Source organism: Salminus brasiliensis, chromosome 8, assembly GCF_030463535.1.
Source record: "Salminus brasiliensis chromosome 8, fSalBra1.hap2, whole genome shotgun sequence".
Lineage (NCBI taxonomy): Eukaryota > Metazoa > Chordata > Actinopteri > Characiformes > Bryconidae > Salminus > Salminus brasiliensis.
The window spans coordinates 18,429,719-18,573,897 of record NC_132885.1 but is presented as its reverse complement, the minus strand read 5'-3'; the positions used below and the strand labels follow the sequence as shown (position 1 = coordinate 18,573,897).

The following is a 144,179-nucleotide window of genomic DNA, read 5'->3' as shown; positions in this document are numbered from 1 at the left end:
TGGAAGACTGTCAAAAAATGCCTCGAAGCGTTCGCTGATCTTAGAGAGACGCAACAGACAAGTGTTTCATGCCGGATCCCCTCCTACCTTTTCGAGCCTGGTACAGAGCCTGACAGAGCTGCCTGTGACTCTTCTGCTGCTCCATTTGCATACTGCGCTATGCCACAGTCTCCTAGCGCAAGCCTCCTAGCGCAGTGGAAAAATGTCCATGCAGAAAGGCACGGGTCGTTCTGGAATACCACCGGACCATTTGTTACTGTACGTCAGGCCTTCTGCAGGCTCGTCACATCCAAGGCCAGCGTGGTGATTTATCAGCCAGTCAGGCACCCAACAGCAAGCAAGTCTTCACAACACATCCCCACTCAGTGTCAGCTCCACTCAGTTCGACTACCAGTCACAGCCATTATAACATGTCAGCGATGTGCCGCAAACATGTGGACGAGCTGAGCACTCGGCAGAGCTGATTGTAGACACGGAGTTTACGCCACACTTTCGAGTCTGTTCGGAGCTGCATTTATTAGAGGGCTGTGTATCTGCACCAAGCAGCATGACTGACAGAGTCACTGAGCTACAGCAGCACCATATGTTCCCTTCCCTTCCAATTAGCGTCAAGTTTAAGCGTAAATTGTCGAGCCTCAGAATTTTGTCTCAAAGCTTGACTACAGTATGAGAAGATGTCATCAACTTCATTAAACACATGTTTACAATCTGATCTACAAATAGTTTCCAGAAATGGACCCACCCTTGGCTAATGATAAGGAATCTCAATTCTAAGGCAAAGGAAAGATTTCAGATTTGCAGAACTCCAGATCCAGACGTGGTGTAGTCACGGCAGGGCTGTGTCCTTCTCCCTTCTTCGTGCTTGGGAGAGACCACTGGATTTCGAACATAACGCTGGTCTGACGACGGCCCAGATGTTTTGGCTCTCACTTCTCCATGTCCTGGCCTGATCCATACACGTCGTTCTTCCAAGACACTCAGCAAGTGAGATCAGAGAAATGACGAAATGAAAAGGCCTTTATCCCCAATTATTTTTGCAAGAAGGACTCTTGGCCACTGGCATGGATAAAGGTAAGAGAGTGAGGATTTTCCACAGTCTGACTCCCACAGCATGGCATACTATCCCAGCCATAAAAAAGCCTCGCTGGTAGAAATGGGGAAAATTGTAATGAAACCCTAAAACCTTTCAAATGAGAAATAAGCCCATAAAATAAATCCCATGCATATTGTGACTTTTACTGAAAGGAATATTTTATTACAGCTCTTATCCATGTGCTAAACTGCCAGCCTGGACCTGTCAACCTGAATCCACAGACAGTTTGAGCAACAGTCTGGAAGTCATATACATTTTCCCTTCGAGTTATTCTTTCAGCTATTTGGTTTATCAATCAAAGGCATAGACTGTTCAGAATGTCAAATAAAACCAAACAGCTGGAGTCACAATGTAACTCACTCCGTCCACATTCCCTCTGTTTTACACTCAAAACGTCTAAACATTGCCTAAATCTCAGATCTCAAAGATCCCCAAATCAATCGGTCTGAAATGAGAGAATTTGTCTAAAGAAAACAGTTCGGGAGGTTATGATCCACAGGCTCTATTTCCTAGAACGGTCATGCATGAACTCTTACAGCTACATCTGAAGGGCATGAAAATCCTCAGCCATTCTCCATCACAAACTCTTTTGTAATTAACAACAGAAGAGAGTACTACACAGCTGTTACACTGGCTCCTTACAGCTCACAAATAGTGAGCACTGCCGCTTTACAAAAGTCAAGCATTTTCAATAAACAGGCATATTATGAGGTGTCTCACAATGAGCATTTTCAATTCAAATGTTTAACCGCTGTCTGCAAGCAGACACAGAGTCTATTCAAGCCTTCCAACTGCCAAAACACGCCAGCAAAGCCTCGTCTTCAGAAGGAACTGCTCTCTTCTGGGTTTAATAGAACCACTGTTGCATGGAGGAGCTTACTGAAAGAGTCAGTAGAAAGCTCTCATCTGATATACAACCAATTAAAAAAGAAAAACCCAGCAGGGCAAAGAAAGGAAACAGATAAGGATGTTCTGGGGCCTCAGAAAGGTGCCTCATCTTTTTTTGCGCAGTCGTTCAGTTCTTTCCCGCAGACACATTCTTTTTCACACTATTATATAGGGCTTTTAAAAAGCTGCTGTTTTATTAGAAAGGTGTGCCATACAAATAATCCTCAGGGGATGGCCAGTGATATATCACCTTACTTCACAGTTCATTCACTGCTGCAAATTTGTGGGCTTATGATTCTAAGTTTCTATTGGCAGTTGGTGTGGTTTTGAGATATTGAGGATCAAATATTTCATATTCAAAATATCAGAAATATTACAATTAGTACAGTAAATAAGTCCTCGTAGTTACTGAGTTAGTGTGTAATAGGCCTTGGAGTGTTAAGGGGTTAAAATCTTTTCTGAAATGAACCCAGTGCAGGTGGAACCTGTTCATTCTGGAAGCTCTTGCTGTGTTTAGAACTATAAGAGTACAAACTCTAATGGAAACTTCACCAGACTGATGCAGATGCAAACTCTCCAGTTATAAATACTTTTAATGCAGCTGTTTTAATGGTATGCAATGCAGAACACTGTGTAGTGTATGATCAGCATAATAAAATACGTCACTGTTGTGTAAAAGGCATCTGTCATTTCTGTCATTTTGGAGCATTTCTATTGTTCAATTCATCATGAAGTTTTGACACAATGCAAGAACAACTGCCAGATTATATCATGGCAAAAAGATTGTCACAGTGTGTGGAGCTTGGACGCAGACATAATTTAGGTTTTTAATGTTGATAAATCTAAACAGATTAAACAGAACACAAAGAGACTAAGAAACTAGGATTCCAACAAGTACAGACACTAAGAAAAGAAACAGACAGAAACAGAACAAAACAGGCCAAGCAAAAACACTGTGAACCGGCATGACCACAAACTGCCATGAACACATAAAAGAGCTGACAAGGCAAAGCTCAAACAAAGGGGTATTTATACAAGAACACCTGGGACTATCAAGAGGGCGTGGCTACAGAGGTGGCACAGGTGGGAACACTAATCAACAGGAGGGGCAAGGACAGGCAAGAAACAGTGGCAATAAAATGTTCTTTTTACAATTGCTTAAGTATCATTCTCTGGTAATGTTACAATTTTAAGAATTATAAAGAGCTATGTGTGTCATTCTTAATACAGAGATTAATTGCTTAATGTAATATTAGCTGGTAATTTGTGAGCTCATTGCTGTTGCAGCATTACATGATATTAGCCATCTAATACAGATGATTTATCTGACTACTTTAAAAGTTTGTTCTTTCCAGATCAGGTAAATTAGGCTAAACAACACTGGCTATACAAGACTGTTAGCTTCTTAGTTGATTTCTCAGCAATCTAAAGATGAGCACTTTTTTAATCTGCTTTGGTTGGAGAAACTGTTTATATACTGTCCATTGAAGGCTTTCTACTAGATTCTGGAGCATTGCTGTGAGGATCTGATTGAACATTAATGAGGTCCCTACCTTATCCCCAACCCCCCAAAACATCCCAAAACTACCATCCATCAATCCAGAGAACACAGTTCCAAGGCTCCATTTCACAGTTCCAGGGCTTTATACCCCTCCAGACCTTAAAATAGCTAAATGAATGTATTAGACGCGGTGTCCATAAACTTATGTAAAATATTAAAAGTAAAAACGTAAAATATTTAAAACTGATTTTTACATTTTTTACGTGTGTTATTCAATTTTAACAAAAGAAATGTCAGCGGTTTGTATTTTTCCCCCTCAGTGATTCATTGTCGTTAGGACAGATTCCCTGAAAAGTAAGACTAAGAACTTCACAATTGTTGTGTCATTGCACAATTAGTAATTGCTTCAATGCATGCTGTAAAAACAGTGATTTCACAAGATAATCAGCAACATACCATTCGAAATAGAGCAGGCCTAGCAGTTTTACTAACTTTACTCACTATTTCTTTTGCTTTTAGAAGATCAAGGATAAGGAATAGATGTATACCCACGGCTGATTCATCTATTTAAGTTACAGCCCTAAATTAAACTCTAACCTAAACTAAATTGGGGTATCTTTAAGGAAATAAGATCTGCGCTTTGATAGTTATGTTTCTCAGTGCATTAAACCCTATTACTTGGGAAAAAAAAGTCCATTCATCTTTGCAAGGCATTCAGATCCTGAGTACGGCTGATGAAAAGGTGCATAAGAAAGACTGAACAAAAGCAAGGCCGAGGGGCATGGTCTAATGTACTGGATTTTAAAGAAGTGCTACTTGGGGACAAATGTCATTTAAAATGCACACGGCTGCCCAGTACACTTTACACAGTAGAAAACAAATGATGGGGGACCATGCGTGAGAGCACATTTGAGCATGACGTGCCCTTGTCTCCTCTACTGTTGTAATAAAGTATTAACCTGAAAAGCTCTGTCAGGCCCTGCCCTGCCCTCCGGAGCAGTGAGCAGGTCAAAAAGTCCAGTACCTCTGCATGAGCTTCAAAAGGCATTCTGTTCAAATCTCAGTGTATTCAGGATGTAATAGCAGAGAGTAAGGTCAAGGACAAGCCGCTTAGCTCTGAATAATTCACCCCCGCCAAACAATCTCCAAAGTCCCTTTCTGAGCTCGCTTGCAGAGCTTCTGTCAGCAAACCTCACACTTACTCCCTGTCTCCTCACGTGCTGAATCAGCTCTCTGTTCAAATGAGTAAGGAAAACATTTCTGCACGGAAATGAAACGCACCACTTTTTAGGCGCTCTGACAGTGCGGCACTTATGTGGATGGTTTCGGTAGTTTCTGTAAATTTAGGATTTTAGTCCAACTCTGAACTTCAGTTTTCTGTGTGACTGCCATCAAAAATAGATTTTGAGTTTTTTTTTAAAAGCATTGAATTTGAATGTGTATAGTTCTAGCTTTTGAGAAAACACGTATTGCAACCGAGGCGTGCCTGCGTACGCGATGAAATTATAATTCCACAGCGGTCAGAGAGAGAAAACAGCACAAAAAAAGAGACTCGAGTTCTCCAAAACTGCACACCCATCCATCACAGCCAAACCAAAATGAACTATAAATCTCATCCACATATGCGAAAAGTCACACAGGGTCCTGAAGGAGTCATTCTAGTCCCAGCTAGTTTCAGCAGGAGTTTTAGTGGCTTACTCTTGGGTATAAAAAAAGGAGGGGGGAAGGCTGTAGCATTCTGCCAGCTATTGTGCTTTTCGTTGAAGAGAAGAAAAGAATAAAGCATTTAGCAAAGCCTATGCAGTATCTCACACATCTGACAGGCCTTTCAGTACAACCCATTTATTCAATAAAACGAATATTGTCTCATTTGAGCTCGGACTCGAAACCACAGGGCAGAGCTGATGTTTTTTTTTTTACCACAAACCATCGCTCACTCGTCACTCGCCATATTATTTTAGGCATCCTTACCAAAATGAGCGAGTACGACTTTTCACCACAGTCCTTTTGCACTGAGTAAAGAAAACACAGAAATAGGCTGAGGGAGCGGACGTATAACTACAGAGCATGGTACCGCCTGGTAATCTGCTCTATCAGTCCAGAGGAGGTTGAGTCTGACAGGAAGATTAAGTTTCCTGGCTTAGTATTTCTTCTCCGAGATAATGAAGCTACAGTAGATGTGACCTAGAATAGCTCTAACATTAATGCGCTCTAACATCACACACCAGCATTTTGTTGTCTCTGTGCTCAAATGTGGGTAGTAGATCCATTTACTGTGGTCTATGTACTCTAGTAAAATGCTGATGGCTTCGTTTCATGAGTACTTTTAACCCATTATACCTTAACATCTACTACTACTACTACAAATACTCTAGTTTAATTTTAGCTATTAACATTTAGTTATTAATTTACTTATACATGTTTAACGTCATTGTGTTACATTTTAGACATAGAGACAAAAATATAAAAAAACACTTAAAAAATGAATGGCCATTCTAGATTATTTAAAGCTTGTAATCCATTTTATTTAATCTTATAACAAATATTAACATGGACAAAAGTATTGGGACACCTGCTCATTCAAAATCCTGCTTATCCTGCTTTTGTTGGAGTAACAACAGTTTCTATTGTCCAGGAAAGGCTTTCTACTAGATTCTGGACCATGGTTGTGAGGATTTGATTGCATTCAGCAATTCGCCACCCCACCTCACAACTCCCCATCTCATCCTTAAAAGCACTCAAACGTGCTGGATTGAACACCATCATTTCAGAGTACACAGCCCCACTGCTCCACAGGAGGCTTCATATCCTTCTAACCTATGCCTGGCATTAGGCATGGTGCCAGTAGGTTTATGTCTACCTGCTCCAGAGAGTCCTATTCTATTGGCAATGCTATTCTACAGGGACTAGACAAGCTGTATGTGTGCATTTGCACAGCTGTCTCAGCAATAGGTGCAACTTCAAGTGGCTGAACGCATTCATTAGAAGGGATGTCCACAAACATTTGGACATATAGTGTTTACCTTTACCTTATATGTAGCAGTTTGATAGTAACTCTTGCAGAAAGGAGTACTGGCATAGAGCTGATGCTGCTGTTTTCCAGTGTAGCTGAATCAACAGACTGAATCCTACTGAATCCTGCGATTCGGTACCGGTACCCAACTGTACTTTTAATTTGATACTTTCTTTAATGACAAAAACAGTTGTAAAAAAGGCCAACATTACAACTGCAACATTTTACACACCAGTGTGATGTCACTTCAAATGTGTGGCCATGGTAGATGGATCACCATTGTTATTGCAGACACTGTTGCAAGATAGATCTGTCACCTTTTGTGCTGTAGGTGGTCTTTGCTAGAATTGCTGTGTTCTGATGCTGTACTAAGCTGAGTGATGGACCCTGAGTGTGTATTCAGGATGGTAGTGTTAAAAGTCTGTACTCTGCTTCCCCAAGTGGCTCGTTAGTTTTACATATCTTACAGTAGCTTTGGCTGAGTTTGAATCAGAAGTGTTTCCATGGCCAGCAATGCATTTCACAATACTGCAGAGAGTGTTATCTGCATCAAGTTTTGTAAAATGTGACCACACTACAGTCTGGTATGCTTGAACTGAAACTTGGCACTGATTGACGTGACGTGAATCAGTACTTGGGAGTACTGCCGTATTTTGTTCAGCACCCTTTAAGGTACCCAACCCTACTAGCCACACCAGTATCTAAAAAGGGTCAAGGAGAGTTCTACATGATGCAGTTCAGCTGCTGATACTTACTGGATGTTCCACTACACAGGGTTCCTCTGCATATCTCTGCCTAGAAATCAGTGTTTAAGCACTTGTTCTGCAGCTTTGCAAAAAAAATCACAGAAGTAATGATACATTTACTTAAGTATGAGGTACTCTACCCACCTATGTCCACAATGAATCTTACTTGAACACACATACACACACACACAAACACACACATCAGGGCTTTTCAGACAAGCAATCACACACTCAAGACTAATCAGACTGCAAAGAATTTTCTACTTCACAAAGCACTGAACTCACTCTAAAAAGCTTCAGATCTGCTCTCTCTTAATTGGCAGAGACCCACAAGGAGGGGGCCTCTGAAGCACTGTTTTGACATTACTGACAAACTGTAGGCAAAATGTAGGCTGTCTCTACCCAGAGATCGGAATTTAGAGTGTGCATGAAACGCAATGTTGCCGCAGACATAACGAAGCAAACAGTAATAAAAAAAATTAACACTCTGCTTTTCAGTGTGCTGGAGGCCAAATCAGGAGAAGGCAGAGAAAAGGCAGCACTGAGTGAAGCTCCTTGTTCACTAATAGTGTTCTCCTGCATTAGTGAGCACGGTCGCGGCGGCAGAAACCCGCTGAAAAGCGCACGGTTCGAATGAAAGAGTGAAGTGTCATATTTTCCTTTGATTCAGTGCGGGGTTTTGGTGGCAGAGAGAGAGAGAGAGCTGGGCTGAATGAGCCGGTGGCTGACAGCTGGTCTAGACATGAGATCATGGGCTGTGCACAGCGCTCCACCACAAACCCAAATGGATCCCTGAAGGCTGAATGCATAATGTTAATGTCCCTGAGGAATTATCAGCACTTAGCTCTGGTTTAAACTAGCACCATTCAGGACTGCAGCGCTGAGAGAGGGAAGTGATCAGAGAAATACGTAGAACAGTGAGCCATGTTGTTTTCTACAGCATGTGTTGCAAGTGTGCACACACACACACACACACACACACACATGCACACAAGTACAGAAAAATAGAATGTTAAAATGAAAAGAGTACCAACACACATCCTATCTCGCTCACACAGACACACACACACACACACACAGATCAGCCTTGGGCTTTATACTGTTAAATAAAAGGATAGATGCTCCCTCACTCTCCCTCTCTCTCCCTCTGCCTATTTCTTGCTCTCACACTAAAAATCAGCAACATCACATTTTTCTTCTCTTTCCCCTCCAGTCTCTCTTTCACACTCTTTTTCTCTTTTTCCCTCTCTCCTGATTTTGTCTTTCTCTCCTTTCCTTTATGCCCTCTCCATCTCAACCCATCTCCCTAGTTTTGTTTCTCTCTCTCTCTCTCTCTCTCTCTCTATCTATCTGTCTTCTCCTTTCTCCCCTCTTCTCTCTTTCTATATCCCTTCCCCTCTCTTTGCACTGCTGGATTTGTTTACAGTGGTTGCAGGGCCTGCATGGCTCTGCCTGCAGCTTCAGGGACTGCTGGGACAGTTGAATAATGGAAATTGGATTCACACAAGCCTCTGAAATCAGATGCAGTGCCCTGGCAGAGACGGACGAGCCTGCAGTCTTCCTCCCTGTTCCGTGCCCTGCGCCCTGTCACCCCGCATTGCCGCCAACCCCCGCACGCTCAAATCCAAGTGGAACGCCCGGCGGCAGCCGCCGTAAAACAAGTCATCAGTCCTTAGACTGGCCATGCAGCATCGTCTCCTTCTCTGCCCACAGCACCGCAGGATCTGCCTCGGCCAGTCACGTACACATCCCTCTCTCTGTTTTTCCACTTTCGCCCATCCCTATTTCTCTCTCTCCTCCTATATATCACCAAGATGAAGTGGCCTAAGAGTGACCATCTCTGGCTTTAATAGCCCCCATAAATCTCAGCAGGTTTACCACAGCACAACAGAGGGAAAGGCCGATTCATCACCGCCGCTCTACGGGGGTCCCTTGCCATATCAAGATGTAAATTCCAAACCTATTACTATTGTAACTTTTTCCCACAGTGTGTGATCGTGCGATTTTGTCTGTGTGCGTTTCTGTACAATTGCGGTGCAGCGTGGCAGCGTAATGAGCTGTGAAGGAGGAGAAAATGCAGAGTAGGGTGACAGCCAACTAATCCATCGCTAATCCACTTTTATTGCTTCCTCTCTCCAGCGACCATCAGCCATCAGCGGCCGCTGGGGGGTGTCGCACACACAAACACCTGATGCTTCCTCTCACACTCAGCCTTCACTTTTCCACTCAATAACACTATCACCATCACTATCGCCTCTATCGGAACAACTCATTTGAGCTTTATGTGAGGGAAACACTCACATATATTGCTAAGGCCATGCTGCTACTTAAATACAGCACACTTCACTTTTTTCAGCAAGACCATTACATCAAAACAAACCATTTTACCAAGGTGAAATGCCTCTTAACATCACTTTAGATGATTTGAGCAGTACTGAAACAAGCGTTATGAGTCATTTGAGTCAGACGCTGCCTGTAGGTCTGTGACAACACACAAATTTTACAATACGAAGTCATTTGAGCACCTCCAACAAGCCGTTCAATGTGCCAAATAATCTATTTATCAAGTTTTAAGTTATTGTGTGATAAACAATAGACTTTGATTGGGCAAAAAATGCTCAGACGCAACGGTCAAGACCTGTTTACAACCTGTTTATTTTGCTTCAGAATAAAACACACTATTTTATTTTTCATTTATTGGTTGGTTTACGCCAATGGCGACGGCTCACAGAAGCTGCACATTATAGCATAGTTTTAAATTAGTAACAAAAACATGATTCTTTTGTTGTGTCTCTTAGTCCAATGTACTGTTAGCAAGCTAAAGAGACTGAGTCAGCTTTTAGTCTTCCCCTCACTTGGCTTTCCTGATACCTAATTGTGCTACCACGTCAAAGTGTGCTTTGTGTGTGTATTTACCACACTTAAACAACAATAAAACAACAGGTAGAATATTGTGATAGGCTAAAAGCACCAACAATATAGGCAGAAATGTTGCATGGCCTAAATCACTGATTTACAGGGTGAAGAGAAGATAGTTAGAGTGATCAGAAATAGTTTTTTATTTAATTGTAACCCCCCATTTCACACTTTTGAACATTCAAGCAAATAATAACAGTAAGCTAAGATTGTATAATGCACCCAGAAAACTGAATTGCCAGCTTTGACTAGTGGCCTGGGTTTATTGAGATTTTTAGGTATGGTTTTTGGGGTTTTGAAATTGGCCAATTTTCCAATTTTTGTTTTGGTTTTTGGTTATGTTAGATTCTCGTTGGAAGGAGACAGCGATGTTTGAGGTTTGCAGTATGTCACTTCCATGTACCTACCTCTCATCATTCAACTATACCAAGATAAATACAGATAATAGTGTAGAAACACTATCCATGTAACCACCAGGAATTAGCATAGATGGCACAGAAATGATATATTGCACCACAGTGTGATGCATTCTCAAGATATAAGTAGAAAAAACAGATGCTTCATCACTTGTTTTATGTTTCAAACCTACTGCCCAAACAAGACCAAAGCCCATAAATCATATTTAAAACCTGAACATTTAACTGCATTAAACCTCCCATTCATATTCATAGCACTTTTTCATCTCACAACCCCCATATTGATGAAAAATATATAAATAATAAAATATTATTATGCAAATCGTGTCTCACATGTAATTAAATGTGCAGTAAAGTTTGATGTACATGTAACTAATTTTAAAACAGGCTTCAATTTGTGAAAATGATGTCTAGTGAACTGTAGAAGAGAGCGTAAAAACATTAGTTCAAGCTTACCTAATGACAAGAGTAGAAAATGTTTCAAACTGAGAGGATCAATAGTTCTCCAGGCCCTCTGAGTAATATTGATCCCTTTAAGGGAAGAGTTCCTGGAGTTGGGCAGCTGGGCTCAATAAAGCAGGGACAGGTGGCTGTGGTTTGCTGCTGCTGGGTCTGTGCATTCTGCATAAAGTACATGCCTTCTTGATGCCTAATGGCTCATGTACCCCTTAAACCCTAATGGCCTGTTTTTAAAGAGCCTGTATGGCCTGTATATTAGCCCCCCACATTACTCTGAGTAATTAATGAATAATTCATTAAAGTTACTATATATAATAATAGTTTAGAGTAGTTCCTGAATAGATCCAGTGAAGAAGATGGGTGTCCACACAGTTTTGGGGGAGTGCAGAGAAGCAGGGTGGGAGTGAGGTTTGTCATGTTTTACATCATCACAGAACATGCCATGCAAGATTAGACACTCTATTAAGGACAATAGCTGTTGGATCTGGTTGAGGTCACACCTGCCATGGTATGGATGAGTCACTCAAAGAACCCTGCTGCTAAAAAGACCCAAATGGATTCTCTGAAGTGTTGCCAACCAAACACCTTATCAGTGAATGGTCTTAAAACAGAGAAGAACATGTTTAACATTTAAAGGTTAAAGGTTCTATTCAAAATTTGATGGTTCTTCAAGTCAGGAACCGTTTATTTTGCTGATGTTGGCAAGGGTGAAGCTCACAGAAGTGCTCATCTTTCATTGTGTGCTTGCATATGAGGCTTTGTGAACCTGCTAGCAGCTTGCTGTAGGGTTCTAGACCCAACATCTGAGATCAGACTTACATGACCTATATGCACATTGTCTCTGAGCCAGGAATCAATCGTCCGTGAAGAGTGCTGTTGGCAATCTAAGCTGAGAGGAGAAGAGCAGAAAATAGCATGACTCCGTCATATTCACGCCACAGTTGATAGAGGCTAAGAGGAATGTGGAAAGTTGCTAAAGGTGGAAACAGCATGCTTTGAGATGTTCTGCAAATAAGTATCAGAAAACACTCCTTTGAAATCAGAACCGAGTTGTGATAGAGTGCAAAGGGAGGCTGTGCCAGAAATGCACATATGGCGGAGCACGGCTGTGGTCAGGCGACCCACAGCTAGATCCATGTGAGCTGTGTAGCCTGTCTGTGCATATGGAGGAGAACAGTGCCTGCTCTCAAAAACGACAAGAAAACGGCTCATTGGCAAAGAAGTGTTGGGTGCGAAGTGCATTTTTCAGTCATTACATTATGCGCACTGGCTTGGTAATTTAGAGGAACACATGCATAAATCCTACCAAGCATACACACATAAACATAAACAGGCACAAGTACACTCCCTTAAATGACATCATGAAAAGTCTGGCAAATTTTCTAGGACAAACTCGAGTGTGTCACTCGTGTGATTATGCAAACCTGTGTGTATTTTCAAGCTCATAACAGAAATTACATACAGCACTAAACAGCACAGCATAGGTCTAGAGGTCTACTCATGATAGAGAAGTAGGCAAAAGCAGCACTAGGAGTCTTGCCCAGGTACTCTTCATGGTGTTTTCTGGTGTGCCTGCCTGACCAGGACATTAAACCCTACTCTGCCACAAGGGAAGGCAGTGTCATTACTCACTTTGCTACACCAACCTCTATTGTTTTGTCTGCCATTTAGCATGATGCGAAACTGCATGCCTATATACTGCAATGCCAGCTCAAGTGTAATCCAACGGTTTGATGCTGTCATACTGTTAATTTAGTTAGATGCAAGCTTATTTTTCCATTTGCTATTTTGGTGGCCAGAAATGGGTGTGACATTTAGAATCTTCCAGAAAATGTCCAAATGCTTATGGACACCCCTTGTAATGAATGCATTCAGCTACTTTAAGTTGCACCCATTGCTGACACAGATGTGCAAATGCACATACAGATTGTCTAGTCCCCGTAGTCCCTGAGTATTGCCAATACAATAGGACTCTCTTAAGCAGATAAATATTAACCTATTGGCACCGTGCCTAATACCAAGCATAGGCTAGAGTGTGGATTATTTTATCTTATCTTATCTTAAAGGCCCCCAGCTTTGAGCTGGGCTCAATCCAATAGTTTTGTAATGAGTTGGGGAGTTGGGGACATCCTGAATTCATAAACGTTCATGTTGTTTCTGAATGCAATCAAATCCTCACAGTAATGCACAAATCTAGTAGAAAGCCATTCCTGGACAGTAGAGACAGTTAGAGTAGAGACAAAAAAAAAGCAGGATTTATTGTTTTCAGAAGTAACAGTGAACAAGTAGATATTTGTCTACATAGTGTAGGTTTGTATTGTTTTGTCCAACTCAGTCATCACATACAGTGCATATATATATATATATATATATATATATATATATATATATATTATAAATGTGTGCTGTTATTGTATTGTTTCCATTTGTCTTTTGTAACTTTATAGTACCAGACTTGCCTGAATCACACAGTTTTCTGAAACCACGTGGACATGGTTTTTGATACTGTATGACATACTGTTATACATAAACATGGACAGTGCTATGCTGCATAGATAAAAAATGAAATCCAGCAATAACTGGTGGCTGTGTGCTTCCATTACTTGTTAGCTACACCAGCATCTTATCTCCAATGTAACACTAGAAAAGCAAAGAAACATTGTAAACCAAACATGGCAGATCGTCCAAACTATAGCTTTAACAGACTTGTACAACAGCAGAGGTGTGCTGTGAAGCCGTCCTCAGGACCTAAAGATATGTTAAACAGATAAACAGCCATCAGCTTGGAATCCAGGCAGGGTCCCTTCCTCTATTCCTCCTCATTCATCATAGTGTCCACGGAGAGAGAAGGCCCCTCCTAATGAGCAGCTTTTCTTGCTGGACTGACTAGAGCCTCTCTGGGAGCCGAGAGGTGGGGCTGGTGCTTTAGTCATGATCAATCACCCTCAGGCAGGCAGGGATATGCACCTCGCTGCTCTCATACTAGTTAACATCACACACCAGCACTTGTCCCACTGACACGATCAATTTTTCACCAAACCCTCATATCAATCATTCCTTAATTATAGATGCAGGGTAAACAACCAATTGTTCAACAACTCTGGTCTCAGAGAAACATTCTTTCTGATAGTGTTTAGGGAAGGCATAGGTGTGTTAAAGTCCCACAGTCATCTCCTGACATTACCATCAACCGAGCGGACAGCATAGGCTGAATTTAAGCCAGTAATTATGTAAGGTGGTAGAATGTGGCAGTGGAAGTGCAGAGCAGTAATCACTTCCAGGACACTCCCCACATCAAGGTCTTCTGAGTCCGGTTATGGAAGTTATTGCATGGCTAGTGAGACTATGAGTATCAGGCTGTACATTTCAATCAACATGTTGAAACACAGTCTGAAAGGGGATTATGCTAAAAGCTCTGAGGAACCCAAGGAACCCTGCCATGCAAGCGTTATTCAGCCCACGATTGAGCAAAAAAAAAAACCTTGAACCCATTTCTTCGGAAGGAAAGGCAGCAGTGGAAAACTTGGAGTTCTCTTTCACTCTGTCACAAGGAAATTAAGGGAAACTGCCACCACTTCCACTGGTCATTACTTGAGTAATCTTGGATGGCTGGGATCCTGCTGAGTGCAGAGGCGTTCATTACCATTTCCAGACAAGTCCAAACATCCAAGCACAAGGTAAGCACTCAGAAATTTACCGCATTACCCAAGCATTCAAATGTTTCCATCCACCATTAACTTCAAAACAAAAAACAGATGGAGCTCCTCAGGGTGCCCGCAGACATACTTGCAGTATAATCAGGAGGAGAGGAAGTCTGGAAATACTGGGCATTGTGCACTGTCAGCAATGTATAGGTTCTAATTCAAATTTAATCACACGTGTTCTTCGGTGTACACCATATCTCCAATCAATTCGGGAAATGTGATCTGAATAGCACTCTACTACTTCTCATTTCTCCATTTTGCACAAGAGGTGCGATCGATGATTGTGTTCGCTGCATTAAACCATGAATAAACAGACCAGAGACTGTATCAAAAGCTTAGCTGTGCATGTACATCTTCTAGCCCATAAACGGCCTTCAAAACAAGTACCAGCTGACTCCTTTTATCTTTTTTTATCTTAAGCACCGAACGTTCGTTGTTCTCCACACAGGAGAAACGGACCCTGTTTAAGGATTCAGCTGTCTGAGTCCTATGCCGATTAAATATTGATAGCGCAGAACACGACAGCAATCAGAAATCAGACTACCAGGCCTGGTTTTGAATCAAATGAGCTACGTTTATGATAGCACCTATTGCAAGATCTTCGTTTGTGATTGTCAGAGAGTTACCATGTATAACAGTCTCTGTGGCAGCCTCCAGTGCTACAATGTCGGTGCAATAACAATTGGCTGTGGAATCCAGAAGAACGTATCTGAATGTGTGCATTACATACAACTGAGCAAATTCCTCTTCCGAATCTCTGATTTCTTCTAAAATGAAGGGTGTTAATGGCAAGTTTGTCCCTGCAGTAACTGCAGTAACAGCATCTACTCTTCTGGGAAGGCTTATATTAAAACATTGCTGTGACAATCTGGTTGCATTCGGCCACAAAAGCATTACTGAGGTTAGGTACTTCTGAATCACAAACACCACTCCAGCTCATCCCAGAGGTATTAGATATAGCACCATCACTCCAGAGAACACAGTTCCACTACTCCACAACCGAAAGCCAAGAGATTTTATGCCTCTCTCGCTGACACTAAGCATTGTTCCCGGTGACAATAGGCCAGTGCTCTCCAACCCTGCTCCTGGAGAAATCTTCCTGCAGACTTTGGATCCAACCCCAATCCACCCACCTGATCCAACTAATTACTGCCTTGAGAAGTTCCCGATTGGCTGAATGGGGTGTGTTACATTTGGGCTGGAGTTGAAACCTGCAGGAAGGTAGATCTCTCCAGGAGGAAGGGTTGAAGACCACTGCCTTAGGCTCTGGCATAAGGAGTCCCATTCTAGCTTTAGGCCTGATCCTTTAGTCTCAATACCTATGTACCTATGAGGACTATTTATACAATGGGTCTTATAAGAATAGAGGAAAACTCCTAACGCACTGAACAAAGGAATCCCACCCCTGTCTCCCTTCACTCCCCGCCGAGCTATATTAGTATACAGAATCAGTACGTTCCCATGGGAATACGCTGAGTCTCCATCCAATAAAGAGGATTATAGATTTTACCCTGTGCGGCTAAGTGTTACCAGAGAAATATCCGCCTTCTGCAAAAGTCATTAGAATTTAAACCATTATTTCCTTTGGATATCACTGTACTGTTCTGCATGCATTACCTTCAGAATGAATGGAAACAGCTTTTGCCCTGATATAATATGGCACACTCTTACTTGCCTGATGCCTGGAGTGTGCTGAATGTGAAGTGGGTGGGTGTATGTGTGTGTATATGAGAGAGAGACAGAGACAGAGAGAGTCACATAGAGAAACAGATTGATAGTGAGGTAAAGAGATAGACAGATACATGGAAGGAAGTAGAGAGGGACAGTGAGAGGGAGACAGAGAGAGAGAGAGATGTGTGCTACTCTGTAGCTCTCAGGCTGTAGATTTCACACGCTGCCTTGGTGTCGCTGTGATGGGGGAGGGATAATGTTACACATATTTTTGAGCCCCTGGGAAGGTGGTTGCTAAAACATTAATGGGGAAACACCACAGTGACAGGAGAAATCTCAGTCTGAACATTAGATGCCTTCTGTGTGTACACGCAAATAGCAGCATCTCATGCACACTGCACTTAACTGAGAGGAATCACAACCGAAATATAGCATAAAATCAGTTTCCCTTTTATAAGACCACCAGTGTTAAACTAAAACAATGTGTCAACACAATCTGCCGTGACCTAAAATTTCCCAGCATAATGCTTTGTGGCACACATCAAATCAAATGTGTTTTCATTTAGACTGCGAAGCCACTGACAGAAGGCATTTGCTTTTACAGACACAGCCCTCATCCCAAAGTAATTATTCTGTGAAAACCCAGTGAAAAAAAAGTGGAATTGGAGGAGAAACGTGGTTTCTTACTGTGTCGTGCCTCACTAGTGAGTAATTTTTCCAAATGCCAGTAAAATTACAGAGGCAGTTAGGCCAGCTCCTCTAGCCTTCCTGCTGGGCTCCTTCCCCACCGGAGATGGAACTGCACTGCATTGAGAAACAATAGAGTCAGGTGCTGCCGCTCCTTCACGCTCGAGGAGAAACTGAAGGAGTGTGTCTATGTAAATTGTGTGTGGTAGATTGAATGGGGAGACGTGCCGTCCCCAGTTTCATTATTTCATCTCTAGACGTCTTTCTTCCTTTTTGCTACTTCACTCCTAGGGAACAAAGGCCTAGGCGGAAGTTTGCAACCCCCACCCCAAACTCCCCAAACACCCCCAAACCCTTTGAACCACCATAGAAAAAAACACTGTCAAAAACACTCCCTAATTAAGATTAAAGGAATCCAAGCCTGTGGTTGTGCATTGTTGCTAAGCAACCTGTTAATTCTCTGTTGAAAAGGTGTCAGATCTGTGGCAGGTACATGTGTATATCAGCCTGAGCGTGCCGATCTATTCCTCTTATCAGTGTACACTGATTCAGCCCCGCTTGAGCACAGCTGCATTATATGCTGTTGTTGAATTACAGGGTTTACAGCTAATGAACAGTGGTTATACACTGTTGGCATTATGGAATTTACGAAACATCGGTTTAAATAATAGCTAAAGTCCGATTTTAGGAACCCTGACTAAAGCTGTTACAACCACATTATTCCACAGTGCTATAAACTGGGTCATGGGGGAGTCTCATGCTTTGTCATATCTGATCTTCTAGCAATTTTCTCTATTTTTAATCCGTGTACCACTCAGGGTGAACTCACGTGTCTGTACTGAGGGCATGTTGGTAGGTGGAAATGTATAGGTTAACTCTGGCAGTCCACAAAGACTGTGTTTATGTTGTCAGGAGTGAGTTCATTTCACTGGCTGAACAAGGTAATGCAGCATCCCTATCAGGCTTAATTCAGTGTTTATTTAACAAGAGTTTATTTCAGGTCTCCTTGGAGCATTTCTATTGGTCCATTCATCATAAAATTTAAATAATTATTATTTATCAATGTTAAAAAAACAACTGCCAAATTTAACTTATGTCCAAAAGTGAAAAGCAGGAAAATGCGTAACAGCAACAAAATACGTATAGACCAATCAGCCATAACATTAGTGCCAAATATTGTGTAGGTCCTCTTTTTGCAGCTACAACAAATCTGACCTTTCGAGGCATGAACTCTATAAGACCTCTGAAGGCACCCTGTGGTATCTGACACCAAGACGTTAGTACCAGATCCTTTAAGTCCTGTAAGTTGTGAGATGGGGCCTTCATGGCTTGCATCAATGAGTCTTAGGTGCCCATGACCCTGTCACCAGTTCACCAGTTGTCCTTTTTTGGAGCACTTCTGTTAGGTAGTGACCACTGCATGCCAGAAAAAAACCTAATCCTTTTTTCCCACTTAATCTGTCAGTGTTGCCAATGTGTATACATATGACTCACGTTTTTCACTCTTAGTTATTAGTCCAGCTCCTTTGGGTCATATCAAATCCCTGAGCAATCTAGGTGAAAGGAAGTGGGCCAGGGATGACACCGTGGCCGGGAGATCTGCTCGAGCACAATCAGTGCCGACATAGTCACCACTGTTCGAATGACAGAAAACAAAACTTGAACGTAAGAAGCAAGTGTTTGTTATTTGAAGCCAAGCCATGGCTTGAGCCAGAGACGAAAGAGGATTCTCTTCTTATCAGTCAGTCATTCCATCCGACTGGAAGACAAAGGCGGCCCAGCACAATCCCCTGACTGCTGGCCACTGCTGTCGAGAGAAATCCCATCACAGACATGTGAGTGTACAGAGTATTGGAGCTGTGGCCCAATCAGGCCCACTAAGCTCTCCATCACCTCACCATCACCTCCAGCTGCAGAGGGGAGAGAGGTGGGCATTATTACGCAGACAGGAAGGAGTTGAGGATGAGAGAGCGAGTGGTCCAGCACTGTCCATATGATCCGCTCTTCTCCAACCCTGCTCCCACCCATCCCCCACCTTTATTACTCTTTGTCCTTGGAGCAGAGGAGAGAGGAGTTCAAAGCTGTCCTTGAAAAGGTTACACACGACATAGTACGGATGCACTGATACGGAATTTCTATGCAGATAATAATAAGTGAAGATTAGCATCTGGTTGTAGTTGACAGTGATACTGATGTTTTCTCGGCATGTTTTTTGATGAATTCACTAGAAATCAGCTGTAACCATCACCTGCTATTTTGATACTGGATCAAAGATTATAATTCCATTTCCCCATCTGCAGTTGAGTGATATATTTGCCACAAGGTCCCAAAAAAGTCCACAAAAGAACCATTTCAGGTTCCATAAAGAACCTCCTAACATCACTGATAGAGTTTAACATTTGAGAGCTGGCTGAGAGTTTGTTGTAAATAGGGGGCTGGACGGCTGCTCAAAGTGACGTAAAATCAAGCAGAAATTCCGACATGACATTTGTAAAAGGGAGATACACCAAAATGGCACATTCCTCAGGCTTGTTTACTTGATCTCTTTTAAAATGTATGTATTTAAAGAAATATAAAGAAATGTTCTACCACATCAAGGTTTTTACTAGAACTCTATGACCAAGCCAAGAGCCATTTAGAGGTCTTTATGGAAAGACGAATTAAGGTCTTCTCTGGGCATAGCAAAAACCATTAGCCTCCACAGGCATGGGCATTGTTGTATTATCCAGCGAAATGAAATCTACAAAACATTTTATGCGCCCATATGAACATCTCACTTATGCAGGAACTTTTTCCCCCCTCTCTGCCAAGCAATGGGAATGGCAGATTAAAGCTTGCCTTTTCTTCTCTTTGTTCCCTCTAGAGGAAGAAAAAGACTAAAATAATCTGTCTTCTTTCCAGAGGAAAAATCCCTTTCTTTCCTGTAAGAGCCCATTTTTCACTGTCACGCTGCCACCAGGCTTTGGACACACTGGGTTTGGACACACTGAAGCCTCTGGCTGAAAGCACAGCCGTGACCCTGCGTCACAGTGGAGTCTTCCACTGAGCCTGGCCAATGCTCTTCTCTCAAAGTGACCCCTAATCACAACACACAGCACCTGCTAAGGGAACAGCAGGAGCTCATCTGCAGTAATCCCGCACCACATGCACATCACCGCTGCAGCCCAGCACCTGCACATCTTTACAGCCTCATGCTCATGAGCAGCATGAAACGCCACAACTTGCCTTGCAGCATCAATGCACACAAATAAGCGAGACAAGCTTCTTTAGAATAAAACAACCAGCCCTGTTTATTTATAATTAGTTTAGTGAGCTTTAGCCCAAACTATTTTTCTCTCTCTCCTCAATAATATAAACAATAAACAAATAAAGGCTTATTCATGTAATATTGCAGACCCAGTATTTTATTGTTAAACTTAAATCTCTGACAGTATCTTCTCACATGCAGTCAAGAGAACTCAAGAGAACTTTAATATAATAAAAATAAAGGTGCCTCTTTCAGGGATAAAAAACATTAAGGAACCACTTTTGGGGCTCAGAGTGGTCCAGTGGACTAAGACACAGCCGCTATGATCTGAGGATCACTGGTTCAAATTGGGCTCGGGTCATGCTGCATCCCTTGCCATTAGCACCTGGAGTCAGAGAGAGCACAACTGGCTTTGCTCTCTCAGGGGTGGGTTGATGGCACTTCCTCCCTTTAGTGTGATATTGGTCAGCACAGGTGTCAGGTGTTAGCTGTTGTATCAGAGCTAAAGAGACACACTTTTTGCTGTGCTTTTCCTAGAGATGCTGCATCAAAAGAGGCGGTGGCTGGCTTTAAATGTGCTAGTCCTTAACCTTCTAGTGTTGGGGACATTGCTAGTGATAGAGGGAGTTCACATGAATGGGGACTAGGTACTGGCCTTCCATATTGGGTTGAAAATTGGGTAAAATTAATGAATTATTTAAAAAAAAAAAGAAGAACCACTTTTGTTTACATAAACATCCATGTTTGTAATGGAGATATGTGAGTGTGAAGAACCTTTTAAATGTTTAAAGAACCTTCACTTGATGTAAAGTGCTTTTACCAATTTAAAGGCTCTTCACACTCACATATCTTTATTACACACTTGGATCTTAACGGAACCAAGGGGTTCTTCTTTGGCATTACTCAAAGAACCCTTTAAGAATGAAATGAATAATGGCTCTTATTTTTTGATAATGAAGGTGGAATAAGTCTTAAACAGAATCATTTCCACACCACTGTAAAAATAAAAAGTGCAGTCGTGTTAAATTTAAAGACATGCTCAATTTTCTCACAGCCAGCCCTCAGACAGTGAAATGTGTGAGAGGCACAGGGAAAACCAGCCTCTTTCACACGATTATGGCGCAGAACTGACTGTTTGCACATACACAGGCAACAGTATATGCGTGTGTGAGTGTGTGAGTGAGTGTGATAATCCCTTCCTGGTCACAAGCTGGTAATAGGAAGACTGAAGGTCTGCTCTTATCTGCAACCCCCCCCGTTTATCCTTCTAACTCTGAGAGCCCCAGCCAACACACCTCTCAAGACAAATGAAAACATAATTGAGGTCATGTGGTGCTTTTTTTCTGAGAAGAACACTCCATTGAAACCCACTACAGCAGAGGCATGTTACATGACATCCTCATTTTAACAGATAGACACAGTTGTTCTATGATAAACCATCATGAGGAAAAGGGAAATTCAATAGTACATTAAGTGCTGCACATGGTTAATTAACTTCAGCACTTAAAATGTATAATTACAATAAAAAACTGGTTAAGCTGAAGGGAAATCCAGCCAATTCCAACCTTGTAAATATTTCTTTTATAGGAAGGAGAAGGAGGTGTCATTTCATTGCATTTCAAAGTATTACATAAGGGACGTTTTGCATTTCATAGTGCTTGCACATTTGCAAGAAACATACAGTCCTCAGCATCCCACTTCGCCATGGCCCCCATCCCCCCACCCCCCCTTCAGGGTTTTGCTTTATCTCTCTTCGTTGTACACTAAACCAGTCACCTTTATTCCAGCAACTGAGAAGCAGCAAATTGCATTTCCTGCTTGCCTTTCCATGGATGTCCATATAAATTAAATTAACCTGATTTGATGCCAAGCGTTACTGGAAGGCTCCACAGCTCCTATAAAATACAGCTTATAGCAGCACAGACACCGTCACAAAAAGTATCCCCACATCAAAGGACAATTTCAAATCTGCTGTGCTGAGAAGCAATAAGAAACTGTGACCCCTGAGGACAAAGACCAGCTATGACCAAAGCCATTCTAATCTGGCACAATGGGTGACGCTGGCCTCATCTGTGATGATCATGGTTGATGAATGGAAGAGCAGACACCCAAGGATGACTATATCTGATGCTGTGACACTAATGACGCCAAGCTCCTCTAACCAGAGGAGACAGCTGGTGTGGCGGCCAGCGGAGAGAGGGGGAAAAGCATGCCATGGCAAATACCATCACCTTCTCAGCATCCTACATGTCTGTGCGAAAGCTAGCCATAGACACAACCTCGGCTTCTGTCTGCATGCGGCTGGCTAAAATGAGAGTGCGCCGTTCCTTTGTGTTTCAGCTCTCCACAACAGGCATTTAGACAAATGCAAACCATGTGATGCGACACAATGCATCCACATGGACTGTAATTTTTCTCCAGCTGATATTTACACAAGTGCTTTAGTCGGCTCCGTGTGCAGTGGAAAATGTTAATGAAAATGCAGGCTGGTAAAAAAAAAGAGGCGGCCATGTATCCGCAGAGCTGTAAGCGAGCCTAATTGGACACCCTTCGGATCGATGGAAAACACAGCTGGGTTTTTCGAAAAGACAAGGCCAGCGGGAAGACCTTCCAGTCTCGTAGCTGAATTAACATTTTTAAAAGACCAGAACCAGGCAAACGTAATGTACTACATTAAAATGCCACCGCAATTACTGACAATAATTTAATTTTAGAGGGACTGGAAGGCATCAGTAGTTGGGCTTTTGTAGCATGACCATATTTATAAACAGTGTGAGCAGAAGGACATTTTCCGGTAAGGGTAATGTAAATGGTCAGCTTTCTAATGTTTCTGCCAAAACACAAATACAACAATGATGGGCTGCATTATAACAAATCAGCTGCACCCGACAATGTTACAAGGTCCTTTGAGGGCTTTTTTTCTGCATATGTAATTCTGCTATGTCCTTCAGTATTGCAAGCTATGCAAAGCACAGACACATCTGATTTATCGGTATACATTTGGCAACCATAGCAAAAGTATTTGGCTTGGACAACACAGGAAAGAATACACATGTTTCCAGATATCATATATTCCAGTTAGACTTCTGCTGTGCTCTTCAAAACAACATATCAATATATGTACTAAATATAGCTGATAAGATTAGACACCCTGAAAACAAGAAATTTGAATGAGTTTATAATCATTTGTTTTTATTATGTGTCAAACATGTAACTAAATAGTTTCATTTCCATGGCCGCCTAAGACATTCACACAGTACCGTATAAATAGAGCTGACTTGTACTGGATCCAAACTTGCTACCTGCAAACACTGAATCACAGACTTTGCATTCTGAAATTAGGTTCATGTTTGTGTGTGTTTATGTATATATATATATATATATATATATATATATACAGTGAGTCCAAGAAGTATTTGATCCCTTGCTGATTTTCTTTGTTTGCCCACTAATAAAGACACTATCCTTCTGCACTTTTAATGGTAGATATATTCTAACATGGAGAGACAGAATATCAAGACAAAAATCCAGAATATAATTTTAAAGAATATATTTTAATTAATTTGTATTTCAATGAGGAAAATAAGTATTTGATCCCTCTTGCCAAACACACTCAATACTTAGTGGCAAAGCCTTTGTTTGCAAGCACAGCGGTGAGACGTTTGTTGTAGTTAACCACAAGTTTAGCACACACACCAGGGGGAATTTTGGCCCACTCTTCTTTGCAGATCCTCTCTAAATCATGAAGGTTGGTGGGCTGTCGCTTGGCAACTCTGACCTTCAGCTCCCTCCATAGATTTTCGATCGGATTGAGGTCTGGCGACTGGCTGGGCCACTCCATGACCTTAATGTGATTTTTCTTGAGCCAATCCTTTGTTGCCTTTGCTGTATGTTTAGGGTCGTTATCATGTTGGAAGACCCAACCACGGCCCATTTTCAGATCCCTGGCAGAGGGGAGGAGGTTGTCCCTCAGGATTGTGCGGTACATGGCTCCATCCATCTTCCCAGTGATGCGGTGAAGTAGCCCTGTACCCTTGGCAGAGAAACACCCCCAAAACATTATGCTTCCACCTCCATGCTTGACGGTGGGCACAGTGTTCTTGGGGTCATAGGCAGCATTTTTCTTCCTCCACACATGGCGGTGGAGTTGAGGCCAAAAAGTTAAATTTTGGTCTCGTCTGACCACAAAACCTTCTCCCAATAACTTGGTTCATCTTTCAAATGATCATTGGCATACTTGAGGCGCGCCTCCACATGTGCTCTCTTCAGCAGGGGTACCTTTCGGGCACTGCAGGATGTGAATCCATTGTTGCGCAAAGTGTTGCCAATTGTTTCCTTGCAAACTGTGGTCCCAGCTGCCTTCAGGTCATTTGCTAACTCCTGCCGAGTGGTTGCAGGACGATTTCTGACTGTTCTCAGCATCATTGCCACCCCACGAGGCGAAATCTTCTTTGGAGCACCGGGCCGAGGTCTGTTGATTGTCATGTTATACTCTTTAAACTTTCTGATAATTGCACCAATAGTTGTTACTTTCACATCCAACACCTTACTAATCTTTTTGTAGCCCATTCCAGCTTTGTGAAGGTCAACAATTCTGACTCTGAGGTCCTGTGACAGCTCTTTGGTTTTACCCATGTTGGAGACTTGAAATCTGTGTGATCTGTCTGATTCTGTGGACAGGTGTTTTTCACACAAGTGATTAGTGAGAACAGGTGGCTTCAGGTCAGGTAACAAGTTGATTGGGAGTGTCTAACTGGTCTGTAAAAGCCAGAACTGCTAATGAATACTAAGGGATCAAATACTTATTTCACTCCATGAAATACAAATCAATTAATATATATTCCTTAGATTTATTTTCTGGATTTTCTTTTTAATATTCTGTCTCTCCATGTAAGAATACATCTACCATTAAAAGTATAGAATGATCATGTCTTTATTAGTGGGCCAACGAAGAAAATCAGCAAGGGATCAAATACTTCTTGGACTCACTGTATATATATATATATATATATTCATATTCGAAAGCTTGGACAACTCTGTTCAGATGGCAGGTGTTGCTGATTTCCTAAGTGGAAATAAGATAGCAAATCCTTAACAGAAGGGGTGGGGATCTCATGGGCCTGGGCTGATTTCCTGCTGAAGCACTCCTGATTCAACTCACCTGTTAATTGGCAGGTTAGGTGGTGTGATAGAGCAGGGAAATCAGCACACTGTGCTAAACTTTGGCCCTTGGTTTTTCACCCCTGTTCTACAGGAAACAATGTTAAATATGGCATTTCATTGTGAATTTCCATTCACAGTTTCTATTTGTTTGCTGAAATGAACATATTGGAAGAAATAAAACAAACTGTCTTTGTAACGGTCATATTTAATATGTTAAATTCAGCAGAAACAGTTATGTGCAATAAAATATGATATCTGTAAAGAATCTGTTTCACTTAATTTATCTTAGAAACTTATTCTCACTTATACATACAACTAAGTATATAGGTTGACCAGTGGTGCCCAAACCCAGTGTCAAGTTTAGATTGTGTAAGTTAAGTCTCAACCAAACCAGTCTTAAAGCTGTTGTATTCTGCATCAGTAAGAGCCTAAAGACTGTGGAAAGTGCAGGGAGAGAGTTTGAGCTCTCAGTGTTTGGCCCTGTAGCCTAGCAGAACGCTGAACCCTCTCCATGGTGCTGAAGCGTCTCCCAGGTGACCATGTCATCAAGGACATCAGCCAATCAGACGCTGCCGGTTCAATCACTGAGGTTCATTAGAGCTGCTGTTACTTTTTAATAGCTCATTAAAAACACAGCGCTCTTTAAAGCTGATGACGCACCTTGCGAGATGAAAGAGAAACGCAGATCACAGAGGGCCGGTGTTTGGGACTTTGAAGAGAATTCGGATTGATGATAATGACTGTGGTCTAATGTGGTCTTGAAGCTTGTGCTAAAACGGTCCCTTCTAGGGGAACTTGCAGGACAGCTGTTACCAAAGTAGTCACTGTTGGTGCTCGTGTACAGATGTGGAGCCTGTGTTCGGTTACTAACTCGCACTCATGCATGGATCAGCGTATAGAAACAAGAGCGTTGGGTTTCAGCTGACTTTGCTGCTAACACACATGTTCCACCACGACCAAGCACCCTGACTTAAACACCTCAGTAATTAACACTGAAAACATTCAACACGTTCAAAATAATCCGGATTGTCCCTCAACAAGTACCGCACGTCGCCCGAGCATATGCAGGTTATTGGTGCCTGGATGGAGCCCAGCTCGTCTTTAACTTTAACTGTCCGCTTAATGAAGAGATACGCTCCATTCCTCAGCTCAGTGCACGCCGTGTAATACAATAGCACGCTGAAGTCTCACTGGCTGTCGAAGCAGCAGAGGCAGCGTCGCAGGGAAAAGGAAAACACACCCGCCTCAGCACACAAAGACTAAACGGCGAAGGAAGCAAATGCTCTTACCGTCCTCGAACAAGTTCCCGTTGAACGTCGAGCCTCGGTTTGCTGGTCCTGTGCTGCTGGAGCAGAAAGCCGGATGGCTGATGTGGAGCTCCGCCGCTGCGCCACAGCTCGGACCGCCTTCAGCCTGGCGGGGGCGCGCGCCACCCAGCAGCGGGCGCGCGCACCGAGCAGCAAGGACGGTTCAGGTGTTTCAGCGCGTTCATGAGCAGCTGATCCTCAAACCCTTCTTAGTGCAGGCCAGCGACACGATGTGCTCATTATGGTCATCTAAACATGCCTATAAAAAAACAACAACAATATTTTAAAAAGCACAGCCTGGTTAAGATGGTTAAGATGGTTGACCAGTTCAGCTCTTGACCAGCACAGCATATGTTTTCATGTGAGTTTGATGGGTGAGCTGCTCTTCCGCCGTAAACAGCCTGACCAAGCTAGTCAACCAGCTAGTCCGTGCTATTTGACCAACATGGCCCAACAGCATGACCAGCATGGTAAAACAGCATGACCAGCATGGTAAAACAGCATGGCCAGCTTGACCAAACTGTTCAACCAGCCTGACCAAGTTGGTCATGCTATTAGGTCAGCTAGTGAACCAATTTAACCAGCTGGCCATCTTTTCGACCAGCCTAGACCATCTGAAACCAGTTAACAGCAAAATCTGGTCTCGAGCTGGATTTGTCAGCAGGAAACTAGAGCTGAATGGTCTGCAATGATGTCAAAAGCTGATGTAGTAATTGGTACAATATTCGAGTCTTTATTGGATTCATACATTTCTAAACATTTGTTTCCTTATTGTCTTATTTATTCTGTAGTCCTAGTCCTGGGGACCCAATGCTGTGCACCCTAACTCCTCTGATCCAGCACACGAGGAGTTTGTGTAGTTAATCCGTTAGATCAGGTGTACTAGATTAGGGAAATTGTAGCAATGCACGTAGTCTGGGGTACCCAGGACTGGGACTGGGAACCCCTGATGTAACGGTTATATCACATACTCGTGTGTTTGTTGTACTGCCGTGTATCTTAGTCTAGATTCTCATTGAATGACAGGCACTAGTTAGATAACATCGATGTGTTACAAAATAATCGATGTGAAAGATCAGTGTAGTCATTGGGGCTGAACTAAACTGACCGGAAATATTAAAATTCTGACCAACCAGACCTCCATTGAGAACAATCTTGATCTGGTTGTAGCTCACGGTGATGGAGCATTTCTGGTACTTTTACTCCCCCTGCTGGTCACTCCAAGCGTGATCTGTACTGATTGGCATTTCATTCATAAAATCAGATTAAATAAAATAAGCATAATACGATGTGATTAATACCCTAATTATATATATGTATTTGAGTTTTAGTCCTAATATCCATTCAGTAGCTAATTATTTAGCAACTACTTTCAAACTAGTATGAAACATGATGGTGAAATCATTTGATGGTGAGGTATTAAATAAGTTAGTCAGTTATCAGTAATACTATAGTGATGCTGTATACGATTGTAATGAATGAGTTTAAAGTGTGGACTAAAATACAGTGTAGACTTTGTATAGATATTAGCTTTTATATTCAGTAGATATTTAAGAACGTTGTGGGGGGTTTGCTTCAGTTTGGGGGTCTACAAAAGTAGAAATTGACAATGTATAGGAAAGCAACAGTATAGAGTCCTAATTGCATCATGTAGAGGTGGTCTGTAATGAAATGAACACACCGTGTACAGATAACTGTGCTCATACTCTAAAACAGAAGGCCAGCTCCACTAGATATCACAGTTACATTTACTTCAGTAATGTGCCACGCAGTGCAGCACCGAAGCCTTAACTCTTTTACAACTAGGCCAAGTGAACTGTATATGTTTGGTTCAATTACTGGGAATAGCCCAGCGCTGGGAACTCAGAACACATGTGCACAGACTAGCTTAAAAGGTTCTGACCACCAGCAGACAGTGGATTTTCCAAGGAGGAACAATGTGTCATTTCTAGTCAGGTTAACCATTGGTTTCCTCATACTGTCACGGAAAGATGTACAGTTGTTGAGTCAGCATAAAACACAGCTGTGGCCAGATGTTTACATACACTCATCATATATAAATGTCATGGCAATACTGGGCTTTCAGTGATTTCTGTACTTCTTCTGGAGTCTACAGAATATTTTTGTTTGTTTGTTTTCTGAAATCAACACAGGCTCCAAACAGGCTCCGAAATATTCATAAAACTCTCCGAGTTCCACAAAGTCCCACCTTGTCCAGATGCTTTTGGTGGCCATCAAAAAGCTTCTTGCTGAATTCAGGCTGGATATTTGACCACTCTTCTTGTTAGAGTTGGTTGGAATTCAATTACAGTTTGGCCTCCTGGCACAAACCCGATTTTAGACACAGTCCACATACAGTATTTCAGGTCAGGACTTTGGGAAAGCCGTTCCAAAAACTTAATGTTAGCCAGCATCCATTCCACAGCCACCTTTGATGTGTGTTTGGATATTGTCCTGTTAGACCACCCAACTGTGTTTAAGTTTCAACCGTCTAGGACTGAGGTTATGCTGAAGAAATCTGAGGATTAGTCCTCTTTCCTCACTATTCCACCCACTTTGTGCAATATACCAGTTCCACTGGCAGCAAAACAGCGTTGGGTTGAATGCCTCCCCTTCACACCTTACATATATCTCTGGTCAATGTGGCCAAACAACTCCATCTTTGTCACATCAGATTGTGAAACCTTCCTCCAGAAGTCGCTTTCTTTGTATATGTGGTCAGCTGCATTCTTTCTTGGATGACAGCCTCTCAGTCCATGGCAATGCAGAACTTGCTGGACTGTAATAAAGTGACACTGGTGTTCCAGCTGCTTTCAGGTCATGACAGGCCTATGCATTGGTGGTTCTGGGGTTGGTTCTGACCATCTAAACCAAATGCCTACTTCCAAATCTTATCAAAGTGGCTACACCTCCCAATAACGTGTCATGGTCAATCTTACAAGTGCTATCAAATAAACTCTTTTTTTTTTTATGTGGGAACAGAGATGCTACCTGCTGTAGTCAATCATGATCACTAACAGGAAGTTAAGAGACCTTGGCTTTGGCTTTGACATTTAGGAACTTTCAGCACAACTAAATAAATACTTTTAGTTGATGTGTATAATATTGACCCCATGTCACTCACCAAATTCATCATTTTTTTAATAAAGATGTACAAATTATATATAAAAAAAGATTATGCACAGGCTACTGAATAAATAACTATGCTTTTAAATGTAAAGACTGCATATCAAACAACTCATTGCATTGCAAAAAATACATAAGCTATAAGTATAGTATGTATACAGTGCTAGCTAATAACATAATATTTAACAACAACAATAATAATAATAATAATAATAATTGCAGTTTGTGACATAAGGTCAGAAAATCAAGTCAATCATATCGGCGATCATAACTGTTTTAATATACGAGAACATTCGGTTTAAAATGTATAATTTGGACTCTGCAGACATTCAGCCTGGGCTGAGACCCGGCAGCTCAGTGGGTCTGAGCTAGCGTTAGCGCCTCGTGTTCTGCCTCTGAGAGGAATTTCCACTGTGGGCGGTCCGAGATGCCGGAAGTGTGTGTGTGTGTTTTACAGTGTTTTCACACAGAGCCGCGAGACAAGTTCCACTTTTGTGAGGCTTTAAAATACGATGTGAAATCAGCCACAGGACACACGAGTCCTGCACTGCAGAGGAGACGAGGCGACCTGCAAATATAAGAACAGGCGAACTGCTGCGCTAGCCTAGCCTGAAGCTACGCAGAAGTTTTTGCTGAGTGTTTGCTGATGTTCTGCTGATGCAGGCTCTTCTCCGGGAGGATAACTCGGGTTTGTAAGCAGAGTTTAAGTTAAGGGTTTGGGCTAAATGGCTAAGGTCATTCTTGTGGACTTCCTTCACTCTAACTGCTCTCAGTACAGTCTGTGTATTGAGCAGCGCGTCAACAGGTTACAACAGGTCATGACAGGAGGCGAGGTGAAGGAGCCGGTGTATCTTCTGCTACAGCAGCAGCAGCAGCAGAAGCAGCACATCCACTCGCATGGGGAAGCTGGTGGTCTGTCCGAGGTGGCTCTTCTGGACAGACTGGCTGGTTTAAACAGACGGGTACACGTCCTAATGAACCAGAATGCAGCTTCAGCCCTTCACTCATTTAAACAGGCCGCGGACACACTGGACGTGACTGATGTGGAGGTCCTGACCTGCAGCCGCAGGCAGGCGGTCCTGCAGGTGTATGAGGAGCTCCTCTTCACACCTGTCTACAGCTTCCATTACCGCACTTCTGTGTTTGATGGCCTGTACTGCCCCCTTGATGACCTCGCCTTCACCTGCACTCAGATCACCGCTGTCAAGAACGAAATTACCACGTTTCTACAGCACCTCCCAGCGGTGAAGGGAGAAATCACAATTCTGAAATCTTCAATGATCTCTGGTGAATTTGCATATTTTAGTACATTTAGGGACCAGTCTTGATTAGAAACACATTACTGATCATTTCTAGATTAAAACAAATGTATAAGATTTAACTAATGAATAATAAGCATATCTGTAGTATTTTTAAGTCATGGAATCCTTCTTTAATGGGCCGTAAATGTTTACTGTTAAATGTGTTGCCCAAACCAAGAAGCTATCATTTGTCAGATTTACAAGCTACTGTTATTACTGAACAATGCAATCCGCAGACAGCTAGAGCTGCAAGAATATGGTCTAATGTTTATTTTCCTTTCCTTGTCTTTTCTTCAGACTGCTTTTCTCATGGCTTCACTAAAAGAACAGGAGGGATCTCCTACATCAGCACCTTGAGCTCCCTAAACCTGTTCAGCAGTTCACGGCGCAGAGACTCCTGTGCCATGGTGGCTGAAAACCTCAGACGCCTTGGACTGCAGGCTGGTTTTGACCCTCGCCAGTTTCACCTTGCCAAGGTAGACCTGCTGCCGCTGCTACAGCCTTTTCTTTGAATAACAAGTCCATAGAGCATATCATCACCTCAAGCAGTTCTGGTTCGAGCTAATGCTTTCTATTACATCAGTTTGAAAAGTACAATATATTCAATAATGCACTACTACTCTGTTATACACAGAATGTTACCCTATGCTAATGCCCAATGTGTTTTTCAATATGCTCTTTTTTTCTCCATCTACTCAATTTTGAGGTAAACAGGAAGGGAGGGATGATCTGCTGTCTTTGTCTTCATGTATTTATTTTTTATTTATTTATTGGTTGTATCGCTCAGTGCTCATTTATATTGAATCTAGAGGCTCATATTGAGCGATACAATACAATTATCCTATAAACAGGTAATAGGGGTGGGAGGTATGGAATAAATATAATTAAAAAAATACACAGATTTCACAATATACAATACTACAAAATCTAACTAAACAGGACAAATAAATATTATACCTAATTTGTAAATATGCAGCTGGTCAGTGTTCTAGAGGTAAAATGCAACATCAGTCAAATTTAGACACAGGACCAGTCAAAAGCTCTATTGCAGGGAAATTCCCAAACAGTCAAATCAGCTGGAGTTTGGATTCAGTAGAAAACTGCCTCAGCTCACTAGTCAAGTAATTGCTTTTACTGCGATGCACAAATTAATATTTACACACTTGGCCACAGTTTATGTTCCACGCAGTGTGGAATGTACTAAATTTCAGCTGCAGTGATTCTCACTGCCGCCTTATTAAGATAAGACTTGATGTTCATCAGAGATGATGGCCAGCAAAGTTAGAGCACTTAGTGAATCCTGCTGGCATCACCAACACAGAACATGTGTTACTTAATGTTTATTGTTTATTAATATTTATTATTGTCCATGTTTGTGTATTATAGCTCCTGTTTGTATGTTGAACTGAAAGTTAGGGTGTCAGTCAGCTGCTGTTCCAGAAGTTCACTTTAGCTGAAATCTGCTTATGATATGATATGATATTATTCATTAGCAAGCTTAGAGTGTCATGCTGTTTGCATGCCTGTTTAAAAGAAGTTAACCATGATTCAGGTATCCAAAAAAATATTGGACTAGCCCCCTAGACATTGTGTAACGTGGACTATTACCCAAAATGAGTTTGACACCCCATGATTTTGACTCCGCTGCCTGCCTCAGTGTTTAGTTTTTTTTCTCTTGACCGAAATGGCAGAATTTCAGGCCCTGCTTTTGCCTATTAGGTCAACCATGCCAGTGATGTGTGGGTAATGAACAAGCCTGCACCCGAGAGCTATGACGGGATTGTGACCAATCAGCCAGGCATTGTCATAGCAGCACCAGGAGCTGACTGCATGCCACTGCTCTTCACAGATCCTGTGGCAAAGGTCATCGGAGTAGCACATGCAGGTGACTTAACTCTCTAACCCTCGTAATTCAACCCTGCCTTTACTTTCTCAGCTGCATCTTTATGTGGAGAACAGATGTGATTAACTGATGGCCTGTGTGCAGCCTTCAGCTTATTTATGGAAGTGGGATCTGATTTATTCTGTGATTTGCACACTTACAGCACCTTCAAAATCAGCATCCTGCCCTTGTTTAGACACTTATACTTAACTTTCATCATAAACATACGATGAAACCAAGTATCCAGGTGATCGGTACTTTCAGGAGTAAAAGAGAAAAACTACAATGCAAATGCAACGACAAATTGCATCTCACCTCACCTCATCCACACACTCTATCACTTTGAAATATTACCAAATAGTCTGTCAGCTGGTTCATGTGGTACTTGTTGATTGACTTAAATAATTGCAATAATTACAATAGATGATTTAATATTATTATTATTATTAGTAGTAGTAGTAGTAGTAAAAGTAATAGTATTACTGGAGGCTTATGGCGATTAAATGTATTTACTGTAGTTTTGATCTTGAAGCAACAGTTACACTATATGGACAAAAGTATTGGGACACCTGAAATCAGAAATGAGTTCCTTCTGCTCTTGTTAAAATAACTGTCTCTACTCTCCAGAGAAGGCTTTCTACTAGATTTTGGAGCATTGCTGTGCGGATTTGATTGCATTCACTGTCAAAAGCGGTAGTGAGGTCAGGATATAGCACCATCATTTCAGAGAACACAGCTCCCCTGCTCCACAGCTCAATGCTGGGGGACTTATACCAATAGGTTCATGTTAGATCCATCTGCTCCAGAGAGCTCCTGTTCTATTGGTGGTGCATCTCTATAAGGACTAGACAAGCTGAGTGTGTGCATTTGCACATCTGTGTCAGCAATGAGTGAAACTTAAGTTAGCTGAATGCATTCGCTAAAATGGGTGTTTGTAAACATTTGGACAAGTAGTTTATCTGATATTTTATTGTATTTATTTAGAGTAACGGTGTCATTTTCTGACAAAAGTCTGCTGCTACATTGCCACCACATGTTCAATCACAGCTTCCAGATAAAAAATAAATATATTTTTAATATTTCATGATTCCATGAAAACTATTTAGGAAACAGAACAGTTTATTTACATTTAAATGGTTGTGTTTAGAAACCCTCAACCACAAGGAACAATAAAAGCCAGTGTTTAGGTTATTCTGATGATGAGAAATGTTTTCATTTCATTCTTGGCATTCAGGGAAGTAGCCTAAAAAGACATGGCCTGCAGTATTTTAAGCAAAACAAATATGTATGATTGACAGCATACAGAAATCAAGCTGAAGGAAGAATCACAGTGCTCTGTGAGTTTGATTTGTTTGAGAAGCTACAGCTGAAATTAGCATTCCTGAAGAAAAAAGTAATTTAGATTCAGATAGCTGTTTTCCAGGTTGTATTGTACGCTGACAATTGGGACTGGTAAGGTTGGGAAAGTATTAACATCCTCCTAAAAGTCTAATCTTGTAATCTTTTAGGCCATTTTAGTCAAATACTCGAGAGCAAATGCATTACATTTCACAGCATTTTCACTCAAGCATGTAAAAACCACTGGCCTCCACAGGATTGTAGTGAAAACTCAGACTTGAATATGATGCTTTTTTGGCTTCCTCTCCTCTTTGCAGGCTGGAAGGGTACCCTCATGGGGATTGCTATGGCAACAGTGAATGCCATGGTGCTGGAGTTTGGCAGCAAGCTTGTTAACATAGTGGCTGTGATCGGTCCGTCTGTTGGGCCCTGCTGTTTCACTATGCAACAAGACACAGCAAGAGAGTTTCAGGCCATCCATCCAGACTGTGTCAGAAACATGGAGTCATACAGGCCTTATGTCGATATCAGGCTTGCCACCAGGTAGTAACGAATGTTGAGCTTTGAAGCTGTGGAGACCTTGCATATTGATTTTAATGAAGGGTGGTTTCTCATATTGATTGTACAATTAATCAAATGATTGCAATACCTATGCTAACAAAGTTCATAACAACAGTATTGGCAAAAATTGAACTGAACTGTAAACTAGTACCTGTCTAAATCTCACTGGCATATAATGATGCTGTTTTAGAAGGAACTTTATGTTGAAAGTAACAAATATGCATGTTTTTAGGATCCTCCTGGAGAGAGGTGGGCTCCTCCCAGAGCATATCCAGGATAACACAGTGAAAGACCAACCCAACCTCACTCTTTGCACCTCCTGCCACCCTGATTCCTTCTTCTCCCACGTAAGAGATGGTCTCAATTTTGGCACTCAGATCGGCTTCCTATGGATCAAAGAATCCCATGAACATGATCATGACCCATGATCGTTAGGCCGTAAACTGTTCATTCAGCTGAGGTGAAGCTCAGAAAAATTATTTTGATGTATTTTTTATTTATTTTTATTTTTTTTACATTACGTTCGGAGCATCCATGGGATCCAAGCTCTCAATGCAGGAACAAGTAACCAAAAGGATACAAAGGCTTTATGTTTCCATGTTTTTATTTTTTGTGAACAATGAATAGAAAACCTGTATTGTGGCTCATACATTCCACACATCTTGGCAAGTCTAGCATCTTAACTGTCTCACCAGGGCTGGCTTTGAGTGCACCGTAAACATACACATGTGCATTAGCTATTTCAGTGATCAAGGGTTGCTGTGTGGGAAACCCTCTGTTGCTTCTGTACCTAAGCCAGCCTGTCTACAGCTCCTAACTAAATCATCATTGAAAGAATCATTGAAAGTGCTGCATCAGGCGCTTACCTCATGCTTGACCTGGAAGCAAAGTTCCCTGTAAAGACTGAAACCCCTTGCTGATGCAGCTCTTCAGGGAAGCCTTGATTGCTTACACCTACATCTGTCGCTCAGCAGCTGCACAGCAGCCTACCTTCACTTATTCAAACAAACTACAGCTGCACATTACTCATGTCCGTGTAATGACTTTTAGACAAAGACAAACAGGACTGGAGCTTTTTGTCATTGTGACAGCCTTATTGTGTCACTTTCAGCTTACTCCCATCAAGGATGAACTTTGATTTCTACCTATTTCTTAGGTAAAATATAGGAGGCCAATCAGTGTTTTAACAGAGACTGCATTATGTAAAACTTTGTTTTTATCCTGCTCTTAGGCTCCCCTTTTGCATTTCTAGACAAGCTGAGAGATACACAACCATGTATGAAAGTGAAAGATGCACATAGTAGAGTGGACTGATGTAGTAGAGTAATATTACTGGATTGTACGTAAATATAACTCTGGTTATGCTGAATTTTGCAGTTCTCGTGAGCGTTTTCCTGTCCGCTTCACCAAAGATACAGATAGCAGCAAAAAAGACACTGTAGCAATGACTGAGACACTGTTCTTGTATTTAGAGGTTAGTGGAGCATCAACATGACTTTGAAGGGTCATTTTGAGATAAAGATGCAACAGTGTTGCTTTAAGTAGAGGTGAGTAGTAACATCCAGTTGCTTAGTTACATGTGCTCAAATGAAGTTAAGATGGATTTAGTCTTTTTGGTCATTTTAGTTTTAAATTCCTTGTTTATTTAATAAACTTTTACTTTAAAGGTTCATTTCAGACAATAGAACAAATTAGCAGTTAGCAGCATGAAACTTTGGAGAGGCAGGCATGAAAGCGCTTCTGAGAAATCCTTAACCTGACTCATATTTGTGTAAAATTCGGTTCAGCGATGGTGCCAAGTCTCTCAGCTTGTTCAGAAATGCATGTGGCTCAAAGCGTGAGTTACACTTCTTGACTGTAGGGGGAGCCCAGGATCAAGGAATGCCAGTTGTCCATAGTACTGCTTTAAGTAGTAATTTTTCAGAATTTGAGTGCGGAGTACACTTGAGTATGGACTTAGCCTACTCTACTACTTTCTGCTTTAAATGACCTCTTACTTGCATTTTGCATCTGTAATTTTATGTATTTTAATGTATATTCTGCCAAAGCTTTGCACATTATATTATGTTATGACAGAAATGTCTAGCGATTATGTAAGCCTAAAAGCATGATAATTGAGAAGGGGGCAGTCAAAAGAGTACTTTGGTCGCCTTATTGTCTTGTGTTTAGTAATGTCTAAGCTTAGAGGTATCCTTTGATTTATTGGTCTATTCTAACTAGCCAAGGCTTTTCTTGGGTAAATAGCAAAGCACTTTGTAAGTCGCTCTGGATAAGAGCGTCTGCTAAATGCCATAAATGTAAATGTAAGAGCCCTGTCAGCTTATTTACAAAGCATTTGAACTTTGCGTTTGAAATTTGCATTCAAAATGACACGAGGTGAAGATAATCGAAGCATGCAGATTGTTGTTTTGAGGTTTACATAGTACAAGTGTAGTACTAGCGTAGGTCTGAGAGACAAATTAAATGTCATTACAGATTTGTTCATGGTAAAGCACACAGCGAACCACTCCGTACTGCTGTGTGTGAATATAAATATCAAAAACCTGTCTTGATTGATGGTAACTGAAGGGTTGAAAAAGCTATAGGCAGAACCTCTCCAGTTATTACATTTGAAGGTATGTTGCAGACATTCTAATAAAGCAGGCATGCTAATAAAATCTGAAACTCCACTGGGATGTTTTGATTATCTGGCTGCATTTGCCTCTTCTGCCCTGGCTGGAAGGCTGCCCTCATGGTGATTGGCAGTGATGAAGGCTGTGGTGACTGTGATTGGGCCTTCTGCTGGGCCCTGCTGATTCACTCTGCAGCACGACTCAGCCAGAAAGTTCCAGGCCATTTATATCTACACAGATGACAGAGTCACCTAGGCCTCATTTTAAGGTCAGGCTTGCCATTACGTGAAAATATAGGTTGATCTTTGAAAACCTGGATGGCATTGGTTGTACTCTGGAGACCTATCATATTGATTTCCTTTGAAAGGCCATTTGTTCTATGACTTGCTCATGAAGGCCATGCACATTCCTAAAGCTCCCCATACTAATGGAAGAACACAATTAGAGTTAACTGATAGGATGTAGCGTTATGTGGGATGTCATTATAGCTATTGTTGTTGGCAAAAATGATCTCCCAGCAAATGTACTTCAGAAGGTTGTACGATACAGTACTGCTAAATGTAAGATGAATTCACCTCCAGTTTATGATTAGTTTATGATGGGTGTTCCCCCATTTTTCCATAGCCTTTTCCTTTCCCTTAATAAAACCACTTTGGTATTTCATAAGTGGATGAGGTGTTTCAGGAACAGGGCAGACACTAGGGGGCACTGTTCTCTTTGCGATGAAAGAGCAGAGCTTGTTTGTTTAATGGGAGATACTAGGAATATGTTGGCTCCCATCCAACTGCAATATCCCTGCATCACAAACAGGCCTTTGTCCTTATCAGCCATTCTCCAGTGTCATATAAACACCTCACCTCATGTCCAGTCGCATGCTGCTGGAATGACCACAACACAGTCCGTCCAGCCATCAGGAGTGGGTGATGGAGAAGTCAAGGGGTGTCTGAAGACTTGTTTTGACAGCTCTTGTTTGAGTGGTGGTATGTGCAACTGCTGGCCTCATTTGTCTGGAATCCTTTACTGACTATATGTCATAGATACAACAGATTTGCCTAAACCACAACACAGCACATTCCTCACTGCTGCAGAAATAAAATCTGACGGGGCAAATGAGGGGTTAAGCATTTGCAGGCAACACTGATGTGTTTACGTCGGACAGTATGGCATTTTCCCTTGGCAGAGGTGGACTGTGGTCAAAGAAGCAGACTGCAGAGTGGAAATCCAGACTGGACACACAACGTATAATTGTCTCATGTAAATGGAAAAATAGAACTTGAAATGATTGTAAAGCAAAGACAACCCCTGTACCGTAGTTTTCGTCTGTACGTTATGGCATGAGTGTTCATATCTGCAAGGTTAAGCTGACCTCCTCATGGACCAATCACAGACTGCATGTGCAATTACCATGCTTTTTTCCCCAGTTGCAACTGTAGTGACCTGGAAAACACTGCAGTAGAGCCAAATGCAGCAGTAAAGGTGCTGGTGACTCTGGGTTATGTGTACAGACTGCAGTATTGTCCTGTTTCTATCCATGTCTGTCACTTTTGAATGTAACAGTTCAAAGCATTTGATTTTCAGAAAAGGGTTTCCTGTGTAAAACCACAGAAAAGACAGCATCAGAATATGTCTGTGTGCGATAGACAGTAGAGCTTTGGTGAAAACACATTCAAGACAATGGTGTAAGCTGGGCTTCCTCACATACTTGTGCTCTTGTTTACAGACGCCTTTGTGCGTCCAATAGGATTAGGAGTTCAAACTGAATTCATGTGAACAGAAATTTAGATCACGCTACAAAGCTTTTTGTTCTACATCCCACATCTTAACAACTGGACTTTATTGAATTCAAATTGATAGGCCTAACTAAATATGGACGTAGAATCTTTAATTTATTTGAGTCCTCATGTCGTAGACAACAGCTGTATCCTTTGAGATCACCATCTAAAGTCACTCCTAATGTTGTCTGCGTGACGTTCAAGCATACCATTCTACTCTCAGCAACTGAGCACATTTTGTAAATGTTCGATGTCTGAGAAGCGTATATCTGTTGCAATGATTGAAGGCCTGCCTGCATAGCGTCATGGAACAGGAGAGAACTATCACTGTAACACAGGCTCCAACCAATGCAACATGAGTCACACACACACACAGACACACACACACATGCATGTACACAAACACACATGTACAATGTAATCAAGATTAATGTGTCCTTCTAAATATGGGAAGCAGTCAAATAGTGCTGTGGAGTTGATTTATAACTTCCGGCTGACACGTTGACTTCGCTGCAGCTCACTCTGCGCTGACACATCCTTTTTGCTCAGGGCTGATAAAAAAGGCACTATCACCAAATTAAAGACAAACAATAAGACGTTGAAAGGTCATAAACAGAAATGGATGGATGGATGCTATGGTGTAGGATAGCTACTATATACAGATGTAGGTGAGCTAGTTAGGTAATTGTCATGGCCTTTGACAGAGGTCAGTGGGGCAGCAAGCACACTAATGCTAGCTTGACCTACTAAAGCATAACAGTCATGATGGGGAATACATCTAAGACTGCTGCCGCTATCAGCTGCCTCAGATGTTGAGATAAAGGCAGGCTTTCAGAAGAACAAAGCCTCTGTGGTTCAATGCCCCAGTATTGCTCTCCTGCTCAAAATGTATGCACTACAGAAAGAGCTTTCTTCATGATTCATATGGATCATGAACCAGTGATCATGTCAGAACATCTTCAATAATGTAATGTAAGACGGTATAGCCTTGTAGAAACTACCTGATATACATTATGTACGCCTTTTTATTTTAAGCTTTCTATAATGAACTGGTGCACTGTATAAACAGTGGTATCGGGACACCTGCTCATTCATTGTTTCTTCTGAAATTGAGGATATTAAAAATAAGTTTATGCTGCTTTTGTTGGAGTCCATGGAAAGCTTTCTAATGGATTTTGGTGCATTGTTGTGAGAATATGATTGAATAAGGCGTTATGGAATCAGAATAAGAATCAGATTTATTGGCCAAATATGTTTACGCATGCAAGGAATGTTTCTGGCTGTTAGTGTCTCTAGTATCTCTCTCTCTAGTATTAACAATATACAGCCACTCTACATATAATTTACAGACAATAGCCAATATACAGAGAACAATAGTATACACAGTATACATAAACTATGCAGTGTGCTTTACAGAGGTCAGGATGTTGGATGGTCACCGCCCCACTTCATCCCAAACTCCTCAGCTCATCCCAAAAATATTGGATGAAGCACCATCATCATTCCAGAGAACACAGTTCCACTGCTCCACAGCCCAATGCTGGGGGGCTTTATACTTCTTTAGCCCAGGCCTAGTATTAGGCATGGTGCCAGTAGGTTCATGTTTGTCTGTTCTAGAATCCCATCATACTGACAATACTAGACAAGCTGTGTCTGTGCGTTTGCACCTCTGCATCAGCAATAGGGGCAACTTAAAATAACTAAATACATTCATTAGAAGGGGTGTCCACAAACATTTGGACATACAGTGCAGAAATGGTCCAACATGACCTGGAATAAATTCTCTCACATTCATTCACATTAAAATCTAAGAACATTCACCATTTTCCTTTTCAGTTGCAGGATGATTTGCTTGAGTGGGATCCAATAATTTTGTTGTTGGGGATCTGAGACAACAGTATTCAATGAATGTTAATTAATAACAACTGGAGGTCTTTAAGGGGGGTCACAGTTTTTAAGACATGCTCAAGGTTAGTGGGTAACAACACCATTGCTGTTACTGTCTACAAAGCCCAAAGCCAGAGTTTACAGTTGCGTAACTGTATGCATTTTTGCAACTGTATGAGTTGTTGCAATCGGGCTGCAATGGCTCTGGATAAATGATTTTGTTCAGCTGGGAGGTGACAACCCCCTTAGCCCCCAGGAGAGGTCCCAAAATGCAGAACTACTTACTTTTGTTTTGGAAAAAGAGATGTGGGGGAGGTTGTTAAGAAGAAATCCCACACCGCCTACTTCCTTTTGTACACCCTCTTGGCATGCAACAGTTATTTACATCAGTGTTCTCGTGCAAGCAGCCTTTGTGCCCTTGCTTAGTACTGTATATCGAGGATGTTAGATTGCAGGATTAATCTGGCTAGGAACCAAACTTGCAATAGTGGAGGCCCTTTCCTGCACTGTTTTTCCTGCACAAGGACAAAAAGAAAATAGAATTGGGTTGAGACAAATATGGTGATAGTTTTACAGTGCTAGCCACAACCTTTCATTGTGTGAAGATGGTAGGATGGGAAAGAAATGGTAAAGAAAGGATGGTAAAGAACTGAGAATAAAAAAAATTAAGGTTAAGACTTGTTGGCTCACACTTCAACTCCACACTGAGTATCTTATTGGTAACACATGTACACTAACTCATTTAGGCAATTATCTAATCAGCCATGGCAGTGCAACGCATAAAATGTTTACATCAACCATGAATGTTAAAAACAGGGAAAATCTCAATGATTTTAAGTGAGATGTGATTGTTGGTGCCAGACAAGCTGGTTTGAATATTTCTGTAACAGGTGCTTTCCTGGGATTTTCATGCAGAACCATTTTTATGAAAGAGGTCAACAGAGAATGACCAGACTGGTTGGAGCTGACAGAAAATCTCAGATAGCTGAGGCTGCAGTGGCTACAGGCTCACCTAAACTGAACAGCTGAACACAGGAAAAAACGTAGCCTGGCCTGGTCTGAAGAATCTGTTTTTGCTGAGGCACACTGATATACAGGGGCGCCATTTGTTGGGAAAAGAAAATTTACCTGTTTTTAGAAGACAATTTACCTCTCTTCTAATGGTCACAAAGCAAAAATCCTCTCAAACTGGCTTCATAACAATGAGTTCAGTGTTCTTCCGATACCTTCCCCGGCACTGGATCTGAATTCAGTTTAACCCCTCCAGAATGTCATAGAGCGGGACATTCAAGACAAGAAAGTGTTCCTGAAAGATCTGCAGTTATTGCGAAGGCTGGCCCTACCCAGTATTAGTATAGTGTTCCTAATAAAGTGTTTGGTGAGTGTGTTAGTGTTATAGTAGTTACTGAATGTTCTATGTCTTGCTCTAACAGAGGTTAAAACTCACTACTTGGAGTTTGTACAAATACACTTAGCCACCCACAGAACTTGGCCTTAAATACACATCTTGCCTGTCATTTTAGAAAGAAAGAAATTCTCAATGCTTTGTAATAATTTAAACGCTTTAGTTGAGTATGATACCATGTCTTTTCTGCCCCGGTATTGTAACACTGTTTCTATATAAATAGTAGGATCTCAGTAACTGTGAGTCACAAAGACTGATGACAGAAGACGTGGAGACTTCCTCTCCTCCAGTGGTGGAAAGGGCACTTTTTTTTTCTCTCCCTCTTTCCAGGAATTGTAGCTTTTAAATGTTTATCCAAATACTCTCAACAAAAATGTTCCAAAAGACAATATTCAATACGACGCCACCTACTTCCTAAGCTGATATCCCTGAGCAAACATCTCTGTCTGTCATGCCTGATTGTTTTTATCTTATTTGACTTTTTTCTGATGTCCGGCCGTCTGCTAGCAGTACCTGGTGAGAAAAGTCACATTACCAGACTTGCCTTTGCTATCTTGTACACACAGGGATCGGTCTATAAATAGGCAGAGTAGATAAACCTGCATTGTCACATTATTGGGAGAACAGAAGCTCAGTTCAATAAAGCCAGTCCATGTCTAGTACAGAAAAGTGTAGTTCTAGTGCAATTGTGGACCATTGATTCACTGAAATGTTTAGCTTCAAAAGGGGTCCAAAGGTCTGAGAGTAGTAGTGAAAAGGCTTCTATTATGAATCCTTTTATTATTTAATCATTTTCATAACATAATTAGAATGGTATGGCAGTGAATCAGGCAGTGTGTGCCACATCAGTGTGTGCCTCCAGACGTCTAAGCTTGTAGGTATGATCCTCACTCTAATCTCTAAAGTCTGTAGTGAGTCTGGTACATCCTCCTGTCTGTGTGGGTTTCTTCCCGGTACTCCAGTTTCCTCCCACTTCCCAAAAACGCATTGCCCCAAGGTAAGTGCATGAGTACATGGGTGTGTATGGCACCCTGTGATGGACTGGTGCCCTGTCCATAGGCTAATTCCTGCCATTTGCACAATGATTCCAAGTAAGCTCCAGACCCACCACAACCCTGACCAGGAAGAAGCTGATAAGAAGATGGATGATTGAGTCATTGTTATCAGCATGTTTCAGAATGTCCTCAGTATTCAGTAGACATCTCTCGACGCCTCAATAATAGCACACACTCGGGCTGGACACAACTACTGGAACACTTGCCCATTCGTTGTTTCTTCAAATCAACGATATTAAAAAAAGGTGTTGGAGTAACTGTCTCTACTGTCCAGGGATGGCTGTCTACTTGATTATAGAGGATTGCTGTAAGGGTTTGATTGCATTCAGTGACAAAAGCATTAGTGAGGTCAATATGTTGAATGATCACCAGCCCACCCCCTCCCAACTCATCCCTGAAGTATTGAATGGAGCCTCATCATTCCAGAGAATACAGTTTTGCTGCTTCACAGCTCAATGCTGGGTAGATTTATAACCTTCTAGCCCACACATGGCATTAGGCATGCATATGTGCTCCAGGGTGTCCTAATCTATTGCCAATACATTGCTACATTGACTAGATGTGCCTGCATTTGCACATCTGTGTAAGCAATGAGTGCAACCTAAAGTAGCCGAATGCCTTCATTAGACAGGGTGTCCACAAAATTTGGATATAGGCATAGACATACATCTACTGATCAGTACAGTGGTCCCAACTCACTTTTAATTCAACTGAAGCACTGGCTTCCAAAATTAGACTGGACTATTTCATCTTCTTTTCCACATTTTTAAAAGGTCCCAGCTTATCGTATACATAAATGACACTGTAGAATCAAGTATTTAATGCAGTTTTATTCATAATTATATATGAAAATATTCCCAGAAAAAGATACAAAAGTACACCCTTTCCACTTTGTGTTTGGATAGCGAGTAGGCCAGTGGACTTACTATCACCGTTCTGACTGGGGCTGCCTTAAAATTAGCACAAGGAGGAAATGAGAGTGAGCCAGTCAGCTCTGTGGCTTGGCATGGACATGTTTCCATTACACTCTCCTCTCTCTGTATTCCCTCAGTAAAAGTGACAGACTTGATGGGGCTTTGGGCAGAGCGGACGGCCTGGCTCATAGACAGTCCTGGCTCATCTGAGGGCTTCAGCCGCTCTGCAGTGCGGATCAGTGTTGGCGGAGGTGGCTAGTTTGCGCTGATGCTGAGGCAGCAGCTTTCCTCCACCTACAGACGAGGCTTGCTGATATGGAGGAGTTTACGCAGTGACACAAATTCCTGGCTCAGCTCCTGCACTGCTGTCAGTTTTAGAACCAGCAGTGGAATGACTCAAGCGTCCCGTTTACATTCCTGATAGCAAGAAAAGAAGAGTCCTGATCTATATATATATCTTTGTATTTATTTAAATTTTAATTAAAATTTTACCATAAGCTCTAAAATGTGACATTTGACCACTACTGCCCCTTATGTCCAATGGTTGTGGACTCCACTTTTAATGAATACATTCAGCTCCTAAGAAGTATTGCCAATAGAATAGGACACTCTGGAGCACTGTTGGCACTAGGTGTGAGCTAGAGGGGTATAAAGTCCCCCAGCATTGAGCTGTGAAGCAGTGGAATTGTGTTCTCTGAAATTATGGTGTACCATCCAATACTTTTGGGATGGTGATTGACCTACCTCCTGACCTTCCTAATGCTTTTGTCATTAAGTGCTATCAAATCCTCACAGCAATACTCCAGCCAAGCCAGTAAAATAATACAAGCCAGTAAAAAAGCCTTCTCTGGACAGTAGAGAAAAAGGTCAAACTTTTTGATACCCCTGATTTTGAAAGAAACAATGAATCAGCAGTGTCCCAATACTTTTGTCCATATAGTGTATGTGCAAAGAAAAAGCTAAACTAGGGGGCTTCAGGGAATTAGGGGACACACTTGGTCAGTCTTGTGTTCTGTTGCAACCTCCTTTATCAAACTCATTTTCAAATACGTTTTAATTAGTTTTTTCTTATTCCGATTTTATGCCCCGCAATCCTAGTGTTCTCAAACTGCTCATAATGAATCAGTGGTGTCAAATCAGACCTTGAGGCCCTGATTACTATACTGACTGAATGAGAAGAATAGTCACTTCAGACCGTGGAAGTGTTGTTAAGGCCTACTGTCTCCATCAGTGGTTTGTTGTAATTCAATAGTCAGTAAATCAATTTCTTTCAACAGTGAGTTTTGGAAGATTGTGAAATCAGAGCTATAATTTGTGCTGTTCAAAAAAGAGGAACCTTGAAGTTGAAATGTTAAAACTTCTACTCTAATTACCATGCTTTTTATTCATGGTACAAAATGCAAATCTCACAGTAAAAGCTTTCTCTAGAGTACATGCTTTGACTCAGAGGGAAGCATGAGAGGATTTTTTTATCCACCTCCAGGGCATGCAGACAAATGCCATGACTGATTGCTCTGACGAGAAATTATCAGGGAGTCATTGAAGGACTTCTGTAGAAGTGTCAACACATAATATTGGTTCAGGAACCCAGGTAAAGTGGGAGGATGAACAATGCATCCTGGATTTAGATAATTGTGAATATGTCACATCTTGACGTTTATAATTGCATCATTCCATCACACCTTTGTTCACTACATACGTGGAAAAAGACTTGGGTAATACTTACTGTATTATTTTTTGGAAGATTTTTGGAAGCACTTTCCAAGGAAACACACCTTTAGCACCTTTTATTTTAATTTAATTTAAAATGTGCTCTTGACAGAAGAATTCATTTGAATAACAGAAAGTAGAAAACACTCTGTAGGGCATCATTCATTAGGCTGCATGACACCTATATAAGCCTTTCATGACAACTGATATAAACCTATTATATTATAAATAAACATTTCTAAAAGCTTAATCCAACAAACATGTTTCAGGCTAAAAAAGTGCCAACATTGACAAAGGTGCCCTTTATGGAACCAGATTATTGTTGGAATAAGCCTGCATAAATGCTTATGTAGGTTAATGTCAGTTGTCATAAACTATTTAGGTAGGTGTTTTATAGCCTTACAAAAGGTTCCATACAGTAAAGTCATTTGAGAATTAATACCACCCACTAATGAGGGCATTATACCATATCCCAGTACCTCTATTGAATGTTATCTATGTAATGAATGTAAGTTTACTTTTATGTACCTGAATGAGATCAAATGTAGTCTCTTTCTTTTTAGCTACAGACTTCCACTTTAAAGCGAGTGAGATTTTGACACATTGCCTTTACTTTCACTTAAGTACAGTTTGTCTGTACTTTTTACACCCTGGTGAGTTTCCTTTTTTAACTGAACCAATAAAATCAACTTTAAACAACTTTAAAACCCAAGTCATGCTCACTCAGGCCTCATTCTGTCCAGAAGAAAGGCTGCAAAGGCTTTGGGCTTCTGGCTGTGTTCCTGGAGAAGGCAATCATGTGAAGAGTGCTGAGTGTCCTCTTCCTCCTGGGCGGCCGAAGCGGGTCAGCAGGTTCTGTCTGACCGCCCTGCACTGCCCACAGGCTCACAAGAGCGACAGACAATTAATCAGGGCTTTGCTTTTCTCTCCTCAACCGCAGAGGGTCCTGCCTCTCTGCACTGGCTCCAAGTGGACTTGCCTAGTCGTGAGTGTACCACAGCGATAAATACATTAAAGACTCTAATGTGATTGAGCTCTCAGAGGACTAGAGAATGTCCCCAAATGTCTTTGATCATTTTATATTGAGCTTTAATCATTTTAATGACACCGCTAATGGACTGCAGGCTTCTTTCTATGCAGAGAGAGCTGGGATTAAGCGCTTGAGCCAGCCTGCTGGAGGGACAATGATAGTGATCTTTTTACTCAAGACTTGATGAATGCTATACTAAATGTTGTATTAGCTGAAAGCTGCATCTCTCTGAGAACCACAACCTCTTGTTTATGGTTTTGATGGCGATAATACACTTGGGCACCTGCTCATTCATTGTTTCTTCTCAAATCAAGGGTATTAAAAAAAGTGTATCCTGCTATTGTTGGAGTAAAGTTTCTACGGTCCTACAAATATGTTTCACTAGATTTTGGAGCATTGCTGTAAGGATTTTTGCTCAGTGACAAAAGTTAAGGATGTTGGATGCTCATCACCCCACCTCATCCTCAACTCTCCAGCTCATCCCAAAAGTACTGGATGAAGCACCATCAGTCCAGAGAACACAGTGCCAGTGCTCCACGGCTCAATGCTGGGGGGCTTTATACCCCTCTAGCCCCTGCCTGCCATTAGACATGGTGTCAATAGATTCATGTTTATCTGCTGCAGAGTGTCCTATTCTATTGGCAATACTTCTTTACAGGGACTAGAAGTTGTGCATTTGCATATCTGTGTTAGCAATGGGTGCAAAGTAGCTAAATGCATTTGTTAATGGGGGTGTCCACAAACATTTGGACATATTGTGTATTTACAATGCCAGTCAGCGTCACTTCCACAGGCTACACTGGCATAAGGATATACATAAAACAGGGAGCTTGTCCTCTCACTGTGTTTACACTAGTTATCGGTGTGAAAATGTGATTGCCTTCAACAACAAGAGCTTGTGCCCTCAAGCGCCACTCCAGCTCATCCCAAATGTGAGTTCCATCATTCCAGCCAATGCAGTTCCACTCCTCTACAGCCTTGGAGGGCTGCTGGAGGGGGCTTATTTGCCATTATCTGATGTTTGGAATTGGGCATGGGACAGATTTGTATGCTTTACCAAATCACTTAAATCACTAATTAGGTGAGTTGTCTGGATACTTGTGTGTACATGCTAAATTTACAGCTTATTTACATGAAACCCAATACTGGGGAAAATTAACTCCAAGACAAAACAACAAGGCTGTAAAGGACTGAGAGGCACAGAGTAAAAGGTAAATTGGCTGGGGAAAAAAGAAACAACAAAAGAAACTTGAAACAAAATAAAAACAAGTATTAAAGCTGAGATTAAAACTGACTGACACAAGATCTAACAAAGGAAATAGTGCAACATATGAGGTGAGGATACTAATGACAAGGCAGGCATAGGGAGGAGGTAGGAGATGCCAGAACCAGGACATGAAATCCGTGATATAACTTGACTGGAGTTCTCAGACCCTTTAAGTCTTAGACCCTGCTAGTCTAAAGCCTTATACATCATCTCCACCAGGTCATGGTATATATCATTGCTGTACAATGAAATACACATATGTCCAAGATGGTGAATTTACAAGTAAAGGCAAAACTGTTCTAACTTTAAATGGAAGTCAATTTAAAATAAGCATTTCTATATATACACAGTGTACAGAGCAGCTACAGGGTTCAAACCATGGAGATACATGTTTTTCATTGGACAGCAGTGATAGGAAATATAAATATGTTACCAATTAAGAAAAAATGTGCCCAGTTCAATCTTTATATTTCCGTATAGAGTAAGGGAATCTTCTACACAGGCAGATACAGCATCTTTCATACAACGGTACTACAGCTACACTGGCATACAAAATAAACCACTAAAATATTATTTTGTAATGGTCACTGATACACACCACCAAATGACATAATAAAGAACCAGACAACCAAGAGTGTTTATCAGCATTTAGTTTCTTATCTGGTCTCGGTGACCGCTCCACACCAATTTATCATATTTCATGTTTCCTTAAAATTATCTAAATGAGTGTTAATGCTGTTAAATCTGAGGATTGTTTTGACAGTAACATCACCTGAACATGACATCTCCATCACCTGATCAGTGGTGTGGCAACTTGCATTGTCTTATTGGCATATTTTTTGTAGTTCATCACAAAAAGAAGAAGTCCCTTCAAACATGAAATGATAAATGCAGTCCGTCTGTGGATAGTTTAGAAAGCTCTGGGTAGATAAACATAAACCTTCTGGCACCATGTCTAATGCCAGTGTTCAGCAAGAGAGGTATAAAGCCCCCAGCATTGAGCTGTTAGACAGTGGAACTGTGCTCTCTGGAATGTTGATGCTCCACCCAGTACTTTTGGGATAAGTTGGGAAATTTTGGATGAGGTGGGGTGATAATCATCCCCAACATCCTAGCCCCTTTATTGCTTTTGTTGCTGAATACAATCAAATCCTCACAGCAATGCTCAATCTATTCAAACACCTTACCGTGACTGTAGTAAGACTTACTCCAACCAAAGCCAGATAACCCCCCTCTTTTTAAATACCCTTCATTCAGAAGAAACAATGAATGAGCAGATGTCCCAATACTTTTGTCCATTTAGTGTGTACTACAGTATACAAGCAATTTAATCCTTCAAATGGTGCTTTTAACAATGTCATCTTTATATATGTAACCATTGCCTAAAAGCCCTGCACGTGAGGTGAAGAAATGACACTGAAATGTGGTTGTATGTGATAATGAGAGAGATTTCTGCTGTGCATACTGAGCGTCACCCATGTGGATAACTGCACGCTAGATCAGAGCTCATCATTCCATTCCAGATAACTCTCTCTGTCCCAGAAGACTGGTCTAAACCAGTTCCCTGCTTCTTGACAGGAAGTAGGCAGGGCAGGGGCAGCCAGCTGTTTTGGAACGAGCTCTCCTCCTCTGGCTGCACTTGGAGCTCAGACAGGAAGTGGCAGTGCAGTGCAGGTGATCTCAGCAGCGGGGCTGAATAGGCCGTTTGTTGTTCAGGTCTCAGTGCTGGCCCGCTCTTGCTCCGGCCTAACGCGAGACTGCTGCGCAGATGAGTGTAAACAAGCAGAGGGCTGTTTTTTCCCTCACACTCAGCAGGTTGACTAGCGCTGGGCTTGAGGAGGAGGAGGATTATTCAGTGTGGCAGCGCTGACCCATATACCTGCATGGGCTCCCCAAGGAATGCTGAAGCTCAGTACTTTTCTTTCGGACTGATTTTCCCCACATTACCAAGCTTCCCCCCTGGAGAGCCACACTAAGGGGCTTCACTGCATCACAGTCACAGTCGTATCTCTGTTTGTTGAATATTTTTCTGAAGTGCAGAGTACATTCATGTGTAAATACAGGATGAGCTGGGTAGAGGCCACTTGCCTAGGAGATGCAGAGAAAGAGAGGCATTTGTTTAAGTGTGTGTGTGTGTGTATACTGTTTAAACAGCCTGTTTGGACTGGCTGCACTGGAATCTGTCTCTTTGATTGATTCCCCTTGGGTCACACTTCCTCACACCACTGAGGATGAGCCAGTCATTTCCTTTCTGTTGCAACATAGTAAGCTTTAAAGAGATACAGTGCATTGATGATAGTATATTAGCAACAGCATGGTGATTAAAGACGGATCTCAGCCACATGTAATACAAGTGTAAACGGAATGCGTTTTCGGTGATTGGATTTCGTCAGGCAAGCGGATAATGATGATGATGATGATGAAGATGAAATTCCACAGCAGAAAATAATTAAATGTGGTTCTAATTTATATTCGTGTGTTGATTACTACGTTTGAGTTGACATCATTTAGGGGCAGATCCAATTTGGATCATGTTTGGATTTCACACCACTTGAAAGGCCAGGTGTAAACACTTCCAAGACACATTGTGATCAGATTACGATCAGATCACTCAAACCACATTTGGGGGTGATCAAAGATGGATCTCAGCCAAATATAATACAAGTGTAAATGGAACGAGTTTTCTGTGATTGGATTTCATAAGGCAAGCAAAAATACGTCTGTCGGAAAAAATTTAATACAAGTAATTATTACTGTAGATCTTGGCTTCTCTCTCCCTTTTGCTTCAGCTCCCTCAATCTCTCTCGCTTGTGTGTTTGTATGTGGATGCTCACACTTATCAGTAAATGAGAGCAGTATTATTGAGTTTGTTTCCCCCGGGTTTAAATAGTCTGTCACATTTTCTGATAGAGCCATAATGGGAATACGAGAACCATCTATCTAGCCCCCATCTTGTAGAACCCCCAAAGTCTAAACTGTCTCCTGGAGATGTCATCTGGTCAGACCAGGCACGCAAACAGAATCCGGTAAAGGTAGATCCAGATACTATATGAAAACAAAAACCACCATTTCACCACCATGTCAAGTGTAAACAGTCCCTATGAATTAACCTTATCGTCTGGGGGTCGACCCCCGTGATGCTACAGAGTAAAGAACCATGTTTGTAACTGTGATGTGTGAGTTTAAAGAACCTTCATGTAAAGACTTGTTTAAAGGTTCTTTACACTTACAAACTCTATTTACTCATCTCAATTATAAACATGATTCCTTATGGAACCAAAAACTAATATGCTCTAATAGCACATTTAAGATTGTCTAGTGTAGTTACTCTGTTTTAGGGGTAATGGATCTCTTAACTACTCTTAGAACAGATATTCCTAGAAGAGGGGTTGAGAGGATCCTTTCACCATGTAAGATTAATCTCCAGGGCCTAGTTTAGCATAGAAGACGGTTGTCGACGTGTAGCTTGCAGTACCAGGAAAAGCACTCTATCCTTACTCATTAGCTAAAAGATCACAGCCACTGACCCAGCCCTCAGAGTATAGCTTTACATCACCTCCTAGAAAGCTTCCAAGAAGCCTTGCTGATGTCGACTTTCTCCATTTTCAAAAATGTTACAGGTCGGTACAGTTACAGTTACTACTATTGAAGATTTGCACTACATTCAAAACAATGGATCATTGTCAGCAGGAATGTGGTCTGGAAGGTGAAATAGTGCCGATCGAAAGATCATGGCTTCCCACGCCAAGCACTCGTTATTCTGTCAGATCAGTGACAGCATCAGATGACACATAAGAGAGCAGCGAAGGGTGGGACGGAGTAGACTAGAGGCAAAACAAACTCAATCCGCAGCTCTCAGACCTTCAGGCCTAACTCAGGTGTCCCCAACATATTTTGGAGACAGCACATGATTAGATGACTCCGTCTCTGGCACCAGCTTTACACAGTACATGCCTGCTTGACAGTGTGGCTAATGGAGGTAAAACTGAAACCGTCTAAGCTGTAGATCAGTCTCTATGGAGTGAGAGAGTCTCAGGAGCCTTAGTGTATGTGGAGGTGTTTGTCTAATTGTCCTTCACCCCGGGAATACGTTCTGAACAACAAGGACCACAAGACAGGAGACTTATCACATGAGTATATGTCATATCTCTGTGGTGCTGGTGGAAAACAAGTTTGCTTAGGATGGAAAACATGTGAACAGCGGCAAATCTGGATGTGCTGAGCACTCCTATGCTTGGCATGCAATTTCCTCTGGGTGGAATGCGGCACATGCATTTTTGTTGCTGCTGAACCACGGATGCACAGAAAAGGTCTGCTGTTTTTCTTCCCAGATGACCTTAAGCCAACAGTACCACTCCATTAAAGAGTGCTGACTGTCTGAAGGTTACCTGACGGCTGTAAACTGAAGTTGACGTTCTTTGCATTCCTGTGCTCAGTCATTATGAGGCCATGTGAGCTGCAGTGGCCCTTACACGCCTGTGTGAATCCCACCTGTCACTGCATCCTTCTCTGAGTGTCATTTCACTTGCACTCTCATGAGGAATTACCACCTCAAACATTACATCACCATTGACAGAGTCTGAGACAGGAGGGACGCAGATGCTGGAGGAGCGTCCAGGGAGGGAACTCTCGGACACGAGAAGCTTATACTGTATAGACCTATAAACTCAAAGCAGTCCCTCCAATTCACAAGCACACATTAGCCTCTGGGGTCTGTAAGTCTGAATCCAGGGGTTTAGATACAAACCCTTCCAACCTAAAAAAACAGGAGTGTTACATTTGCTTAAAATGTCATGTCCTGCAGTTTTTTTATGCAGCCATGTAAAGTAACTTTAATATATGGGATCATATAAGCTACTCAGGGAATCACACAAAAGTGATTTGAGTAGATGCAATCAAACTGCACTGTTTGCTTTTATGTCACTCTTACATTCAACTCGGTATAGTTATGTTCAACTAATGAAAGTAGAAGCAGTAGTCTTTATGGCTTTATACTCTAACTACATTATTTAGTTAAGTTGTTAGTGTACTACCCAGCCTTCATAGAACACTGACCCTGTCCTATGAAGGCTGGGTAGTTCAATTACAGCAGTTTCTACCACACTTATACAGCTAGCAGCAAGGATTGGCTTTTAATGTTCAGATTATCAAATATGTAACAGCAAAAATGACTGTATTTGGGCATAGACAACACTCAGCGGATAGGTAAAACAAAGATGATGCCAACAGGAAAGAGCATTACTTAATGTTAAATTGATCAAACAAACAAACAAATAAGTATCTGACACCTTGCTGACTTAGTTTCATACATTTACTTGCATTCTCATCATTTATGGCTGATGTTACATTTGCCACAGCTCTTACTCGCTATTTTCCTCCAGTTATTCTCATCTCTGTTATTTATTCTGCTATCCGGTGTCGACTAGATGAAGATGTATTCCCCTTTTGAGTGTTGGTTCATCTCAAGGTTTCTTCTTCCCATTCCTTGCCACTGTCGCCCCTGGCTTGCTCAAAAAAGACTCGGACCCAGATCTCTGTAAAGCTTCTTAATGACTTTATGATTTGCTGTGAAAGTCGCTATATAAATTTGTTACACACAATGATAGAATTAATTCAATCAATAACAGAGTGATTTTATTCTTTTTGAGAGCAGATTTGAGTGAGAGAACATTTTAACCTTGGAATTGGGTGAAGTGGTATCTGATTGGATCCGATGGCTCTCATCTGCAGGCGAACAGCAGCCTGGAAAGTCCATCTCTCAATCAAGCCTTTATAGCAATCAGTGTAAGCTTTAGCTAAAACATATACTTGTCCAGCTTGGTAAGTTTCTTAGTCATGAAACGGCTGATTCATTCAAACCATTTAGCGAATGACATGCTCATTGTTTTAATCCCCAAATTCTCGTTAAAACATTGTGGATTGAATGATTTTATGCATTTGTAGGGGAAAAAAGACTCAAAAAGAAGCAACAGCTATTAGACTGCCTGGAATTCAAAGCAACCCTAACCTTCATATAATGCACACAACATAGTGACTTCAAAGGCCTTCAGAGACATCAACGTCATAGAAACGGTTGTTCTGGAACTAAGCTCTTCATGGTGGAAGATCTCCAAAACTTACCTGGGCCTGTTTTGGGTTGATGGGTCAACTGATCTAGTTTTGCTACTGATCTAGATTTTGTCATCAATTCTCAAGGCCTGTGTTAGATAAACAACTAGTAGAGCAGCTTCTATCTGCCTTGGTACTGCAGGCTATTTATAACATGTTGTTTATCTTTAGACCTCAGCACCATTTTTCACCACCACTGGGCCCCATTATCCCACTCATACACCCACAAAGGAGTAGTTCGTGGAGACTATGACTACCAGTGTCAGCTATGCACCTGTGGTCGAACCCAGTTCCCAAATGGCTAATGATGTCACACGGCTGGGACAGCTCTTCCTGGAAAGATAGGGTCACTGTGGCTGTTTTGAAAACACAGGTGATGGAGTTTCTGACCAATCTTAACTGGACTAGGAGCAGCCCTGAGCGGAGATCATTAAAGCTGCATGAGCCTTACTGAATGAGAGTTTGTTGTCCCAGGCAGGAGATCATAGGGGAACACAGGAGTCAGTGCAGAGAGACACCCGACAACCGCTGTAACCATTACTCTAATGAAAAAAGTCATAATGTTTACATGAACAAAATATATTACACCAGCACAGTTATTGCCAAGGGTAAGGAAACTGAAAGGCAAAGTTGTGATGTAACTTTTTATTTGTGGAAATGATTCAGTGCATCAATTTTTTCAGCATCTCTCCAACAAGCAATACTTGAAGGGTTTAGCTGCAATGCCCATTAAAAGCCACTCATGAATTTTTGTCTTGTCAGTGTAATCAGGTGTTAAGATTGGACTGTAAATACACAATATATGCCATATGATGGTTGATTTTTGCCTAGGCCTACTAGAAGCATGTTAGCGCTAAGCTAACAGCAAGGCACTGGAACATTTTTTGGTCACTGTGGATTAAATCTGTATGTTCAGAGCTTGTGAAAGGCATTCTGTGTTTTTGGTTTGGAGCTTTTGACAGACATTAACATGTAGTTTTCATTGTACATTGAAATGTAATGGTGTGTTTATACATGTGCTTTGGTTTCCTTGTTCCAGACCAAGAAAGAAAATGATACATTGTTTAGTCCTGGTTTTCTTTGCGTCCATACTTAAACATTTGCAATCAAACCAAAAAGGGAAAAAAAGGTGATATATGACACCTGTATGACAGAGGGCTGCTAGCAGAGATCTGCATAAGACTGTGGGTCCTGCAGGACCCAGACCACAACTAGCAGGAAATAAAATATAAAAACTTGAAATTTAACTAAATATGGACACTTAAACCTGTCTTATTAAATCACGCTGTCTTGATATCAGTATTAAACTTTTTTTTTTTGATAATGTACACATGCTAATTGGTTAACTGAGTGACATACATTAAAGCTCTGAAATTTGACATTACTTAAAATAGTTTTAAAACATTGTGTAGTGTAGTAATGTGTGGTTTGGAACACTGAACTAAAACGTAGGACAGAAGAAGCTAAAGCATAGAAACTTAGGCAGGTCGGCACAGAGACTCACCTGAAATGAGGCAGGTATGACGTTGGTGGAGCTAGCGGGCAGAGTTTGTTTACAACTCGAACTCTAGTGTGCACCAGACAAGTGGGCCGACACCACCTGAGCAGGTGGGTCTCTGTCCCCTCTGCACCGGATTTAGAAATGCAGCTCTAACAACCTACACTAATGGAGCAATTGCACCATGGTTTATTTTAATAAACACACCCTAACCTTAGTAATGAGTCCTGGCAAAGAACTACCCCTCATTACCATAGTCAGAGATATGTAATATAAGGCTTCCAGAAGGCCCAGAGTGACGTATGAGCATGACTGGGTAATTGGTAACCTAATGCCTTCAGTTCTACCAGTGAAGTCCTAACCAATGGGAGTGCTTGTTTATCTGTGTCTACCTATTTAACGCTTTACACAACCAAAACCTAATTAAGAAGATTAGTGCTGAATTGACAGGGTTTTGCCTCCGAGTCCTTTGCCCTAGAAAAGAGTGAAGAAATGAAATGATGGATAAACAGCAGTCAGAGATGGAGTAAGAGAGTGTCATGCTCGATAAGCAGGACAGAGGGCTTCTTTTGCCCTCTCTTCCTGTTCGTGCGAAGCCCTGTTTGAAGTGGGCCGGAGGGCTCTGAATCTGTTTGGCTTGTCAGCGAGCGACCTACTTTCTGCAGCCTGGTCAAGAATGAGACACGGGCTGGCAGGGTCAGCAGATGGACACTGGCTCAGTCAGATGGGATGGTGTCCCAACTCACACTTCTAGCATTTTGATGTGGTAAACTCCTGGCTTTTTTTTTTAAGGGCCAGCGCAGCCAGTGGAAACCTGACTTGCACATTTCATGTTGACCTTGGCTCTGAGACACACCAAGGCTTCCTTTGAAAAGCGGCCGTCTATTTAACAGATCCTGGCCACTGAAAGGAAGCGATTTTCTCTGCTATTTATCCAAATAACAGGGACAAACGTCCTTTGATTGTGGCGCACCTCCCTGAGGGAAACCCGAGAATGTAAATATTGATATTTTGCAGTGAAACAGGTCATTGTAAACCCATCTGGTCTCGTGGACTTTTTGCATACCACACCCTTTAAACTAATTGCTGTGTCTGTCATCTGTTATGGGAAGCATGTACTGCTGTCTAGCAGTCTGGTGTGAAAAACACTTAGACATACATAGTCAAAACAATCTGCTAAAGTTTGACAGGATCACGCTGCAAAAGTAATGATGCTATTACTGACATGGGGAATAGTGTTGGAAGGGAGGTGGCGTGTTTTGCTCCTGAATATTTATGAAGGGTTTTAAATCAGCCTCCCATCAGAGGCCTGCATATCCATCTGTCTGGAAAAGAAGTGCTTCTCTGTTTATCATTTCTTATTTCTCACGTTACTAAGCCTTCTATTTCTCAAGGCACCTTTCTCAAGAGAAAGAGGTCTGACCACAGACTGTTCATCTGACCAGGCTATATTCTCCCAGTATTTCACAGGCTTGTTTAAAAGTTGTTGAGCAAACTTTAAACGCGCTTGTCTTGCGTGGTGAGCGTGCAGACAGGTCACGGCGGTTGAGTGCATTACTTATTGTTTTTTTTTTAAACAATTGTACCTGCTGATTCCAGGTCTTTCTGTAGCTCTCCACAGGTGGTATTTGGCTCTGGGACAACTCTGATAATATATATATATATATATTTGGACACTGACACAAATTACTTTTTTTACCTGTTTACTTAGACATATTCAAGTTATAGTTATAAAAAGTTATATAGTTATGTAATCAACATAGTCATAAAGCCCAGACTTTCAGCTTTCATTTCCACATTAAAATTAGATGAAGGGTTGAGGAGTTTTAGCTCCTTAACATGTGTCACCCTGTTTTTAAAGGGACCAAAAGTAATTGGACAATTGACTCAATAGCATTTCATAGGCAGGTGTGGGCAATTCCTTTGTTATATTGTTCTCAATTAAGAAGATAAAATGTCTGAAGTTGATTTGATGTGTGGTGCTTGCATTTAGATGATTTTGCTGTAAAAAAAACATGCAGTCGAAAGAGCTCTCCATGCAGGTGAAACAAGCCATCCTTAAGCTGTGAAAACAGAATAAACCCATTAGAAAAATTGCTACAATATAAGGAGGGGCAAAAATCATCCTGAGAAAGAAAGGAAGCACTGGTGAACTCATCAATGCAAAAAGACCTGGACGCCCACAGAAGACAACAGTGGTGGATGATCGCAGAATAATTTCCATGGTGAAGAGAAACCCCTTCACAACAGCCAACCAAGTGAACAACACTCTCCAGGAGGTAGGCGTGTCAATATCCAAATCTACCATGAAGAGAAGACTGCATGAAAGTAAATGCACATGCACAAGGTACTCATAAGCCTCAAGAATAAAAAGGCTAGACTGGACTTTGCTAAAAAAAAAAAAAAAAAAAAAGCCAGCACAGTTCTGGAGGAACATTCTTTGGACAGATGAAACCAACATCAACCTCTACCAGAATGATGGAAAGAAAAAGGTATGGCGAAGGCATGGTACAGCTCATGATCCAAAGCCTACCACATCATCTGTACAACACGGCTGAAGCAGTGTAATGGCTTGGGCATGCATGGCACTGCCAGTGGCACTGGGTCACTAGTGTTTATTGATGATATATGATATATTCTGTGGTATTCAGAGACATACTGTGTGCTCAAATCCAGCCAAATGCAGCCAAACTTATTGGTCTGCCTTTTTAAAAATACATATGGACAATGACCCCAAGTTTATTCATGGAATATTCTTGAATGGCCAAGTCAGTCACCTGATCTCAACCCAATTGAGCATGTATTTCACTTGTTAGACTAAACTTCAGACAGAAAGGCACACAAACTAACAGCAACTGAAAACCGCTGCAGTACAGGCCTGGCAGAGCATTAGAAAGGAGGAAACACAGTGTCGGGTGATATCCATGAGTTCAAGACTTCAGGCAGTCATTGCCAACAAAGGGTATTAGAAGCATTAGAAATGAACATTTTATTTAAAATCATTACATTTGTCCAATTACTTTTGAGCCCCTGAAATGAAGGGATTGTGTTTAAAATGCTTTAGTTGCTCAGATTTTGTTCAACCCACTGAATTAAAGCTGAAAGTCTGAATTTCAACAGCATTTTAATTGTTTTGTTCAAAATTCATATGATGTACAGAACCAGAATTAGAAAAAATGTTGTCTCTGTCCAAATTGTTATGGACCACACAAATGCAAACACGTCCAGTCCACAAATACACCTGTAAGAATTCCTCTCATCTTGCTGATCCCAGATATCCTGCGCTGGGCTGTAGTGGCCAGTAGCACGCTGCTACTGCATTCTCTGGGGGTTTCAGGGGTCAGGCCCACTCGCTTTGTGTCCCTTTTGTTCTTGGTCGCTTTGTTCCTCTAAAGTTTCACTCGCTTAAACAGCGCAGCCTCGCTTAAATGGTTTTGTGTGATGCAGCGGCATGAACAATATGGCCAGTGAGCAGCTTATCGAACAGCTACAAGTATTTGACAAAGAAGAAAATGGCCGGGCTATTCACACACTGGTGCTGAAACAATGGAGGCTGAGTAACATGGCAAAGCACCACAGTGATGCAGCGCTGCCTCCTTTTTTCTCTGCTTCATCCCTCCCTGTGATGAGCTGGCAACAGTCCAGCACATCTCTGGCAAAACAAGCCCTCTTCCATTCATTCATTCATTCGCCCCCCCTAGAGCCAACAGCTTACCAAAACAACTACACCCATTTACTTGACTGGGCGAGTGTGCTTGGGATCAGGATCTCCACGGACACAAATAACTTAAGTGAAAGGTGACACTCCCTCACTTACTGCCCAGGTAAACACTCCCACACACTGTGTGTTGTGTGGTTGCTATAGAGTCGTGGTACTGCCTGCAAACATGTCTGCTCCACACACTGGGCGTACTCGCTTTTATTCTGCTGTTAATTGCAGTCAAGATTAACACTGGTTACTGTTTGTCCTCCTCCTGTATCTGACCGAAACAGACTTGTTTTGCTTGGCCAAGAATAGATTCTCATGGCCCTAAGCAGGTTAAATCAAGTCAAACTTTATCGTCGCTGCCAACATGCTGAGAGAGGAACGAAATACAATGACAACATGGTACACTATTTAAGACAAAACAGCAGCAGACAAGCGGATATGCTAGCTAAATGGCTTCCTGAATGGTTCTTGGTTTGGGTGTGAAGTTTATGGAAAACTACTGAATTGGTATAGAACCTTAAACTCTCATTTAGACACATGGTCATCAACCCACAAACATCTGCAGGCTAATTAATCACTTTTTTACTTATTCAGTATCTACTACACTCTAAAAAACAAAGGTGCTTCAAATGGTTCTTTGAGCGATGCCATAGAAGAACCACTTTTGTTTCCATAAAGAACCATTTTTTTTGTAACAGAGGTGTGACTTTTAAATTGATTAAGAACCCTTACATCAAGAGGAAGTAGTTTGGGTCTTTTAAGGTTCTTTACACTTATATTTCTATGGCAAACATGGTTCTTTGTGGAACCAAATGTGTTTTTTTCTATGGCATTACTAAGAACCCTTGGTAGAACCTGTATTTATATGCATATAAGGCTGCAGAGTTGGTGTAGGAATCTCTAGGCACTTCACGATTAGATTAGATTATTATTCAGAGGGCTGTGATGTAGTGGTAAAACAGTTATTGGTGCATCTTGATGTATCTTTTTTTCTATAAAGAATTTCTTTTTTCTCACTGTATGAGTTTACTAGATATAGTGTGTGTAATAAACCATAATAAATTGACTTCCTATATCTTTTATTAATAAAAGAAATGGAAGCAGTGTGGCAAGTCAAATGTAAGGATTTACAGTGGGGCAGAGGTGGATAAACATAGCAATAAATCTTACCCTCCCTAGTAGCCTTGACACAGTGGGCAACTTGAGCACTTGCTGAGAGCCCCGGTTTAGCTTGTGGGCATAGCATTTCACATGCAGGAATTTACCCAGTTCAGCAGCAACAGCCACGTTGGAGTGTTACCAGTAACTAAAACTAAAAATCTTTCTCAGTGATCTGCTGTTCATCTCTGCTCTATTCTGCTACAGCTAAGCCAGATCTGATCCAGTGTGGCCTTCATTCACTGCTCTTGTATGGAGCGCATAAGACACTTGTCGACACTGATCTATGATAAAATTCTGATTCTGTGGCAGTGGTTGTCCTACCCATGTTTTTTAAGAGTGACTTCATGACCTCAGTTTTGGTCTTGTTGAAGAGTTTGGGGATTGCTGTGGGAGTAAAGTATCTTCAAGACGAGATGCTGCTGTATCTGTATCAGTTCGAAAATAGATTTTTGACATTTGTGAATGGATTCAGAAGCTTTCATGTCCACATCAAGATGCATGTAGGAATCAAATTCCCTCCACCCTTCCACATAGAATACCATTTGTTTTCAATGCTGTAGTATTGACCTTTGCAATATTGGTATCACAGGAGGCTGCAATATAAAAATGAGCAAATGTGTTTTATTGTATACTGTGAGTGTCCTGACAAACTATCATAATTCTGAGTTTGTGTGAATCAAGACATTCACATGTTCCAAAACATATAGTTCTCAATCAGCCAGGGACCCCTTACCATATAAAAAAATATGAACAGATTTAATGAATATAACCCAGACTCCTTATTCAATTAGTTTTTGAAAAAAATTCTTTGTTTTGTTGGTGTAATCAGTGTGCTTTATATTTAGATGTGGCTTGGGTAGCTTTTTTTTTTTTTTAGACCCACAGTAACTAATATGGAGATGACTTCAACTATAGAATGATTACAGTGATAATCCCGCTTCTATTGCAATATTGCAAGCAGGGCTGCCGTGATTGAGGATGTTGACACTGAAAATACATCTATACTGATAAACATTTTTGTCTTTTTTTTTCTAAGTGAACATGTCAGCTCCAATAACGCCCTCATTAACACTATGTAATTGCTGTTGTCAGTCTCCAGGATTGATTGGCTCCATTTATAGTTTCTGTTTAAAAAAAAAAACAAACAAACAAAAAAAAAACATAAAAACATAAGAGATGCTGCATCAGAGTTCAACTAAGGAAAATATAGCAGTAATGAAATTAGCGTGAAACAAAAGTTGGTTTGTACACTGGGCACAGTGTCAGTGGCATACCACAGAAGCACTGAGGAGAAAAAATACAGGCACTATTTTGCACTGACTGAAAAAGCAAAACCACTATAACTGTTGTCTATTCATGCTTCCTAACCATTAGTAGGGAAGCTTTTTAACCCCCTAAAAGGCTTATTACACATTACGATGTATTATTTAGTAACTACAAATACACACTGTACAAACTGGTGGGGCTATTCTTTGGTAATAGAAGTTTGTAATAACACTTTTGGCCCACAGACAGTCCATACGCTTTTTAAAATCTTTAAAATCTGTTGTTCTTGTAGGAGCTAAATGCCCTCATTACTAAAGTAATTAGTCTGACTGCTACCCATGAATTTCCAGTGAATTTGCGACTAAGAGAAAACTTTAGGATTTTACGTTGATTGATGGTGCCAGGGTGTGTATTTGCGTGCTTAGGCTTGATGGAAAATAAACCATATATAATTATTTTATTTCTCTTTTATTATTTGAAGAACATTTCCTTGTGTCGGAACTGGCACAAATACACTAGATCACATGCACTTTAATGAGGGGTATAAATACTCCACTGCACTGCTGACCATAATGCTGGAGTTCCTAGTTTAAACCTACAGTTTTACACTTTAATATGCAAACCTTTGTTTACTTTGTGTTTGACAAAGTTGTTGCTGACAAAATACAATGAATTTAATGTTCAATGTCATGTTTTGGAGACACTTTTATTGTTTAGGTTAATCAAATAATAAATAAAATAGTCAATTGATTAATCGATCGCAAAGTTAATGACAGCCCTAGTTGCCAAATGACATGTCATATAATCACTAAAGGGAATTTTAGTGTGTTTAGTGGTCCTTATCATGCAGTCTTAGTAACTACTATTATTATTCTGTAATTACAAGTAACTACTATGAATTAATGTGCACATTATGCAGTTATGAGGGTCTGAGCCTATGTACAGACTCTTAGAGTTTAAAAGAATAATCCATCAAAGGGTTCTTTAGGGAACCAAAAGTAGTCTCCAAAGGATCCTTTTTGGCATCTTGATTTTTAAGGGACATATATTTTCAAGGGTCAATAAATACCACAGGCACTATTCTTTACAGTACACTATTCATTAAACTAAGTGTGACAGTAAGTACAAAGTACAAATGGTGAGTCATAGAGATGATAGTAGATATGGCCATGGAAGATTATTTAGTGCATAAACTGTAAACTTTGTGTTATCACTTCAGTTCAACATTGTGAAAACATATCCATAGCAACTTTAAAAAAAAATGTGATGTCAAAATGGCATAATGTCACTCTTTGTGTAATTACAGAAGCCAGTTTGATATCAAAAGTATTTGGTATTCTAGGAGTGTATTACCCTTTACCAACCCAGCAAGTTCCCCAGAAGGGCGTGACCACATACTTGCGTGAGAACTCAGGTGTCTGGGCTCTCCTCCCTCCATCCACAAGCAACTGAGCCAATAAATAATGCATGACCTTTGAGCGGCGTGTGACCTGCTCTCTTTCTCGCTGATTCTCAAAGACTGCCTGACCTACTAAAGCAATAAGACATCTACTTAGGTAAGGAAAGAAATAATAACATCCTGTGATGATGTTCAGAGCTCATTGTGGGAATCTCTCAGTCCCTGAAAACACACAGTCATAAGAACTGGCATAAAGTTTATGACAGCTCTATGGAGGGATGTGTGGCCTAGTTGTGCTGAATATGTGCCAATCCCATTGGAATAAGGTGTTTGCATTGGGTCGTTTACTCACTGCAGCCAGATGGTCTGACCTGGCCTGTCTCCTCACCTGAAAGTAAATAGTGTCTTTAAAAGCTCAGTCCTTCAGCTGTGCACAAAACTGATGGGTACAAATGTATTTCTCACCTCTCAGCACATCTGTCTCTGGTCAAAACAGCTCTTGGCAAGTAGAATCTCAAAAGAGCAGTGCTTTTATTACGACTCTTTTCAGTAAAGATGACTCCTCTAAGAGCTTCCCTTCCGGACTAAATCCGTCTGAGCTCACAGCCAAAGAGAGATGTTTATCTGACACTCCAATTTTCCACTATTTTAAGTAAAGGACTGCTGAATAAATCACCAAATTCAACAAATAGAGCTCCATATACTTGCAGTAACTCCCTGCAGACCAAACTTTTCCAGCTCAAGTCGATTTCAGATGTCTGTATCGTCCTCCCACGCTGTTCAAAGGTTCATATATGCATCTTCACTGTAAGCTTTACCCTAGAGTCATGACACACGCTGTCCTGGAATGCAAGAAACACCTCTTTCACATGCCTTCTGTTGCCCAACTCTAGTCTCCTGCTCTGTCAGTTCTCTTTGGCCTTGTGGGACTAAAGAGACACCCAGAAAAAACATCTGAAAGAACAGGAAACCTGCACTTGGCCCCCTGAGACTAGCTGTGCTGAGCTGTTACCTCTGCACAGCAAAACAAAGAAAAAAACTCAGTACAGACAAAGCAAGCTTTTAGGGAACATTTGCACAGAGTATAACATGTGCTCTTGTGTTTGCTGGAAAAGATCACATGACATGTACCACCTAGTACCATCTTCAACTTCTTATCTCTTCTTCCTGGTCAGGGTCACATTGGGCCTGGAGCCTACCCAGAATTACTGGACAGGAATACACCCTGGATAGGGTGCTAGTCCATAGCAGGGTACCACACAGAACTATTCACTCATACCTAGGAGACAATTTAGCATAGCCAATTCATCTACCATGTGTTTTTCTGGGAGTTGGGAAGAAACCAGACTACCCAGGAGAAACCCATGTTTCTTTTCTAGAAATGTGGTTTATTTCTAGTTTATGATTATAGTACTGCGCAGGGTTGCCTTTTGGTGTCCTGAACAAGACAGAACATGACATTCTTGAAGCACAAAGTACCATTAACCTTAATGCATTTAATACCCTGATACTGTTTCCTGTCAACTAATCCCACAGCTCTTTTTTTAACAAAATGCACTTCTACTAACAATGGCTGGATGTTTACGGTAACAAACCATGCTGTGTAGAAGCAAACGTGACTCTTTACTTCTTATTTCACTTCTTATCGAGACCAATCAGCATTCTACAATGAAATCAGCCCCTCTCTTAGCCCTCTCAGACAGGCTACCTGTAATTTGACTGCCCCACAGAGACAGAGGTGACACAAAAGCCCCCAGACGGCACGGCCACAGACAAAGAGCCAGATGGTGCTGGGAACAGAGCTGTGAAAGATCTCTGAGCTTCACCCTGTTCCACAGGGACAAGTGTATGGTATCCCTCTACAAAGCTTGTGCTGAAACAGTGCAGGGCTCACAAAGCAAGAGAGAAAGAGAAAGAGAGAGTGAAGGAGAAGAGGGACCATAGGGTTTGGAAAGAAAACGAGCAGTGAGCAGCCCAGACCAGAGCCTAGCGGAAGCACTTAGCCCACTTTTCCTTCATGACCCAAATATCTGCTGAAGCTTCACATGTTCAAATCCCAGCTGGCTGCGTTGGACGTATGCTCGTGCTTAATTTGGCTGGTTAAGAGGTGCATGGCTCTCGCCCTCTAAAATACACATGGACTATATCTGCTGGAACTGTGGTTACTGTAAATGAAAGAGAGTGGCAAGTCATTTCATGTAGGTCCAGTGGAATGATGGTCCAGCAAGAGCAGACAGATTCAACCCTTGTTTGCTTACTTATCCACTCACTGGTTCGTCCAATTGACGCCGATGTATCCATCTTCTTGTTGTTGAAATAATATATCTGGCTTAGAAATTACTTGCTTAAGATATCTGGAAGCTGAAATAGTTCTCTGTCCTGATATATAGTCCATGCAGCAAAACCTGCAAACCTGGTAATGTTTTCTTAGGTTAAAAACAAAGATAAAGACAAAAGAGTTTGTAGATCACATATAATATATTCCTGAGAATCCAGGCACCCCTATGTGAAAACATTAATGACAACACAGGCATTTAATTGCTCAAATGCGGCTTATATATTTTAATAGAAATATTTAATAGAAAAGCATTGGCAATGGAGTAACACTCTCTGAAGTGTCGACACATGAGCCTAAAGTCACTGTGCCCATTGCCAAGTCTCCCAGAATTGGACTGTGGAGCAATGGAACTGCATTCTCTGGAGTGATGGAGCACCAAAAAATACCTTTGGGATAGGTTGGAGTGGTATTTGTGATCCAAATTAATTATCCAACATCAGAACCTGACTTTGCTGATGCTCTCAGGGCTAAACAGCCTGATCTCAAGAGGAATTTGAGGAATAAAGACTAAAATAAAGACTAAAAGACCATTTCTGGATTCATACAATTCATACAATGTGTAAAACTGTATTACTTGAACCTACACTTAACTCTAACCTAAGCTAAGGTTAACCCAATCCTTATCCTAACCCCTGTCATTTTATTACCCGAACCTACAACTCAACCAACGTAAACATAACCTACCTCAAGCCAACCTAAACTTGACCCCAACCCTAAACCTAACCACATCAGAATGCGGAATTCTGTCATTTCTCCAGGAGTTTCCATCCATTAATTCCTTTTTTAGAAGCTCCATAATGGAGAAAAACATCACGAATCTAGCAGCAGCGACACTAGCTTTCATTCCAAAGCCTAGTCTGCAGCATAGGTGGGCTGCATTTCTTGGCTGCTATGCCATAGAAGGCTGTTCCAAAGTGAAAAACCCTTCGTATACAGTTTAGAAATGCAGCCTACATTCTGGGCAATTTGGTGGACGCAGCTGATCCTTTCTGAGTTACCCACAGTTTTCTGCACACATACAACATGGGGAAAATGAAGCTTCTAATTCAAATTCAAATTTCTAAGGGTGAAGGTTTGGTCGTATATGAACAAATATTCAGAGATTTCAGATGAAACACTGATAAGATTCAAAGGTGTCTACAAACCTATGTTATTAGAAACTGTTGACAAGTTTAAATGCGGGTCACCAATCACTACTGTAGCTGCCTTTTGCTTCTAAAGTGATCAAATGCTGTTTGTTTCAATGATACAGCTTTTATGTGTGTGGGTGTATGCATGTCTAAGTGAGCACAGCAGTATACTATGCATTTACTTTCTGACATTTCTGCTTTACATCCATCTTGTCATGACATTTTGTCATTTTTTGACAGACCATTAAGTTTTCAAACCACTTGTTTGTTTAGTCAGATTAGCATGTTTTCCTCACTTGCATACTACGTACTGAGGACACAGACAGTCCTCTTAGAGATAAAGAGCATAATTAGCGGAGTAATTTGGAGGTAAACAGATCTGAATCTAGGTCAGACACTTCCTCCCATTTCAGCTCAAAAACAACATTCTTGAATATACCATGGGTGTTTGTCACCAGGCCACAGTGGGGTACTTTCATTCAGACAACTGGATCACGCTTCACGAGACTGCCATAGATTATGTTTGGAGCAGTGAGCGTTTAGCCAGAGATGATATGTCAAGCAAACAATGAAACAAAGAGAAAATGAAATGTTCCAAAAAGAACTGAGAGGCTTTTGTTGCACCTTTAATGGAGAATATTCCTGGGAAAGTACAAAAAGAAGGGCAATGTTCTGTTTTGATGCCTGCGCTTTGTTCAGACACTTGAGACAGAAGGCCATTGTGTTCAGGGCAGATGAGAGGGAGGAGAGGCGCGAGAGCAGAGGTGGGACGTTGATGCCCACCTCTTTACAGGGCACTTCTGCATTCTGACAGGGTAGAAGTCAAAGGGTGTAAAAAACACTTGTGGATATGTGTGTGTGTGCGTATGTGATACACCATATGTCCAAATGTTTGTGGACACTGCTTCTAATGAATACATTTAACTTTTTAAGTTGCACCTATTACTTACACAGATCTGTTTTAGTTGGGGATGAGGTGGGGTGGTGATCATCCAACATCCTGACCTCACTAATGCTCTTGTCGCTGAATGCAATCAAATCCTCACAGCAGTGCTCCAAAACATTGTAGAAAGCCTTTCCCGGTTAGCAGAGACAGTTACTCTACCAAAAAGCTCGACAAACTCTTTTTAATACCTAATGAATGAGCAGGCGTCCCAATCCGTCTGCATAGTGTATCTAAGTGACAGAAAATCAGACTTTTTCTCTGCCTGCTCTACTCCATTCTTGAAACCTTAGCTTGCCACTCCTCAGCTTGTTTGGCGCATCTTTTATAGCCCTTTTTGTGACCTAGGACATAAAGCACATGCCCACCCTGCTGAAAAAAACAGCATAGACCAGCATGAATTCCATTTATTCATGCTGGTCTATGAGGCTGACTGGTAACTAAATTCAGCCCTGGACTTTTGTCTAGTCCAGCCCACCACAAACACAGCAACTCCACTGCGAACCCCACTCCCTGTCAGTCTTTATATGCTTAACACATTACAAAATCTACTGCTCCAATTCACCAAAACCAGCCTTTTATTATGTTTTATTCACTGCTTAAAGACTGAAAATCAAATAATCCATGTCCACACACATAGCAGCCCACTGGGAATTTTCCTGGTCTTCCCAATGGCCAGTCCGTCACTGCATGCGCCATAAAGATACAATAATATGAAAAACAAAAGAACAATTCAATGGTAAACAGAGGAGGAACTGCTGCTCATGCATTATGGACTGTTGCTAAAAAAATCAGTCAGTGTTATGAGACATTGTAAATAGGCCTAGATCACTGTTATGTATGCACTGGTATGGAATATGATCTGCAATTTGCAGATTCATTGAGATTTGCATGTATTTGACATCAGTGTTTGTTTCTAGAGTCGCCAATTGCGTAGTACACACTAATACTTAAAGATATAGACTATATTCTAATCTTAATAGTGTGAGTTTTACAGGTTAGTACACAAAATATTAACATACTAGCAGGAAGTGATGAAGCGTTGCTATGCCAACATACCTTTTTATATTATCCTGAAAAAATCTATGGGTGATTTAGTAATATTTGGCTATTAATTAGTTTGGCTACTATTTATTAGTCTTGATAAAAAAGTAAATGTTTATGTATTCATTTTCATTAACAAAGTTAAAAAGTATTTAACTTCCACCTTCACACAAACACATTGCCTACAAATTGGTCCTACAAAATGTGGGCCAATTCAAAGCCCCCTGGCCACAATGTCTTAACCACGGTGGACATGCATGTGTCCTCAGTGTCCTCTTTTTAAAAAAACAAAAAATGATTAACCTAGATTATGGCCACATTGGCTTGGTTTTGATTGTGGCTAAGGCATTCAGGCAGGCCTTGACCATTGTAGCAGCAGCAACCCTCACAGAGAAAAAAAGTACATGTGAGTTTAAGCATTTCACAATCACATGTGACCAAAAGACCATAGTAAAAACAAGGTCACATCTGAGCATGTGACATAAATGCTGTTATGATTATTTATGTTACAATAAATGCTGATTTCCCTTCCCTCCATGACATACACAGCACCCGCCTCACTCAGAAAGCCCTCTGCATGGTGGGGAATCCTACCCACCCGCTACACAGCTTCTTCAGCCTGCTGCCATCAGGGAGGAGACTGCAGAGTCTCCAGGCTAGAACCAGCAGATTGAAGGGACAGCTCGGTCCACCAGGCAGTCAGGATGTTTAACTCTCTTCCTGCCCTGCCTCCCCTTTCCCTTTCACCCCCTTAATATACAAACTTTGGATCCTGCACACAAACACATTATCAAGAACTGGTTATGCACACGACACTTTAAGAGTCTCTAATCTCCAGTTTGTACTACTGTTTATATTTGCACTAACCTTACCCAGCTTTTTAATTCGCTGCATATGTCACTTTACTTTTTATGTAATTTCAGGGTCTCTATACATATACTTTATTCATACACTTTATAAGTATATTGCTGCATATGCCACTATACTTGTACTTATACTAGTGATCTCTTTCTATTTATTTATACAAACACTTTATACTCTCACATTCCTACAAATCATGCTTAGGCTTGTGTTTATTTAAATGTTTGATGTTTATTGTGGCACCATGGATCTGAGAGTATCATAATTTCTATCCTGTGTATGTCCTGGACATATTGCAGTTTTGACATTAAAGCTGACTTTGCCTTTGATGTGGTTTTGACCATTTCGTCATGAAACTTTTTTAAAAAGGGAACCAAAATTTGAATGCAGTAAAATTCCCACAGGGTCTAAGCAACATGCCACTGTCATAATTTGACAACAAGGCTTCATGCTAGTTGTGTAAAATGATGTGTAATCTGAAGGGGTCTGAAGACCCTGGCTGCATCTCACTTGCGTGCTACATAATACTATCAGATATATATTTTATACAAATCTTTATAGTGTGGCTTTGGAAGTGATGAAGCACTGCCATGCCAACATACCTCACTGCAGGTTCTCCTGACTCCATCTCTGCTGCACTTGTATTGTTATCCGTTATTCTTCTAATAATTGTATCAGATGTGATTAGGCCCTCCTTTTCTGTTTCACACTGCATTGTGGGATAATAGTGTACGTCGCAACCACACTCAGAAACCGACTGGTTCTCAGTATGTATTTAAGATACCCTTTTTTTTTCTATACTACATACTTCATACACTCACAACCTAGTTATGACACCAAAAATACTGGCCAGTTCACGTGTAAATGTGAGCGATTAGCTGTTTTAATTGTGCCGTACTTGACAAAGTATGTAATGATGTGCAGATAGCTGTATTAGCCTCCCAGCCCACCAGAGATACAAGCCTCACTCAACTCAATCTTTACTAGTAAAAACAATAGATATTAACTAGTAATATATATACAAACACACTTAAACTACACACACATGGGAACAGAGGTCCCTCAATGTAAAAATACTATGTGCAATACCCCCCTCCCACATGTGCAATTAAAAGTCATTTGCAATAATCTGTCAATAATATGTCATTGCTTTTTTACTTCTTATTTATATTGTGTATATAGTGTAAATTATTTATCTACATTTTTTTGTAACTGAGTGTCTTGCTATCCCTTTCTGCTGTGACACTGAGAATTTCCCCACTGTGGGACTAATAAAGGATTATCTTATCTTATCTTATAATATCAGACTCTATGAACCAATTTTGACGGGTTATATTGGCAGGATGTTGTATCCTTAATCCTGACTGTAGAAGCAATTATCCTGTATAAAACAATTGTAGATCTATAATTAGACTTTTCTATGGTCATAATTTTGACTAGTGAAAATGACATTAAAGATAGGGCTTCCTGGCTGCATGGCAAGTCAGCATGGCTTCATAGATCTGTAGATCATCCTTACACTTCAGATTTCACCTCTAAAATGAGAAACTCCAGAAGACCTTTCATTTGAGCTTTACTAATGTATCACTGGTGGCATTTTGGGGCTTAACGGTTTGCCATGGTGTGCACTCTCATGTTTCGCTAACGTTTTAATAGGAATTACCAGCTACTGCACTGTGGGCCAGAGGCTGCGCTCACACGCCCAAGTGCAGTTGCTAGGCAACCGTTTTTTATCTTCTCTGAGCAGTTGCTGCAGAAACAGCATCCTCGACTGATTTATTTATTCCACTCCATCCATCCCAACAAGTGGAAGTCTCCTTTCAGGGTGACGTAGGCAGAGTATGGAGGCTAGAGCATCGATCATGAATCGTTTATCCGACGCATGGAGAAACTTCTCTCACAGACACGCCATCAGCACTCATGCGCGTGCCATTACAGTTCGCCTAGCCGTAGCTGCCTCTGTGGTGAAAACGTCCACGCTAGGCTAACTGAACGGACGGTGATTCATATAGTCGACTGTTTCCGACACAAATGACGATTATCACCGTGCCTCTGTTTCAAGGGTAACATCCAAGTGGCTGTAAGACAGTCCGCTGTCTCAGTCTAAGCATTTGAATAAGAGCAGGCTTGGTCAGCCAGGCTAACGAACAGGAGGCTATAGAAATGAAGGGGCGCCTCAGTTAGTGTCCTGCTCGCCCCTTCACGGGGGTTTTATGGAGGCGCTCTTCTCTCTTCTTTCTGGATTTTCGGGCAGGTGCTGGGAAATAGAGGTGAATTATCTCCACACCCAAAGCAATACGGTGTGGGTTTACAGTGGCGAGCTGTTGATCCGCTTAATCGGAACTGAAGATGGTAGCCAAACAAAGGATTCGGATGGCCAACGAGAAGCACAGCAAAAACATCACTCAGAGGGGCAACGTTGCTAAGACGCTGGTAAGACGGGGATTTTTGCCGTGCTGTGCGGGGAGTAACCGCAAAAAACCCCAAAGGCGTAATTACGGCGTTTCTGTGAGAATCGACTGAAACAACGATGCAGTGCTTTTGCGATGTCTGTCGTCCAGGCGTTTGTCACGTCGGCTGGAAAGGCTTGCTACTTTACTATTACTGTCACCCTAGACCACAGCGCCTGGTTAGGGTCTGTCGAGGGTGCGTTTATAATGGCCATGCAGTCTGTTTGTCTGTTTGGGCTACATCAGGTACGACTACTTATCTACCTACATATCTTCTAGCTATCAGTCCAGGCAGCTAAACACGGTAGCTACTGTATTTCACATGGATTTCAGTTATGCCACCTGCTTAAAGGCGTTGCGACTGACGGTCTACATTGAACTACAGTGCAGTTCTGATACTGAAGCTTTCAGTCCTGTATGTTTGAGGGCTGGACGATGGGCATGTGCAGAAAAAAGGATTGGGGCATGCTTTTGCAAACTGCAGTGGAAGCCAGTGGTCACGCCCTCTCATATGTGGCAGTAAATATGGCCAGGTTCAGCTCACAACATCAGGCCTACAAAGCTGGTTCCAAATTCAAGATCTGGCTCTAATAGTATGGCACCTAGTAAAATATGCACGAATGGTCCATTAGGACACTGTCCAGGTTAACAGACTTCTTTAATATCACTTCTTATGGGCCCTTGTTAAATATATGTAATTAACAGACTATTTGCCCCAGTAGGATGCAGAATAAGCCCAGTTAACATGCCATGCATCCTGGTGTGAGTGCAGCCACGTGGCTCTGCTGCTGTGCTGTAAAGTTGAGGGAGAGGAAGGACTGGACATGCTGTAGTTGTTTACCTTAATTCGGATGTCTGGGTTCCAGTGGAAAGCCTAGACTGACAGACACTTTATTAGGTATGCACAGTTTTTCCCACAAAAGCTGTGAGGCGGATTTGGTGTCTTATGTTTGTTGCCTTAGTTTTACACTGGAGATTTAAGGCTAATAGATGTCAGTTCTTGCATGGAAGCAACACTAAACAGTTCCAAAGAAGCCAGCTTCAAACACCAAACATGGCTTGGCTGATTGACTATGTTTGGACAAAACCTCAGCTTGTTAGAAATGTATTTTTCCTGTCAAGAGGGATGTTGTTTTACACCAGATATGTGCAGCGTTCCCTTCGCCATGTTATTAAAGGATGCACTGTGTATACATAGAAGCAGACAGTATCTCGTTAGACAGATCTCATCCAGTTTCAGTCAGTTTTCAGCTGCCTGCCCTCAGGCTGTGAGTTTAGGGCCCCTAATTATGAGAAATCCAGGTCCAGACAGTCCTTTGTCTCGCAGGTATTTCCATTCTGAAAGATCTGTATCTAAATGTGGACCTGTGTGCTGTGCAGTGTTTGTTTGTGAGGGTGGTGCTGTATTTTAACGCATGTCTTCACTTTTGTGTTGTGGCTTGAACTAAGGCTTTCTCAGAAGTTTCAGTGTATTTACAAAAGTCTTTTGCTGGATTGAGTTTTATCTCATGGGGAACAAAGCAACTGATGACTATTCTCTCAGTGTACAAGAGTTCAGAAACACATCATTGGCCACTTTGGTTGAATTGACACAGGGATAAGTTGCTGGAGAGCGTCCTGTTACAACAAAACCTTGCCTGACAGCGTCTAACTGCCGCAGCTTTAAGCGTTCTTCAGAATCGTTTGTCAAGATAAAGTGTTCAGATTGGAATGTATGAGTGTTTATTTTAGCTTTCAGGCGAGTGATGTCCACTGTACCAGAGACAAAAATTGGTCATGTTTTGCAGACAATACAAGATCATTGGAATAAAGCAGCCAGATTTCAGCCAGTGGCAATCAGGCAGCAATCAACAACACTGGTAATGTATAGTTAAAATCAGCATTGCTACACTGACTTGTAATAGGGAGAATAGTGCTATTATTTGTGATACTCCGGGCTCAGCACGCCAGAAACTGCAGTAAGTAACGCTGGTAAAGTGGGCAGGACAACGCTAGCGAGACATAGGTAATGCTGTGTAACTCATGTTATATTCATGTAAACTCCAGTCATATTAATATACAGAGTAAGTCCATAAACACCTTTTACTTTCAGCGATGTTTCTGTATCTCTCAGCTTGTCCAGAAATGCATGTCCTTTAGTGGTGGCTCAAAGCTCAAATGACATTACCAAACTTGCAACAGTCAGCGTTCTGCTGTGCATTTAAGACATAGTTCGTTCATCTTTATTGTCAGGTGTGGACATTAATCTCGTGACAGAGAGAGCACGCGCGAGAGTACAGTTGAGAAGAAAGCGGGCAGCTGTAGCAGATGTCCACCCATTTATTCGCCAAAGATTCTCAACCTCTCAGGAACCTCTCTGTCCTGTGGTGCTTCCTGCTGTCTTCTCTTATGTAAAAATGGAATGTTTAGATGTCATGGGATCCGACTTAATGTGGTCTATATAGTAAATAAATGAGCAGATTGGAAAATCTTTTCTGAGTTTTTACCCATGTGCTCCCAGCTAGCTCCATGCATTCTGGTTAGACCAAAGCACCTGTTTGCAGCCCAGGAGCAAGAAATACCAAATTTCCATGAAGCTGCTTTAATCACATTAATCGCTAAATCTCACTATATCTTGGGACTCTATTTGACGGTCATTTGGCTCAGAAGTCCATTTTCAAAACATGTCTGGCTAATTCAGTGTTTAGCGTACACTTGGTTCATGTCTCAGTAAATGAAATTTTCAAAATATAGGACAGTTGTCAAAAGCTGTATAAGTGGAAACTTTTTGGACAGATAGCTTTCCATTTTCAAGTATCATAAGTAAGAATAAATACCATTTTCTTGTTTTCTGACTTTGTAGCGACCACAAGAGGAAAAATATCCAGTGGGGCCGTGGCTTCTGGCACTCTTCGTATTTGTAGTTTGTGGCTCAGGTAATAAATATCTTATTTACTTATTCATATGCAATTTCAATTTTCCAGTTTCCTGCATTATACAAATGATCCTGTACTTAAGTTAGAGCTCTACTTTCCTGGTTGTGAGGCGCTCCTTACCTCCCTCTTGTCTTCTCAGCCATCTTTCAGATCATTCAGAGCATCCGGATGGGCATGTGAGCCTCAGCGTCGTCCACGTCTCCTACCTCACACGTCCATGAGAGCGTGGCTGTGAGGCACAATCTGGAGAAAATCTGGAGGCTTAGGATTCTGAATGTGACCTGTGTGCTAAGAAGCTGAGTCCTGTGTACAGTACACATCATCATCCTCCATCACTTGTTTACAGATGTACCTGGACGACAGGAACAAGTGCTTTTCTACTGAACCATTATGGCCGCCGGCCTTGCCACATACGTCTTATCATGGGTCATGTTTGTTTGCGCAATAGCTGATGTGCTTTTGTGATCATTAATGATGTGCCATAACCGGTTTCTATATTTGTCTGTGCCCTGTAAGAACTTTTTCAAATAAATATACATTTGGGAAGTGACTGGTATCATTTCTGCTTTTGCAGGACTGTGGGAAAACCCTCAGGTTTTTGGTTATGAGAGTTCATGTAGAGGTTGTGAAAACACAGTATTCGCAGAATAAATGCAGTATCACTGTTCTCAGCAATCATTGCCTCAATCTAGTAAAAACCAGGTTTGGAATAGTAACAGTCCTTCTGTGTAACTGCAATAAGCTTCTAGCAGGACCGAAGCCCTTCATAAAAACAGTTTTGAAGATGTAGCTTTGCAACTGAAACCACCAGTCAGTGCCAGTTATAACCAAACTCAAATATTTATGAAAAGGAGTTGAGCGTTTCTGCTGATGGGTAAATGTAGCTTCTAGATGCCATGACTTGAACGTTTAAGCTCAATTCTCTAAGGGGTCCAATGCGATGAGGCAGGCAAGAAGCATGAATGTATGTATTGTGTATGTATGAAGAGCAGGGGTGGGCAACTGAGGCTGGAGTCCAGCACAATTTGTTCATTACCCTGCTCCAACAAACCTACTAAACCCGGCAATGTACAGGTGAGTTGAATCAGGTGTGCTTGAGCAAGAAAAGCACAAAACTGTGCAGGAATCCAGCCCTCTAGGACCAGAACTGCCCACTGCGGATGTAAAAAGATTAAAAGATTAAAAATACTGTTGTTTTCAAAAACAAAATACTACCAATTTAAACCTTTCATGGCACTGTACTTCTGATCATTACTGTAAGGTAAGGATTATGGGTTTGCAAGCTTGCATCTGAAGTATAAAAGGTGGGCAGAATGTAGGTGCAACAAAGAAATACTGCAGTGTAAGAGCTGAACACAAATTCCAGTTCAGAACATACATCAGTAATAGCAGATACTAACAGGTCTCACTGGAAACTGAACTCATCTAATCAGATGGTTTGAGACACCAAATCTCAACTTTGTCTCACTTGTCCGGCAACTCCACTAATGTGCACAGAACAGTGGACTTAACGAGACCATGCTCACATCAAAACACGCGTTACATTCTCAGCCATGGTTCCTTAAACATTTTATTGAAAGTTGTGAAGTGCAATTGAACTATTTTACACCTTATCTCCGATTTTTGAGGGACATGCACGGGACATAAGCATACAACTTATACATACAATGCAGCAATAATGCATATCAGATCTTAATGATACTCAGAATAACTGGAAGTTAAAGGTTTGTTCTCCAGATTACTTCACTGTCAAAAAATGGAAACGGAAATCACGTGGGTGCAATATACTTCAAATAACTTCAAGTGAACAGTGGTTTACAGTAGGTATTAAACACAGCCAAGAAGTTGAGTAGTTGTCATTTATCATGTGAATATTCTAAGACTGATACCTCCATTCTTGTATAACAGCATAAAAAAGATGGTCAAATGTCTCAGGCAAGCAAACAACCTCGTCTTTAGTTTGTACAACCTAAATAGCGTCTCTTAGTGTTTCTCGCAATATCACTATTTTACAGAGTACTTACACTAAATATACAAGAATATACAAGAGCCTTCCCACTTTCACTCACTCAGCTCAGCCCATCACCGTTTTTTTTGTTGTTGTTTTTCCTGATTCTTGCAAGTGCCATCGCACTGGAAAAGGCAGCTTTTAAGCTGCAATAGAGAGAGTGAGGATTCAATCTCAAATACTGAAAGTGATCATCTCCTCTTAGGCAACTTTACTCCCTTCATTTCACCCAGATATAATGATGACGCTAATGCAAATTTTGGGGTCACCATGACCTTCCCCATATCCGACAGCGCAGTAATTAGTTGTTCATCAAAGACTTGTCACATTCGTCTTCATTAAAGTGCTTGCTTTTTGCAGCCTAAAAAAAGGACTGTGGTCAGCATTTCCACTACAAAAGTAAGCGAGGCATGAAAACACCCTTACAACGCCAGAGTTACCACTGAGAAATGGACATCACTTAGAATCCTTTAGACACAGGCACAGTGATTCTTTTGAGTTGTGTCCATCTTGATTTTTCCTCCCAACCGACAGTCACAGTCCATAGGGTTTGGCAATATCCAACATGGGTCAACAACATACTGGACTGTCAGTAAGTGTGTACAGCGTCTCATCATAGCCTTTGTCAAGTTTAGAGACTTTAAATATGTGCAAATTTTGAAGGAATCCTCCTGTGAGTGAGGCATACTTGTTCTTTTATTTGAGTCCATCTGAGTTCAGGTAACCACTCATTCCCCTTCACAGGGAACACTTGTGTGCTATGCTGTGGGTCCAGAGTTCTGTGCGGAGAGCTGGGTCACGGCTGGCTGCTGCGCCCCCTGTGTGGATGACGGTGGTGAGCCACTCTGCACTTGTGCCTGGAACTGTGCGAGCTGCTCCGGACTGGCTAGGTTTTTCAGCAGGTTGTTTTCCTGCTCCAGCTGAGAGTTTCTTTCTATAAGTTCTTTAATCTGTTCTTTTAAGACCTCCACCTCCTCCCGAACAGCATACATCAAGTGACTCTTCACCAGATCCTGTAGGTAAAAGGAACACGGCAACATTCAAAATTGAGCTTCATCTGAGAAATGAATTCCACAATTAATACATCTTAAATTTATGAAAGAATTTCATATCATTACAAAATCATTTTAGAGTATCATCACGGTCATGAACCTCCATTTCGCCTTTTTCGGTTTTGTTTTAATTAAACTTAATTTTTGATTAAACATAATTTTAACCAGATGCTCATTAGTTCATGTCCAAATTCCATGATGAATGAACCAATAGAAATGCTTCAAAATTACTTGGAATAAAATATTTTTACACTGACTTTCAGTTTTTGTCCGACAGTGACGACATATTACGTGGTTTCATCCAAAACGCATTACGGTATTACACGTACACTATATGGACAAAAACCACACCTCTTCATCATGGAATTAGAGTGTTTTACTCAATCCCATTGCCACGGGTGTATAAAATCAAGAACCTAGCCATGCAGTCGGTCTTTACAAATGGGTTGTTCTAAAGAGCTCAGTGAATTCCAGATGTAATGAGCCACCATTGCATTTAGGAACCACAGCAGCTCAGCCATGTCGTGACGGACCACGCAAAGTTACAGAGCGGGGTCACAGAGCGCTGAAATGCAAAAACATGGCCAGCGCTCTGTGACTCAATAACTGCAGAGCCCCCAGACCTGCTATAACTCCACATTAACACTTATAGATTTAGAACTGGAGGTCATAAACCTTTGTATGAGTATTGTGTCCATTTGTGTATAGACAGGAAATAAAGTCCATTTAGCACAATGAAAGCACATGGAGCCTCATTCACCAATCTCTTCCTGAGAATTTTCTCCTTCTCACACATGAGAATTCTTCTCATTTCTCATTGATGAGAAAAGTCCCCCAGAAACAGTGGGTTAGATCCATGATGTGTTTTTAAACCACTGATTTGTTCCCGACTATGCTCTTATAATGATGAACCCCACTGTCCTATGTAACTGAACTAATCACTGGTGAACGTCAGAATCTTCATGAAAACTGTGCAGGTGGGGTTTAAGCAGATATCCAAACCTGAGAGCGGATGGTGAATAAGGCCCATTTACTTTTCCAATAATGATAAAAGTGCCTAATTAAACGTTTGTACAGCACTGAAACTGTGCGTCTCTCTAAAGTTTGCCGCTCACTGGAAAACAAAAATGAATGAAAATGGCTTTAAATGCATTTTGGATCAAAGCTCTTCATCACAGCATCGCTTCACTGCTGCATCTGTACCAGCGGCACAGATAATGGTGCCTCATAAAAAAACAAAAAACCTCCACTACACAATTCCATACCATACCCACCAATAAGCAATTAAATACATAAGTTAATAATAAAACTGCATCAAAAGGTGGGAGTCAATGAGACACAGAGTTTAGGGAGGCCGGTCAGGATCCACCTGCACACCTCCACACCTCCACTGTGCTTCACTACAGCACAGCGTCACCGACCCAACAAAATGGCCGGCCCCCTCTCCACCATCCAATCAGGGCCCGAGATATTTTTAACTGGGTGTAAAAGCTTCGAGCTTTGCCTAGCAACAGTAACGAGGCGAGGAATGGCGTGAGCGCAGCTCCCACATTCACAGACATTACGACAAAACCAGCCTCCGGGTTTTCACACAAATATCAGCACGTAAAAAACACGTAACGCCGCCGTCCAGCTCCTGGGCATTGGTTTTACGCGGTCTGCTCATGAAATGTAGCTAGATTCAGTTCCTGAAACGTGGTGAATTCGCTCACCACTGATTAAAGCAATATGTGCATCACAGCTGATATTCAGTAACAGCTCTATCTAACCTGAACAGAACCAAGATATTAGAAACAACACAGCACTGACAAAAAGCGCCGCGAGCAGGGGGCGATGCTGGCCTGAGGTTTGCCAGCGCTGGTTATGTAATTGTGTGTAACACTAGCAGTGTATTCAGTAAACGCGGGTGGTCGAGCCACTGAAGAGCATTAGCTAGCTACAATCACTGGATAACATCTGCAACCACTCTGTATTTGACTCAGAAATGAGTATCTGTGTGTAGTAGGATCGTAAAAAGCGCACACTTACCATTGCTTGTTCGATTTTGTTGTCTATGGCCACAACACTGGCACCCGAAGAACTGAAAAACAGAATCACACAAAGCAATAATTAATCATCTAGTTAGTAAAAACAGAGAGACAAACACCACCAATTCCATAACCTACATTAGCACTTGTATCTCCTTTCTGTGGCGAAATGCTCACAGGACACCATTTAGCTACAGTCTGCTCGTCTTATTTACGAAAACAAACAAAACGGTTCCAAAGTGAAACCTAAAAATCACTGCATCCTTACAGCAACACAAATACCGGCCAAACCATACCCGTATAAATGTAGCTATAGCCAACTACAGACCAGTCATGTATATCCTAGAGGTAAAGCATCGTGCACAAGGGCAAGCAGGCAAGCCAGCCAGCCTGCACTGATAACGTTACGTTAGCACCTATGGAAAAGGCAGCGGAAGCAGCAGTCGATGAAACCTCAGCAGTAGGCTTTGATTAAAGTGATGAAGCACACTGCTGTATTTTTACATTACTACCACCCAGTACAGAAATCCAGCGCATCTCTATTTAGACCATATACAGCAAAAAGGCATTTAGCTAGGCATTTCTTCTTAAAACACACACGTATGCCATTTTACCTATTGTCGAGCCTCACGGACGAAGTCTCGGTCCCCAGCAGTGATGATAAAAACGATATTGAAAAATTTCTCAGCTGACATACACCAAGATCCATCGCCACTGAGTAGCACTGAGAATTCATGCTATTTCGTCCATATATCTCGACGCGGAGGCGAGAAAATAAAAGCCGTTCGCACTGAGCGAGTATTACATAGTTCGGTCACAGGTTACAGCGATCAAACCGAGGGGGAAAGGGGACCTTCGTAAAGAAAGCCCTGCGTTTCAGGAGACCATACATCCACCACCGCTGCACAAAGAATCTCCAAGGTCAGCTCATCCCTGCTCTCGTGAAAATCTGCAGCCTGGGCTATTTGCATAATTTATCCAAGAAAAACAGCGCAGCCCTGCACCCCATTGGTGGAGGGCGGAAAGGATTTGACTAATTTATGCGGCCACGCCTCCACTCCGAGCTCAGTCGACCCAAGAGGCATAATTTATTCAGGACGCTCCCTCCTAATAAGGACATTCCGGTTGGCATGGGAACAATACCTTCAGCTCTGAGCGAAACGCACAACAGTAAACACTCACAGTCTTCAAAGGGATATAATTACAACACATTACATATAATATCGCCTGAACCACACAAAATAATAATAAAAATACATGGATCATTTTAGCACACATTTTTAAAAACTTGATTAAAGGCATCTAAGAGCACAGCCATGCCTAAAATGGCCTTCCAGGTTTAACATGTATATGCTGCCACTTGTTGGCAGTAAGTGGAACAGCAGCGAGCTGTGACATGACTACTGTTTTCAAAGAAGCAAAATCCACCACACACACACAAAAACACACACACACACACACACACACACACACACACACACACACACACACACACACACACACACACACACCTTCTAAAGCCAAAGTATTATTGGAAGTGTACCATTAGTCAATTTGAGAAGCAAATTACTTAACCAATCTCATGTGAGCTTTCGGTTTCCAGCGATGTGATTTACATTAATTCAAACTCGCACATGCTCTGGAAGATCTGATCTGCCTGAAGCCAAGAAGAGGCCAACATAAATTAGTATGGAAACCTTTCCAGTATGAAAAATGTGGCTGCCAGTGTGGCGTTACTGCACAGCTAAGAAGCCAAATTGTGCTATGCTCATGTGAGATGTTTGGTGTGTAATGTCCAAAAGAGTGCTGGCAACAAACAACGGTCTTTCATCAGCGACTCAAATGTAAAGACCCTGCCAGGTCAGCCCACACAGGCATTAGTCCGTTAAGAAGCAGAAGAAAAATTAATGTCCACATGAGCAACAGCAAGACACACCTAATTAAATGTTCCCTTGCAAAGAGCTGTTTGGATGTTAGCCAGAATTTTATGCCATGTCATATGACGGATGTCAAAATGCATTCACAACAAACACAGACAAAATTATAATTACACAGCATACGAATAAGCCCAGTAGAGAAATTCTGCTTGTTTTCTGAAAGCTGATCCTATTTGCACAACACTTGTAGGCCTGTTGCAGCAATATGCTGTTATTGTGCTCAAATGTAAAGACATCTAGTTGTGACAGATTTATGATGTCCTAGTCATAAGATCCCTGTCAAAGCGCTAGTAAAACAGTTACTAAAATACGTCCCATTCATAGCGTGTTATCTGGGCTTCTTGTAGGAAGACCTTCCTGAAGCATCCCAGGATTTTGATCAAAGATGAGCACTCACAACCAGATCTTTTATGAATGCCAGTCTTGCAATATGATGCGACTGAAAGCAATACATATACTGTAGGTAAATTGTGACCATGCTATAGTATTTTTGAGCTTGCATAGCATAGTTCACTACTACGACCAAGTCTTGGCTTCTTCAGGTTCTGCCTACAGAAGTACACAACCATCAATTCTGTTGGCTTCACTTTTTATTGGCCACATTGTGTGTTTACACCAGTCAGAAAGGAAACAACATTTTTGCCCACTCTCCACAACATGACAAAAGTGAGTTTCAGGTGAAAGACATAATTTTCTGCTGTTAAACAAAACTGTGATGCTTCCAGGCACATGTTTAAAAAAGTAGTCCAACAGTTTATCTGAAGCATTTACAAGTTAATCATTGAGAGATCATTGGAGGTTTCAAAGAAAGGCAGACCTAAGATCACCTACCCCTAAACACTATTCCAGAACAGTGGTTTGTGACAGTCAAATTATTTTTTTTCCAACCAAACTAGGCAGTTTTGGTCTTGCTGAGTAACCAGACAATCTGATGATAAAAGTCATGCTTGCAACACTACTGTTTATTTAACAGTGCTGACTCTCAGCGCTTCTAACCAACTATTTAACGGTCTGGTAAAAAAAATAACACACAAAACGAGTCAGAAGGACCACCGTCGTCAGTAAATATTATTTACAGGCCTATTATTAGCTTAGGAATGAAAGACCCTGCTGTAGTTCCTCTTTTAAACCACCTCAGCAGTTGGGCCTTAACAGTATCTGGTAGCCATTCCATTCTAGCTGGGTGAACTACTGAGAAATCTTTACAACTCTCAGAAAGTTCACATGGATTAGTTCCAAGCAGCAGTAAAGGTCCATTTCTTGGGCTAGGTAAGTTCATGGTCAACCATTAGCCATCATCAGACAAACCGTGGGCTTTGTACATGCCTTCCCACAATGTCACTTGAGTTCAGGATTACCAAGGTCTACATACTGTATTTTGTAGCCTGTTTTGGTCTACAGTAAATATAGACCACTTATCCCAATTAAATGTAGCAGCACAACAAATGGGGACAAAAGCCAAGCGGCTCACGACTCGACAAACTCTTCCGGGATTCTTTGACTGGAAAGGGATTTAAGCAATTACAGAGTCCAAATATACCTCTTCTCTCCATGGCCTGACCTCACTGCATAAATACAGCTTTCCGACTACCGTCATTCAAAAGACTTACTGCACGCTGATGCTCATTCATTCTAAGACACAGGCTCTAAACCACCTTGCTTGTTTAGGACCAACCACAGCGCACCTGTACAGTCAATGCCAAAACAGACCTTAATAAGATTGCAGACACTCAGTGTTGTCTTGTTGGCAATACAAACCTAGTGCAATAGACGCATGGCAGCAGAAATAGTTAGAAAACAGAACTGCATCATAGGCCACCTATAACAACGGTCAATGACAGAATTTATTGTCAGAGGCCATACATGATAAACACAGACCTACAGCAATTATAATTACATGAAATGTAGAAAAATGTGGAAATATATTTTTAGATTTTCTCCCATAGATACTTAAATAAAAGCCATAGTTTTTTATTTAAAACCTCATTCAAACCCTGTAGTAAAGTATTTACTTATAACTACAAAAAAATGGAAAATGGAAATTTATTATTGAAAATGATCAGTTACAGATGAATGCGACACTGTTGTATTATAGTAGTGCAATACAGTGTATAGAATAAATATGTAACTGATTATTTTAAATAATACATTTCCAAATACTTTGTAATTATAATTAAATACTTTACTACAGGTTTTGAAGAACTAGGGTCTTCATTTAAGTGTCTATGGGAGAAAACAATAAAATCAATAATGAAATAATAATCAGACCATGTTTAGTGAATTTGTTTCAAAAGGTATCATTCAAATCTGGGCATCAATTCAATATGATTTCCATTGAACAGCTTCATTGCCACCTCCAAGCTTAAAGACCTGAAAACGGTGCTGCACAACCCGTTTTGCTCTTTTTTCAGCTGTAAGGCGCTTTACCTCTTCAAATGCTGTTCCAACTCCCAGAACAATAGCTTCATGGCCATTTCGTCCCGGCCCTGCACTTGGAGAACCGTTTCTCTCATTGATGGGTCAATCGGTGCTCCTCCACAAACAGAATTTACTCCACTACTCTCCACCAGGCTCAAACACAAACACATCGGTGCATTGGCCAGTTTTTTCCGCTCTGTGTCTCTCAGCACTGGCAGAGAAGTGCAGCAAGGCTGGGTTGAGGGTTGTGCGTGCCTCTTTCCGATTGTCTCCACTGTGCTGGCTCTGTACGTCTTGCAGGCAGATTCGCGAGTGATTGATCGAAAACAAGAGCAGGGCGGCCGTGATGTCACGTCATGTGACTCACTGTTACATAAACCTTCAGCAGAGATTAAGATCTTCCCAGTGATCAGTATTTTTACAAGTTGATGCTTAGGAGGCTGCCGCCCACACTGCTTCAGCGGCCACCCAAATCTCACCTATCCCAGCCCTCTCCCTTCTCTCTCCTCTTATTTTCCTGGCATGGCAGCTCGTCGTTCTCCCCTTCTCTAACAGCGGCTTTAGAAAGAGACAGGCCCCTGCACTTCAGCCTGGACTTATCTTGTCACTTCTCATCAGTATAGTAGCCCCGCGCAGGCTTAGGGTGCCCACGGCTGATGAGGCACGCACACGTCTCCCCAGGCTTAGGCCGCTTGCAGCGAAAAAAAAACAATGCAGAGCCCAACAATAGGAGGGATTGTACCTGTTCAAAGAGCACGGAGTGGGGGCTTTGGATGGTGCTGAGGTGCAGCTGTGCTTAGATGCTTCTTTATGAGCTGCAAACACATCATCAGCATCAACACTGAGCTTTAGGCTGATGCAACAGACACTGAACGTAGTTTTCCACTTTAGGGTGGTGCTTCCAGCACTGACCGTAGTCTTGTGTGGCTAGCTATGGGGTGCAGGATGTACTCATTGCTTTGTGGAATTGTGACACAGGACAAATGAGCACCACATTGCCACTCTGCGTGAGCGTGTGCGTGTCATTTTGCCATTTGGGCTGACAACAGCAGGTTGCACAACAGAGCTCCATCCTGTATTCTCCAGCTCCTACTCGCACAGTGCCGCACATACAGAAAAGACTGGACGGCCTCAGCAAGTTTCACCCGATAAGCAAGAAAAGAAGCATGTGAGAACTGCGCCAATGTGCAACTACTGGTTAGCGCGATTTCTGCGTCAATGGGTTTCTAAGAAGATGCTGGCAGGGCAAGGCAGTTGTAAATTCCAGGACACAATAACCATGTTTATGAGATTTTCATACCCAGGTTATAGTCTTAATCCTTAAAATGCAGTTTATGTGTTTCATGAAATGACCTTCAATTGCTGTGTACATGAATGGCTAAAATTTCCATATAGATTTCCCAAGATATTTTAGCTAACATTGTCTTTACTTGCTTACTGTGTTACGATAAAAAGCTCAAAATAGTCAATATAGCATGCATTAGTGTTGCTTTTTCACCAACAAAATTGTTAATTGTTGTCCTCTGAAACCTTGTCATTGTGTGGCTTCTTGGTATTCTTGACAGTGGGTGAATAATCTCCTCCATAGGCTAATTTTTAATAAAGGGCTAGTCAGGTTTACTTCTCAGAACATGACACTGACGAGTCTGGGACATCCATGTACTGGGAAATGTGGCCGCAAGTTAATTCGTAATAAGTAGCACTTTATTTGCTTTAGCCATAACCAACACCACAACACTACTAGTCACAGAGAAACAGAAGAGCATCTCCTAGATCAAGTGTTTAAGGAAGTGTGAACAGGCTTCCTCACACGTTGGCGGTTATATAACTGTGCCAGTGTGCATACAGAGGCAGCAGGTATAAGTAATGTGGAGTGAAACCTGGTATTAGTAGGATTAGCCCAAAGACAAAAACAACCCGGGAAGAAGACCTGGGTCAAATCGCTGAAGTGGACTCTTCTGCAGAAGGCATGAAGAAAGTGCCTGCAGTTACAACAGTAAAGGCTTTTTTCCCCCCTTTTTTTTTGCCCTCGCTGCCTGTAGCAGCACCAGCCCGCGCCTTCCCTCCCTTTGTCTGGAATCACTGTAGCCTTTATATAAAGTGACAGTTAAGGCACTGTTGTGATGTAAGATGGGGGAATAATAAAATGCAACTTGTGTACCTCTGTGTGAAATACAGTATTAATGAATCCACAGCTGTGTATATATGTGTGTGTATGTATATGTATATATATATATAAATATAAATATATATATAAATAATAGAAATATATGCTCTGTTCTGAAGTCTGAACGTAAATACAGTGGTACAGTGAACGCTTTCCAGTGAGGCAGGCAGTCATGCACTGAACGTGCTGAGGACAAGCTCCAGTTAGCTGATCAAGTGAGACAATAGCTGGGACGTGACCGATTTGGGGGAACCATGAGGGGGTTGTTTACATTGTACACGATGTTCTTGATACAGACGGCCAGTCAAGCGCAAGCATTACTTCCACTCGAGCTCCTAACGCGATTTGTCGACTTCGCTGTATGTTTGCAGACGTGGTCAAGATGGGGAGTTTCCTTGTCTGGGGCTGCCACCAAAACTGAGAAGCTTCAGCGACGAACTTAAGAGCACATTCTTAACGTATACCCTCTTTGTTGCTAAAACGAGCACCCATTTTCAGCCATTTTAAGCCTTCTAAAAGACATTTAATAGTCCACACCCCACATCAAAGCACGCTGGGAAAATCTCTGAAAATCCAGGTTAGCCTAGATGTTTGAACAAACCGTCTATAGTTCCTGTAGCCTCAGATCTCACAGTGGCTCATAACAGCAATACTGTGGGCCAAAAATCCAGTCATTATATTTTCATAACACCCACAAATCAAGAGCGTTACACTTGAGCCTTTAACTATAAATCAGTTATTGTGAAACAGCCCACTAGAAAGCTTAATTGCACGCCTTGTTCTTTTGAAATTACTGTCTGCCATACGCTTTATTACTTTGGATGAATGCAGCAGCTGACCAAACGCTCCCAACAGCACAATCAGTTGATCGGGAGCCAAGGCATGTGTGGAGGAGACATTTACTTTCCAAGTGCTGCCACATAAAACTAACAAGCATGTGACAGAAAAGAAAGCATTTAGCCATCCCACAAGGCAGATGGCTATTTTGCTTTAGACTTGAGGGCAACCTTTTGGAACACTGGGTTATCAGTAATGCCATCACTTCAGCATCCTGAGAAACAGCATTAGTATTGCCTCCAGTCCACAGATATGCAACACACCTCAAGCTACCCCAATATGATGTACACTGTATGTACAATGTACGCCCATCACAAAGAACTACAGTAAAAATATTCAAATCTAGTCATCATAGCCCTTGAAAAGTAGTTTAATCTAATAACCGTTACTGATCTCGCCAAACCAAATGACAAAGCTGGTTTATATTTAGCCGACTTGATCATCATCTGCCTGACGTTTTACCACACTCCTCTTTCTGGTGCCCATTTTCTATAATAGGGCAAGTTGTCCATTCCCCCAGATCTTATGAGCTCACAACCCCGCCCTCTCTCTCTCCATCTGTCACGTCACTCCGTGACGACTGTTCCTCTCCCTGCTGCTCTGTCCTAATTCCGAGAGGAACATTAACAGGCAACACTAACCGGCGGGATCCAGTTTGCTCGGGACTCACAAGCCCTCCCTTCAAAACTAACAGCGTCTGTGGATCACAAGAGCATCTCAGTCTTGTGCTGGCCTGTGGGTGAATACACACCTGCAACATCGCAGCTGGTCTGGAAGCAAAGCCCACAGCAAAAATGTAACGCAAAAAAGTGCTGGGGTAGTGTCCAAGATGGAGAACAAACCTCATATCAGCAGAGTGTTGCATCATACAATGCAAGTAAGCCAAAAAATGATCACTATATAGATATTGTTGATGTCCAATGAAAAACATGCATATCCAAAAATGTGAGTTTACAGGAAAAGGGAAAAAATGTTCTAAGTGTAAAATAAGAGTTTATTCCATTATTAATTTAGAGTATTCCTACTGGTCTATTCAGACAGAATTATTTACACAGTGTACAGAGCAGCTACAGGGTTCAAACCATGGAGAAAACTAAAAGCAGACAAAAATGGAGACTCATTGGGCAGAAGCAATATTTAACGTAGAGTACTACGAAATTGACATGTAAAGTTATGTATCTGGTCAATAAGTGTAAATAAACACTAGCATTAGACAAAATACAAAGAAGGTGTCCCAGCTTATCTACTGTCTTATCTACTACCAAAGCTCTCCTTGAGAAAAGGCATGTATTTACAGTTGGTATATAATACCTAGATAATCTAATCAGTCATTTTTGAAAATGAAAAAAAAATTGAAAATGAAATTAGGTGGGCTGCTTAAACAAGCCACAAATCCAAACAGTCAAACTGAACTAACATATCAATAACTAACTACTTTTTAAACATTAGTTTACGTGTATTTTTAAACCTCATCAAGTGTTTTACAGGAAAGAGATACTGAGAAACAGTTTTAAATAACGTTTATGCCCGCCTTAAGACTTTTGCAAAGTACTGCATGTACACGATTTATAATCTTCTTGAGCTCCACAATACAGCTTTTAGGTCTGCATTGGGATTCACTGAGAAATGTGCACCTCATGTCCAGAGTAAAGCCCACGCTGTGAGGTATGCTGCATATGATGAGAGTGCAGTAGGTCTGAAACTGTACACTGTAAGACTATTCAAGAGTGGAACATTTAAGGATTTAACTCCTTTTCAGACTGATACAGTGAATGAAGTCAGCAATTCTCAAAGACACAGTAAAGTCAGATCATTAGTGATAGCATTTAGACTCTCAGTTTGGGTGGGTGACTCAGAAAGATGCAGCACCAAACCTCAGAGGCCTCAAAAGCCTGGTCTTGCTGTAATCTAGCACGGATAGAGAACCTTGCGACTGGACATTACACTTTCATACAGAATCGATTAAACAGCAGGCCATGAGCATCCACTGACCTGGATGAATGCTAATTCACCCCCCCCCCCCCTCATACAGACACAGATATTCATAAACAGGTTGGAATGTGGACATACAAATCAGGATCTGTGCATTTCCACTGCATAAAGGCTTCATATGAACAGGACACTGATCTCTAAACATGTACTGCATATTCTATACTAAATATCCAAACACAAACTATATTAAACACATTGAAATTACTTCATTAGTGATAAATGAATTTGATTAGAATAAAAAAGCTTATGCGTAGCCAGGCACAGGTGGTGAAGTGAAGCAAAAAGCCTTCTCCTATTCAGCAATCTCCCATTCCTCCCATCAGCCTGACTGACAGAATGCAAAACTGACAACACCTGGGACCTAACGAAAAGGGGTTTTCCATCTAGTTCTCAATCAAGTCTGCTCTGTAACCCTTTCTGGGCCGACATATGACAAGCATGAAGAAACCTCAAGCACAGCCTGTACCCATTATGTTACATAACAGCTGTTCATTTGGTGTGGGACCCTCTGTTTGCAGTAATCTCTCTTAGTGCAGGAATATCGAGTATGCCTACACTCCCCTCGCTAGGCCCTCTCTTTTGTGGCCTTTTGTTAGAGCAGGAAGGGGGTGTGGGCGAAGGGTGATCGGGCACACTGCCTCCTTCCGCAAGCCTGGCAGGAGAACAGAGGTGTGCTGTTTACTGGAGACAGAGCAGTGGCCATGCAGGACTGAAGAATGCCTCAGTAAGAGAGCATCGGTGTTCTGGGAAAAGGCTGAGAGTCTGGAATAAAATCAAATTTTCAATGGACCAATATGAGGCATCACAGAAGCATGAGCTAGTCAAAATACAGAGCTGCAGCTTTATATTTTACAAGGAATACAAAGCACTGATCCTTGATTTGTCTTAAGGAGGAGACTACTAATTTGAGATTCTCTATGGTAATGATGATTTAATCACTCTAAATGTAAAATGGTTTCATAAAGTTGTGCTTTTGGAAACTTCCACTTTGGTTTGGTTTGGTTGTAGTCCCAAAAAGGCAAATCGGGCTCTGTGTTTTTAGTGTCCTAAATGTGAAATGTGGCCAATGGCAACAAACAAAAGGAAATTACTACCCCTGCAATCCCTGATCTTGATTAAAATAATAATAATAAAACAATAATAATAATAATAATAATAAAGAAAAGAATATATATCACAGTGATCTGAATTCTGGAAAAGATCCCAGGGCTTTGAATAGCATGACCAGAGAGTGCACAGGCACAGAACAACTGCATGCACCTTAATAAGTAACTAGCAACTCTGATCAAAAGAAAGACAAAAAAGGAAAAGCCCAGAGAGTTGACCACACTCTGACGTGGGTTGTATTCATGTAACAGAAATGCCTTGAGCTGCAGGAAAGTATGGATATTGATCACATCAATAACAACATTTGTTGGGTTATGCTTAGTTGCTCTAACAGGTCTGATAAAGGGAAATTCAGACTACAAAGTTCTGCAAAACCAAAAAAAAAAAAAGTCACTTATGAGGTTATAAAAGCGTTTAAGGTTTGCAGTAAGATGTGGAAAAGCAACATGCAGAAATAACAGAGTGGCAAATATCTGCTAATAAATGAAATACAAACAATTACTGCTGTTAGCTGAAGGCATGAGCTGCATTTTCAGCTCAGCTGGCTAAACGGCTAAAATGTTTGACCACCTGACCACAGGGGGAAAAAAAAGTTTGTTTAAAAGGTGGGCTTTTTGGAAGGTGATCTCCAGGGTGAAGGTTCTCAAAAATCTGTATGTGTTTTCATCTGGACGCTTTTGAAAACGCTATGGCTGTTTCTTGTGTCATAAGCTGCTTTAAGACTATATGTGCTAGATATGGCTATATTTTATATAATAAAATATTTTGCATATTTTATTAAATTTGCCGAGTGAGTGAGTGAGTGAATGAATGAATGAATAGTGGATGAATTGTGAGGCACGTATGATCTGGCAATAAGATGCAATCGAAAGGCCAGACTCTACAGATTCTGATTTCTGCACTTTAACATCACAAATATATCAATAGAAACACTGAGGAACATCACTTTTGACACGCTGGTGCATTTGTAGACTTGAGAGGGTTAGAGAACACCAGTACACACAAAGAACCCTTAATGAAATGACTGTGGATTTGACCACATGGCCAAGTATCTAATGATTTTTCTTCAGATAATTGCAGCTGGCAGTTCTCAAGTGAACTATTTCAGCAATATGGCCTTGAGACTTTATGTTCCACACTGAGGAATGTCATTACTACTCAAGGAACAAGTCCGAGCAAGCTGGAGAGCGAAAGCAAATTTAATTATTGGCAATCATCTGATGCAATGAAGAGGGTGTGCCACAACCTGTAAGCAGCATGCTTATCATAGAAATATGTACAACTAGATAGTATTAAGAGCCTCAATACAGTGTTTAATCTAAACCCAAACAGCGTCTTCCACAAAGCCATGTTCAGATGTTAAGGTGCTTAGGTTTTTTCAGCAAGGATTAAACTTAGCTGCCAGGTACGGCTAGTCCTGTTAATGGATGGAAAGTCTCCTGCAAAGTCATTTCAGTCACATTTTCCTTGCAGACTTTGTCAACATATCGTGTCAGTTAGCACTCGGACACCTGTGTGTCATAACCCTGATCAGGATTCCCTCTCATTTAACACTCAATGTCAAAGAGACTAGTATCCCTGATTACTGTATAGGATTACATCAGACGCAAAGCTGTGACGCTCGTATCTTTACCATAATCGGGCCTTAAGCCCTAAGCACTGTTCTGGGCTTGGATGAATGTTTACGCACTGATGTGTAAAAAGGCCCTGTGCATTTCGGACACATGCCAAATGACCAGGAAACACTGTTCATCAGAGGTGACCGGCAATCTAACACAGCTGAGTTTATACAATAGAATCATCAGTGCAAAAGAAAGCATCTGAAGAAATAATTTAAGGTCATTCAATTTAAGGTAATTCAAGCCTGTGCCCCAAACTCTTACCATGGGTAGTATTTAAAACAGCCAACGGCTCTAGAACACTCCAGCAGTTCCAGCCTTTAGGCCAAAGCATTTGGAGTGTACTTTGAGTGAGCACTCGGAGCACAATGATCTGAATTCTGGAAAAAATTCCATGGCTTTGAATAGCATGACCAGAGAGTGCACAGGCACAGAATAACTGCATGCACCTTAATAAGTAACTAGCAACTCTGATCAAAAGAAAGACAAAACAGGAAAAGCCCAGAGAGTTGACCACACTCTGACGTGGGTTGTATTCATGTAACAGAAATGCCTTGAGCTGCAGGAAAGTATGGATATTGATCACATCAATAACAACATTTGTTGGGTTATGCTTAGTTGCTCAAACATGTCTGAAAAAGGAAAATTCAGACTGCAAAGTTCTGCAAAACCAAAAAAAAAAAAAAAATTTATTATGTGGGTTATAAAAGCGTTTAAGGTTTGCTGTAAGATGTGGAAAAGCAACATGCAGAAATAACAGAGTGGCAAATACAAACAATTACTGCTGTTAGCTGAAGGCATGAGCTGCATTTTCAGCTCAGCTGGCTAAACAGCTAAAATGTTTGACCACCTGACCACAGGGGAAAAAAAGTTGTTTAAAATGTGGGCTTTTTGGAAGGTGATCTCCGGGGGAAGGTTCTCAAAAATCTGTATGCGTTTTCATCTGGATGTTTTTGAAAACGCTATGGCTGTTTCTCGTGTCATGAGCTGCTTTAGGACTATATGTGCTGGATGTGGCTATAGGGTCGCTTCTGTGCTCAGTAATGTCAGATTTAATTACATCACCACCAAATACACAAAATAATTTCTTTGTTTATCATTAGATGTCAGATAGTTTAAATAGAAACTCAGAGCTTTGGTAGAATCAATCAACCTCTATAAGAGTGCTGAGAGGTCATGTAAGATTTATTTTTGTGAACTCTGCTCCTTTCACATAGAGTAAATCACTTTTCATGAGCAATACAGTCAATTTCTTACTATGCCCTTAATAAAAGATTAAAAAGATGAGGGCAAGAAATATTGACCTATGTAATAATAGACCTACTGATTAATTGTAGAAAAAGGCATTATTTGCAGCTCTACCTTCATCTGTCCCTTTTCAAATTCCTGCATGCAGATGCAGATGTTAATGTAAGAAAATGTGACTGATGATGATGCGAGTTAGGAGAACACAGCAGGCAGAGAGCGGAAGAGAAAGAGAGAGGAGGGCGAAGCAGCAGAGCCTATCCAGTTTAAACCGGTCCACTGTGACCCTGAGGGTCCCTATAGTACTGATATACAAGACAGCCAGGCATTTCTCACAGAGTACAGTACATCATTCATCCTCCTCACTGTGCCATCAGTCTCCTACATCAAAAACCAAGCATTTTATTTGTGCTGTACTTTGACAAGAAATCCTCAAACGAAATTTTAATTAAGAACAGCACATGGATCTTATATTGAGTTCTAAAAATACATTAGATAAAATGATACTATTGTGATACAAAATTTAGATATTGGCACATGCCTATTGTCTAGGACAGAGCAAACGGTCTTTACAGCTTATTAAACAACCTAAAAACGCTTGGCTATTTTCTTATAACCTGTCCTGTGAGTGAGGGAGATTTACGGCTGACCGTAATCTCAATGCAACAATTCTAAGGAAAACTCTTCAAAAAAGGTAAGCTACATATTTTCCTGGAAGGATGAAACTTGTAAGCCAAGGGGTTTCTCGGAAGAAAACAGAGTAAGGAGGAGTGTAACCTTTTCAGGAGTAACTTTTGCCCTCATAAACATTCACACTGCTACTGTAAACAGTCAAATGCCAAACAGAAAAGCTTGTTAGCTCCAAAGCTGAGTCACCGTAAGTCACCGTAAAGTCACCGTAACACTGAGTGGAGCACAGTAATAAAGGGTATTTAATTTCCAGTCTGAGAGCCAATGAACAGCAATTCTAAATGGCAGCGCTTCTGACGTATGGAGGTAAAATGATGAGAATGACATTTTAACTAAGTTCAGTGGGGAAAGAGCGTTGTTGTGATGGTCATAGCATACAAGCATGTTTTTACACCATGAATTGTTCTTGTATTTCACTACATTTGCATCACTAAACCTCAGAACTCTCCAGTCCACATTCTACCATCTCATCATGACAGAGCTCACATGATGTGGCTGAAAATAAAGACACTCTGAATCACGAAGGTAATTAATGTTAAACAAACAAACCTTTTCCCATGCACAACGCTAACCCCCGGTCTTATTACACAGCATACGACGACAATGACCGTATAAAGAAAAATGTCTGCCTGAGTCATGAATCACACTTCATTTCTCCACCCTGTATTCTCCCCCATTTAACTACCTCAAACATCTATTGTCACCAAAACCACAGAACAGTACATTTTCACATATGGATTTTTGTAGAAGAATGACCAAAGACAGATCATCAAGTTAAAACTGTACCAGGTCCATGTTTCTTGCAGACACAAAAAGGACATGTGTCTCTGAATGTCATTCTGAGCTGTGTTCTGCAGAAACATGTGGAATGCCCACACATAAGCACATGCATAGAGAAAAGGCTGATCTCAAATATATAAAACAGTGATCGTAAACTCTTTGGATGGAGGTTCAATACTGCTCTCTGGTGTACACTGAAGGTATTACTGACTATAAGCTACAGCATGAGGCTGGACTGGAGGCCCGAAGAAGAAATGTGTAATAAACTAAATATTAGCCCTGCATTAATAACATATTTAAACTGCTTTCTCCAACTCATCTTATTAGTACAAATATTAAAGTACAGTGAGCGACGTAGACCTACATCAGCTATGGAAGAAAACATCTATTAAGAATTGAAGAATAAAGGCAAGCTAGCAAAAGCGTGCACAATATTGGCAATGCTCATTAAAATGAGACGAGAACGGAACAATTTCTACTAATAATAAATTTACCAAACCAGGACGTCTTTTATTTGATCTATTCCCAGTGGTCCTTGTATGTCACGCTATGTTCCAGTTTGGTGTGCCTAATAATGGAGCTGAACATTGCATTCCTTCTGTGGTGCCGTGAGCTGTGAACAAATGTAGCACACCAGGGTGCATATTCATAAAGACTCTCACAGTGTGAGCGCAGAACTAGTATCAGATTTCTCTCTAATTACACAGGCCCTCATCTCTAACGCAAATGTTTTCAATTCAGTGCGTTCACAATGTAGTCATGAAGCAGGATGCATTGGAATCTATTTTTGAGTTCCTGGTTCACTGTACGGTTCAAGTACTTCTAAGTCTCAGACCTTACTTAGCCTGTTAGGACTATGGCTATTATTGCTTGGAAAGGCCAGGCGATTGCCAATTTGGAAGTCTTTTGAGCACTCGGACTCCTCAAACCTTGTCCAACACCAAGAATTCTCCAGTTCCTCTAAACAGCTGCCTAAGAACGCAGGAGAAGACCATTGTAGCAATCCTAGACAGAGCTGAGATCACTGTTTCCTGAAAGGGGTTTTCCCCTTTCAGGAAACAGTGATCTCAGCTCTGTCTAGGATTGCTACAACAGCCAAGCCATGTTTGACTGTAAAAGACCTTCAGAAAGATTTAGCTGACTCTGGAGTAGGGATGCACTGTTCTACCGTGCAGAGACACCTGCACAAATATGCCCCTAACAGAAGAGTCGTCAGAACGTTCCAGTGTCCTCACCACAGAAAAGCACAAGGTTTAGCCAGGACCCTCAGTTCTTCACAGTGCCCCAACCTTAGCATAATAGAAAAGATAGATAAACCTCAAAAGAGCAGTACAAGCATCTCTGTAGCCTTTCACGAGGAAGTATTTGTAAAAACGTGCCATAAAAGTATATAAAGCTAATATATAGAAATACACGGACACTGAAACGTCCTCACGGTATACAGTAAAACGGTCATTCCGCCCAACGCTAGACTCAATTGTAATTTGTGAAATTAAGATGATGGCCGATACAGTGTAAGACAACAGGACTTGCACATTTTGTAGTACACCCTTTTATTAAAAAAAAAAAAAAAGAAAGAAAAATTGAAGTGATTCTTTGGTACGGGTTCTTTGATAAACAACCATGACAACAAAAAGTGATTTTAACGGTTAAATATCATTTAATTATTACATGCTATTTATCTAGTTACAGCATTCTTGTCCAAGGGAAAAACAAAAACAAAAAAACCCTCTTTAAAAGAACCTTTGGTCCTATATAGCACCCAACAATCTGATCCATCATAAAGACTGGTCAACATCCAACTACTTTAATAAAGTATCAATGCAAACATGACGCAGCATATCAATTCAGAGCATGACTAAAACACTGTCTATTTATGGAGATAATTCAGTAATTTGCATTTCCTTGTCAGACACACATTTTCAGATTTTCAGTCTGTCAGATGATGCAAGTAAGACATCACTGATATTCATGATGCACATTAGAAGAACACAATGGATGTCGTCTCTCTTAGGCCAACTGCATATCACACAGTGCTCATACAGATGCACAAATGTCCCTAAGAGTGTCTGTGATCTGTAGTAGTATGTAGCATTGTAGTTTGCTTATTGTGACCCATTTGTTTTGTTTATAAGGTTGTCAATTATAAATTTGATAGTACACTTCGGACATGAATAATATTTAAATACACAATATATGGACAAAAGTATTGAGACACCTACACTTCTTAATTCCATATCCATGACAGTGGATTTAGAATAGGATGTCTTTAAAGCTTCTGTAGGTGTAAAATGTATCAATACCTTGGTCCATGTCGCGTAGGTAAGGGGACTATTCTTTTTTTGATAGTCAATAAATAGCAAAGTTGTTCCAATGCACAAAAACCTTTCCCCAGCTTCAAACAAGTCACGCCAGACAGTGTTTATCTGCATCTTTTTTTCCTGCAGATCCCATTTCCAGGCAAATATTAAAGAATAAATCTCTGAGAAACTAACAGATGTACAAGTATAATAAATAATATATACAGCTCCGGGGAGGGGAAAAAAAGACCACCCTACATTATCAGTTGTTTTGGAAAATTAACACTTGCATTGTATTTCATAAACCATGGAAAACATTTCCCCTAAATTCCAAATAAAAATGTTATTTAGAGCATGACAACATTTCTGCAAAAAAAATGCAAATAAATTTTTATAATAATTATAATGCAAAGAAGTTATTATTGAAATTTAAATAACACAGTACTAATATTTTAACTTTGAGATCATTCAAAAATCACCATGGTGAAATAACCTTGACTGCCAATCACAGCTTCCATGTCTTGGCAGGCTCTCCACTAGTCTTTCACATTGCTGTTGGGTGCCATTCATAGTCTGCAAACCCAGGTAACTCAGCTTTGTTTGATGAAATGCCTGGAATAAAGTGGCTGCCATACACGTAGAGATGTAAATGTAAGCATATTTCTTTTTCCAGAGCTGTATATTATATATTGGCACATTATATATTGAAAACAACTGACCTTTTCTACTGCCTTAGCAGAAATATGAACAGTTTCACATTCTCCATGTTGATGAACATTAAATTTTAGTTATGTGTGTTTGAGTTGTAAATGGCCTCTAGATGGCGGCAGAGACAATCAAAACCTTTTAGGAAGATTATGAAGTAGTTCCACACTCAGACCACTGGATGGCGTCAAATAAAGAGTACAAATGTGTCCTAGATGCCAGATGACTCAACTCTGCACTGCTCCATCTGCATCTTTTGACAGCTCGGGCATTCCCAATCAATACTCTTCTTTACAAAAAGACAAAATGTCAGTACAGCTAATTACCCAATCAAAACCAAGGAGACCGTAGGTAGGGGTTTAAAAGCTTTGGAGGACAGAACTTAATGCAACCTGAGACATCAGGTCCCAAAACAACTAGGCCGGACTGAGTCACGTGCAGACACTATTCAGCAGTTTCTGAGCTGTGATAAGCAACAATCCATCACACATTGATGGGTGAAACTTTGCCCCCTGTCCTGGCTGAACAAATAGTCAAGTTACAATTCAGCTGTTAGCATAAGCTCTTACACTGAAAGATAACAATAAAAAAAAATCAGCATGGTTTGAAGTGTTTGAGGAGGTGCTACCAAGGGTGTGATCTTGCTCTGAGGGCAATCTAGCAGTACTTTGCCAAAGCCTGTCTCATGGTTTCAGTAGGGAAGAGGATGAGTCATATTTTGTCATGTGAAAACTATGCTGCCTGCCACACAAGCATCCATTGAGCAATGCTGGAGTGCCTGAGTCATGATGCTACAGTGAAGCTACATTTCCTTTAACAGATGAAAGTTTGGCATTTGTTTAAATCCAGTCTGTAACCAATCAGAACACTGAGATCATTTTTTTTGGAAGAAATGCTTATAGTTTCACTTAAAAAGTAAGTAATATAAATAAATGCTTCACTTTCACAATAAAATAAATAAATAAATAAATAAATGCTACAAAGGTTTTCTGAGTGACGCCATTGAAGAAACACTTATGGTTCCAGAGAGAACCTTTAAATTGGTTATGAGCCTTTTTCAGTTCTTCAGATACATACATTTTCTAAAAATGTCCTTAAAGAAACCAAAATCAGCTTTTTAAGGCACCACTCATTGATGATAGCACTATATGCCAGGCTGGCAAACGGACTAAAAAACAACCACACACAATTTCACACCTGATTCAAATCCGATGCTGATCACTACGGGCAGAGTGACCGCTATAGTGCAATCAACCTTAAGCTGACCAAGAACAACATTTCTCATTTCTGTCCTGACCAGTGCATGTCCTCAGAGAACCAGACTGTTATACTAACAGCTCACTGACACGCTTATGTAATAGATGACTGCCTCCCTCCAGCAGCCTCTGTGCCTCTACAATCAGGACAGGATAGTCAAGTGGGGTGACTCGACTGTGCTTCTATTATCAGAACATGATCATCATTTTATCAGGCATGTGAGGACATGCATACCCGTGTGCACACCCATATTTCAGGACACAGAGGTCAGGGATTACGCCTTGCATGGACGTTGGATGGAATCTACAATATTTCCCAAGTAGTGGTCGTCAACACGACCTAATGGGGAATGGGATCATTTCCAAGGTACACAAGCCATCCCATGAGAAGTCTCTTGTCTCTGTGGTCACTTCTATTAAAACATACAATGAATAATCAGTCTCTGTGTTAAGTTAAGTTTTTATATGCACAAATCTGCCAAATGCAGAAGTCCAATCACAGCGAACCTATAGGACTTAAAACATAAGTCTAAGTTAAGATGCTACTACACCATTACATGACAGGAAAAACATCATTCACAATGTAAAATAAAACATTAGTATTTGCATACTAAGTTGACTTGGTTGTCTATAATATGCTATCAAGTCTTTAGTTTGGTCTTTAGTTTGCACTGGTCACAAAAAACTAATTACAGAATATAGGCTAAGTGTTATTAGCAGTACTGGCAGTTCACACTACTGTGACTGAGAGTGGGCTACTGCTGACATCCACACATGAATGAAGTGAGGACAATGCGAGCACACCACAGCACTCACTGTGTGTGTGTGTGTGTGTGTGTGTGTGTCTCATATTACCTGGCCCCACAGTGAATGAGCAGTCTGTGAGGGCTCAGAGGAAAGTTCTCCATCAATACTGCATGAATGTCACAGGATCTATGCCTGCTGCTTACTTTATACTTTACAAAGAGCAGCTTATGTATTTGGACATGTGGAAATCAATAATATGGTACGTGATACATAAAAATTAATAAACGTCTGTTAAACGTCTGGAGGAAAACAAAGTACAGTTTGTATCATACACACAGACACACACAGACACACACATCCTCCCCTACAGCTCGTGTCTGCTTCATCACAGCCAAGCTGCTATTTCACGATAACACATGGCTGAGTAATTATATATATATATATATATATATATATATATATATATATATATATATATATATATATATATATATATACACACACACACACACACACACACAGAGACACAGACACACACCTGATGGAACAGTCAGTGTTAAACAGCAGACTGAGTGTTAAAGGCAGGGGAAAAAGGGGAACCTGAGCCACTTTGACAAGGGTCAAATCGTGATGGCTAGACAACTGGATCAGAGCCTCTCCAAAATATCAGGTCATTAGGCAGGTCTTGTGAGTTTTATCTGGCATGCAGCGGTCAGTGGCCAACCAAAAGTGGTCGAAGAAAAGACAATCAGTGAACTGGTGAAAGGCTCATGGCAATCCATGAAGGCCCCACCTCACGACTTCCAGGACTTCAAGGATCTGCTGCTAACATCTTGGTGCCAGATACCACAGGACACTTTCAGAAGTCTTGTGTAATCACCCAGATGGTCAGGTGTCATACCAAAGCAAAAACTGTTTATCTCCAAAATGCCAACTTTTCAAGCAGTTTTAGAGCTTTTCAAGAAAATCATGACATTTTAACACAACTTAAAAACTTCTAGATTAATTTCTCAAACAGCAAACTGCAAAAATATGAAATGTGATTTTATAGCACAAGCATAAAAAAACTGAGATATTTATACCAAATGACAGGGTTAGGCAAACTGCAGTATATCCATCATGTCCTGAGTGTTCCCTTTAACTCACGGCTATGATTCAGCCTTTGTAAACCATACCAGATAGAATTCACCCACTGACAAAGGCTGAGCAGAGGAGGAGTCCTACTCACCAGCCCCAACCTTTTGTTTCACATGAATCATCACAGGTTTAAATAGCCAACATCCAAACGTGTATCGATTAGCCTCTTGACTCAATATGTTTTTATTTATTAACCTATGCAGTCAACAATGCAATGATATAAGAATGGACTGACTGACAAAATATTAAATGTCAAAAATAAATAAATAAATAGTACCCAAATAACTATACTATAAAAGGATAACAGAAAATCCCCCCTTACTGATATTAATCTTCTGAATAAGCCTGAATGGCTACAACAATCTAAACAACTGCAGCCTGCTGATGTTAGCAAAGTTTGGCTTAGGTGAATCATCTATCAGGAATGGGGACTTGGCTCAGTGTAGTTTAAACAATAACTCACAGCACCTGTCAGACAACCACCTGCATAATAGCCACATTCTCACAGAAGCCTTGGAAACAATCTCAGCTCCCACATAAACAAATAAAATAATTATAGGGTTTCCACCATGTCAAGGTGGGGGTGGGGGTGGAGCATGGGGGAGATGTCTGGAGCTGCGCCAACAGGGATGGTAACTGCTGAGACTAGACGGTAAATGGTACCTGTCAGTGACTGAGGCAATGTGTAAAGCTTTAATAATACTGAAGAGCTTTATGTGAAGAGCTGAATGTTAGAAAGGTGTATTCCATCCTGGTCCTCCAAAGAGCGGGAGAACAGGTCTTATAGAGTGTGTGTGTGTGTGTGTGTGTGTGTGTGTGTGTGTGTGTGTGTGTGTGTATATGTGTGTATATGTGCAAAAGGCCTGAAGGGACAAGGCTATGATTTGCAGAAAACTAAACCCAGCTCAGTGAAGGAGCTCCAGGCACTGCAGACTCAAACAAGCTTAGGCAGAAACCTCAGTGAAGTTCAATGTTTAGAGGGCCCGCAACGAAATGAAGGGAAGCTATTAGCAGAGACACGCAAGACTGCAAAGGTCCACCTAAAATAAATCAGATCAGAATTTTCACTCAATTTCACTAGAAGTCAATGATCCAATATGCCACGATATTAATAATACACTCCAGGTATCCAAGATTTGAGTGTTTGCTTTCATTTGCCATGTGACGTCCTGCAATGTGACTATTGTGCATGCAAACACAGCACCGACAATGCTGAAACGATATGTTGTGAAGGCCTAATATCACAACAAAGAAAAACAAAATGTTTTGACTAATGTTTAGTATAAAACAACTAAAATAGAACATGCAACTGAGTGGATACTTAATGGAGGAAAATTAAAAAAACAAACTGACAAAGTTCAAGATGGTTTGTAGTTATATTTAAAAAAAAAAGCGGTGACTAGTGGCACATAGTGAGTATTTCCCCACTTCATCCTTTGCCTGCAAAGCACATCAATCAGCTGTAGAAAGCCAGTCTACTCAAAGTGAAAAGTTGTGTAAATATAATGTTACAGTGCATATATTTTCCATTTTGTGTTGTCATTTTGGTTTAAATTTAATGTAAAAATGAAGAAGAAGGAAAAAAAAAAAAAAAAAGCACGCTGAAGAATTCAGCAGTTTAAGGGGTCCTTGTCTTCAATGCACATGATACCTCAATTAAAAATAACGGTTTTGAATTTGTGGGCGTGTCCGGTGGGCGACGGCCTTAACAGTTGTATTTAAGCAGCACACAATCGGTGCGCTGCAGGGCTGTAGGCTTACTTTTAAAGTTCGAGTACTGGTGTGTTAAGAGCCAAAAACATTTAGCAGCATAAATAGCCAACGGAAGTCAGTAGGCTTTCATGCCTCATGTATGCCTGCATAGAAGCTAATGAGCTAACACTACGAACAAGTACAGTGTTGGATGCTGATGAGGACTGCCAACGTGTTAGTTTGTCAGATAAATACAGTTTCAGTGTTTCAGAGTAATTTACAGCTAGAGTAGTTTCAAAGTGCACCATCTCTGCTTGCCAGTCACAAACAGTCAACAGAGTACTTGAGTACCTGTGCACATCCTTAGACCTGACTACAGTAGTACACCAACTTCAGCATAACACCATATGAAGATCATCATCTATGTTGCGGACAAAATACAGAGAGGGACAAAAGATCTGATCTTGGGTATGCATGGACCACTCCCATTGCGAGACGAGCCCTTGAACAGATGGTCAGAAGACCAGTGGGAGAGCGCTGTAAGGAGATGGGGTCATTTGGGAACACTAGCCGTCGGCCAGCGACCCAGACAGAAGCACGGCCACTGCTTCCAAACTCCAGCGCTGACTGAGACCTCCGGCACTGTTCGTGCAGATAAACATAAACATTCAGGCCTTCATAAGTAGTTTTCCATTCTGTGTGAACCTAAGATAGAGGACATGCATGGAGGGAACAAGCTCTAAAGTGAAGCTAATCCCAGAAAGTCCTCTTAGCAGTGCTGCTCCTTGGTTAGTTTCCTTAAACATAACCACAGCCTGAGCCCAAAAAAATATTGTTGCAGAAAACGTCTTCATTTTGGCTCGGAGAGAACAAACACTTTTCACCATGCAATAAAGACTGTTCTGGGCTTCTCAAGCCCGAACTGGCAGCCTACAGCTAAATCACAAACAATTTATCAATCACTTCCACATTCAATACATCAAATCCCATCCAAGGCACATGACTAGGTATTAGAACCACCATGAAACACTCCTTCACCCAAAATGTGATAAGCTTGTGGAGAAGCAGGGTGAGACCCATGCTGGCTCTGGAATGACTGGAGTATGGGGTTTTAGGTTGGCGGTGTAGCAGCTTGGTAGCGGCTCAGACAAGCGGGCAGACTGGCATAAAAGACAGGGCTGGCTAGCATGTGGGGCAGGAACGGAGGGGCAGCGAGATGGCTGGCAGCCAGGCGACACTGGCAGTGCTGCTGAAACAATGACTCAGTGCTAATGGCTCTCACAGTGGCACGCTGGATGCTAAATACAGGGCCCAGTTCTCATTCAGCCTCCTCACACAGAGAGGGGGGGATTATTTTGGACAAAATGAAGGGGAGAACAACTCTAAAGCCCCACATGAGCAGGCAGCCAGAGCATACCTTACCATCCTGTGAGCCTGTATCAAATAAGCTAACCAAATGCATAACTTTATCTAAGGGGAAGGACAGAAAGACCAACACAACCTTTCTAATCTGTGCAAACTATTCTAAATTACTACATTTCACAAAACACATTCAACTAAATTAAACCTAGACTGAAGGTCCAAAACGTTCATAGACCACCAGATCACCCGACTGTTATTATTGACAGAGGTGTTGAAGCACTGCTGAAAGGATTTGATGGCAGTCAGCCATAAGAGCATTAGTGAGGGTCAGATACTGATGTTCGATGACTAGTTCTGAACACAGTCGGCACACCAACTCATCCCAAAACACAGTTGCACTACTCTACAATGCTGGGGGCCCAGATACCTTTGAGTGACTGGCCTAGGGCAATTTCTCTCAATTTATCTCATTTGTATACCACCTAAAGGCCAGAGCTGTTGGCTTGCTAGTTGTAAGGGATCAAAACTTGGCTGGCAGATAATCTGTAGCACACATGGTGTTGGAGGAAGCAGGGATGGCAGGCCCTAATACGTTGCAGGTGGAGGAATCTCTTAAGAGGTAGAAAGGTGGGGACAAAGACAAAGCCTTTGTTCTACAAACCAGTTTTCAAAATGAAGGTGTTCCCTAAACATGAAAGACACACATGGACAAGTAGACCAAAACCTGTTGCACAGAATGTTAAACTCAGTGTAGCTGTTGATTCAATCATTAAAAGACGGAGTTGCTTACATTGGAAAATGAAGCACTTAATGTCTTAACTCAATACTTTACCATTTTCTTTGAGAAAAGGCCAAAAAAAAAAAAAAAAAAAAAAAAAAAAAAAGAGTCATATAAAACCCTACCGGGTTGGAGGCATCCTTTTGTGCAGCAGCCACCATTGTGTCCACACTGACCTCATTTCACACCGCTCAGCCTGATGCCACAAGGAGGGGAAATCTCATTGTGCATGTTTAACAGAGCACGAGCAGCACATGGGCACATGCTCAAGGTTACACACTTGAGCCAAAAATTTCCTGTGCCGTCTAAAACCACAGCAAAAGACAGCATTCCAACTCTGCTGACTCACATGCAGATTAGTCGAAGGAAGGCTAAGAGCAAAAGCTTAAAGACAGCTACAGCTGATGTGCAGCTTTGATAATTCGAACTCCCCCACAGCTACCTCGAATTGATGCACACTCTTAAACTGACCAGAAAAAGGTATCGCTGGCTAAAAATGGCAACATTCTCCAACAAATACCCACAAACATTTGAGAGGGCAGCTGTGATGTTTGATGTCTGTCTCGTGGTTTACAGCATCCTCTTCCTTGTGAAGAAGAATTCTTCTCTTTGTGACACCAGAGTCTTTCTTGCTGTGCTCACAGAGTCACACAAAACTACACAACAACTTTGCTAAATCCAGCATCCAGCCTGTGGTTGTGGTAATTTGAACTGATGAGTGAAACAAAAGCTATTTACATGACTCTGCCAACACTGCAAGAGGAAATCATATTAGGCTGGGCTGTTTTGAATATAAGCTCTATTTGGACGGGATTAGTTTCACACGGTGAGGTGGAGTAATGTAATTTTACCATTGAATGTCTGTAATCTTAATGACTGATTTGCACGGGATAAAAAAAATCTCTCAGTAAAATGACAGAGACGGGAGTGGCTCCTCAATTTTCTTGGTCACACCAAGAAAAAGATTCATGTGACAGTTTGGTATGTTTTTATATAGGAGACTAAATTCTAACGCTGCATGAGGCTCTGCTCAGAAGTCCACTGGAAAAACTTCAAGATTAACGACAGTCAAGGTTTTTCCACATTTGCCAAGACTTGTATGGCACAAATCAAGCAGGTCGAACTTTGCAGGTTTTGTCTCACATACATGACACAACTACATGTCTGCTTAAATGCCTACATACTTGAGAAAACTGCCAAAAAACAAAACAAAACAAAACAACAACAACAACTAAAAAACATACCACCAAAACAACTTTCCACAGCATATGAATCGTATAATTACCAATACGCCAATTCATATGGGGTTATTTTTAACATAACCTGGGGTAGTTTTTTGCCGGGGCACCAATTCCAGGGAAGAAAAAAAATAAAAAATAAAAATAAATAAATAAATAAATAAATAGATAAATAAATAAATAAAAAACAGAATCCAACATGGCAGATTCTGACAGGACTAAAATCACAGATACACCAGTACTAATTACATTACCCCTCCTTCCCATGTAAAATTACTCCCATCCAACATAAACAGGCAGGCAATCTACATCTTTATGTAGTTAAAAATGTAATAAAAAAAAAGAAGAAATAAACAATGGCTGTTCCCATTGGTATCCTAACACACACTGCTAATCACTTTCCGCTGCTGGACAAACATTGGACAACCAATGACCACAAGAAAAAAAACAAAAACAGGCACAACAACATCTGTATTGTGCAGATCAAAGCAGAGATTTAATTGACAATTAAACAGAGGAGTGATTCAATTAACCTTTGGCAACAATGCCTGGCCTCAGTGGAGAATAAGCAATGCAACTATTGTCTCGACGACCCATACTGCTGTTCAAACAGCATTTGAATGAGGTTGTCTAAATAGGCCAGATGAATACCCGTGCAAGTAACATAGTTTATGGGTAATGTGTTGCTGCTGCCTGGCACTCTCCAGTTTGCCATGTGTGCAAGCACAATGCTTCACAATAATGCAATGCTGTTTACATGTGCGTGCATGTGCTTCATAAAGACCCTTCATTTACACAAACAAAGCCCTAGCTGCATTGAAGAAATAAAGACTAGCATTTTCAAAAGGTAAATATCATAGAAACAAACACAATCAAAAACCTTTGTCTAATGCAGCTGACTAGCTCAAAGAACAAAACAAGCAAGCTGCAAAGCAGAACCTTCTATTGTAAAAAACAAAAAAAAGAGATACATGATAAACAAGAAACAACACTTCCAGAAAATTTACGATAATTGATAACATTCCTGAGAATGATCACCACGACTGGAAGCAAGGCAAGGCCACCACTCTTAAAACTGACTAGCAAAAAAAAAACATTACACAAAGCTGTTAAAGAACCCAGAACCTCAGAGAAGCATTTATAAGTTGCTTAAAAAATGAATGATGGAGCAGCTGTTTGTGATACAAGTTAGTGGTTCACCAAGCCTCTGATGTTCTGTAACACTCTGATGTTGTTTTAAGGGTTCAGAACAAAATGCTACCAGTTTAAAAAGGCAGAGTAACCCATGATGGTTCTTCACTGTGGGCCTAAATAATAAATCCCTGTTTGCTCAAAGGAGACACAGTTCAAACAGAGACAACATTATCAATTCATGTGGTGAAAAAAAGTTAAGCTGATCCGTTTCTGACCTCATTATCTTTTAGTCCTCAATGAAGTCTCATTTGTTGCCTTTTGAGGATATGCTGATCCTGGTGACATCATCGCATAGGAGAAAGACTCCAGGGCCGCTTGCACAAAGGGCTTTCTTTGGCGAAACACACTTCAAAGGATCATCATGAACACGGATTACAGATGATGGAAAGCACTTCTGGTGGTCTAACGTACTCTGACGACAACTCCTATTCTCTCATGGAAACCCCAACAGCATCGGAAAGTAATTCTCGACAGTTGGGGGACATTAACTTGTTGGAGGCCCCAGAGCAAGAGAGAGCAACGCCCGACTGTCACTGTAAAAGCACAGCCTGTTGTACGCTAGATAGGCCATCCACCTTGTTATCTGTTCTGGCTTGGACTGGCGGACTGAAAGCATTTCCTCTCCTCTCCCATTCCACAGGGCCCATTAATTGGGGAGATAATCTACTTGATCTCCACACAAAGAGCGATTCATTGAGACTCTTGTGTGCAGCTTCTATCACTGCCAAGAGCAGATTACATTCAAAAAAGCAAACATGAGATAATCATCTTCCTAAACGGGTACGCCACTCGACACCATGACCTAAGAACATTACAAACACACTAATATCATTTGTGCAGAGTCAGATGAAGTGGTATTGATGGGGATTTGGGCAAAACGCAAAATGTTTGAAGCTAAACAACTTAACAGATGCTAAAAACACTAAACAACAATACAGCTGACTGGTGAATGAAGTCAGAGAAAATACTGACCTCATCTTAGGTCAGTGGCATCAAGCCACACTGCTGACCTAATAGGATCTGACCATCATAAAAATGAACAACTTGAAGCAAAGAAAAAGAATAAAGGGTACCTAAATCGATTACCAATTATCATTACTAAAGATTTGCTGGTGTCTACACATCAATAAAAGCACGGGCAGTCTGGACTGAAACTATAGACATGCAGAACATACTGCAGTCTTAGCCAATGCTGGTGTTCTCAGCAACTCAATAGGCACACAAACACAACTTGACATTAACCAGGGTCAACATAATTTCCGGTACAGCCACAGTTAATCAAAGTAAAGTAAATTTTTAAAAGCTTTGTGTCTTTCCAACATTAAACACTCATATTTAAGAAGCATGGGATGTCTAAACTCTGTCCTGGGATGGGATGTCTAACCCATCCTCTGGTTCTGCACTGGCTGCTAGTGGATTACTAAGGACCACTGCAGTTGTCTAAAGGCTACGTGATGCACAACAGATGAGAAACTCTATGCCATTTCCACTCGATGCTATAGATTTAATGAATAATACTTCCAACATAACTGAATGATTATATCACATTTGGTACATTGACATTTTTTATGACATGTGATATTTATTGCAGTATTTCCTCATGTAGACAAAATGCACCAACATCGTAAAATGAAAAAAAAAAAAAAAGCTATCCAAATACTCTCCCATATTGAGAAAGTGTAGTTAATCAGTGCTCTATAAGCACTGTTCACATTCACGATACACTCATAAAAGCATATTAGCAAAATACTGTCATATTTCCTAGCTCTACCTCAAACTCACCATTTTTAGCTAAAATATCAAAAGAACCAGCAGTCTCCAACCACTGTCCTGGGGATCTACCATACTGCAGCCTTCAACTCTAACCTAAATCTAACACAGCCCTTTCAGCCAACAAAGGACGTCTGAAGACTAGCAAGTAATTAGTTGGATGAGGAAGGGTGGTTTTAGGTTTGTATCCAAAGTCTGTGGAATAGGGACCCCTGCCTTAGACTGACTGCCTTTCTCATTGCAAATTTGAAGCCACGTATCTCTCTCTTACTACAGCTTTTTGTGATCTGGTCCTGCATTTTAATAGAGAGATGCGTTTTGGCACTCAGACAGTGAGCAGTGCTGGGACAGGGGTCATTTCTTGAACAGTCTTCCAATGATGCCTCACAAACGTAAATCTCAAATTGGCCTAATATGCTTATTCCTGTAAGCCTGCAAAAATGACAGCAGGGTTTGGAAAACACCACAATATTTGTAACCACAAGATAATAAACTTGTGGCTCTGAGTTAAATGAGGTCTCACCTCTCTCTACATGTGTCATTTCTAGGCTCCTTACTCATCATCCATATAGGCTGTCCCTCTGCAACACGATTATTCACTTCCACATTATCCACACACTAATGCCTTAAAAATGATTCACATCTGTTGAGGTGAGACATCCACCCTAAAAAAGGAAATCATTTTTGATGCCTGATGAACCTCGATGAGGTATCAACTTTAATTAAGCAATACAGAGAGTGTGTGAGCAACAGAATATCAATAAGTGACACAGTCACAAAGCACTCCACCCTACGTGTGACCACTCTTATGATCTGCCAAGCTGTATGACCACACACACACACAAACACACCCTCATGATTTGCTGTTGCTGTCGTTTAATGAATAACACTGTTCACAACGAGAAACAACTGAAGATACCAGTATTTAAAGTAATTACACAACATAATGTATTAAATTGGGGACTTTCAGAATTAAAAGAAATGACCAAAAATGGTCATTTTGCTTAACTTAAGTCTGGTTGAACCTAGAATACCTAAAAACTTTGATAATTTGCCTCTCCTAATGTGTACGCTCTAAAAGAATTGCCAGTTTCATTAAGGAGTGTCTGGTGACGGAGCAGTTCATCATCTCAGAAACATCTGTTAGCAAGCTCTGTCAGGCACACAGGAGTCATATGTATAGTATACTCTGTGCTGTCATTGATGGTAATGCAAGTCTACATGCCTCTGAATTGGAATAGTGTGTATGTACATCTATATAACCATGACCTTATTTTCCAAACAGTTATTCCCACTCATTCCATTACACACACTGTCTCTAGTATGACAACATCTATTCATTAAGAGCCTTAATACTGCTCTTAAATGTTTTTCAGTAAGGAGGAAAAAGGAGGCCTTGATACATCATGACTGCAGTGCTGTTCTAGATTTTCTAGAGTTTCTAGAGTTTGGTTGAGGCAAACTACTATTTTATGGGACAGGTAATCAGAACATTGCTGTTTAATAGCAGTTTTTATAGTAACATTACATTAACATTACATATATCCTTCAAAGTAATACTTTTTCCAACCAGTAGCTCAACACCACACTTCAGCTTCATTGGCTTAAGCCTAAATCTTACATCAGTGTGTGAATGAGAAGCAATGGAAATCTGCATGTCAAAACACTGGAACAACTGAAGCCAGTGGCGAAGAACTGGGTGACCAGCAGCCTATGCAGGGGGGCCCTCTCTTTCCTTATTAATGAGACATTATACCTACTAAGTGAACACCTATAGATTTTCCAACAAGAATTTAAAATCACTCCTCAAATCTCTACTAAAGAAAAGGCAGCACACTCAAAACATATTCAGAGCAGCTATTATTAAATATTTCATAATATTTTGACACTCACCTATCTTCCTCTCCATCTACAGGCAAGTTCTTCAGCAGACTGGCTGAGGCAGTTAAGGCATTGACTCCACCACTCTCCTCAGGACCTAAGGAGGTGCCAGTTTGGGAGGCACAGTCACCAGCTGCTAGCTTGGGAAGTGCAAGCACAGACTGGTGCTGAAAGAGAAGGCGTTGGGCATCCTCCAGCTGTGTGGCCATCAATGAGGGCAGGGTGGCATATAGGGCACTGACAACTGGCTGGGCGCTGGGGTCCTTAGCGCCATTCTGGACCAAGCTGGACTGAAGATCACTCTGAGGATTGGGAGGCACATTTGATGCAGGCAGGCTTGATGTAACTGCAGGGACAAACTGCGTCCCAAGCGCCTGTTGCTCCATGGAGAGCTGAGAGGAAAGCTGCGGCCCTTGGGGCTGCTGGATAACACCAGGCCCTGTAGACTGCACTAGTTGTGGCATGACCCCACCAGTGGGCGCCTGGACCATCTGGGGTGAGGGTGTCTGCTGTGGTTGCATCAGCCCTTGAGAAAGTGACTGAGCAACAGCAGAGGGCACGCTGCCCACAGGTGGCTGTGAAGCCGGCATCATCTGACCATTGCTTGCCACAGCGACAGAGGGGATGGAGCTGGACAGGTGGGGAAGGGCTTGTGCTGATCCCGGAGCTGCAGCCTGGATGATCTGCTGAGGCTGCTGAGTGAAGTCAGGTGGCACGCTGCCCCCTTGGCTTAAAGGGTTGACGTGTGCTGGGGCTACCTGGGCTGCTGCCGCTGGCTGTTGTGCAGGCGGGTAGGCCATCTGCTGCTGGGTGATTCCTGACAGGCCCTGAGCTGCTTGGGCATATGTCAGCTGCTGTGGGGCCATGGCTGGAGATGGATGCCCAGTAGTCGTCTGCAAGCCTACCATGTTGACTGTATTTTGCTGTTGCTGACTGCTGGCTGGCAGCGGGGTTGCCGCACCGGCCTTCAGATGGGGATGCACCATGTCCTGGCGCTGCATCTGAGGCTTGGAGATGTTAGCAGGAGTGGAGTAGTCTGGCATTTGAGGGGGTGGCTGTGGAAAGATCTGCTGCACAGCTGAGGAGCCTCCTATATCACCACCGCTCACACTCTCAGAGTAGTGACTTAGAGTGCTGACTGAGCTGCTGACAGAGTTCGTGCTCACACCATCTCTCTCTGAGCCCAACACGTTATCAGGTACAAACTGCCGGATGCTCTCCACCGTTCGGGTGCTAGGTGCATTTTCAGAGGACCCAGAACCTGGAGCATCTTTGTCATAAAACTCTGTGCATGTCCATCGGCCTTTCTTAAACGGCTCTGAACTAGAGTCCAATTTGACCACTCTGAAGCGGGAGCTGGTAGTAGCAGGAGGAGGCATTTGTGCCTGCTGAGGCTGAGTGTTCGAGCCAGGGATAGCAGTTGAAGGCTGGGTCACGTCAGCTGTCCCCACATGACTACCACTTGTTGACCCAGTAACAGCAGAGGCAATGGTGCCAGTTGTCATTGTGATCACACTACTTACGACAGGACCCTGCTGTTGCATTAGGTTCACGTTTTGGTTATTAGTATTATTCAAGCCAGAGGAAAAAACTACACTGCTACTGTTTGTACTTATGCCACCCAAACCAGGCACGTTGGAGTTTAATATATTAACATTACTTACATTGCTTGTTAAGCGCTTAATAATACTTATCGTAGCACCTGATGCCGCTGTGGCAATTCCAGTAGATGCTCCTGGTACACCTGCAACCAAGGGCTGGCCAATGACACTGGTTGTGCCAACAGAGGCATTTTCCAGAATTCCACCCACATTCGAAGGCATTTTCTGGCCTATGATTGGTAAAGATTCAGGGTTTGTTGTGACTGTGGAAGTCACCACACCACCACGTGGGACGCCAGCTTGAGAAGCGGCCGAGCCCGTAGAAGTGGAATGAGTATTTCCAGAATGCGTGGGGTGAAACTGATGGTGGTGGAGGTGGTGGGGATGCGCGGCATGGTGATGATGGTGAACGGCACCATTGACCATGGTGCCGTGAGGCTGGGGCAGAATAGGCGGCTGATTTGGAGACACAGCCCCTGGTGTTTCCGCCTCATGAAAGTTGTTCAGAGTTTCTTCAGAGGAGCTCCTCTCTGGCCCTCCGGTGTCATTGGTCCGCGACAAGGACACATCCAGGATCTCAGAAGAGGACAGGTCTTCCGTGTGGGACTCATCCAAGTCATCACAACTCTCAGTGTCCTCAGTAATGCTGTTGTTTGTGCTGACGGAGATCTGGGCAGGGGTGACGCTGGTGATCTGAAAGCCACTTTTCTTTTTAATCTGTGCCCCAGGAGCCACGGGCAGGTTTGGGGGCAACAGCGCGGACTGGGAATGGATGCTGAGGCTTTGAGGAGGGTGCTGAGCCCCGAGAGAGGACGGGGCTGGGGCCAGCGTCTGGATCAGCGCTGAAGGCTTGTAATCGTCTGCCGGCATCAGGTTGTTGCTAAGGCTGGTACTTCCCGACGAGGTCAACGCAGAGGGAGAAGCACTAGCGGTGTTACTAGGACCCCGCCGGGCAAAACTCGCCGGTTGCGCCATTTTCCGGGCACTCGCCGAATCTCCTACTGGGTCGGGGTGATGCATTTCTAGGGGGTGGTCTCCGGCAGAGTTGTAAATACAGCTTACAAGAACTGCCGTGTTGACAGGGTCTTTTTCAGCAGGAATTTCACCTCGCCCAAGTAGTTTCCACATAAAACTAATGGCCCCTTTCCAAAACTAGCCAGGAGTCGATAATTCCACTTTTGTTCAAGGTATTTAAACAATGTCCCCGGCCGGGCTGCACGCTAGAATGCTAGCTGGCTAGCTTAGCTAGCTAAGTTAAAAACAGTCGTCGTTGAGTAACGCTAGCTCTCAGCCTAGCCGACCCTGGTTTACTCACTTATTTATCGGAGACGGTTCCCAGAAGGTTGTCAGATACGATCAAACTGAACGTGTCATATTATCCAATTAATACGGAGAGTAGCAAACTGAACACAGCTCTCAATATCCAACGGCGCTGGCTACAAGTGCAGGTATTACAGTAACAGCTAGATTGTAAGTCGCATTTTGAATCCGACGTTATATGAAGCGTAAGATCATTCAATCCATCGACGATGTCAGGCTGGCAGACTGTATCCACACCGCTTAACGTTACCGGAGTCCGTGTTTATTCCATTTCTCCGTCCTCTTTGTTTTAATCCAGTGTTAGCTGCACCCGTAGCTAGATATCTTTCCCACCAGCTCTCTCCTTGTAATGTAGCCTGTGCTATTGCTATCTGCCTGTGACGAGACCGAAAGGGGGAGGAGAAGCTGATAACATGGCGACAGCGCATGTCTGTTTACGCCGCCAACAGCCAGACATAAAGCCAGTCTGAGGGAAAGGCGGAGGAAAGGGGGGTGGCCGAAAATGAGCATAGAAACAAGGGAAGAGTCGGAAGAGGGTGAAACCGAGGTGGCCATGAGATCTGCAAATTATGCGCGGCGGCCAGAGTATCAGCTGAAAGTACTGGAGCCACTGTCTTCGTATATAGCCATGGCTCTGAATGTGTCTAACAGGCTCGTTTTGTAGAGCACTCGGGTGATTGCGAGACATCCAGCGGCGGAGAAGGCGGACGTGAACGGGAGCTTTATCTCGACTGGACCTCTCAGGCTGTCAATGGGCGTTGTCCTCATGTCGCTCATGTCCTTTTCAGGCCCGGACGATGCTGCTAATTAAAGAGTCGGTTACAGACCGAGTTCAGGTGTAAACACGCTCTGCTACCCGTTTCGAGATGATGGTCTGATTAAAGAAATGCCCACCAGAGCGCCATATGACAGTGACACACGTCAACCAAGGCTGCAGGACATATTCAGCTTGAACAGTTTGTTGACTTCTATCTGGGTCAGCAGCTTAACAAAATGTAAACAGACTGTATGGGGGCACAAGCTTGTGAACATGGTCCAGAAATGGGTCCTGTTTTCACAAAACAACTACACTGAAAGAGGTGCCAGATTTTTCCACAGACCGAAGAGAACAACCAAACACATGTGTTCACTGCTGCACAATTATTTCACACACTGATTGTTGGTCGCCTCTGTTTGGGGAGGAACTAAAGAGCTAAAGTTCTAGGCCCAGTTATGTGTGAAGGGTTTCAGAATATGTCTTTTAATTTGGGTAATGAAACTGCCTTACTGAAGTATATATATATATATATATATATATATATATATATATATGTGTGTGTGTGTGTGTGCTTAGATGTGATTTGACAGGTAGCTATACACTTGTATGGGTCAAGCCATATACTCTTAAACTCTTGTGGCTAATTTCCCAGACCCAAGCCCAAGCCTAGACTCAATAAGATAAGATAATCCTTTATTAGTCCCACAGTGGGGATATTCTCAGTGTCACAGCAGAAAGGGATAACAATAATTGTTAATAATTTAAAAACGAATAGTTCTATGGTCGCCTTATTGTATTGTGTTTAGCAATGTCTAAGCTTGGTGGTATCGTTTGTATTATTAGTCTATTCTAACTAGCTAAGGTTTTCTTGGGTAAATAGCAAAGCACTTTGTAAGTCGCTCTGGATAAGAGCGTCTGCTAAATGCCATAAATGTAAATGTAAATGTAAATGTAATTGACACTATATACACAATGTAAATAAGAATTTAAAAAGCAATAACAATATTATTTACAAGTTATTGCTAATGACTCTTAATTGCACATGTGTGTGTGTGTGTGTGTGGGGGGGGGGGGTTATTGCACATAGTGAGAATAGTGAAACACCATTGGAATTGCCATCTATTCCAGGACTACTACAGGGTTAATCCATGTCCATTAAACTCACTCTAATAGATTTGTTTGGCCAGAGACATCCTCACAACAACGTTTACAGAGAAGTCATGTCCGGTATTGTCTCCCAGATATGTGAAAAAAGCTGTGTGGAAGTTAGGACTTTTCTGGAGCTCTCTAATTATTGTATTGTTTGTCAGCTATGGTGTGTAGTACGTAACTACTAGCACAAAAACAAGCACAAAAGGTGAGGGGGAGGTAGCATAGGTCAGTCTGACAAATTCAGAATGAGTAATTGGTAAAGCTTGTGATAATTGTAGCTAGTAGTGTAATGGAAAGTCAATCATGGAAGGACAGATTTAGTTGTTTGGAGAATGTTACTTATTCTGGTCATATTTTGATGTGAGGTGATGTCATATACTGTGCTAATTGACAGTTACTTAATTAGTAATTTAGGAGTGGCGACTATGTTAACGTACAGTTTATTAAACGTGTGGGATTGTCTGCACGTGAATAAAATAATTTTTAGTGATCAAGTGCAAATATTTGTTTGACATAGTTGTTTTAACACTATGAATTAAAACAGTCATTTAGTCATGGGCCCAAAAGCTTTTAGCGTTTAGAGGACTTATTCAGTAAAATACAGATGTGTACCGCCAGGGTTACTTCATTGGTCAAAAGTAGCTGGTGTGAACTACAGTTGATATATATGCTCTCTCTTTGGACCCCTCACCAAAACCTGAATGAAAACAAGGTTGATATGATTGTAATCCAGAACAATAACCGTGAGGAAATGATATAAGATGCCCTTCCGAAATGAATGTGTGCCCTTTGTCACTGGCAGGCAATATTCAGCCCAGGCAGACAGGCTGTACCCATCCATACAAATGTCGGAGGGAGAGAGCCAGCGAGAGCTGATTGCAATGTAAGCGTCTGGTGCTGTCAGCAGCTTTAAATCACACTGGCACTCCACAACAAAAAAACACAGAGAGCTATTGTCCTCCTGAACAATTATGGTCAATTTAAACACTGCTGTCTGCTTTTAGTTAGTAAACATTTATTAAAATGATATCTTTATGATTAGATAAAAGAATAGAACCCACTGTTGAGTCACTGAGTGCATGTAATCCAAGGCTTCAGTTGAAAGCAAAACAACAAAATGGAGCATTCACAGCACTAGGCGCACTGTGCTTTCATTGCTCCTCTATGACGCTGACATGAGAGCATTTGAACATGTTCAAAGATGTTTATGGGTTTCGAAATATGTGAAGCCTGCAGATGAAGCTGCTGCTTTGACTCTGTAGTCCTGAAGCGAGGTGAAATTCCTGAAACAACAAAGGCCTAGAGGAGAGAGAGGAGTAGCAAAGCAGATCCTAGCCTCTAGGGTCAATCTCTACTGATCTCCAGCCTGCAGTCAGGGCCTTGGGACCACTTTGCACCCTTGACTTTACGTGAGCCAATAAGAAGGGGTGTGGTCACCACCAAGGCCTGCTTTGTTTTGGTTGTACTGGTAGCACTCCTGGAAAATAACTGGGCCTGCTTTACATGCTCGTTACATGCCATGGATCCCCCAACTTTTATTCATGGCTTCTTCTTCTCACATTGTTGCCAGCCTCCAGTCCAGTTATCTTCTGATGCACTGGGTTTGGGAGTTTTTTCATGCAGTTAAAAAAAAACATTAATAGGGTATACTGTATAGTACAAATACAACAATCCTCTCTACCTTATTTTAATTGAATACATTATGCTAATATTACACCTCTGTCACTAATCGTACAACTATATATTTAATATATATTTATATATACAAAATATTTTGGTGTGCCATGCCTGGAACATAATCAACACTTGTCAACAAACTATCATTGTTTTTCCATTAGACATAGCTATTTCATTTACTAAGAAGCACATAAACACTTTTTAACATATATGCACTATTAGAGCCATTTGCATTTCTATTATCTATAGTAAAAAAATGTCTAAACCATACCTACATTAATTATTCTTAACAAAAAGTTAATTAAAATGAACAAGTTGAGTATATAACTGACCATCCATCAATATTCTCTCATAAAACAACAGTAATAACTTGACTGTTGACTGAGGGAATCAGTCATATATATATCATTGCATATATATATATATATATATATATATATATATATATATATATATATATATATATCAATGAAACTCATAGCTCTCCTGGAGATGCTAAGGTAGGTAGTCCTGTGGAAATGTTAACCTGGTTCAATTTGACAGTGTAGCTCAGGAAAGGTCACTGTGTTCTTCCTATACCATTATTTATATATATATAATTGAAGAATCACAGGCTGGACCTGTTGCAGGCAGAATCACACACTTGGTGGTGTGCTCATGTAAGCATTTGCCATGTTGTTGTTAATCAATAACTCAAATTATACCAGATGTCAGAAAATGACGCGGGTTTATTTTTAATGCAGATTAACTGGTGAAAAAATAAGAAGATAATGGTCTTAAATCTTCACTCTAAGCTTCTGTATGACAACTCTGTCATGACTGTCTGTATGTCTGTCTTACTCTTTGTGTCATGGAAGTGAGGCCTATTGGAAGTGAGTCTGTGTGAGGTAAGCTACCGTTCATTTCATTGCAGCTGATTTCTTTTCTGTGTCCTTGAAAATACCACTAAGGGCCGAGCACACAATATTTCAGCACTCTGTTATTGGTATGACCTTGATCTTTCGTTGTTTCAGAGATTTGATTTCATATGAAGATGTGATGAAAGATGGGCTGTGCCTCTGAAAGCCTTTCTTTATGTGTCTTGTAATTGGCCTGACAAGTGAATGTATTATTGTTGTCATGTGAGAATGAAAAACAGGTGAGACTCAGTCACCTCAGTCAGGTGAGACTCAGTATAGCAGTACTGTTTACTCCAATACTGGAGTATCTCACACAATATGGACAAAAGTATTAAGACACCTGCTCATTCATTGTTTCTTTTAAAATCAAGGTTATTATCAAATCAAGAATTTATCCTGCTTTTGTTGAAGCAACTGTCTTTACTGTCCAGGGAAAGCTTTCTACTAGAATTTGGAGCACTGCTGTGAGGATTTAATTGCATTCAGTGACAAGAGTGTCAGTGAGGTCAGGATGTTGGGTGATCACCACCCCACCTCATTCCCAACCCCCTAGCTCATTCCAAAAGTACTGGGTGGAGCACCATCATTCCAGAGAATGCAGTTCCACTGCTCCACAGCTCAATGCTGGGGGGATTTATACCCTTCTAACCCACTCTTGACATTAGGCACAGTGCCAATGGTTCATGTTTATCTGCTGCAGTGAGTCCTATTCTATTGGCAGTATTTCTAGACAAACTGTACATGTGCATTTGCACATCTGTGTTAGCAATGGGTGCAACTTAGCAAAGTAGCATTTATTAGAAGGGGGTGTCCACAAACATTTGGACATATGGTGTATATAGATACACATATATGGATTTGTTTATATACAATGGTATGTCAAAATATTAAGTGCATTACCTTTGGGAGCACGTTCATTACCATAGTATAGTACAGTTCAGTGTACTTTAAATCTGTGTGCAAAGCTTTGGTATTAGATGGTGTCCAATGGCGCCACCTAGTGGCTTCTTTAATGAGGACGTGCCACTCCCATTGTAAATGCATTACAGTATTTCAATTTACAGCTTTAGTTTAACCTGAATAAAGACAAATGTCTATTCAGTTGCAGTTCAGATAAACTGAACCCATTTATTTTGGCATTGGACATCTTTGGACATCCCAGTTGGAGCCCTGTTACAAACATTATGTTTTCAGTCCATGTTTTTTAAAACTAATATTGATAATATTGATCACATTTGACATTTTATTCCTGGTCACTAATATGACTTTTGAGAGTAGCATCATTGCATATAAATATACAGTCATATGCAAATGTTTGACTACCCCAGGTCAAAGTACATTGACAAGTTGATTTATATGTGTAAAAAAAAGTTAACATTATCTACAGAGGCACTTTCTAAAGCAATAAAACTGTTTATTTGCTTAATTTCACATGTAAACATGCATGTGCAAAGCTAATGGCACATTAAATGATCAGAGAAAAGGGTGCAATTTATGTAAGGATGATACGTGTGACAGCACTCATTAAACTCTTATGAATAGACAATTTAAATATTAGATTATCAAATATGATAGTTGTTGCTGATATTTTAACATTGTTTCTTTTCTCTCTCTCCCTGTTTTTTTTTTTTTTTACAGCCGCATACAGTAAATATATGCACATTGAATAAAGGGCTCTGGTCAGGTGACTGTTTACACCACCCACATACATACTGTATATGCAACCAAGATGAGCTTATTATGTCATTTATATTTCACTATACAGCAGAAACCACAATAACCCCCTGAAGAGCATTGCAAAATTAAAAAACATGCCTTTGGGCATAGTTGTGATGAGAGGGGTTAAACGGGTTACTTGTTAATGTAGTGAATTTATGGTATGTTCGTTCTACAGTTACAAAGAAAAGCAACATGCTCATAATTGTCAGTATCCTTTAGAAAAATGAAGGAATGTCCAACAGGTGTGAAATATAAAAAGTGAATGATCATTTCATAGTTTGGTTTAAAATAGAAAAATATCAAATTCATTACCATGACAGACCAGGGCAGGGCAGTATAATCACACTTATCATTTCCTTGATGAATTAAGTAACAATATGTCATAATATTTGAGTGCACTATGGATTTTGTTGGCAATTCGAGAACTAAGTGCATATTTCATAACAGAACACATCAGAGGTCCTTCAGTTTAACAGTCTTTATATTCCCACGCATCAAATTAAAAGATTTAAATTAAAAAATTAAAGTAAATATTTCAATGTATAAAATGAAAATGAAAATACTGCTCAATGTTCCTGTCACACAAAAACCTTGCAAAAACCTCCAAAATGGCAAGAGTCACATTATGTACAAAAGTGAAAAATAGCAAAAAATAAAAAATAAAGACCTTTGCTTGACAGCGACAGTATATATGGACATAATATGTTTTAATTTAGATATCATGCTGTTTCCATATAACAACAAATATGAAAATGGAAAACTTCCCACACAGATTGTCTTTTTTAGGACAAATAAATGTGTTTGTTTGTTGACACATTTTTTTTCAAATGAGTCAAAATAAAGTTTTATACTGAATATTGTATATATTATACATTATATATATAAATGTTATATATTTAATATATATATATATGCCAGCTTTTTTGTTTGATGTTTGATGAAATACCTCGAATAATATATCTGCCATACACGTAGAGATGTAAATTTAACAAAAAGGTCTCTACATAGACTGTATATGGCAACAGCAGGCGAAGTATAGGACGAAGTCATTATTTGTAGTTCACCAGAGCGGCCACTAGGTGGGAGTATGCGCTGCTCCCTGGCGCTTTTTAATCTTGTCCAGTGGTGGGTGGAGGTGAGAGGCAGGGTGCAGCCATGTCTGAAAAAGGCCAAGATGTCGATCTAACAAGAGCCAAACAAAATACTGGTGTTTGGCTGGTAAAGGTTCGTGATATGTTAAAATTTGTTTTGCTGGATAGTTTAGGTATATACAGCCGGGTACAGTTGCTGCACAAGAATGTATCTGAATAAATGTGAAATATATTTTAATAGGTTCCTAAGTATCTTGCCCAGCAGTGGGGGAAAGCAACTGGACGAGGAGAAGTTGGCAAACTTAAAATAGCTAAGTAATCCTAATCCCCAGTTTACCAGGTCTACCCTTGCTTTGACTCATCTCAGACATTTTTAAAGTCCTTTAACAACCCTTTCATTCATCCTCTCAAGGAACCAAGGAAAAACAGTGGTAAGTGCTTAAAGGCCTGGTACTTAAGGAACCAGTGTCATGCTTTTAGGAGTGCAGGGAGAGGTACTAGCCTCAGGCCCTGTGTATTGACCTAAGACTGAATGTTGCAATGATCTCTATGGATGGTATAATCTGTAAAACATTGTATTACTCAGCAGGTGGGTTATATAACACAGCTGAGGTAAACTAAATAGCTTTAAAAATAAATAAATAAATAAATAAAAAAAAATAATAAAAAAAAGGGAAAAAGCCAGAGCTTGGCTTTAGAGCTCTCCAGTTTGCCACATGATGTCACCATTGATTATTAGCGTAGGAGTAGCCTATTGAAACAATATTTTAACACTTAATGCTTTGTAAAATGCATTTGAGTGCCCTGCAGCACACTTCCCAAACTAGCTGGATAGCATTTTTTCCTTTCAATTTTTGTGTGTCTTAGGTATCGTTCAATCTCAATGAGGACCTGACCGTGGTCGAGAGCTCGGGGGAGAAGGCCTTGACTGTGCGAGCCCCCAGAGAACATCCCTTTACCATGCAGTCGGTGGGGGGGCAGGTTTTGGCTGTCTTTACAGAGAGCTCCTCAGGTGAGCCTTGAGATCCAACTTTTCTGCTTTTTTTTTTTTTTTTTTTTTTTGCCTGTACATAGATATGTCAGAGTGTTTCAGTGTTTTATTTTTCTTCCAATCCTCCTGAGAGTTCATACCTACCTTGTCAGAGTAGCCTACACAATAGGTGAGTCTTCTATCTTCAGCTTGCTGGTACTGCTGTATCGAACAGCAGGGGAGCCTTTAAGGCACACTCGCATGTCAGTTGGCTGAGGCTCAGCACAGAAACATGGCCTCCGTTGTTCTGAACTCCAAGGACTCCTGAAGCCTTAGGAATGCCTGTCTCCATCTACAGTTTGCTGTAACAGGCAAATGCATCACAACTTGCACAAAGAAATCTCAGCTTGCTTGAATCATTTGTTCAGTGGCAGTCTGGAGGGGATTGAGGTTTGACGTAGGTTTGATCACTTCCTTTGTCGCTAGGTTTTGTCCCTTTTGATGGAAAAAGGCGAGAGTGCGTGGTTAATGCACCAAACCAACCATTCCTGTTGTTGCTTTGGCGAAAACACAGAAGACATTGTAATGCACTGAAGTACTAATGTGGGATTGAGGATTGGTGGGGGACGCATCTTAAGCTTAAATGTTACATTTTCCCATTAGCGTCTGAATACAACGCCAGCGAACTGTTGAATTTCTGTTGTACTTTTCGATGCTTTTGTTCCCGTCGCATATGATATTTTTTTTTCCCTCTGTCTGCCTCGCTCTTGCAAGCCGCAGGTATTGATTAAGTGGTTGCTAAGCAACAGGTTGGCCACAGAAGTTGGCAATGAATAGAGGCTCTACCGTGCAGTTAAAAGCTTTCTCTGGGCTGTGGGGGTGGAAAGAGAGGGGGAAATCTTTTTTTTCGACGCAAGTTATGAATTGAGAGAGTTCAGGGTGAAAAGCACTCCATCAAATGCTAGAGCATAAACACTTGGAGCTGCCAAACACTCTGAGAATTTCCCCCAGAACCTGCAGATAAATGCTGCCTTAGTGTAATAGAAGTAAACAGTTTGCACAAGTTTTCTTTGCACATCAAAAACTACCCCGAAGTCTAGCATGGTAAATTATAGTCAGCTTGTATTGTTGCAATACACCGATCTCCGCCTCTACCCTGCTGCGCAGTTGAATGGACTTGAATAGGTCTGCATTTATGCTGGTTTAGCTGTAGACAGTCAGTTTGCAAGCATTTCCAGGCCTGTCTTTGCAGCTCAGATGCATTAAGTGGTTAAATTGTGTTTAAAGGAGATGTAAAATGCTATGAATGTTAAATGCTGTCTTGCTGAAATGGTTGTCCAATAGCATCAGCATTTCTTTGGCAGGAGAAATGTTTCATTACTATGTCACCAGCTTGTACTGTTGCCATGCAGTCTCAGTTTACATAACCCCTTGGCCTCCACGTATTAAGTCTTTCAGACTATTTATTTCTAATCTTCCCTTGTCGCGTGGGTGTAAAAAGCAAAAAACAGATCCTTGATTTAGAGCCCTTATTCAGGATGTTGACATCAGTGACCCATTGTCTCTCAAAGCTTGTAATGCATGTGTGAGCATGTTCGTGCAGTACTATTGTTGTTATCCCCACTGCCACCGTATACTCTGTCCTGCCTTTCTGTGGTAGTTTTAAATCAACAGGTAGATTACAGGAACCAGGCCTGAATGACTGCTCACAGATGAATTCAGCATTAAACAGAGTTGGAATTAGGAAAATTTCAAGTGTATTTTTGGGAGCCCATTAAAAAAAGGACAGAGAAAAGTGAGCTTTTTCCTTTCACTGAAGTGAGCAGGCTGTGTGGTTTGAGTGCGTATGATGAGAGGGCGTTGGTGAATGGAAGGGCCGCAGAGACTTTAATAAGGTGTCAGGGTCAAAAGTGAGATTCACTGCTTGTTAACAGCGCGGCCTCTCTTGCAGTGACAGGTAGGCTGGAGAGTCAACTTACCTTGACTCACGTAGGCGCATACAGCCTGTTGCTAGGTCAGACCTCAGAGAAAAACAGTATGCAGACACAAATGCGCACACACATCCTCATAGCCTTGGAACTACAGTATTTATTTGAAAGGCCGGGTATTGAGAATGAGACCTAAAGTCATAAATGATGCTGCACAGTAACACACATTTTCATCAGTGGTCTAAAATAGATTGTTGCTTTTCAGCTCATACAAAGGAGTCACATGACTAAGATAATCATCGGAGCGCCTTTGTCCTTTTTTTTTTTTTTTTTTTCTTTTCCCCCACTCCTCTCTCAGCAATATATATATATTTTTCTCTCAATTATTCTGTGTTTGGAGAACAGCATGAGCCTGAAGCATGTTTAGAGAGGTAAACATGAGTCATAGTAGCTTATCAGAGACACTGTACCAGCATGTAGACATCCTTAGTGGCAGCTTTGTTGCTCTGTTCATGCAGGTTGGGATGACATCTTCCCATCCAGCTGCAGTACTTAACCATACATGCTTAAAAGTAAAGGTGCTTCATACAGTTCTGTGAGCGGTGCTGTAGAAGAACCACTTTTGGTTCCATAACGAATCATGTTTGGGACCATGCTTAGAGAACCTGTATGTATGTATGTATGTATGTATGTACGGGTGTGAATAATCTTTTAACAACGTGAAGGTTCTTTGCACATGGTATTTGAAATTAGAAACATGGGGTGTTGTTTATCCACTGTTCTTAAGAAGACATAGCTCATGTAACTCGTGCAGTTTTCACAAAGATTTTGACGTTCACAAATATGAAGACCTATTTGAGGTTTGTTCAATTTACAAAGCCAGTGGGGGGGGCATCATTATAAGGGCATAACTATGAACAGTTCATGAATCTAAAGAATATTCTAGAACGATTGTCTTGAATGAGGCCCAGGGTTCTTTATGAAAAGTGGTTCTGTGGCATCGCTGAAAAGAATTTGGAGCACCTTTTTATTTTAAGGAGTGACGCTGACACTGTAGCCTGAGGATCGCAATTTCAAATCCTGGGTCATGCTGTTTGTGGCCCTACTCTCTTTAAGTGGGTAGCTCTGATGTATCAGAGCTGGGGATCTGGCACTTTCCTCCGAGTGGGTCGGCTGCCTAGTGAGGCTGCGGTGGCAGCAGTTCAAAAAGAGTCTGTGGCTGATTTCACATTGTGAATTTCCCCACTGCGGGACTAATAAAGGACTATCTTATCTTATCTTATCAGGGCATGTGCTTGTCCTCACCCTCCTAGTCTTGGGACCATTTCAAGCGGGGAGGTTGGGTCAGGGGTGTAGTCCTGGTGAGTTGGTGGGTTAATTGGCTCAGCAAGAAATGCAGCAGTATCTTTGTTTTTTTTCTGGTTACGGAATCACTAAATGATATTAAGTTTCGAACAGTCAGTCTTTGAGCGTTAATTAACCTCACGTCTACATGAGCGTGTCCAAGTCACATTGTGATCGAATTACGATCAAATCATGCAAACCATATTTTGAAGTGTCCAGAGACAGATCTCAGCCACACATGTTTTTTGTGATCGGATTCTGTCAGGCACTATACAGTGTCCTGGAGCAGGACAGTTATAATGAGAAATTGTTGTTTATAGGACATAAAACAATGTAAATGATGTACATGTTGGTATGTTTTTTTTTTTACACAAGAAAGTAAAACCCTCTGGTCACCCTGGGGACCCATTTTAATGATAAATGTAAACAGACTCCAGTCTAAGTAGATTCAGATATAAAACCCATGTTAATGCTAGATGTAGACAGGGCTGCTGTGACTGCTGCATTGCAGTTAGATTGAATCACTACAGGCAAGATTTAGGCATTTTAGGATGACCTTCGTTGCAGGGCATTTCATTTATTTCTATCAAAGTTTCTTCATTAACATCTCTGTAAAATTGCTATGGATTCAAATAAAACCAAGCAGAGCAGGGTTTAACAAGTGCAAGTGGGTAGTTTGGTTGCTTTTGAAGTACAGTCCATTATCTTTGAGGGCTTGTGTGTTTCACACCAATCCTCTTCTCACCCATCCACCACTGCACATTATTAATGCAGAACACAGACTGTGGTGTCAGTTGCAGCCTCTTCTTTGTTTTATACATCTTGTTAACATCACAGCATGTGATCTGTTTAAGATTCTGATGCCTCTGGTGTTTAAAACTGTGCTTAAAAATAATCAGCCTCTGTTGAGCTTTGAACCGTTTGAGAGTTTCGACAGAATTTCATAAGTATGTTTAGTATTGATGCAAATCCTGATTAAACTCTCTCTCTCAACCATTCACAAATTCCAGGAAGTTGAATGTATTGTTTTTGTTTTCATGAAGGGATAAAAAAAGACTGTACAATGGTGTATGAGAGATGTGATGTGTAAGGAGTTACACTGTGTCTTTCCAGGCTGGCGACAGAGGTTTATTCCTGGAAAAGAAACGGTAAGATTTGATTGAAAAATCTTTAGGAGCTTCAAATTAGAGTTAATTATAGGGGACGCTTAAACCCGTACATGCTGTTCCCCCAAGTGCCCTGTCAGCATTTCACTGAATGGAGCTCTAATTGAATTTGTCCTATGTCCCACCTGTGTTGACGGATAGGTTTCTGCTGTCTTTCCTGTGACTAAGATGTTCAGTTTTAATGCACTATAAGTTTCAGATACCTATTAGAATGCATGTTGCCGATTGAGGGTCTTTTAAAATGCCATCTCTTTGAAACGAGGGTACGGTACTTGGTTGTATTGTGTTTTTGTATGTCTGTATACTTAGCAACAGTGCCTAGTTAATTACGGCTCTGAGATTTAGCATTTTGTCAATGGAGATGTGGGCAGTTGGAATTCTGTGTATTGATAAAGTAGTGAATGAATTTCACTTATCTTCTCGTTAATGTGGTTAAAATGTATGAACAAGAATCTGATTCGTTCTCATTCCTCGCTCTGTCTCCATGAACAGAAATGGGATTGTGAAATTGGTCTGTCAAGGGCATGTGCCACCTTTAATTCACATGGTAGCTTGACCAATTATTCCGTTGGAGAGGAGCAATATTAGTCATTCCTCCCCTGGAACACTTGATGAGAATCAGCAGGCTTTTGTTGTAATGTAGGAGTCTCGTTGGCTTGGCAGCAAATGGATGTGAGACTAATCCATGAATATTTGAGCAGATAATGGGTTCTTCCATTTGAAATAAATGCGTTCAACCCCCCTCCACACTCCACCCCACAAGGTGTTAGCTGCCCGCTGCCTGTGGGTTAGAGATACATCATCAGTCACGGATAAGGGGCTAATAAGCCCCACAGTCTCTCATCAAAAATGAATGACCCTTATCTGCAATTAAAAATGGAACCCGGTTTGATGTTCTCGCAACAAACTGTGGGGTTGGGTTCTGATTCCATTTCCTTGTGTCAAGTATTTATTATGAATCATTAGAGGGAGAAGAGAGCAGGGCGGCTTATATGGAAACAGATGGATTGTTTTGTGTGGAGATGCAGTCTGCTCCATTTGTGGGTGTGATCATATGTCCAATGTTGCCTCATTTAAAAATTAGTGACTTTGGGTGGTGGCTGAGTTTAGTTTTCAGTTAAAGAGACTGAATCATCGACATGGCATTTTGTGCATTTTTAGATGCCTGCTGAATGCTGGCAGTTATTACATGTATGGCTAAAAAGAGATGTCATTGTTTGTCGTTTTCTGTAGCTTTATCTAGCAGCCCGAATTTGGAAGTTGGAACTAAGGACTGACACCATGAATTATAAATGAGCCACACATATCTGTAGCAGATGTGGTGCATTTTTGCATTTACACAGGTTTCATGTTTCTTTTAAATGTTGGCTAGTATTAGAGTGTTTCAGTGATAGAACTGAAAGCAGAGAATGTGTGTGAGGTACACTCCTTATTACACAGGCTCACAGACAACACTCTCTCTCTCTCTGCTGCTTTCAATTAGGATCAATGCTTGAGGAGATATTTAACAATTATTGAATTGTGGCTCTCTGTTTTTAGGTCAGGCAGAGGGTTGCAAAGACTTATTTAGGGCATGATGTAGTTTCTGTTACAAGCAGCCTTTACTGTTACCAAGGAAATGAATTATAGCTATGTGCACACTGGACTCACTGTATTTCATCAAAGTATATTACACAAGCTTGCTAATGGGTGTTGCTGTCAGTCTATCACAGTTTAGATTACTGGTCTACTAATCCAACCTGCAGCTTTATGGAAATGTCATTTAAATAAGTCATGTAGCAGAAGGTAGTATTTATAATCTTTATTTTGGAAAACATTGAATAACATGATGTTCTGAATAACATTTTTGCTGTCAGCTTCACTTTTTCACAAGACCAGCAATCACAACATTCCCAAAGGCGAACAGAATTTGCACATGCATTAGATAGTATTTCAGCCTGTTGCTCATAAATCACAGTAGTTGTATGAATGCACCTGTTGCCACTCCCGCTTATCTGTAGAGATTCTGTGAAGAAGTCAGAGGATAGAATGCTCTGCAGTTCAGAGGCCATGTCCATGTGCTATTCCTCTTCCTTTATAAAAGCCAGCTTTTGTCAAAATGAGGGACTATGCATGGTATACCAGATAAACACAATACATAACACCTCTTTTCACTTTTCAAGGCAGTTGGTAGGAGCTGAAGGAACGCAGAAGCAGAGTTACTTGCAGAATGTCCCTTTGTAATCCAGCGCAGGTCCTGTGCAGAGTGTGCTGGAGGCAGGGGGGGGATGTTGATGTGGGATGGGTGGTGGTGGTGGTGGTAGGTCTTGGCGGGTCATGTGGTTCATAGCGACAGTCCTGGTTGGGTCACTTGACGAAGTGCAGAGCCTCGCACTGCACCACCGATCCCCGGCTGCTGTCCAGGCAGGTGAGCAGACGAAAGCCTCCTCTCAGTGCCATCATCACCGTCTCCAGCTTGAGTGTCTCCAGCGTGCACAGGAACGTGCTGTCCTCCTTCAGCACCAGCCGCGAACCCTGCTCCGACTTGATGAAGTGGCGGAACTGGATGATGTTGGACGACACCTCAAACTCCTCAGGGAAGCCATCCAGGCGACTTTTGGAGATCTGGACCAGGCGCGCCTTCACCTTCTCGATGAAGCCTGTGTCGCTGCAGTACACCTTGAGGCCCTGCGAGCGTTCGTGGCTGTCCGTCACCTCCAGAAAGGCGGGTTCACGATGGGTGGCCTGTTGCTGCTCCCAGTCCTGCACGGCTTGGGACAGCTCGCCAAGTCGGTAAAAGTCGGCCTCACGACGCAGAAGCGCTAACTCCTTGAAGTCATCTGGCAGAATAAGCTCACCTGTTCGCAGGAAGTTTAGCACGTGGCGGAAGATTGGGCCATCGCGGTCAATAAAGCTGTTGCCCATAGAGTCGACGTGCTGCACAGGTCTCTTGCCGCTGGCCATCTCCTCCAGCAGTGAGCCGGGGTACTTGGCCAGCGTCTGCCGCTGCGCCGCGTACAGGTAGCCCCCCACGTTGATGGTGATTGTGCCCGAAGAGGGCTTCTTAAAGCTCTTGCTGGGCTGCAGCAAGTCCGGATTGATCTGCCTCAGTTCGCTCTCCATCCTTCTGAGATTCCATTCCATGCCGTTCCTCGAGCCCAGCCTGTCTGAGCGCGGGTGGGGGGGTGGGGGGGAGGGTGTGTGTGTGTGCGGGCGAGTGAACGAATAGGAGCTCAGCTGAGCGGCGCTGGCATTGAGCACGGGAGCACTAAGCGCTGCCAGCAGTGCTGGAGCCTTTCACAGCCCCACACAAACACACGCACATACATACATGCATACACGCGCACTTGCACGCACACGCTTACAGGAGGAGGAGGTGGAGGTGGAGGAGGGGTGTTAGGGGTGGGCTCGCCTGCGTCAGTGGAGGGGGCTAGAGAAGGGGAGAGAGAGTGCCTCACTCACTGCCCTCCACTTTAAAGGCTGGATTTAATCACCTCTCCACTCCAGCGTGCTCCTCCGCTTTGCTTCAGCAATTAGCGCTGCTCCGCTCTGATGAAAGGGCCTCATGAGCTGGGAGACAGCACGTGAGCTCACAGGAGTGGGCCAAATCACTGGGACCCCACTTAAATGCACTTTGCTTAAACCATACCGGTGGGATGCATTAGTGTTGGTGTTAAAAGTTCCCTCCTGTCAAAGTCTTTGCTTCAGAGGTCCATCTGCCGTCATTGTGTGGTGTAGTGACAATTGGCAGATTTATTAATAAACGAGGGACGGATAGAGAGCGGCGAATTGATGAGTTTATGTAAATGACTTGTTTCTCATCTTTCAAAAGGCATGAATGCAGTCAGTGCTGCCCTCCCTTTGAGAGGCTTTAAAAGGAGAAAGGCTGTCTCTTCTTTGTGATGTCTGCGTCCATCTGTGGTAAGAAGTGACCTAATTACCAGCTGTGGGAGCACAAGTTAAATGCAGAGCTTTTGATTAGCAAAAATACGCTCATGGTTGGGGATAAAGCGTGGTTGGTGCATAATTGACCGCAAACCATCTCAGACTGCCATACAAAGGATAAACACAGTACAGTACCACGTGACCGTTTATACACCCAGGATAAGGACTTGGTATTCTTAATATAGTGCCTCGGGAATGTGGGCTGACAGTGACTGGCAGCCTAAGCAGTATCTCGGTGTCTTTGTCTCTGCGGAGACATGCCTGTGTATATACACTGTTGTGTTAATGTGTCTTGGACAGTGTTGGTCAGCCATCTGAGACATCTCCGTGAGCTGTCCGCAATGACAAACTGTCAGTCATCCAGCATGATCAGTTTGCCCTGGGCCAGGAAGGCTGAGCTCGTTGGTGTCAACATGATGGCTGTTCTATATCTTTGCTGTCATGTAGAAACCTTGTACCTCTGCATTTTGCTGTATTTTATTATTTAAAATGAAATGTATTTTTCTTACATTGTCAGGATTTCATGATGAATGGACCAATAGAAATGCTCCAAAATGAAATTCTTAAACTCTTTTTACATCAAATTCCATTGACCGTTCGTAAGGTTGTTGGTTTTGAGAAGCTATGGGTTGCGTACAGATGATGCACAATATACAGTGGCAGCAGGGCTATCATTTCTATGGTACGTTTACAGTATGTTAAGTATATACACTGTGGGACATTGCAGTAATTTGTAAGTCCTCTAGATACATGTGTTTTGAGAGCATCATTAGCATAATTCTGTGCCTTTCAGGTTGTTTACTGTAAAACTAAGTTTGAGTGAGCAACAAGTCCTTTTTTTTCCTTTCTGCCTTGTAGGAGATGAGGTGGCGGTGTCAACACCATTTTAGCTTTTAAAATTAGAGTAGCTTTAAGATTTAGCAGATATGCAGGCCCAATAAGGCAATGCATTAACTGGCTCATGTTTGGATGAGTGGGTATGCTTATGACTGTACTAAATGTGTTTGTTTATTTAATTAATTAATTATTTCTTATTATTTTTACCACTAGTATGAAGGAGCACCTACTGTTGATTTTCACAGCAAGTGGTTTTGCATTAGATCTAGTATCATTTGTGTTTAAAATATCTTTTTTTAAACCTTGGCAATGGCAGAAGCATCAATGTATATCACTCGCAATGTCCTAGAATTTATTAGCGTTGAATAGTTATGAGTAATGGCTCATCAGGATGAATCACGTTCGACTACATCTGTCAGAAAAGACAATTTCTTTAACAGCCTGCCTTTAATGCCGTTATCTAGCTGCAAACGGAAATTTACTAAAGACAGAGAAATGTGATTGAATTGAAATGATTTTATCACCATTGTCATTTCAGTTAGAAAGTACACGTAGCACATAATGCCAAATGCCAGCTCAATTTTGAAAATCTTTTGGAGGATTCAGATTGTAATTATAGTGCACAGTCAATATGAACTGTGCCAAGATTTTCTATAAATGGTAAAACCGTTAAATTATTCGGAGTTTGCTGAGGTGTTAGCCACATGATTTGATCAACAGGTGTCAGAGGATAGACTTTTAGATGAGACATTTGCCATTTGAAACTGCAAATTACAGTTGAACACCGTTACATAACAGATGGGGGAGGGGAGGGATGGGTGGCAATGAGTCTTATGACATGCTTCAACAGAAGAAACGTTGGATGCATGTGGTGATTTCCTCTAACAATGCTGTCACTTTATTTTGAGATACTTGTGGGGTGGGGGGGGGGGTGTATTATGGCTTTTAACTGTTGTCCAGACAGTTTTGGGATAGCCATGTGGAAGCAGCTTTTAAAAAAAAAAAGTGAAGACACCTAAATCCATTACATAAAACAAATCAGCACAGAGCTCCATGTGAACCTTCTGCTCTGCAGAATGCTGTTGTGAAAACGCTTTAACAAGTGAATCATTTGACACAATTCCTAAATGTTTCATTTTGATGTGTAGCAGCAACATGGGGTGACGGGAAGAGGCACAGAGACGTTGTGAAGTACTCATTATCAGTGGTCGTATGCAGATGAACTGAGACGTCTAGGGATTTGAGCTGCTGTTGTAAGTGGGTTGGTGAGAGTGGGGGTTGAGAGTGAGTGTGTCCTGTGGAGGGCCTGGGATGTTAACGCTGGTGTGTTTTAAGCCTAGGCATAGCAGAACGGATGGGAACCTGTGAGGGGGCGGATGATTGACCTCTAACCCTGCCCAGATCTCTACAGTGGTTCGGCAGCCTACAGTCTTCCTGAGCGGCTCATGCCACCCCCAACAGCTCCATTCAGCACAGATGTAAACACCTCTCCTACATAGCTGACAGTTTTAGCATGATGCTTCCGTGATGATACTTATGTAACATTAAAGCAGGAGCAGGAGAAGTCAGGGGTTACTTTGGGGATCCATGGAGAAGAGAACGAGAGCTGAGAGAAAATCCATACTCCATGCTCCCTGGCACCCCTGAACCCTGTGTATACCCTCTGAGTAATCGCGATGGAAACGGATGCTTTGGTGAAGTTGTGAAACGCGAGTGGGTGTATTTATCAAGTCCCTGCAACAAGTGCACCCATACTCGTCAGTCAGTAATTGCTGATAATTGAGTGCATTAGACAAGTCCAGTGCTAGATTTTTGTGGTTATGATTGTGCTGGTTTTCTGTTGGACATAATCGGTGAAGAGCACAGAACATAGAAATTTGATAATGGTTTCACACTGAGAAACCATCTGTTTTTATTTATTTATTTATATATATATATATAATATATATATTTTGTGTGTGTGTGTGTGTGTGTGTGTGTGGGAGCAAGTTTTGTGAGAAGTGGAAATATGTGGAGCCTCGAAGGTCAGGTAACCAACCAACCTTTTTTAGAATATGCCAACAAATGGGAGGTGGCAGACAGCTGAGCAGTGGAATGGATTTCTGTAGAGGGTTCAGCAAAGCTCAGAAGAGTAGGATAAAATGCACCATTGGTTGGCCAGACCAAAGTGGTTGGGGGGGGAAAAAATCTCAGCTGAATCACAAGTTGTCAAATGTCAAGTTGAATTTCAAAAAGGGGCTCTGTGCCAACACTACAATTGAGGGTGCTCAGCTCTGAAAAGCATTGTCCTGCATTGTTGGATTCTTCTCTGTTAGTTTTGTCAAGTAGCACTATTTATTTGTGGTTTATGTGTCTGATTAAAAAGCTGGGAATTCAGACAAATCTAATCTGTACCTAAACAATTCAGATTACATACATTCTGGAAGTCAAAAGCATTGCTCAAAGGTATTTTTTTTTTGGGGGGGGGAGTGATCATGCAAGAGGGGGATTTCTTGCCTACATATTTCTTAATATAGTCCTACAGGTTCTCAATGGTAATTAAATCTGGTGACATCACCTGACACCTTCACACTCCTCAACCCTCTCCTTCACTTGAGCAGTGTGGCGTCTTGATTGTCAAAAAGGAAAGGTTGGTGAACGTTAGTGTATGAAAAGCCTCTAAGCCGTTCTTTCTGCCTGCCAGTATAAATTGGTACAGAGCAAATCTATATTACCTAAAAATTGTATCTGAATTGAAGCAATTCTGCTTTCATTCTGAAGCCATTTTGGGTCACTTCCCCAAACAGAGATAATTGCCTAAAGCTGTACTGTTTCTTTGGCCTGGAAGTGAAGGCATATTGGGTGAAGTTCATAAACTGGCAATTCTGTATTTTATCATAGAAAGTAAATTGAGGGATTAAGCTCCATCAAAGGGTACACTCCCTGTAAGTAAGCTGCCCCCTTCTCTGCTGATCAAATGATGAGGCCACATCTCATCTCTACACATTTATTCATTGGGCAAGTCTCAAGTGAGTCTTCCTGGTATTTATAGCATCCTGAAATGTTTAGGTTAGTTCTTATACTTTATGGATCATATTAAATTGTATAGAAACATTGGTTCATATAGAAGTAGTTTGGTTTTGAGAGGGGGAAATATGTAATCTTTTGGGGACACAATACAAATTATATATATAAATATATCCAATATTCATTCTAATTAGTTCTTATATTACAATTCATAGTTATCAAGTAATACTGAGATTTTCAATTTTTACGGAGTAGCTGTAGCTTATTATGAGTGTAACCAATTAGGACAGTTGTTGAAAAAGGCCCTTAATTTTTGTGTTGTATATCAGGTTATGTTAATTCTGTAAAAATCAGACGCAGGATTTATTTATTACCTTGGGTAGGGGGACATATTGTCCTGATTGTGAGGTATTTTTTATTGTGAGGTTGTGAGGTATTTTTTAAGCTGTTCTTATGAGGATATGTCTTTTTGAAACCCTCACCCTTCTTATTTGGGATTTGATCAATTTATGAGGACAGTGGGATCCATTATTATCAATACACATCATTGCATTAATCTGACGTAGACTTTGTTAGGTCTTTTCTCGAGAACAAGTTTAAGACTATTCGTAGGAAGATATTGGTAAATGAGGCACATTGTTTTTATGGAGAGCAGTTTCTTCATTCCCACTGCCTCCAATTTCTTCTCAAAGACCAGATTACAATTGAAGGCATGGTTGTACAGCGTGCAGAGTGCCGGCCAGCAGTTCAAGAGAGCTATGTGAAAGTAAAGAAGTGAGTATGGGCAGTAGTTAATCAAAATGTATTAACAAGCTTCTGGATAGTATTCTGTTAAGAACTGTAAAGAAAGCCGCTGCTCCTAACGTAAAGATGCTGTTTGCAGACTGCAGATTGAGGAATCGACCAAGCCTGTCCGACTGTCTCAGCGGCTAGAGAAAGCGGTTACCACCAGTTACAAACCTGTATCCAATCACTCTTATAATGTAAGTGTGTTTCTGGGTCTGTATTCTTCTGCACCTGCACATAAGCACTGCTTTACCTCAGTTCTGTGTGCAGGTGGAATATGAAAAGAAAAAGAAAGAAGAAGGCAAGAGGGCCAGGGCTGACAAAGAGAAGGTTCTGGAAATGCTATTCTCCGCTTTTGAGAAGCACCAGTACTACAACATTAAGAACTTGGTGGAAATCACTAAGCAACCTGTGGTGAGTCGCACAGTTTGTAAATCAGCCAGACACACAAAGCCTCACGGGGGAACGTTTCAAGCTAGTTATCAGTATAAATTAATTAGAACATTTTCATAGGCTTACATCACGAGCAGCAGTTCCATCTTAGCAGCTCAGTGATGGGAAGACGCTAACATGTATGGACTGAATCTGTATCTTTACAGCCCACCATGCACAGGCTTATGCCTCTGTGACTCTGCAAACCCCACAGCTCTATATTTATATGGCTATGAACAGGTGCCTGACGGGCGTTTTAGAAGGTGTCTAACCATTGCTGGATTTATAATTGTGGGTGGCACTTCTGGTATTTTTAAACAGAACTTTTGGATTGAAATGTATTTTTTTACTTGTTTACCTGAATATTTCCCTTTTCTGAGTCACTTGTTCCATCCTCTATTATCAGACTCCTGTTTTGATTTCAGGGGTGTGAGGGCTTTCCATTTCCAAACCTAATTTAAACTCTCAGTGCTGGAGGAGTGTGTGGATGTGAAATACAACCTGCGCAACTACAGATATCAAGCACTCTAAACTGGGGTGCTTTTACATTGAACCAAAACCTTCAGCAGAATCATCTGATCATTTGAGCATTTATCAAATATTGCATTAACTTGATTTTCGATCCCAAACCAACATGCGGTTCTGATGTTCTAAAAGACCTTTATTAGCAGAGCGTGGGTTTTTGGCACTAAATTATGTCTCAAGGAGCTGTAATAGCATGACCACTTGTTACTTTAACACGCTGCAAATATTAATACTCTGTACTGATGACATACTATGATGCACACTAGCCCTAGAACAGTTTGCACTCAGGTAGGCTTTGTGTCCCTCTCTAATTGCATTATCATTGGTAAGAGTGCTTGGTCTTCTCAAGGATAGCACCTACTTAAATGCGGTCTTGGTTTCTCTTGGTGCTACAGATGTAAATGTCATGGAGTTGTGTGACTCATCTATACAGAAATATTATGAGACTAATCAGGACGGAAGATGATTTCTGTATTTTAACCAAAATCTGTGCTAGCTATAGCCATCTAGTGGTCACCCTATTTATAGTTTCATTGGTCTGTTGGGTGCATTAACTCCCCAAGTTAAGGTTTAACATACTGTTAATGTTTGGAGCAGCTTTTGTACCTCATCATAAACTGTAGTCTAAAGCTATTAGTTGCTAAATGTTTGCACCTGTTGGTTCCTGCAGCTGGAGGTGGTAAGTACACCAGTCACATGGTTTAATAGTGGAATGTTAGGTCACTGTTGGGAGTTCCCTTTTTGTCTAATTATGTTTAGACTCATGTATGCCCTTCAATTTCTGAACTGCTCTAAACATCCACAGATCTACCTGAAAGAAATTCTGCGTGAGATTGGAGTTTATAATTCCAGAGGGCCTCACAAAAGCACCTGGGAGCTTAAACCGGAATACCGCCATTACAAGGAAGGAGAGGAGGAAGAGGAAGGAAATGCAGATTAATAGATGTGGTAGCACTTCCAAGCACACTGAAAATGATGTCTTTCAATTAATATACTTTTTTTTTTTTTTTTTGTTAAATAGCTTAATCCACATTAAAGACATTTCCTGCTTAAAGCTCAGTAGAAGCTAAAATAAGTCATTTGCAACACTAACACTTTTTCTCTTAAATAATTGAGTTCTTGAGTAAGCAGGTAGTGTTTATCAACAATTTGTACAAAAAAAAGATTAAATATGATTGTTATATTGGTATTAGCTGCTCTTTAAAAATGGATGGCAATTTTTGGCACTCTAGTTTCACTAGTGTTATTTATGTTGTCTTGCACACAGAAAAAAAAAAGAAAACTGTTGAGTATGAATGGAGGGGTGTGAACATCTCTTGGTTTTCAGAGTGATTTAATTGCAACCTGGTGTTACTACTAGCCAGGCAAAAGTACAGCCTCCACACTGGGTTATGTCACTTATTTATATATTTCAAAATGATTTTAGGTAGCCCCTTGGTATCGAACACTGCACGTGTGGGTGTGACTTGTCCCTTATCCTCAAACAGGCACAGTCAGAGAAGGTTCCTTTTATTGTAGAAATCCAGCATGCAGGATAAAGAAACTACATCACTAAAATGTCACCATTCTATAGTTTTACAAGTCTATATGCCCCTTCCCCTTTAAAGCACAATTCCCATTCAACATGCCTTCCCTGACTTCACCACCATCACGTGGTTGAAGTGCTAAATAAACTCAAGTTGACCCTACTCAGTTTATTTAATTGCATAGAGTCTTCAGAGTTTCTTAGGACTGATTTGAAACTTGATTAATTACAGTATGGACAAAAATAATCTGCAGTCCCACAGCCTGTGACATCCACTGAGAACATGGTGGTTAGTAGAAGGTACTGAATTCCAGTTTACCCCTGCAAGAGTTGAACGCATGAAAACTGCTGTTAAATGTGCAATTAGCAGAGTGTACAAAGACAACTGTGGTACGTTTATTCTTATTCAAGTTGTATGAATGTGGCTTAATTTAGGAATACATTAAATGAATAATACCTGCAGTTTTAATCTTCAGGCCATTACCGAAGATGATTGGTAATTCTCTTCAGACAATATGGATGCTCTTGACAGTAGTTGGAGAAGCAACCTTTCAAAACAAGGGGAAGTAGGGGAGGCATCCCATTATAAAATTGTTTAGACAATTAGTATTATTTTTCTTTTAATGAACATGTGTGCTCAGGTAATACATGCTGTAATAATTCATTGGCCATAGCCTCTTCAGATTTGGGTCATCCTTGCACACATGCAGATAATTCTTTGTTTGTAGCACATCCAAACATAGCTTTGATATTAGTAGCAAATCTCCAAGTTCAAGATTCAGAAGTCATGAATTTACACTGTGCGTTGATTTAGCTTGGCGACTGTCTAAAACCTTAAGCTGCGTTTCGGATTCTGACACAAGAGCATATTGTGTAAATACAATAGTTTCATTGGATGTGTGGATACAAATTGTATACCTCAGGCATAACTAGATGAATCTCCCATATCCACTTCACCTAGAGAAAAAAAAAAAAAAAAAAAAAGGCAGAACAAAGTCACAAAGGGCTGTTTATTCTCCAAGGTAACGCCTACTGCCAGAACAAGTACGCGCTCAGGTAATACATGCTATTAGGTTCACTGGTTATAACCTCAACATAAAGTAGTCATCATAGCACGCATTTCACTCTTGACATATTGCAGTCAACAGTTTTTAAAAGCGCTAGCTGTATATACAATGTGGGCATAGCAAATGGGTTTTATACAAGATGAGTCATTTTATACCTTACCAAAGCTCGTTCTGACTTCTCCTAAAGTACAGACACAAATGGCCAGATGGCCAGATCTGTTGGCAGTTTGGTACAGCATGGAAGCCTCCTCCAAGTTCAGAAAACATGCACCACCATGTAGCCTTTGGATCACTTGGTTCCTGGAAAGAAATTGCCTTGCAGTGAGTTTGTAGCTGAAGATACAGTACTACCAACACAGTTCTATACCCAAAACCCTCAGCAAACACATGGGCACCAGTTAGTGTATGTCATGTCCTCTCCAATGACCTTCTTACAGAACTAAACTCAAATGTATGTGTTGCACTTTTTTTAATGAACACAGTAAGCAGTAAGGAATTTAACCTCCCCCTAATAGAGACAGCTGCATGTGTGAGAGAAATGATATTATGGACTATGGCAGACTGTACTGTGTCTCTGACCTTAATCAAATCTGTACCCTGAAGCTGTACATACCAACTCATTCGGGAAACATTTTCAGTACCGTAACTGCAATCAGGATGCAGCCAGACTACTAAACATAGCTGATCTACTGTTCATCATTGCAGACCAAGGGACAAAAGAATTAATGTAGCAATTTTTAATTTTTAAGTGGGTGTTTAGTTCACTTTAAAAGCTTTCAGCCACACAGCTTATTTTAGGTTGCATGGTACAGTACAAGTGCTATTATGTATTATATACACACCAGTCACCACCTAATTACCTGTCTCAGTCGCCTTCCAGGACATGCTGGAGACTCTGTAGAAGCAATAGTCTCTTCAAATCCGCCGAGAAAGGGCACAGAGTCATGGGTGGTTCTGTGGAGAGGGAAGAAAAAAAAATGAATCCCAAAAAGGCCCTCTGTTTGAGCTCACACCTGCTGCTGAACAGATATGTGCTCAGGTAATACATGCAGAGTAGCATTTCATTGGTAATAACCTCAGCAGATGAAGTCATCATTGCACATATCACACGGATCAACTCAGTTGAGACTATTCTGAATCTGTAGAAATCCTGGTCCAGGGAGCACACTGCCCTGCAGATTTCAGTGTTTTCCTTGCTCCAAACACACCTTGACTACACCACTAGGCCACGCTCTCCATAGTTAATGCGTGTAGGCCTGTCTATCCGTTTCACAATCGACATGCATCCAATGTAAACCGCTTACCTGCTGGATCTTTCTTTTACTTCTTGTGGTAATTTTGTGACAGGCTCGTATTTTTCTACCACACTGAGCTGAACACCGACCGTCGAGCACACTCGTGCAGAAAGAAGGAACCACGTGTCGGGCGGCTGGTAAGGAAGCCCTGCGCGACGTCACCGCACACTCATTTTGGGGTTGCCAGGTATTCCAGAAGTCTTCATTGGGGGAAAATAATGTACAAACCAAATGTCAGTCTCTCACACTCTTCACATGCTTAAAATCCAGCATTTAAAGATTTGTTCTATGAAAAAAAAAAAACCTAGGTTATACTAGCTACTAACTATGCTCGTTTTAGGTTGAACAACAGCTGATCATTTCTTTTTTTCTTTCTATCTCCTGCATGTATGTATGTTATTTCTAGGTATTATATTAGTCTTGGTATTTCTGCTTTTACTTCATTTTATTTAATTAGTTAATTTTATCTTATTTGTATATTGTTTATTTTGAGCTTTGAGATCATATCCGCTGTATTTTTGAAGACTAGGCAACAGGGCTGCCGATTAGTATTATTATTAGAACAAGAGCGCCCTCATGCGGAAGAAATGTGATGGTAGCAGCTTAACCCTTATGTCGAGAGATTAAAAATTAAAACTGGTAATAATCAGTGTATTACTCGTTCTTTTTATATTCAGATGAGAATTGCGAATCGCAAAATTAAAAAAAAAAAGTCTAATAGTTTAGGTGTTTTTGTTAGCAAAAAAACACGGCCCAGAATCATTGGGCGCCAGGCAGAATCTGGACAGCACACCAGTCCATCGTAGAGTACCACATCCAACTAGTCACACTCACACCAGGGCCAATTTAGCATATTTATATTTAAAAAAATATTTTTGTATATTTAATTAGTTAGTTTGCATGGAGCCAGTTGAACTATAATAACACACTAGGTTCATTCCCAGACTGTGCAGGATTAGATACATCAGCAGTCTTTGTGTGATGACTGGATCTTTTTGTCATAAGAAAGCCTTATGTCCTAAAATGTCTGCAGAGCTTATGTCTCTCGTCTGTCTGTGTGCTGCACTGATAGCTGATTTTCCTATATTCGCTAGGTGGCGCTATTTAATCAGGTACCGAAAACACCCATTCGCGTTTTCTCAACAGTGCACGATATATTAGCAGCTGCGAGGAGTGGAGCCCATTAAACATGGCGAGAACAAAGACCCAAAGCCACGGCCTTGTATTCGGACTCTGTCTGTTTCTGCAGGCCTGTTCCATTATAGCCTCTGTCTCATTTGTGCAGCGATGATAATGATCACAACAGTGCTGAAACAATTTCCATACCACAGAAAAATGCAAGCCAGGGAAATTGTGCTTTGGGGGAGTTCGACCTTACAGAAATGATTGATGCTGTCCCTTTTTTGTCTAATTAGTGGCTAGTCTACATTAAGCCCTTTGCAACCAATCTCATTCTCCCTCAGGACACTAAACATTAAATAGGCCCTATGGTTTTAGAAGGAGTCATCTATAGGAATTCACCCTTTCGTATGGTAAGCCATGCCTCTCTGCACGAAATGAGCTGTCCTCAGTTGGCACACAAACAGTGGCAAGCAGATTAGGGCAGCACTGCACTGCTGCACTTGCACAGGGAGACTAGAACTTGGAAAAACATGTAAGAAACAAAAAAAAACAAAACTGACACTACGTTGTATGTGTATGTAATGGTGTGTGTGTATATATATATATATATATATATATATATATTTCAAAGTATAGTTTCCCAATGCTTTAAAACAATCGTTGTCAGCCAAACATCTCTCTTATTAAAACAAGACTTGTGGAGATTGCTCAGTCTATTGTCTGCATGTTTGAAACAGAACGCTGGGATCTTTTAATTGAATGAATTGCAGACTGAGTTTGGACTGATCACAAACACAAAATTGCTCTGAAGTCTGGTGTCTGTTAACAATTTCACAAACTCATCATGTTAACATGAGCTTATACACATCTTGAGACTGTTTGGATTCAATAAAGTACTAATCCTTCCACTTCTAAATAATACCTTCTGGGTTGTTTTTTTCTGTTTTTGTTTCTAATTGTAAAATCAAATATATATTTTTAATATAATTTCCCATTCCCATAATTTCCCATATATATATATATATATATATTGAAAACAGGAAAAATGGGTAAGCAAAAGGATCTGAGCCACTTTGTGCATTTTTTAGCTCCACTGACCATATAAGAGCACTTTGTACTTCTATAATTACAGGCTGTAGTCCGTTTGTTTCTCTCTTTTCGCCCTGTTCTTTAGTGGTCAAGACCCCACAGGGCCACCACACAGCAGGTATTATTTGGGTGGTGGGTCATTCTCAGCACTGCAGTGACACTGACATGGTGGTGGTGTGTGATTAGTGTGTGTATGAGTGGATCAGACACGGCAGTGCTGCTGGAGTAAACACATCAGCATCACTGCTGGACTGAGAACAGTCCACCAACCAGAAATATTCAGCCAACTGCGTCCTGTGGGCAGCAGCGTCCTGTGAGCACTGGTGACGCACCAGAGGACGACCAATACAAACTGTGCAGCAACAGATGAGCTTCTGTCTCTGAGCTTACATCTACAAACTGGGCCAACTAGGTAGGAGTGTCTAATAGAGTGGACAGTGAGTGGACACAGTGTTTAAAAACTCCAGCAGCACAGCTGTGTCTAATTCACTCGAACCAGTGTCACACACTTACTCACCACCAGTCAGTGTCACTGCAGTGCTGAGAATGACCCACCACCCGAATAGTACCAGCTCTGTGGTGGTCCTGTGGGGTCCTGACCATTGAAGATCAGGGCGAAAGGAGGCTAATAAAGTATGTAGAGAAACAGATGGACCACAGTTTGTAATTATAGCACAACATGCTCCTATATGGGAAGTGGAGCTGATATTGAGAATAGCAACAAGGAGGTAGTGTTAATGTTATGGCTGGTGTTTGTGTGTGTATGTGTGTGTGTGTGTCTAATTTAGTAATCATGTGTGGGCAGCAGTAATGTGTTTGGTCGATTATTGGGTGGTGATTGTGTGCCACTTGTTTAATGACACACGCACACACACACACACACACACACACACATGCACACACAGCCTTAGGAGATAACAGTAAAAGCAAATCAAATCTGCAAATTGCTGACATCTTCCTGTTCAACTGCTGAGCCAATTATCTGCTGCCTCTTGATACTGCACTTTATTGGGAGAGACAGGCAGCGGTTCCATTAAACCCAAAATGCTTAAACTCTGCTGTGAAAATGATTGGCTCTCAATTGGTGTTCATTTGCATATCCTCAGAGATGTGTTATATATGCAAATGCATAACTTAAGGAGACACAGAGGGTCATATGTGCCCAGCGCAATTAAACCATTCAGACTGGAGATCAGCCACAGTGTGCACTGTTTACATGACTGTCTTTATAGTTTAGAGCCACAACTTAGAGATGAACTTCAGTGTCAGGGCCTTTAAGCATGTGCAATATTGCATATTAACCTCAGCACAACTATTAGAAAGCAGGCAACAAGTCTCTCACTTTCCGCTGCGGTTTGCAGAGAACGCACTCTGAGTTCTCAGAGAAAAGTGCAGAGAAAAGATCTTACATTTTGAAATATTAAAGACTTTACAGATTTACTTGGGAGACTTTTTTGTGTTTATAGACCATTTTATGATTCTGTCTGGCAGTATTTATGGGAGTAATTTTGCTGT

At 41.3% G+C, this 144,179-nt stretch overlaps 5 protein-coding genes across 8 annotated transcripts; 3 read left to right on the top strand and 2 right to left on the bottom strand.

Annotated features, from left to right (window-relative positions):
• Positions 1 to 30,386: 30,386 nt before the first annotated feature.
• lacc1 (laccase (multicopper oxidoreductase) domain containing 1) lies at positions 30,387 to 37,676 on the top strand. The gene is made up of 5 exons (XM_072685138.1): positions 30,387 to 31,224; positions 31,536 to 31,714; positions 32,958 to 33,123; positions 34,776 to 35,001; positions 35,252 to 37,676. Exons 1-5 carry the CDS (start codon positions 30,663 to 30,665, stop codon positions 35,445 to 35,447), a joined length of 1,329 nt encoding a protein of 442 aa, XP_072541239.1. The 5' UTR covers positions 30,387 to 30,662; the 3' UTR covers positions 35,448 to 37,676.
• A 34,255-nt stretch (positions 37,677 to 71,931) lies between these two features.
• Positions 71,932 to 76,039, top strand: serp2 (stress-associated endoplasmic reticulum protein family member 2). 2 transcript variants are annotated; one of them, XM_072685136.1, is made up of 4 exons: positions 71,932 to 72,561; positions 74,366 to 74,437; positions 75,421 to 75,493; positions 75,633 to 76,039. In XM_072685136.1, exons 1-4 carry the CDS (start codon positions 72,478 to 72,480, stop codon positions 75,671 to 75,673), a joined length of 270 nt encoding a protein of 89 aa, XP_072541237.1. In that variant the 5' UTR covers positions 71,932 to 72,477; the 3' UTR covers positions 75,674 to 76,039. The 2 variants fall into 2 exon arrangements, with proteins under 2 accessions (XP_072541237.1, XP_072541238.1); XM_072685137.1 differs by lacking the exon at positions 74,366 to 74,437.
• A 1,006-nt stretch (positions 76,040 to 77,045) lies between these two features.
• On the bottom strand, positions 77,046 to 114,740 carry tsc22d1 (TSC22 domain family, member 1). Of its 3 annotated transcripts, none has more exons than XM_072685936.1 (3): positions 111,445 to 114,740; positions 80,582 to 80,633; positions 77,046 to 78,514 (listed from the first exon to the last, which is right to left on the bottom strand). In XM_072685936.1, exons 1-3 carry the CDS (start codon positions 114,159 to 114,161, stop codon positions 78,260 to 78,262), a joined length of 3,024 nt encoding a protein of 1,007 aa, XP_072542037.1. In that variant the 5' UTR covers positions 114,162 to 114,740; the 3' UTR covers positions 77,046 to 78,259. The 3 variants fall into 3 exon arrangements, with proteins under 3 accessions (XP_072542037.1, XP_072542038.1, XP_072542040.1); XM_072685937.1 differs by lacking the exon at positions 111,445 to 114,740 and adding an exon at positions 84,945 to 85,261; XM_072685939.1 differs by lacking the exon at positions 111,445 to 114,740 and adding an exon at positions 81,195 to 81,520.
• Positions 114,741 to 121,712: 6,972 nt separating this feature from the next.
• On the top strand, positions 121,713 to 137,620 carry gtf2f2b (general transcription factor IIF, polypeptide 2b). The gene is made up of 8 exons (XM_072685946.1): positions 121,713 to 121,781; positions 121,890 to 121,963; positions 122,061 to 122,079; positions 122,516 to 122,660; positions 135,516 to 135,597; positions 135,707 to 135,806; positions 135,880 to 136,023; positions 137,372 to 137,620. The coding sequence occupies exons 1-8, from the start codon at positions 121,713 to 121,715 to the stop codon at positions 137,504 to 137,506; spliced, it is 768 nt and encodes a 255-aa protein (XP_072542047.1). The 3' UTR covers positions 137,507 to 137,620.
• On the bottom strand, positions 128,843 to 130,344 carry kctd4 (potassium channel tetramerization domain containing 4). The gene has a single exon (XM_072685945.1). The coding sequence runs from the start codon at positions 130,177 to 130,179 to the stop codon at positions 129,403 to 129,405; it is 777 nt and encodes a 258-aa protein (XP_072542046.1). The 5' UTR covers positions 130,180 to 130,344; the 3' UTR covers positions 128,843 to 129,402.
• Positions 137,621 to 144,179: the final 6,559 nt, after the last annotated feature.

Excerpts from the sequence above, each read along its gene's own strand:
- kctd4 (XM_072685945.1), bottom strand. The coding sequence starts at position 130,179 with ATGGAATGGAATCTCAGAAGGATGGAGAGCGAACTGAGGCAGATCAAT.
- lacc1 (XM_072685138.1), top strand. The coding sequence starts at position 30,663 with ATGGCTAAGGTCATTCTTGTGGACTTCCTTCACTCTAACTGCTCTCAG. Across the intron at positions 31,225-31,535 it reads GAAATCTTCAATGATCTCTG|ACTGCTTTTCTCATGGCTTC; the intron begins GTGAATTTGCAT and ends TCTTTTCTTCAG. Across the intron at positions 31,715-32,957 it reads GCCAGTTTCACCTTGCCAAG|GTCAACCATGCCAGTGATGT; the intron begins GTAGACCTGCTG and ends TTTGCCTATTAG.
- gtf2f2b (XM_072685946.1), top strand. The coding sequence starts at position 121,713 with ATGTCTGAAAAAGGCCAAGATGTCGATCTAACAAGAGCCAAACAAAAT. Across the intron at positions 135,807-135,879 it reads TATCCAATCACTCTTATAAT|GTGGAATATGAAAAGAAAAA; the intron begins GTAAGTGTGTTT and ends TTCTGTGTGCAG. Across the intron at positions 136,024-137,371 it reads AAATCACTAAGCAACCTGTG|ATCTACCTGAAAGAAATTCT; the intron begins GTGAGTCGCACA and ends AAACATCCACAG.
- tsc22d1 (XM_072685936.1), bottom strand. The coding sequence starts at position 114,161 with ATGTGGAAACTACTTGGGCGAGGTGAAATTCCTGCTGAAAAAGACCCT. Across the intron at positions 80,634-111,444 it reads GTAGATGGAGAGGAAGATAG|TTCTTCGGGTGCCAGTGTTG; the intron begins GTGAGTGTCAAA and ends TCTGTTTTTCAG. Across the intron at positions 78,515-80,581 it reads ACAAAATCGAACAAGCAATG|GATCTGGTGAAGAGTCACTT; the intron begins GTAAGTGTGCGC and ends TTTTACCTACAG.
- serp2 (XM_072685136.1), top strand. The coding sequence starts at position 72,478 with ATGGTAGCCAAACAAAGGATTCGGATGGCCAACGAGAAGCACAGCAAA. Across the intron at positions 72,562-74,365 it reads GCAACGTTGCTAAGACGCTG|ACAATACAAGATCATTGGAA; the intron begins GTAAGACGGGGA and ends CATGTTTTGCAG. Across the intron at positions 75,494-75,632 it reads ATTTGTAGTTTGTGGCTCAG|CCATCTTTCAGATCATTCAG; the intron begins GTAATAAATATC and ends TTGTCTTCTCAG.